We start from the raw sequence: 114,767 nt of genomic DNA, 5'->3' as shown, positions 1-114,767 counted from the left end.
TCTAATCTTTTCTATTCAAATTCATTCTATACGAAATTCGAATTTCAGAAGACATCTTCCGAAATTCGAAATTCATATAGAATGAATTCAAATTCGAGTAGAAAAGTTTATAATAGAAAAAATAGCATAGAAAAACAATGGAACAGAATGGAAAAAAATATTATACATATATATATATATATATATATATATCACTACAAATATAGGTCAGGAATACAAGGTACTTCTGATCCCAGCGCTCAAATGGTACTAGGTTACTGCACTTACACCTGCTATTACATACATACTATCTATTACATACATACTTATAAACAATAAGATAAAGATGACGTATGATAAAAATCAAACATTAACAGAGCTTCATGTAATTCAAACTGATAAACATTGATATAATGACATCCTGTGCATTAAGTTTAAAAGTTCTCCAGTACTGTATAAACTACACATTCAACACGAAGTCCACTTGTAATCATATGGTGCTCCTTCCCATCCCTAGTATGGATGGAGGTGGAGACATGAACACCATTGAATCATCCCACAAAAGTTCAGTATACTGCTTTCATTGAAGGGAAGTAAAAAACTCCAATCCACCAGTGCAAACAAGTATTCAGCTACTACACCTTCACCAGTCCACCTCGTGTGTCCCCTTTGTGTGTGCGCTTACCAGAGAGGATTTAAAGCTGAGCCTGTTAATCTCCTTTGTAGTATGGATCAGTGGCTGTCAAACATAATATGGAGCCGGTGTTCAAAGCATGTAAAAATTAGAGGGGATACCGATTAGTGTTACTCTGTTTATTAAAAAAATAATCAAAGACCCCCCCTCATACAAGTTATGCTTACAAGATTAAAAGAAAAAAACAGCATTACACAGACCGCATCAAGCTCACCGCAGCTCGGTGTCCCATATGGACGATCCGCTGTGATGAGTCCCGGGATTATGCTGGTAGTGTGTTGCTGGTAAGGTGCGTGGTCTCACCCTGACGCGTTTCGTGATTACGTCTTCAGAGGGCGTGGCCACGCACCGTAAACCACCATTTAAATAATGTGGGCAGCTGGCAGCTCCGCCTCCGTCATCACGGGCGTCATCAGCCTGAGAGCCGCCCGGCGCTAGATATGCCACGGAGTGACTCGGAGCAAGGGACCGGACATATCCGCACACTCAGTGTCTACAGTCCTATGTCCGAGCAACTACACATCCAGCAGGGGATCAACACAGGATCGTACATAGTCTCCACATAGACTCTGCACTCCTTAACTCACATCATGATTACAGATGTATTACATTTAGATTCATAGTTATTATGTATAAATGCAAATGTCAACTCTTATCTAAAATACAATGTTAGCTTGAGCAGTCACCAGTTGGCATCAAAGGTCATTTGAATAATGACCGTTGCCAGCCGTTCTAACAACTCGTGCCAACATAGTAAAAGCTATAATAAAAGCTAAAAAATATATATATCCTAATTAAAAGTGTACATGCATTACTCCAATACGATTCATGATTGATAGTTCTAGTAGGCATTACAAAAAACATAAAAACGGGGGTCCAATGCCCTCATTAATAGAAATTAATCAATTCATAAATTAAAATCCATATCATAAGACTAAAACTACAGTCATAAAAGTAACCATAAGAATGAGCATGAAAGTATTAAACTAAAAACCTGGTATTCCTATCATACAGTAAACATGTTATATCCAGAAGATGTCTAGTGATTGCTTATAAAGCAATTCAAATCCAGGTCTATGTGAAGTCCGTTAGGGCTCAAAGTGTTGGTCAGAAATATCCACTGCGTTTCGCATCTGGATATCTCTCGCACCATATTTGTTCCCCTCCAACTGGTGTATAATTTGTCAATTCCCCAGAATTTCAGACCCACTGGGTTCCTGTTGTGCTTTTCTCTAAAGTGTAATGACACACTGTGTTCTTTATATCCTATGCTAATGTTATATATGTGTTCTGATACCCTTTTAGATAATGTTCTTTTCGTGCGGCCAATATACATAAGCCCACGCGGGCATTCCAGGGCGTACACTACATGCGTTGACATGCATGAAATGAATTCCTTTATTTGGAATTCCTTACCATTAGCAGATGTAAAGCTTGTTAATCCCCTCAAATGTGTATTCACCTGCTTACATGCCTTACATTTTTTGCAGGCATAAAAGTTCATCTTATCCCAGAACATTTTGGTTCCCTTCGGGGGATCCAGTACTTTCTTTATTATCCGCTGATAAATCCCCACTCATGTTTAGAGTCACTTTGTCTTTGTTTGGGGACTAAGTACATTTCTTGTGAATTAGATGCCACTTCAGATATCAACTTATCTAAAGATTGACTTTTATATCCCTTTTCGACAAAACGTTGCTTAATACATTCAACTTGTGTGATATAATCTGCATCATAGGTGCAGTTGCGGCGTATCCTTGTGAATTGTCCTAACATTAGCATAGGATATAAAGAACACAGTGTGTCATTACACTTTAGAGAAAAGCACAACAGGAACCCAGTGGGTCTGAAATTCTGAGCAATTGACAAATTATACACCAGTTGGAGGGGAACAAATATGGTGCGAGAGATATCCAGATGCGAAACGCAGTGGATATTTCTGACCAACACTTTGAGTCCTAACGGACTTCACATAGACCTGGATTTGAATTGCTTTATAAGCAATCACTAGACATCTTCTGGATATAACATGCTTACTGTATGATAGGAATACCAGGTTTTTAGTTTAATACTTTCATGCTCATTCTTATGGTTACTTTTATGACAGTAATTTTAGTCTTATGGTATGGATTTTAATTTATGAATTGATTAATTTCTAATAATGAGGGCATTGGACCCCCGTTTTTATGTTTTTGTAATGCCTACTAGAACTATCAATCATGAATCATATTGGAGTAATGTGTATATGCATGTACACTTTTTATTAGGAGAGATATATAGATAGAGATATATATATATATATATATATATATATATATATATATATATATATATATATATATATATATTAGCTTTTATTATAGCTTTTACTATGTTGGCACGAGTTGTTAGAACGGCTGGCAACGGTCATTATTTAAATGACCTTTGATGCCAACGGGTGACTGCTCAAGCTAACATTGTATTTTAGATAAGAGTTGACATTTACATTTATACGTAATAACTATGAATCTAAATGTAATACATCTGTGATCATGATGTGAGCTAAGGAGTGCAGAAACTATGTGGAGACTATGTACGATCCTGTGTTGATGCCTGGCTGGATGTGTAGTTGCTTGGACATAGGACCGTAGACACTGAGTGTGCGGATGTGTCCGGTCCCTTGCTCCGAGTTACTCCGTGGCATACCTAGCGGTGGGCGGCTCTCCGGCTGATGAATATTATATAAAACATCTTCAAAAATTTGAATTTCGTATAGAATGAATTTGAATTCAAATAGAAAAGATTAGAATAGAACAGAAAAACAATAGAACAGAAAAAATGTAATATACATACATACATATATATATATATATATATATATATATATATATATATATATATATATATATATATATAAATAAATATAAAAATATCTTCCAAAATTCGAATTTCGTATAAAATGAATTCGAATTTGAATAGAAAACATTAGAACAGTGTAGAAAAGAATAGACTAGAAAAACAATAGAACAGAATTAGAATAAAATATATATATTATATTCTTTTCTATTATTTTCTATTCTAACCTTTTCTATTCAAATTTGAATTAATTCTATACGAAATTCGAATTTCAGAAGCCATCTTCTGAAATTCGAATTTCATATAGACTGAAATCAAATTTGAATAGAAAAGATTAGAATAGAATAAAAAAATGATAGAAAAGAATAGCAAAGAAAAACAATAGAACAGAATAGAAAAAAATATAATATATATATATATTATATCTTATTCTGTTCTATTGTTTTTCTAGTCTATTATTTTGTATTCTTTTTTCAAAATTATTTATTTATTTGTGTCAGAAAACCGGTTCACCGGGACATGCATAACATGGTATATCTGTATTAACAGCATTGACAGCAGTTATTTACATACAGTTATGTAATGCGAAGGTGTTGAGCAAAGTCATCTGTTCAATCTTACTATAAACCTCATATGATATGTAACAGAGTATTAATGTGAGTAACTTATATATTATATTCAGAGATCATAGGTATGGGAGCTGTTTGTCCTTGGTCTCGATCTAGTTGTGTACCTCGTTTTAGAACAAGGATATTTCTAGACATAATATTCCGTTCGTGAACGGTTCTCTGCCTTTTTTTACATTATAGAGAGATAGAAAAGGAAGAATATCAGCTGAGAAAAGTCAAAGTAGGAACAGATAAGTAAAATAGAAGGGAGGGAAGGGGGGGTGGGGGGGGTGGCTAAGTGGGAGAGGTAAGGGAGGGGGGGGGTGAGGAATAAGGAGTGGTGGTGGGGGGGGGAACAGAGTGACAACCCACAGAGATGGAGTTGGGCTGGCGTCAGTGGATCTCCGCTTCTAACCATCCGGTGTGAAACGGGGTCATTCGCCAAGAAGAGTTTTCCCCTCTTCCGAAAATTTGAAAATGTTCCAGAGTTGCCAGGTTTTGGAGTATTTCTCTTGCCTGTTTAGGCTGGTGAGGATTAAATCCTCCATCTGGTTTATTTCTTCAACTTTTTGAAGCCAAAAGGCTATGGGTGGTGTTTGAGTGGATTTCCAGAATGAAGGGATACATGCTTGCGCTGCGTCCAGTAGGTGTCTTATAATTGATTTCTTATAGGATCGGGCGGGTATATCGGTGGCGTGCAAAAGGAAGTAGGCTGGGTCCTCAGGTATTACGCGGTCAGTGAATTTTTGGATTATTTGGCGTACTTCTCTCCAGAAGACCTGGATCCGAGAACAGGACCAGAAAATATGGATAAGTGTACCCCTTTCTTCCTGGCATCTCCAGCAGATGTCTGTCGTGGAGGGGAAAATTGATTTAAGTAGTGTAGGCGTTCTGTACCAATGTGTAAGAATTTTGTAATTCGTTTCCTGGATTTTGGAGCAAATAGAAGACTTGTGAGTGAAAAGTAAGATTTGTTGTCTTTTATTGGTTGTGAAGGTGCAATTTAGTTCTTTTTCCCATCTGGTGATACTATGAGCCTTGTAATCCCCCGGCGGTGTAATAAGCAGTTTGTAGGTAAGTGAGAGAACGTGTGGTAGGTCTCCTGTCTCTGAGCAATGCATTTCCATGGTTGTGAGGGTTTGATTGGTCTCTTGTGGTGGTGGGAGGGTATTTAAAAAGTGGTGTAGCTGTAAAGCTCTGAGAAAATCTAAACGGAACTGTCCTTCTGGGTCAGTGAGTTCCGATAGTGTTTTCCACCTCCCCAAGGTGCTAAAGTGAGATGCTTGGTGCAAACCCTCTTCTCTTAGTTTCAGAAATTCCCTATCTTGTAGTCCTGGTTGGAACTGGGGATTGCCCAATATGGGTCTGAGTGGTGAGTTATGTGAGAAGTGGGGGGTGGTATGGATCAATTGTGAGCAGACCCGTGATGTGATACCTATTAGCGGGTGGCGTGTGATTTCTGTTGGAAGGGAGGCGTGACACCACGGAGCCCTGTGTAAGGGAATCTCACTTTGTGCCTGCTCAAGTCTTGTCCATAGTTTGGTGTTTGTGTGGCGGCACCAATCAATGAGTCTACTCAGATGGGTCGCTCTGTAATAAGTTTGAAGATCTGGCATCGCCAGGCCCCCATTGAGCTTAGGCAATGTGAGGACTCTACGGTGTAGACGCGGCTTCTTCCCCGCCCAAAGGAAATGAGTGAAGGCTGTTCTCACCTGGTTAAAGTAGTCTACTGGAATGCGTATTGGTATGGCTTGCATAATGTATAGGAATTTGGGTAGAATCGACATTTTAAGAATGCTACACCGACCAAACCAGGAATGTAAACCGCTACCCCACTTGACCAGAAGTTGTTTAACCGTACTCAAAAGGGGCGGAAAGTTGAGCTTGTATAGCTGGGAGAGCTTCGGGGGTATTTGCGTGCCTAAATACTTAAGGGCTGTAGATGTCCATTTAAAGTGGAAGCTGGATTGGAGGTGCGGGATTTGAGATTGGGGGATTCCTATACCCATCGCCTCGGACTTGCTGAAATTAATCTTCAAATTAGCTAGTTGTCCGTAAGTGTGGAATTCTTTCATAAGGCTAGGTAGTGAGATGGTGGGTTTTGTAAGGGAAAACATCAAATCATCCGCATATGCGGAAACTTTGAATTGCTCCCTGCCGATCTCTGTGATGTCGGGATTAAGTCTGACGTGGCATAAGAAGGGTTCCAGGGATAGTGCGAAGAGCAGGGGCGATAGTGGACAACCTTGGCGAGTTCCGTTCGTTATTGGGAAAATTTTGGACATTACCCCATTAGCCCGGACTACCGCTGTTGGGTTCAGGTATGCCGCAGTCACCCAGTTTAACATTTTGTCTCTCAGACCTATGTGTCTTAACGTTGCGAACATGAATTGCCAGCTAACTCGGTCGAAAGCCTTTTCGGCGTCTGTCCCGAGGAACACGCATGGGGTTTTAGTGCTGTTTGCGATATGTAGTAAGTTAAGGACTTTAGTCGTGTTGTCCCTGGCTTCTCTCGTCGGGACAAAGCCTACCTGGTCAAGATGAATAAGTGAGGGGAGGTGTTGTTGGAGTCTTGTAGCGATGATTTTGGTGAAAAGTTTTAGGTCTGTATTCAGGAGGGAGATTGGGCGGTAGGAACCGCATTGGCCTGGGTCTTTACCGTCTTTTGGGATAACTGAAATCTGTGCCTGTAGTGTGGCTCTGTGGAATCCACTCCCCGCGCCCAGATCATTATAAAGTCTGATCATGTGACTTCCTAATGAGGGTAGAAAAGTTTTATAGTAAGTGGTGGTGAGGCCATCTGGGCCTGGGGCTTTCCTTGTTTTAGAACTTTTTAATGCAGTTTGGAGTTCCAGTAATGTAATGGGATCATCTAAAAGTGATTTGGCGTCCTCTGGGAGGGATGGCATGAGGGAAGTCGTAATGTATTTGGTTGTTGTATCTGAGGGGGGTTGTGTCTCAGTAAGGTTATATAGAGCCGAGTAGTAGGAGCAAAATTCCTGGGCAATCTGATGGGGTAGGGAAAGTTTCTGGCCTGTAGCAGACTTGATGTGTGGTATGTATGAGGCAAGCCTCTGTTCCCGGAGGGTCTGGGCTAGCAATCTTCCGCATTTGTTGCCTGATTCATATATTCTCCTTCGAGAGATCTGTAATGTGGCTTTTGCTTTGAATCGTAAGAGGTCAGTTACTTGCATGCGGGCTAAATTTAATTCTGTTTCTAGTTGTCTCGTGGGTGTTTGTGTTGTATCTCTAATGTTTCCAGTGTCTTTAGGAGTGCGTTCAGTTGTGAAGTCCTCTGCTGCTTAATCCGTGAGCCGTGCTTAATGAGAATCCCCCTAATCACGGCCTTGTGGGCTTCCCAAACTAGACCAGTATCGCAGTCAGGGGTGTCATTCGAGGCGAAATAGTGACCTATTTCTTTGGTGACTTCTGCTAAGACGTCTGGGTCTTTCAGTAGACCCTCATTTAGTCTCCATGGTGGTCTCTGAGTCCGCAGAGTGTCAGAGAGGGTGTAGCGTAGGGTAATCGGGGCGTGGTCTGACCACGTGATTGAACCTATTGTTGTCTCTCTAATTGCCTGTAGCTGTCTGTGAGGGATTAGGAAATAGTCGATCCTAGAGTATGATTGATGTGGTTTAGAGAAGAAGGTATAATCCCTCTCGCCTGTGTGAAAAAGACGCCATACGTCGATTAGTTGCAGAGAGTGAAGTGTCGCGCTAAGTCGTTTACGTAGGTCCCGTGGGGACGAAGACGTTCCAGTGGAAGTGTCTTCAGTGGGTGTGAGTGGGATATTCAGGTCTCCGCCTATAATCAGTTGGCCCTCTGAGAATTGTAGGAGTAGGTCTAGCTGTTTTTTTATAAATGAGTCTTGGTGTGTATTGGGGGCATATAGGTTGGCCAAGGTTATTTTAATGTCTCCTATACGGCCCTTCAAGAAAAGGGATCGCCCTTCCCTGTCAAGTTTAACGTCTGTGTGTGTCCACGGGATTTTTGCCGAGATCAAGATCGACACACCCCTGGATTTAGCTTCTTTATATTTCGAGTGATAAGCAATCGGGTAGTATTTATTTTGAAGTGTCGGCAGGGACCCCTCTCTAAAGTGGGTTTCCTGCAGAAGTACAATGTCAGCGCCTCTGCGGCGCATATCATGCAACAAAATTCGTCTCTTCTCTGGTGTGTTTAGGCCCTTAACATTGAAGGAGATTATATTCAGTGTGTCCATCTCTGTGGGAAGTTGGTGGGAGTGGGGGGAGGGGAATTGGGATAAGGAGAGAGAGGAAGGGGGGGGGTGAGGAGAAGAGGTGAGTAAGGGGGGGGGGAGAGGTTAGTGAGTAGGTGGGAAACGGGTTTCTAGTAGGTTACAGAGGAGATTGGGGAGATTAAGAGGCAGGCACTAGTGGGTGCCGCTAAGCAAGAAAATCTAATGTAGCCCAAACGGCTATTACGCTCCTCGGACTAATGCCGTGTACGGAGCGCGAACCTAATTGGGGCGAAGAATAGACAGGGCCGGGCGAAGAGACCCCATGACTCTCCATCCAACCCCGGCAAACTAAGATTGTCATTTAAATATAATATATTACTGTTAATAAGGTTAGCAATCATTAAGGTAAAAACATAGAAATAGAAAAACAAATAAAGTTATCAGACATTTGAACTTGTGCATGCAGTAGGCACCAGTGCGGGTACCCTGACCGTGTGATGTCGACAAGTGCAACAGTATGGGTTGTCATCCCATCTCCATCCAGGGTCACACGTCTCCAAGGCCACATCCCCAGCCACATCACAGGAAGGTATGAGCCGGGGGTGTAGGCTACGGACAAGCCACCAGGTCAAGTAAATTAAACATAAAATTAACTGAAACATATTAAAACATGTGGGAAGTAACCGAGGCTAAGGAGAGGGCAGGTTGTCCCTTGTGAAAAAAGTGATCCGTGGGGACTAAAGCTCATAGGTTCTGAGTAACATAGCTTATCAATTCCCCTTATTGTGTTTGGTGAGGCTCCTTCCGTCCCATGGGACTGAGCATCAAAATTACATCTCCCCCCAGTGGTATGAAAAGAAATTGTTCTCCAGCTGGAGTGTCATTTGTGGAGACGGTGGTTAATGTTAAAGATGTCGATCCTTGTCCTCCTTCCTGTGGAGTATGGAGTCTCTTTCTTCAGGGGGGTGGGAAGATGGGTATATGGTGGGTTCCTGTGGGAAGAACACTTCCCACCGCTGCACATGTTGTCATTTTGAAAGTACCCGGGACTGGGTGGAACTCCTCAGAGAGCAGAATTAAAGTTCCCTCTCCCTGATTATAACATTCAAGGGGGGCAGATATGGGGGTACTGGCGTGGACGGGTCAGGAGGTGATAAGTCTAATACGTATGGTGTATGGGTATCTCCACATCCAGGGAACCGTCAGTTCGCTTGTCGGACTTCTGTGGAAATGGGCTTAGTGATCAGGGAACATAGACTAACTGCTGGAACGGATGGGGTAGACCCCAAAACTGCAAGGGATTGTGTCTGGGCAGAGATGGGTGGCCAGAGGCCTACTCACGTGGCTCTCCTCCCGAGGCTGACCGGCTCCTGCGTCTGTTCCTTTGCTGTCGCGGAGGCAGAGGTTCACGTGGTCTCAAGAGTCCCGATCTGCCGGATGGGCGAGGAAGAAACTGAAGCCAGTCCGGAACCTGGACCGGCTCCGTTTCCATGAAGCGAAAGAGAGCAGGGAGGTCACCTGGGCGTTGGAGGGAGAAGGATCCCGTCGCTCCGCGGAACAGCACCGAGAGGGGGTAGCCCCATCTGTACGTGAGTCCCTTCTGTTTTGCCAGGTCCAGTAGTGGGCGTAGGAGGGCTCTTCATTTCAGGGTTGCCCTGTATAAATCCAGTAGGATCTTTGTTCGTGTGCCTTCCAGTTCCACATCACCGTGTTCCCAAGCGCGTCGGAGAATGTTCTCTTTTTGGGTGTAGCGGTGCAGCCTGCACACTACGTCTCGCGGTCTGGTCGGGTCGTCAGATCTGGGGCCCAGGGCTCTGTGAACCCTGTCTAGCTCGATCTCCAGTGTGGGCTCTGTCACGAATTCACACCCCACGGCGACTAACCAACCGCGACGTGCGTTCCGTGACCGGGGTATATGCGAACTAAGGGAATAAGGGGGAACTTATACTGCGCATGTAAGACTGGCTGTGGTACTTTCACAGCCTGCACTACCTTTGGCCACCACTAGAGGGAGACTCCACTCCAATCCAGCTAGCTGACCACACACAGGCAGATACAAATCTTACATACAATCTGGTGCACTCTAAGGGTTGGGGAGCAATCTAGCAATTACTACACACTTCTAGGATTCCTCCAGCTATCCTGCAAGCTTGAACCCCGGTGTTAATCACTCTTCCCACTGTCCCCACACACCAGACACACAATAAACGATAGCCTGCCACCACCCAACAGTTTGTCCGCAGACTGGTCTGCTGAGCCACCACACACACAGATCTCCGTCTGGAAGATCTGTTAGCTTACAATCTGCATGCAATCTGCCAACACACAGTGCAATTGCATACCGATTGGTACGTAACTTAAACCGAGTACTTAGGCACTAAAATACAACAACCTCTCCAGAGATATGAGTCCTAGCTTAGTACACAGAAGTCACTTATTAATTTTATCATTTAATATCCCGAAAGTGGGCAGTGCATATAAGATATACAAAGAAAAAGGATTTACCAAAAAAGATACAAAAAATGCAGAAAGACACACAATTGGCAATTTGCTATGAAAATAAAGTGGGATAAAAACAGAAATAAACTTTACCAAGTAAATCTATCCGTTAGTAGAAGCACACTGGAACATGTGGGAACTCCCCAGTTTCGAACTGGCTTCGTGGAAGAACAATGTCCATATCTCAGGCTACCCAATTTATTGAAATATGGATGCGGGCTGGACTTTAGCCCTTGGCCAATCAACCCTGGGGGGGTGTTCCTGTCTCAGCCCACAAATGTTTTGTGTTCTGAAATGACCAGAGTCAAATTGGCCCAGAATGGCGCCGATTGCTGGGTCATGGATAGGATTTCCGATACCAGCGCATCATGCCGATCGCAACAGTACCAATCACTGCCTGCCGCAATCAGGCGCCATATAACGGTTTTGTGTGGTTCTCTAGGATTCCACACCTGCTAAACATACCGAATTACATGTACACGTAACCCATCAGGTGTACGATCAAAAGGAATTATTTTCATCTCTCTGTCGTTAATATTTTAGCTTTTATGAGAGATAAAAATGGTTCCTTAGATCTCTTGATATTAATCAAAGCTTACAGACTGTCCGGAGCCCTGTGAATGCCCCCTGCAGATCCGTGTGGCCAAGATGACTAGCAGATTTCTTTGAGCCTCAGGAAGCTGGCAATCTATGTTTACTGTAATGGGAGCTTTTATTGGCATCTAGGTGTCACATTGATCCTAGAAAAAATCTCTGTCCTTTTCAAATGCTAATGACAGAACATATGTGCATGACTGACATAGAATACTATATTTCTAATAACCCAGAATTAAACTACATCTACAATTACACTACTACAGATCACACCACATCTAGTTAAGGCAAAACTATCCTACGCTTATATTTTCGTCACAGGCTCCCCTAGCACCGTGCAGAAGATCTCTCGTACTGTCTCCCCCAGGCTCTCCTGTGAGGTCGTCTCTGGGATCCCCCGCAACCGCAAGTTGTTCCGACGGCTGCGGTCTTCCATGTCTTACAGGTGCAGCTGCAGGGTAATGGCGGCGTCTCTCTGTTGGTCTCTGACCTGCTCCAGAGCTGCTACCCGGTCTGTTAGTGAAGTGACCGAGGCCTCCCCAGAAGACACCCGCTCCGTCAGAGTCGAGACCTCTCCTCTGACTTCTTGTATGTCGCGTCGGTGTGTTTCTTCCAGCTTGAGGATCAGTGCTTCAATGTCTGACCTAGTAGGGAGAGCCTGGAGTAAGCTTCTAATGTCTTGTTCGAATAGAGCCGGATCCGGTGGCTGTGGAGACTCCATCGTGGGTTGATGAGTGCCCTTGTAGGTGTCAGTAGGGTATTCTTGTGCGGACTGGGGTGTTGGAGAGGAGCAGGCCTCAGACTGTCTTGGGGCCTTCGGTTTCTCACCTCGCGGGGAGCCTCGTGGCGCCGTAACTGTGGTCCCGGGGAACGAGCCCTGAAGTTGCAGGAAATAACGGCGTATCTCACCGTGACTTTTGCTAGCGGGTGTTCCCCGGGTAGATGCTCTTGTTCTGTGTCTTTTGGCTGATTGCATGCCTTATTTAGGGTGTTGTAAGCCGGGGTTTTCTGAACGAGGCCGGGAGCTCAGAAAGAAAGCGTCTTCACCCAGCCATGTCCAGGCCACGCCCTTATTTTGTATTCTAATCTTTTCTATTCAATTCTAATTCATTCTATACGAAATTCGAACTTCAGAAGCCATGTTCTGAAATTCGAATTTCGTATAGAATGAATTCGAATTTGAATGGAAAAGACTTATAGAATAGGAAATAATAGAAAAGAAAAGCACAGAAAAACAATAGAACAGAATAATAAAAACATATTATACAACCCCTGGCAAAAATTATGGAATCACCAGTCCCTGAGGATGTTCCTTCAGTTGTTTATTGTTGTAGAAAAAAAGCAGATCACAGACATGGCCAAAAACTAAAGGCATTTCAAATGGCAACTTTCTGGCTTTAAGAAACACTAAAAGAAATCAAGAAAAATAATTGTGGTGGTCAGTAACAGTTATATTTATAGAGTAAGCATAGGGAATAAATTCTGGAATCACTCAATTCTGAGGAAAAAATTATGGAATCACCCTGTAAATGTTCATTACAAACACTAACACCTGCATCAGATTAAATCTGCTTGTTAGTATGTAGGTAAAAAGGAGTGATCACACCTTGGAGAGCTGTTGCAACAAGTTGACTGACATGAAGCATAGCTCCAACGCCAGAGATGTCAAAAAAAGGAGAGGATTATCAAACTCCTTAAAGAGGGTAAATCATCACGCAGTGTTGCACAAGATGTTGGTTATTCACAGTCAGCTGTGTCTAAAACATGGACCAAATACAAACAACCTGGGAAGGTGGTTAAAGGCAAGCATACTGGTAGACCAAGGAAGACATCAAAGCGTCAAGACAGAAATCCAATCATCCACAGTCCACGATTGCCTTTCCTTAGCCCATTGTAACCTTTTTTTTTGTGTTTAGGTGTTAGAGATGGCTTTCTTTTAGCTTTTCTGTATGTAAATCCCATTTCCTTTAGGCGGTTTCTTACAGTTCGGTCACAGATGTTGACTCCAGTTTCCTCCCATTTGTTCCTCATTTGTTTTGTTGTACATTTTCTGTTTTCAAGGCATATTGCTTTAAGTTTTCTGTCTTGACGCTAATAATATTCTTCATTTGGCGATCCAGAAACTTCTGTCATTTCTCAATTTTTACGGAAATCTCGATCCTTGCTGAGGGGGCAGAGAGTTGCGCAGTTTTGCGAATATTCAAGTCTCGAGAAAAAGACGGTTCAGAACCTATCAACCAAGAGGCATTTGTGTTGCGTCAGATGTGGACAACAGTCCAGTAACAGATGGTTGAAGACGAGAAATTCTTCTAAATAAGGTGAGTAAAGGAGGTATGGAATTTATTGATGAAATAGCTAGAGACAGCAAGCTAGAGTTTAACCACTTCACGACCGGCCACTGTATATATACGTCATTTTTTTAAAGATGGATATCTCGGTAACGGCAGCAGCTGCTGCCACAACCGAGGTATCCATCTTTAGGGCCGGCGTTTCTGTACACGATAATGGTGGTCTCTGCTGCGGGTTTGCTGCGAGATCACCGTTATCGGTGGCGGGAGAGGTGCCACCCCCCTCCTGCCGCTCTCCCGCGCCCTCCGCCGCTTACCGGAGCCGTCGGTAGCGGCGGAGGAGATCGGGACCTGTCACCGCTGAGGTACTGAGACGAGTGAGGCCAAGATGGCCCCCACCCGTCTCTATACCATGTGACGGCCGGAGCGACGTCATTACGTCGGCTCCGCCTACTTCTCTTAAAGGCACAATTTTTTTGTGTCATTTTTTTAAACGACTTTTTTTTTTTTTTTTTTGCATCTTAGTCTAAATATGAGATCTGAGGACTTTTTGACCCCAGATCTCATATTTAAGAGGACCTGTCATGCTTTTTTCTATTACAAGGGATGTTTATATTCCTTGTAATAGGAATAAAAGTGATCCAAATTTTTTTTTTTAAAACAGTGAAAAAATAAATAAAATAAAGTAAAATAAATAATAAAAAAAAAAAAAAAATTTAAAGCGCCCTGTCCTGACGAGCTCGCGTGCAGAAGCGAACGCATACGTGAGTAGCGCCCGCATATGAAAACGGTGGTTAAACCACACATGTGAGGTATCGCTGCGACCGGTAGAGCGAGAGCAATAATTCTAGCCCTAGACCTCCTCTGTAACACAAAACATGCAACCTGTAGAATTTTTTTAAACGTTGCCTATGGAGATTTTTAAGGGTAAAAGTTTGACGATATTCCACGAGCGGGCGCAATTTTGAAGCGTGACATGTTGGGTATCAATTTACTTGGCGTAACAATATCTTTCACAATATAAAAAAAAATTGGGCTAACTTTACTGTTGTCTTATTTTTTTATTCAAAAAAGTGAATTTTTTCCAAAAAAAGTGCACTTATAAGACCGCTGCGCAAATACGGTGCAAAAAAAAGTATTGCAATGACCGCCATTTTATTCTCTAGGGTGTTAGAAAAAAACAATATATAATGTTTGGGGGTTCTAAGTAATTTTCTAGCAAAAAAACCTGTTTTAAACATGTAAACACCTAAAATCCAAAACGAGGCTGGTCTTTAAGTGGTATCTTTATATCCAAATGACAGTCACTTCTGGGCATATATGTACAATGAATGTTTAAATGCCAATACACAGATTGATAGATCCAGGTTTACTGTACACAAATTACATAAGAAAATAAATAATGTATTGAAATTAGTGAGAATATTTAATAAGATGATTATTAATATTTTACCTGCCAAAAATGTGTGTACACTAAAGCAGACAGAAACTAACAATGTACAGAACACAGGAACATATGAAAATGTGTCCCAAGATTCTCTTAATTGTCCAAACTGTGAGATTTTATGTAATTACATAGAGAATCTTGAAGAACAATTAGAATCTAAAAAAATTATTTTGCCAGAGTTACGAAATAACAGACAGAGTGCTGTAATAACTACAGATGACAAAAAGACTGAATCCAAGTTTAAGCCACTGCCTTGTTATATTCCGGAAAGTTCAGGAATGGAGAATGTTGATGCTACTGATGAAATAGAAATGAAACATAAAACTTGTTATGTAGAACTGCAAAACTAAAGTTACAAATACATGACCAACTTATGAAAGTTTTAAAAGACTTTCCTATTTATGACTTTGAGGCAACTGTATTTTCTAATTGGGATTTATTTGAAATGTTTACGGATCGTTTTAATCTGTCAAATGATCAACGCAATTACATATTTCAGTTGTGGGTTCCTGTTAATTTTGCTAAACGAATTAATTCATCTGTTATTGATGATGAAGGTCAGGAAAAACAAAATGACGTGACAGACTGCGACAATTATTGCTATGTATGACCGGTGAGCAAATACCAACCATAGAAATGTTAGATCTAATACAGACTACTGCACAAGAAAATCCATTTGAATTTAAAATAAAAATTTTGCAAGGTTTATGAAATGATATTTGGAGTAGATAATGACAATGACCCAGGTTTCAAAACAGCTTTCATAAAAAAATGTAAAGACCCAACTTCAGTAGCCATAGCACAGGAACGTCAAAATTTAAATGATGTAGTAAGCTTCATTGATAAAATTAGGAGACAATTGAATCAAAGCAATCTCACACATGAGGTAGCTATAATTCAATGTGACAAAAATAGTCAGGCTGCAGACATGTCAGAAACAACAGGTCTTATAAGTAATGACAAGGACAGATGCAGACAAGTGAGGCAAGGAGACCCTATCACGTGTCTTTACTGTCATAGATCTGGTCATATGAGAAAACATTGCTGTAAATTTAAGAGAGACTCACAAGTAAAAACTAAAGATATGGAGAGTGAAAATCAGCTTTTGTACAACCTGTTTTTTCATGTCAAGATAAAATTTTGACAGAATTGCCTTATGCCACTGAAATGAAACAGATCAGTAATTTGACTGTTAACAGCAGTTCAGACAACACTGTCACTGAAAGAAAGGGTTTATTGCCATTGCCAAAAATAGAATCATATTGGGATTCAATTTCTCTGCCATCACAATATGTAGCACCAATTATTTTGGACGACAATGGTAGGCCATATATACAATGTTTGCTGAATGGTAAAAATATTAATTGTCTCATTGACAGTGGATCTGAGATTAGCCTTACCAAAGAAAACATACCTGTGAAACCAAATTCTCCTATGTGTAATATAGTGGGATTTTATAATAGAGGTAATTCCACTGCTAGACAGGTATCTAATGTAACATTTGAAGTACCTGGATTAGTAAAAACTAATATTAACATTTGGGTCTGTCACGAAGCAGAGAATATGCTCGGCATTGATGTAATCAATGATCATAAGTGGGTGATTAATTTGGCTAATAAAAGTATTTGGAAAGATCCATCTAGGCCCAAATCATTGCTTATTGATCCCTCTGTATACAGTAATGTTGGTTCCATTACCAATATGTCTACAGAACAAAAATGGCCTGATGTTGATGGTAATTGTGCTTTAAAGGAAGTGGTACAACGTTTTCCAAGTTTGTGGTCAAAGTTCAAAAATGACATTGGAACTTTGAAAAATACAGAATGAATATTGAGGGAAAAGATCCAGAACCCCTTAATCAGTATGAGTTACCACTAGAATCAATTGGTCCACTTTATGTAATTATTCAAGAGTTTGTACAACTTGGAACTGTAAAGAAAGTTAAATCAGTGGTAAATAACTGTATTTGGCCTATCAAAAATACTGATAATTCATATTCTTTATCAGTTGACTTAAGGAAACTGAATAAACACATCACAAATAACCCAGTTCTTCCTGATAAATATAACATAAAGTTAAATTTGAATGCTGAGGACAAAGTGTTCTCTGTACTAGAAATCGTTAATAGCCATTTTTCCGTTCCTTTAACGAATAGCTGTCAGTACAAACTGGCATTTACATTCAGAAAAGAAACTTATAAGGTCACTCGATTAATACCTGGCCTAGGTATTGGTGATGGTATAGTCATGAAACTATAGCAAAAATACTTTCAAAATTTTCTAGGTCAGACTGCATTTGTCAGCATGTGGATACGATTCTGCTGAGTACTCAGAATATCGATGAACATATGGCTCTTTTGTCTGAGTTGTTTATGATGTTACAAGCTGAAGGTTTAAAATTAAACACGACAAAAGTTCAGCTGATGAAAGGTCAAATGAAATACCTTCACATGCAAATTAGTCAAGGAAAGAGACAATTGTTGCAAGAAACAGTTAGAGGGATCACTGCAATCCCAACTCCAACTCATAAGGCATTGCATCAATTTTTGCATAAAATAAATCATTGCAAAGATTTTGTACACTGTTTCACAGAAAAAGTTAATCCACTATATAATCTTTTGAGGAATAAAGGTAATATAGTTGACCAATGGGGTCCAAATGAGAAAAATTGCTTTTGAAATGTTGAAAAAAGATTTGCAGAATGCTCCAGCATTAAGTACAATAGAGGTTTGTTCTGAAGCATTTTTTTGTTTTGAAAACCCATGTATCTGAGAATGCCATCTCAGTAACATTGTCTCAATAACAAGAAGGTAAGGAGAAAATAATTGCCTATTTCTCCAGAGTTTTATCATTTTTGGAAAAAACTTTTGAGCCAGGTGTAAAGCAACTGCTAAGTGTTTACTATGCAATTAAAGCTACACAGAGCATAGTGAAATCAAACAAAACCATTGTACAGACACCTGACTGCTCACTAAAAGGTATTTTTGAGGAAGATAGTTTTAAAGAATATTGTAAAACATATTCTCTATGGTTCAGAGCTTTATCATCCAAACACATTCAGATAGATGTAAAAGGAAGACATCTTCAGGAATGTACACCAGTACATGTTTATACAGCTGTATCTGAGAAGTCTTTATCTCACGTTTCCAGCATAAGAACAGAGAAGGACATAGAACCAGTACTTGTTACTGCAGAACAGTCTAACATTAGAATAAGAGCTTCAACACAGAATACAGTTACGCACATTTCTAATCTTTTAGAGGTGAAAACAAAGGCATAGTCCATTGTCATCTCTGGGTGATACAAAACCTTTCTTTGTTTGTGAAAACAGGGATTTGTATCATGACCAAAAGGAGGTGTTGCGTCCTGTCATACCTAAACTTCACAGTACATATGTTTTATAGTTTAGGCCATCTTAGACAGGATAAGGACATTGTCATACAGAAGTTCTCTTTGAAGGAAAATATAAGATAGTGTTATTTTATATATAGTTTAACAAATTCACAAAGTTATTGTCTCATAATGTTTTAACATTTGTTGAAAAAAAAAGTTACAAGAATTGAATGTAAATATTTTATGCCTAATTAATGATACTGCATTTCTTTTACAGATATGGCATCTAAAATCAAAGAGAATATCAGGAAAATTAAAAGTTAAAGAAGGAATCCTCTAGGGAAGAATATTGGACAAAAGATTTATACTGCATATTTATGACTGTTTTATCTTATTCAACAAGGTTTTTCTAACTTATCAGAACACGAAGAAGAAATTTTAAAGACATTTCATGAGGAAAAAATGAATCAGAAGAAACTTTATCTACTATAGATAAATAATTTAGGACTCAAACATTTGTCCACATATACATTTTTTGATTATCCAATTATTCTGATATTAATGTTCATATTAAGTTAGGAGTATCATTATTATTTTTATTTATTTTTCCTTATTCATATATTGAATATTTTTAGGTAACAACTGCACAGCTAAAATATTTGAGCACAAATATGGAAATATATTATTGCATAGTTTATTTATTTTATTAATAATAATAATAATAATAATTATTATTATTATTATTATTATTATTAGTATTATTATTATTATTATTATGAATAATTATTGATATGAGTCATTGTTATGTTATACATTTTTAAATTCTATACCATTATTTTAAGATTTTGAATAGATAGATCTAAGAGGAGTTAAAGTAAAGAGTATAGCATTTAGAAGGAGAGTTATTTCTAGAGTTATTTCTAGCTGCTTAAGTTCTGAGGAATATTGTGTTCGATCATTTGATACAAGGATGTGTAAATGGGACATGAATGATGTTTTGAATGTATTAGATTAATTTAATATGATAAATCATAATTCAGGGGGGATTGTTAGAATATTATTCCAAATTCATAATTTTGCACTTATAGGTGTTATATTATATTCATGGCAAGCTTGCAAAACATAGTTGGTTTTATGATTAGTCATAATAAATAGCGTATGTGTGAATGACCTTGATCAATTGATTTGACATGATTCTTCATCTAAAGCTGAGCATTGCTGGATGTTTCTGGTGTAGTCAATTTGAGTATGACATATAAGGTATCTTGGTATAGAATGTCATGAGAAGACAAAAATAGACACGTGTCTAAGTAGCCAAAGGAATAATACATTGTGGTTTATATCCTGTTAGGTTAAGTTTAGTGTAGTCTCAGTTATATTAATAAGTATTAGTATATAGTTACTTAATGTAAAGCTGATAATATGTGTTCATATTATATAGATGTTTGGTTATATGACATTACATGATCACCACATTACTTCAAGTATGGAGTGTTACATGTGGGCTTGTCAATCGAATGTCATATATGACTCTGATTTAGAATCTTCTCTTGTATAGCAAATTGCTGAAGTTAGCAGAAATGAATGTGTGCCATACAAGGTTCTAAGTTAGTGTGAGGTTATGATGTTCACATGTAACATATAGGCCAACGTTTCTATATCGAAGGGCAGACAGACACACACACACAGCCACTAGGATAGATGACACTGACATGTTCATAAGACACTTTGATAATTTGGGACAGCTGAATTCTGCCAGAAGTCTTATGCCCCGTACACATGGTCTGACTTTGTTTGGACATTCCGACAACAAAATCCTAAGATTTTTTACGACGGATGTTGGCTCAAACTTGTCTTGCATACACACGGTCACACAAAGTTGTCGGAAAATCCGATCGTTCTAAACGCGGTGACGTAAAACCCGTACGTCGGGACTATAAACGGGGCAGTGGCCAATAGCTTTCATCTCTTTATTTATTCTGAGCATGCGTGGCACTTTGTCTGTCGGATTTGTGTACACACGATCGGAATTTCCGAAAACGGATTTTGTTGTCGGAAAATTTTATATCCTGCTCTCAAACTTTGTGTGTCGGAAAATCCGATGGAAAATGTGTGATGGAGCCTACACACGGTCAGAATTTCCGACAACAAGGTCCTATCACACATTTTCCGTTGGAAAATCTGACCGCGTGTACGGGGCATAAGAATGTAATTTCCTGCTTCTTCTTGGACGACACAAGACAGCATGGATACAGAAGGCAGCAGCATTGAAGCACACATGCTTTCATAAACTTATTACAACTTTATAATTTTTTTATTCTATTTCATATATTTTTACCCACACTGAACTGAACTATTATACTTTTGACATTGTATTTATGATGCCAACTGTGTGAAAATAAACTCACACTTTGTTTAAGTCAGTTTGACTATCAATGCTATTCATCCGGAAATGCCTCTGAGATACAAGAATATTAGATATTAATAATATTCTTCACCAAGGATCTGCCCCTTTTGTATATTGTATGTTAGAAACTTAGAGGCTGTTATTTAAATAGTGAGAACATTTTTAAATGCCACAGTAAGAGAAAGATTAGGTGTCATTAACAAAAGACTATTTTCTTGATTTAGAAAAAACATCCGGTATTGTCGGATGTTTTTTCTAGGGATGCACAGAAATTTCACCGGCCGAAAAATCTTGTCCGAAAACTGTGTGGTCCACCCCGGGTGCCGCCCATTGCGGGAGTGTCCCTCTGGCACACCCAATCCTCCCCTCCATCCTCTCCTCCCTTCTCCTCTCCTCGATCTCCGTGTGTGTGACGGGGCAGGCACTCTACTCCTCCCTGCGGTTGAAGTCAGGGCTGTCCGTGGTGAGAGTCAGGTGGGAGGAGGCCGCAGTGCATTGTGGGCAGTGTAGTCCGGAGGTGAGAAATGTTTCCCTGAATCTCACACCTCAGTGGCCACGAGAAGGATGAATAACATTCTTAACCACAAGGTGAGTGTGGTATATAGTAGGAAAAGAGCAAGCTTTTGACAACGATCAATGATATACATACCTGTCTGTCCAGTAAGCCAAAGAGCTATGTGCAAAATGTACTAATCCATAGCAAATAAGCAGAATTAAGTTTTCACTGATCTGACTTCATTAAGCTGAAATCTGATCTTCATGTTATTGCTCCCTTTTGCATTTTCCAATTGTCCTTTGTGTTGTCTTACTGAAAAGGTCCCTTTGTTCCATTTTGTAACTTACAGCAGAAAAATTACACCTGGAATCTAGTAGGTTAGTGAAATCATCTTCATTTTCCTGTGAAGTTATACTATATACTGCTGATTACCTGGCACTTTTACACACACAGCCATATATGTATGAGTGTCCAATGGATAGTCTCTGATCATCTCATGTAAAGTGTCCGCAGTCTCTGACCATCTCCTGTACCGTGTCCCCAGTCTCTGACCATCCCCTGTAATGTGTCCGCAGTCTCTGACAATCTCCTGTACCATGTCCCCAGTCTCTGACCATCTCCTGTAATGTGTCCGCAGTCTCTTACAATCTCCTGTAATGTGTCCGCAGTCTCTGACCATCTCCTGTAATGTGTCTGCAGTCTCTGACAATCTCCTGTACCATGTCCCCAGTCTCTGACAATCTCCTGTACCATGTCCCAGTCTCTGACCATCTCCTGTACCATGTCCCTAGTCTCTGACCATCTCTTGTGTAAAAATATTTTTTAAAAACTGTCACTTTCGGTATCGGTGCTGTTTCGGTATCGGCATCTTGTATTTTTCATTTTCGTTATCGGTTTCGGCACCAAAAAACCCATTCGGTGCATCCCTAGTTTTTTCACCTTAATGCATTGGATGCATTAAGGTAAAAAAAAAGCCCAACTGTATTGATCACATGTCCCTTCACTGGCCAAGAATAATTGAAAAAAGTGCTAAATGTCACTGAGTATCCGCTAAACTATCCCCCATTCCAAGTAACAAAACATTGAAAGAATTAAGTTTTCTCTGAGTGGGACTTTTGGAAAGGGATCGATAACGCAATGAGGTATGAGAGTAATGTAAAAAGTATATAAGATTTTATTAGAAAACATAAGTTTAAAATAGTAAGCACATAAATACATTACACATGTCAAAAAATCATAATTGGGTACTGGACAAGACTATTCAGACAGTGGCAGTTCAGAAAGGACAGTGGCAGAATCGCAAGGATCTGGTATGTTGAAGATGAACATAACAGACAAGACCCAACGCGTTTCAAAAATGCTATTTCTTCATCAGGGGTGTATGCGATTTTGTCGCAGAACCTATAAACGTCTGCAATTAAAACAAATGAACACAAATTAAATGCATAATATTAATTATACATAAGCAGGTAGGTACGTATGTGGTCACATCGTACTTTGCATTATAGTGTGTTTAAGCGTGTTCTGAACTGCCACTGTCTGAATAGTCTTGTCCAGTACCCAATTATGATTTTTTGACATGTGTAGTGTATATATGTGCTTACTATTTTAAACTTATGTTTTCTAATAAAATCTTATATACTTTTTACATTACTCTCATACCTCATTGCGTTATCTATCCCTTTCCAAAAGTCCCACTCAGAGGAAACTTAATTCTTTCAATGTTTTCTTCACTGGCCAAGGATCTGCCCCTTTTGTATATTGTATGTTAGAAACTTAGAGGCTGTTATTTGAATAGTGAGAACATTTTTAAATGCCACAGTAAAAGAAAGATTAGGTGTCATTAACAAAAGACTATTTTCTTGATTTAGAAAAAAACTCTAATATGTCACAGAAAAGACAAAAATTGAGTGGTCATGGCTACCGCCAAAATGCAAAGAAGAAAGCTGAACATATAAAAGGAGAGCTCAAGCACATGCCAAAAATACAAAGTTATTTCTCTAACAGAGGCACTGCTGGAGGTTCTGTAACTGTGGAGACTGAACAGATGGCAGAAGGGCAGCAATACATAGAACACAATACCACTGAGCCTGTTGCAACTTCTGAAATAATTGATGCTAATGAAGAAGCCAATATTGATTTGGTATTTTCTTCTGATCCTGTGGATTGGGATAGGAATAGTGAAAAGCTGAAGGATTATTTAGCTATAAATGGCATAACTCAAAATAAAAATGCTGACTTTTCCTTATCGGCTCGCAAATATTCTGATCGGACCCGGTCATTCTCCAATTTCTTGTTTAAACGCAAACTGCAGAATGGAGAACTGTATGAGAGACCCTGGCTGGTATACTCTGAGAAAGCAAAAGCTGCTTTTTGTGCCCCTTGTCATCTTTTTGGTAGTTCATCTGCTAAATGTCAGCTGACTCAAGAAGGATTTAGTGATTGGAAAAATGCTTCTGTTTGCCTAAGAGAACGCGAAGACTCTGAGCAACATAAAACATGTTTTATGAGATTAAAAAACAGGAACGCTGCATGTGGCAAAATGGATAACATGCTAATTTTGCATCAAAACAAAGAAAGAGAGTACTGGAGAAATGTCCTCAGGCGTGTTGTTGCGGTTGTGAAGGCTTTATCTTCTCGTGGATTGGCATTTAGAGGCACAGATGAAAGTTTTGGCTCTCATACAAATGGTAACTATCTAATGTTACTTGAACTCATTGCTGAGTTTGATCCCTTCATGGATGAGCACATTAAGGGCTATGGCAATGCTGGCTCTGGCACAGCATCCTATCTGTCCAAAACTGTTTGCTATGAATTCATTGAAATATTGGCAGTCAGACTGTTAGATGCAATAATTGTTGAGGTGAAGGATGCTAAATATTACTCGATAAGCGTGGATTCAACCCCAGATGTTTCTCACGTGGATCAGCTAGCCTTCATTATACGATATGTGAATGACGAGGGTGTGCCAGTGGAACGATTTATAAAGTTCATACTACATATTTGCCACAAAGCTCAAAGTTTATTTAAAGCTGTAAGTGATACATTAGAATTTCACCAACTTCACCTTTAGAATTGTAGAGGTCAGTCGTACGATAATGCTAGCAATATGGCTGGCACATATTCTGGACTTCAGGCTCATTTTAAAGAACAAATTCCATTAGCTATATATATATACCATGCTCTGCACATTCCCTGAACCTTGTAGGAACATGTGCTGCAGAAAGCTGCATAGAAGCAGTATCATTCTTTGGAGTCATCCAACAGCTGTATCATTTTTTTTTCTGGCTCTACCAGTAGGTGGGAAGTCTTAACTTCTCATTTAAATGCCAAGTCCACGGTTAAAAATCTGTCTGTCACAAGATGGTCAGCACGCAGTAATGCATGTCATATGATGAGGAAATCATGGACAGAAATTATTGAAGCCCTGGGAGCAATAGAGGATGACGACACTCAAAGGCCAGTGACAAGAAGTGAGGCTGCAGCACTTCTAAGAAGTCTGAATTGTCTGGAGACTGCCTTCATGACAGTATTTTGGAACAGCATTTTGGAACCGTTTAATGCAACAAATGGTTGCAGAGTGCAGATGTAGACATTTCAGCAGTTGTGAAGCTCTATGGGGCACTTCTCCACCTCATGCAAAGCTATAGAAATGAGTTTGAAAGGTTTGAATCAGAAGCCAAAGAACTCTCTGGCCTTGACCATTTCAAAACCGCCTGCGCTAAAGCTAGAAAAAATGTTTTTCCGTTTGATGTAAATCAAGAAGGATACGTACAGTTAAATGCTACAGACCGTTCCAGGGTAAAAACGTTCTTTGCAATCCTTTACAAATTAAACAATGAGCTGCAAAGAAGATCTGAGGCTTATGAACAAGTCTACAAGTTTCATTTTGTTGAAAAGCTTACTACACTAGCAACCGGTGATATACAATTTCAGGCTTCCAACCTATGTAGCAGCTATCCTGATGATTTGGAAACGTCACTTCCTGATGAAGGTCTGCACCTTTGTTCTTACTTGAAAAATATTGATAAAGGTGAAGCTTCAATTTCAGAGCTCTAAAAAACATTCAAAGCAGAAAAATTGCAGGTTATTTACCCAAATATTGATATAGCAATGCGTATTTATCTTTGCACTCTGGTTACTAACTGTTCAGCAGAACGATCTTTTTCATGTCTGAAACAAGTAAAGAAGTATTTACGATCATCTTTGGGTCAAGAAAGACTGAACAGTTTAGCTTTACTTGCCATTGAGTCAGAACTTTTAAATACTTTGTCCTACGAAGATATTATCGATGAGTTTGCCAAAAGAAAAGTTAGAACTAAAAAATCGTAGGGAGTTTCTTACTGCTATAATCTTTAAAAGGCATTTTCTGCATTACAGAGTATTTTCAGTCTGTACAATTAAAGCCAGTTATTTTCAGTGTTCTCGTGTGTGGAGATATGTTTTTAATTGATCTATTGTAGCAGTCATCGATAAAGGACGAGAATGGTGGTGTGTGTGTGTGTGTGTGTGTGTGTGTGTGTGTGTGTGTGTGTGTGTGTGTGTGTGTGTGGGGGCATTGAAGGACCCGGCCTTGGGGCAGCAAAGGGAGTAAATCCGGGCCTGCCTGGAGGAAAAAGGATATAAATATTCCTGCGCTACCATGTGAGCATATAAAATAAGTAATGAACTGCTGCAGGCACTGAATAAGGGTCAGTCCACACCCATATGCAGAAATGTTAAAAAGGTGGGGGTGGTGCTGCGCTGTTCAAACACAAAAAACTAATAATCAAGATATTCGAACAAGGGACAATGGCGATTATTTACTAACGGCAAATCCACTTTGCACTACAAGTGGAAAGTGCACTTGAAATTGCACTGAAAGTGCACTTGGAAGTGCAGTCGCTGTAGATCCGAGGGGGGACATGTAACGAAAATAAAAAACTGCATTTTAGCTTGCACATGATTGGATGATAAAATCAGCAGAGCTTCCCCTCATTTCAGAGCTTCCCCTCATTTCAGATCTACCCCTCAGATTTACAGCGATTGCACTTCCAAGTGCACTTTCAGTGCAATTTCAAGTGCACTTTGCACTTGTAGTTTGCACTTGTAGTGCAAAGTGTATTTGCCTTTCGTAAATAACCCCCAATGTGTTTCTAAAGGTAGAGGTACAAATACAAATGAATAAATAAAAACTCTTCACAATACACTATAAAGTGACTGTAATGTTCTTATCCCTCCACTGGAGGCTCCAACATCTCTCCTGTAATGTTCTTATCCTGTAATGTCCTTATCCCTCCACTGGAGGCTCCGACATTTCTCCTGTAATGTTCTTATCTTTCCACTGGGAGCTCTGATATCTCCACAAACTCCGTCGCAGATTGATGACGTCACAACGACATCACCCGGCTCCTCCTCTTGTCCCTACTTAAACAGCCAATGCTATTTGCTTGACGTTCGTGCTAAGAACCTGATGCCAGGCAAAGATCTCCATCAGAAGACTCCCGTATTCACTCTCTATTGGGCCGGTCAGAGCCCCGGCTACCATCTCACTTTTGGGCCGGACAGACCCCCGTCTACAACCTCGCATTTGGGCCAGACAGAGCCCCTCCAACTTACAGTTTTTGGGCCGGAGTCGGACAGAGCCCCTTCCTCACTAATAGTCAGAGGCTCTCCTCTGCCCTACCCACAGTCAGCTTACTCTGCCCGCAGAAAACCTTCCCTGTTCCTTTTCACAAAGGAGACCAGTACATCTCTCAAGAAGCCACTGGGTGACCCAATCACCAGAAATCCACTCACTGCAAGTATCTTTACATTTCCTATAAACTTTATTCCTGTGTACTGCTACTATGCTCACGTTACCTCTGATGCTCCCCGTTACGGTTGTGTATTACCACTCTGAATAAAACCATTTTGATTTCCACAATTATCTGAGTCTTCCTACCTGATAGCTGTCAAAATTTAAAGTTAACTGTTACAAATATCGTATTCATAGACTTCCGAACCTGTGATCCACACAATCCAACATAGTTTACTGCTTGAAGCGTTAAGGCCCGTACACATGATCGGACTTTTTAACAACAAAATGCAAATTAGCTGTTTTGGAGCAACATCTGACTGTGTGTACGCTCCATCGGACAAACTTTTTCTGTTTCCATCGGACTTTTGTAGGCTGTGTGAACAGACAAACTTTCCGGCAACAAAAGTTCGATGGAGCAAAGTCCGATCGTGTGTACACAAAAGCATCGGACTTTTGTACAAACTACAGTACGTGGCCGCGAGAATGTTTTCAGCGCGAATTCATCGCGCTGGTTTCCGGCGACAGGGTACTGTACATCTCGCGCTGGCTGCAATAGGAAAAACACATTTTCCTATTGCGGCGAGCGTGAGAGGGAATTCCCCTCTGGGGGCATACCAGGCCCTTAGGTCTGGTATGGATTTTAAGGGGAACCCCCTACGCCAAAAAAACGGCGTAGGGGTCCCCTCAAAATCCATACCAGACCCTTATGCGAGAACGCAGCCCGGCCGGTCAGGAAAGGGGGTGGTGACGAGCGAGTGAGCCATACCAGGTCGCATGCCCTCAACATGGGGGGTGGGTGCTTTGGGGAGGGGGCGCCCTGCGGCCCCCCCACCCCAAAGCACCTTGTCCCCATGTTGATGAGGGACAACGGCCTCTTCCTGACAACCCTGGCTGGTGGTTGTTGGGGTCTGCGGGCGGGGGGTTTATCGGAATCCAGGAGCCCCCTTTAATAAGGGGGCCCCCAGATCCCAGCCCCCCATCCAATGTGAAAGAGTATGGGGTACATGGTACCCCTACCCATTCACCTAGGGAAAAAAAGTGTCAATAAAAAAAACACACTACACAGGTTTTAAAAGTAATTTATTAGGCAGCTCCAGGTGTCTTCTTCTGACTTTGGGGGTCTTCTTCTGACTTTGGGGGTCTTCTTCCGACTTCAGGGGTCTTCTGCCGACTTCAGGGGTCTCTCAGGCCTCTTCTCCCTCTCTCTGGTGTCGTTTCCACGCTCTCTGGTTCTTCTCCGGTGCCTTCTTCCAGAGGCGCTCTAGGCTTTGTGAGGCCTTAGGCAAAACTTAGACATGAGGCCCCACTCACACCCGCAATGGAAAAAAAAATTAAGCAATACAAATTAACTGTATAAACTGCATAAATTAAGAACCTTAAAGTGCTGGTGTCAGTTTCCTCTATCTCAGCGCTGGCGTCAGTGTACCTTCTCAGCACTGGCATCTGTGTGCTCTCAGTGCTGGTGTTGGGGCACTCTATCTCAGTGCAGTGTGTCTTGGAGCTGGTGTCAGTGTCCTCTATCTGATGCTGGTATCAGGGTGTTCTATCTCCGCGTCATCTATCTCAGTGCTGGTGTCAGTGACCTCTATCTCAACGCTGGTGTCAGTGCTGGCAAGCTTTCAGTGCTGGTGTCAGTGTTCTCTATCTCAGTGCTGGTGTCATGACACTCTTTCTCAGTGCACAGAGATGGGGTCCCTGTCTCCAAGTGAGATGGGGTCCCTGTCCCCAGGTTAGATGGGGTCCCTGTCCCCAAGTAAGAAGGGGTCCCTGTCCACAGGGGAGATAGGGTTTTCCATTCCAAGGGAAGATGGTGGGGGCCCTGCCTCCAGAGTAGAAGGGGTCCCTGTCCCCAGGGGAGATGAAGGGGTCCCTGTTGCCAGGGGAGTTGATGGGGTCTCTGTCCCCAAGTGAGAAGGGGTCCCTGTCTTCAAGTGAGAAGGGGTCCCTGTCTTCAAGTGAGAAGGGGTAAACAAAATAAGTGTAGCGCTAAATAGGTTTAAAAATATCAGAGATGACAAAGTGAACCAACAGTCCCAAACATAGAATATGGGAGGGAATCATCCATAAATATTAATCCTGATGTTAGAAGGTCCTCTGAAGATATATGACTTCAAACATGTAGCAAATCAATAGGTGTATGACATCTAGGATGAAGACAGACACACCACCACCAACATTGAAGAGGCTTACCAGATTGAATGGACCCAAAGGGGCATACGCCGGGTTGGGTCAGACAAAGCTTAGGTGGTCAGTGGCTGTAGATGGCCCAGAGGGGTGATGTTTATGGAATGAACCGTAGGTTGTAGTATCCCTCAGAGCGGTGTTAACGGTGTTGTAGTATCCCTCAGAACGGTGTTAGGAACCGAGTGGTAGTGATGGCAAATGGGGAAAAAGGAAGGAAGGCCAAATAGTGTAAATCCGTAAACAGATATGGAATTTATTAAAAATAAAGAAATACACTCACATGTAAATCCATTAAAAAAATAGCGCTGTAACAAAGTGGCGGCAGTGGGGTCCTACCCAAAGTGAGAAGGGGTCCCTGTCCCCAGGGGAGATGGGGTTCCCATACACAGGGAAGATGGTAGGGGCCCTGTCCCCAGAGAAGAAGGGGTCCCTGTGGGTGTTGCCAGGGGAGATGATAGGGGCCCTGTCCCCAGGGAGGATGATGGGGGCCTTGTCTCCGAGTGAGAAGGGGGTTGCTGTCCCCACATGAGAAGGTGTCCCTTCCCCAGGAAAGATAAGGTCCCCATCCCCAGGGAAGATGGTGAGGGCCCTGTCCCAAGGAAAAAGGGGTCCCTGTAGCCAGGAGAGATGATGGGGGCACTGTCCTCAAGGGAGATGGGGGCCCTGTCCCCAGGTGAGATGATGGGGCCCCTTCCCCCAGGGGAGATGATGGTGGCCCTGTCCCAAGGGAAATAATGGGGGCCCTGTCCCCAAGGGAAATGACGGGGACCCTGTCTCCAAGGGAGATGAGGTCCCCGTCCCCAGGGGAAATGATGGGGGCCCTGTCCCCAGGGGAGATAATGGGGCCCTGTCCCCAGGGGAGATGATGGGGGCCCTGTCCCCAGGGGAGATTATGGGGGCCCCTTGTCCCCAGGGAGATGATGGGGGCCCCTATCCCCAGGGGAGATGATGGGGGGCCCTGTCCCCAGGGGAGATGATGGGGGGCCCCAGGGGAGGAGAGGTGGGGTATGGGATGGTGTGAGGGGATATGGGGTCAGCTCACTTACCATATCCAAGCTGCAGGGCACTCATCCATGGTTGCCTGGCTGGGCTCCCTCCAGCAGCAGCACAGACAGGGCGATCAGCTTATCTCCAAGGCGAGAGAGATCTGTGTATGACGGGGGGGAGGAGGTGGGGGCTGGCAGACAAGCCTGCAGTGTCCTCCGGCTCTCATAGGGCTGCGGCACATGTGTGCTTAAACTTCCTTAGCGCGGGGGAAGTGTGCAGAGCATCTCCAGAGCACTGCAGAAAGGAATGGATGCAGCCGACTTGGGGGGGGGCGGGACTCTGGCTGGGGAGGACACTGAGCTGGGCGGTGCTGCATTAAGCAGGAGAGAAGAACCCCAAGGAGCTGGCCAAGGACAGGGCATGAGAAGAAACATTGCAGCCAGTGCGATAGAGCAGGGAGCTCTGCTACAGAGCCGACTCTTCAATTAGGCAAATTAGGAGCCCGCGGGGCCCCTATGAGTTGCGAGGCCTTAGGCGGCCGCCTATTTTGCTTAATTAGAGAGCCGCCTCTGCCTTCTTCCTTCTGCCGGGCTCCTCCGCTATCTTCTGCTCTTTTGCCGCTCTTTTGCTAGCGGAGGAGCCCAGACATCTGGATCGTCTTCTTCCCTCTTCTCTTCCAGAGATGTTGACACGACGCTCTCTCTGGCTGTAATGCTGTCTGTGCGCTCTGCTATGACTTATATAGGTGGAGACCCCGCCCCCTATGACATCACAGTCCCGGGGCATGCTGGGACTGTGAGGTCATAAGGGGGCGTGGTCATAGGAAGTCCCTCGCCCGCAGACCCCAACAACCAATGGCCAGGGTTGTCGGGAAGAGGCCCTTGTCCTCGTCAACACGGGGACAAGGTGCTTCGGTGTGGGGGGGGCCGCAGGGCGCCCCCTACCCCAAAGCACCCACCCCCCATGTTGAGGGCATGCGGCCTGGTACGGCTCAGGGGGGGGCGCTCGCTCGTCCCCACCCACTTTCCTGACCGGCTGGGCTGCGTGCTCGGATAAGGGTCTGGTATGGATTTTGGGGGGACCCCCACGCTTTTTTTTGGCGTAGTGGTTCCCCTTAAAATCCATACCAGATCTAAGGACCTGGTATGCCCTTGGAGGGGAACCCATGCCAGTTTTTTGTTTAAAATTTGGCGTGGAGTTCCCCCTAAAGATTCATACCAAACACAGTGCCTGGCATTGGCGGGGATCGAAGTCGGATCCCTGCACCAGTGTGAACCCGGCTCGCAAGGTGTCAATCTCGCCAATAAAAGTGGCGAGATTGACACAATATCAGACAATACAGAAGTTTACCAAAGGGTGGTGGTAAAGAGCTGAAAAACCACATGATTTGGTGAAAGTTGGCTGGAAAAGTCCTGTCGTCTGTATGCAAGACAAACTTCTGGCCAATGCCCTTTGTACAAAAATCCAAGGGAAAGTTTGTACAAAGTCCTATCGTGTGTATATGGGGCTTTACAGTGACTGATACCAAAGTGCAAGGTGCAAAATATTTTTTAGACTAGTGCTAAACAATAAAATAATCCTTCTGAGAATAAAAAATGTGCAAATTCAAATAAATTGTGCAAACGAGCAAATAAACTGTGCAGGGTGCAAGAAACTGTGCAAAACAGCAATCAATTTTGTCTTCTTTTTCAAAAGACGTCAAAGTGCAACAGGTGCTGGCGAACAAATTTCTCCTCTTCATGCAAAGTACACACACTAGTGGGAATGGCCTCTTACCTTGCGATAATGAGGTAACCGCATGTGTATATATATCTGTGTTATATGCTTCCTCCTTACACCATAATCCTGGACCAATCCTATGGATCTAATTAATGTCTGTGTCAGCAGTGGATGCACGGATCAGAAATAGAAAGAAAAAAGGTGAGTTCCAGATCGTGTAGTATGTCAAAACCAATTGTTATCGTCACGGTCACGTGACTTCATCAGGGTATAAACATCATTATCCCCCCATGAAGTCACTTGACCGTGACGCCACGCGTAGGGATGGAAAGGCACCAGAACAGACATTGGCAAATGAGCTCGCTGCTCATGGAGTTCTGTCTGTTATATTTTTTAATCAATGTGAGTATCTTCATTGTTGTTTGATGTAATAAAAGCAATTGGTTTTAACATACTACACGATCCGGAACCCCCATTTTTTCTTTCTATTTCTGATCCGTGCATCCACTGAGAGACAAAGACATTATTTAGATCCATACCATTGGTCCAGGATTATGGTGTAAGGAGGAAGCATATAACACAGATATATATACACATGTAGTTACCTCATTACCGCAAGGTAAGAGGCCATTCCCACTAGTGTGTGTACTTTGCACGAAGAGGAGAAATTTGTTCTCCAGCACCTGTTGCACTTTGACGTCTTTTGCACAAGAAGACAAGATTGATTGCTGTTTTGCACACTTTCTTGCACTTTGCACAAAGAGACTTTATTGCTTGTTTTGCACAGTTTATTTGCTTGTTCGCACAATTTATTTGAATTTGCACATTTTTTATTCTCAGAAGGATTATTTAATTGTTTAGCACTTGCCTAACAATATTTTGCACCTTGCACTTTGGTATCAGTCACTTTATAGTGTATTATGAAGAGTTTTTATGTATTCATTTGTATTTGTACCACTACCGTTAGCAACACATTGGGGGTTATTTACGAAAGGCAAATCCACTTTGCACTACAAGTGCAAACTAAAGTGCAAAGTGCACTTGAAATTCCACTGAAAGTGCACTTGGAAGTGCAGTTGCTGTAAATCTGAGGGGTAGATCTGAAATGAGGGGAAGCTCTGCTGATTTTATCATCCAATCATGTGCAAGCTAAAATGCTGTTTTTTATTTTCCTTGCATGTCCCCCTTGTACAGTCAGGTCCATAAATATTGGGACATCGACACAATTCTAATCTTTTTGGCTCTATACACCACCACAATGGATTTGAAATGAAACTAACAAGTTGTGCTTTAACTGCAGACTTTCAGCTTTAATTTGAGGGTATTTACATCCAAATCAGGTGATTGGTGTAGGAATTACAACAGTTCGTATATGTGTCTCCCACTTTTTAAGGGACCAAAAGTAATGGGACAGATTAACAATCATCCATCCACTTTCACTTTTTAATACTTGGTTGCAAATCCTTTGCAGTCAATTACAACCTGAAGTCTGGAACGCATAGACATCACCAGACGCTGGGTTTCATGATCCTGGTGATGCTCTGCCAGGCCTCTACTGCAACTGTCTTCAGTTCCTGCTTGTTCTTGGGGCATTTTCCCTTCAGTTTTGTCTTCAGCAAGTAAAATGCATGCTCAATCGGATTCAGGTCAGGTGATTGACTTGGCCATTGCATAACATTCCACTTCTTTCCCTTAAAAAACTCTTTGGTTGCTTTCGCAGTATGCTTCGGGTCATTGTCCATCTGCACTGTGAAGCGCCATCCAATGAGTTCTGAAGCATTTTGCTGAATATGAGCAGATAATATTGCCCGAAACACTTCAGAATTCATCCTGCTACTTTTGTCAGCAGCCATACATGCCCACACCATGACACTACCACCACCATGCTTCACTGATGAGGTGGTATGCTTTGGATCATGAGCAGTTCCTTTCCTTCTCCATAATCTTCTCTTCCCTTCACTCTGGTTCCATACTCTTCTCTTCCCATCGCTCTGGTACAAGTTTATCTTGGTCTCATCTGTCCATAGGATGTTGTTCCAGAACTGTGAAGGCTTTTTTTTTTTTTTTGGCAAACTCTAATCTGGCCTTCCTGTTTTTGAGGCTCACCAATGGTTTACATCTTGTGGTGAACCCTCTGTATTCACTCTGGTGAAGTCTTGTCTTGATTGTTGACTTTGACACACATACACCTACCTCCTGGAGAGTGTTCTTGATCTGGCCAACTGTTGTGAAGGGTGTTTTCTTCACCAGGGAAAGAATTCTTCGGTCATCCACCACAGTTGTTTTCCGTGGTCTTCCGCGTCTTTTGGTGCTGCTGAGCTCACCGGTGCGTTCTTTCTTTTTAAGGATGTTCCAAACAGTTGATTTGGCCACACCTAATGTTTTTGCTATCTCTCTGATGAGTTTGTTTTGTTTTTTTCAGCCTAATGATGGCTTGCTTCACTGATAGTGACAGCTCTTTGGATCTCATATTGAGAGTTGACAGCAACAGATTCCAAATGCAAATAGCTCACTTGAAATGAACTCTGGACCTTTTATTTGCTCCTTGTAAATGGGATAATGAGGGAATAACACACACCTGGCCATTGGACAGCTGAGCAGCCAATTGTCCCATTACTTTTGGTCCCTTAAAAAGTGGGAGGCACATATACAAACTGTTGTAATTCCTACACCGTTCACCTGATTTGGATGTAAATACCCTCAAATTAAAGCTGAAAGTCTGCAGTTAAACCACATCTTGTTTGTTTAATTTCAAATCCATTGTGGTGGTGTATAGAGCCAGAAAGATTTGAATTGTGTCGATGTCCCAATATTTATGGACCTGACTGTATCTACAGCGACTGCACTTCCAAGTGCACTTTCGGTGCAATTTCAAGTGCACTTTGCACTTGTAGTTTGCACTTGTAGTGCAAAGTGGAGTTCGTAAATAACCCCCATTGTCCCTTGTTCGAATATCTTGATTATTATTATTTTTGTGTTTGAACAGCGCAGCACCACCCCCACCTTTTTAATATTCCTGGAGGTGGCACATGGAACATAAATTGGCCTAGCTGAAACATATAATATGGGGTTGATTTACTAAAGGCAAATTCACTTTGCACTACAAGTGCACTTGGAAGTGCAGTCGCTGTAGATCTGAGGGGGACATGCAAGGAAAATAAAAAACAGCATTTTTGCTTGTACGTGATTGGATGGAAAAATTCAGCAGAGCTTCCCTTAATTTCAGATCTTCCCCTCAGATCTAAAGCGACTGCACTTCCAAGTGCACTTGTAGTGCAAAGTGGATTTGCCTTTCATAAATAACCCCCTATACTACCAAAAGTATTGGGACACCTGCCTTTACACGCACATAAACTTTAATGACAACCCAGTCTTATGCCCCGTACACACGGTCGGATTTTCCGATGGAAAATGTCCGATCGGAGCGTGTTGTCGGAAATTCCGACCGTGTGTGGGCTCCATCGGACATTTTCCATCGGATTTTCCGACACACAAAGTTGGAGAGCAGGAGATAAAATTTTCCAACAACAAAATCCCTTGTCGGAAATTCCGATCGTGTGTACAGAAATCCGACGGACAAAGTGCCACGCATGTTCAGAATAAATAAAGAGATGATGGCTATTGGCCACTGCCCCGTTTATAGTCCCGACGTACGTGTTTTACGTCACCGCGTTTAGAACGATCGGATTTTCCGACAACTTTGTGTGACCATGTGTATGCAAGACAAGTTTGAGCCAACATCCGTCGGAAAAAATCCATGGATTTTGTTGTTGGAATGTCCAAACAAAGTCCGACCGTGTGTAAGCCCTATAAGTCTGCAGGGTTCAATATTGAGTTGGCCCACCCTTTGCAGCTATAACAGCTTCAGCTTTTCTGGGAAGGCTGTCCACATAGTTTAGGAGTGTGACTATGGGAATGCTTGACCATTGTTCCAGAAGCGCATTTGTGAGGTCAGAAACGGATGTTGGATGTTGCCATTAAAGTTCATGTGCGTGTAAAGGCAGGCGTCCGAATACTTTTGGTAATATAGTGTAGGTCAGGGATATGCAATTAGCGGACCTCCAGCTGTTGCAGAACTACAAGTCCCATGAGGCATAGCAAGACTTTGACAGCCACAAGCATGACACCCAGAGGCAGAGGCATGATGGGACTTGTAGTTTTGCAACAGCTGGAGGTCCGCTAATTGCATATCCTTGGTGTAGGTCAAAGCAGTGGAAACTGCAGTTCAAAGTTTCTAAATGCAAAAAAATGCTTTTAGGGGAATACAAAAATCCGTTGCTAGAGAACAACATTGGGGGTACAGTTTGGCCAGAAAGAGATTCAGGGGACTTAGTGAGATTAATGCAAATGACCAAATTGTGTGGCTATGCAGTGGGAAAAGCAAATCAAATTCTCAGGTGCATCACTAGAGGGATCACCATCAGGAGGAAGGAGGTCCTGATTGGTGACTAGCTAAGGTTTGGCCTGAACCTGCAGGAAGCTGTCAAAGGATGGCAAGCTGCCAGACCAATTAGCTGTGGAATTGTGTGTAACAATGGGAAGGGCATGCTAGCCAATGTCAATATTCACATATGGCCACATTTGAATGTTGTCATTGAGCAAATAAGGCCATATGGCTATAACAGGTTAATGATATCACCAGTATATTGCCTCCATTATTAGGCAAAACATTCCTGGCCTGAGCAGTCCACATTCACAAGTTTCCACTCATTTGACTCTCTTCTGTCTTGCATCTCTACATTTGGGCCTGTGCTTTTGGTCTTGAAAATCTGGTGCAAGTTTTCAATTTGCCCAACACCTTTGGTGCAGAGTCCATGGAGCTGCTGGGTATTCACCAGCCTACCCCTGCAGAACGGATTCCAGGCTTTAGTCCTCGGTTACAATGAGATTGCCAACTTTCACCAAGGGGTCTCAAACTGGTGGCCCTCCAGCTGTTGCAGAACTTCAAGTCCCATGAGGCATTGCAAGGCTGACAGTTACAAGCATGACTCCCACAGGCAGAGGCATGGTGGGGCTTGTAGTTTCGCAACTGGAGGGTTGCCAGTTTGAGACCCCTTGTTTAGAATAGACCTTTATATGTGAAACTACCTCCTTGTTGCTGGTCTTTTGTTTCTGAAGTTTTTCTGGGCCAATGTGCTTTTATTTTTAGTGTAAAAAACAGCAACCTTGTGTCTAAGCCTTTACCTCTTCAGTCTGCTCACAAAACTGCTCTTCTGCTGGTCCATTTTTCCTATGAGTCTCTGAGATGATACTTACATTTCTACTGGATCAACACAGCTGCCTTATTTACATTTCCACATTTTAGCTTAATCTACCAGGTCACATCCATGTACTGTCCTGATCCTGGCCAATTTTTACCAATTCATGCCTTAAGACTATTGCTTTGATATTTTTTGAAAAAATTGGGTATATGGGTCTATGACAGGGCGCTGCATTGCACCAGGGTATTAGGTGTGCTGGGTACATAGGCGTGCGCACAGGGTGTGCCAGGTGTGCCTGGGCACACCCTAATCGCCTTGTGTGGTGCATATTCCCCCCTGTTTAGACCACTAATATTTCATCACAAAAAAAAATGTTACAAAATAAAATACTTTAAAAAGAATACAAATAAAACTACTGACACTGCCCTACTGACACCATCTGTACATATACACATGCATATGCATTTGAGTTTTGGGGTGCACACCCTAACGCAAGAGGCTGCGCACACCTATGGTTGGGTATACGTCCTTTCCTCCCCACCTTTTAATCCTCCAAGATGCACAGCATTTTGCCACCATTGATTGATAAAATTGTAACTATTAAAATACACAATAAAAACCATATCAATCAGCAGAAAAATATACAGGCTTTGAATTTTGGTGGATTGATGCATTTCACCCAAATAAAGATAGAAAACTGGAACCGAAGGAAGCGCTCTTTTGAGGGAAACGCATCAAACCACCATAATTCATGACCTGTATATGTTTCTGCTGATTGATTGTAACTGATGGATATGGTTTTTATTTTAATACATTCATTAAATTGTATTTTTATCACTATTTTGGCACATTAAAATCCCAAGTCTCCGGTGTTTTCCCTTTTGGGCAAACATAGGGAACATATTATGTTACATGGACTTATTCAAAAGCCCACTTGTTGGCCCTTCTAAGCCAGCTGACCTAAGTTCAAGGTCAGGCAAAGCATTATGGTTGCAAAGAATTCAGTCTGGAGAATTTCTGCATTCATTTGCTGGGACCGGAAACATGCAGTGTTCACCTCAAACCCATAGTGGCGGTGAACCTAAACCCGTAATTGGTGCTTAATAGGTCGGAGGTCAGGGACACTTGAGTTTGTCAAATCCTGTCTTTATGGAGCTGACTTTTTCAAAGTTATATTGCAACAGAAAAGGGCCTTTCCCACAAAATGTCATTGTATGGTGTAATATTAAACATCCCACCCAGGAAGTATCTGGACTCAGTAGTTTGGAGAGGTGCTCACGTACATTTGGCCATATAGTGTAGGTACGATAGTCAGGTGATCACATAATTTTTGGATATATAGTAGAAGGTAGAGGTTCTTCTCATATATAATTTATTTCAGTTATAGGTACAGTGTGGAAAGCCAAGTCACCCTCTTGCTAAATTAATCTCTTGGTAACTACAGCAGAGTGATCTCCTAGACAGAATTCCTGCTTCTGCTTCCACTAGGGTGGTTTCTGTCCTTAGTTCCTGTCCTCAGGACCCACTAAGGCTCAGTTTCCACTTGTGCAACTTGTCCTGTGACTTGTCATGCGGCTTTGCAGTCCCAAGTCATACCCCATGATTTCAAATGAGTACCGTTCATATCTGTACGACTTCATGCTGCAGCAACTTCAGAGTAGTCCCTGCACTACTTTGATCTGACTTCGATGCGACTTGAGGTCCATAGACTTCAAGAATACACAGGCATCGCTTCAAGTCGTGGCAAAAATCACACAACTTTCAGGTAGCAATAGTGGAAACCTAGGCTTACAGGCCAAAATTTGCAATATAACTGAAATACATCACAGGTGATATAATTTGCTGCTCAGTGATTGCAGTATTCTAGTCTGCATCTCCCCAGGGTAATACTTCAAATCTGGCCTGTTAGTGGGTCCTGAGGACAGGAGTTGAGAACCACTGCTTTAGCGTATACTCATCCCTTCCAGTGAATTCTCCAGAATAGTTATCTATATACGTGGAGGCAGTCAGATTCACCAATTACATATGCAAGCTGTGCTTCCTTACTTTTCAGTGCACAGTGGGTGGTGTGACTTCTCACAAAGCAACTCTGCAAATAAATCAGTTCACAACAACCAATGTACTTCACATACGTGTGCAGTGATTTTGTAATGTTTTTACAATGCATTTATTGCAGTTATGAGTACAACACAAAAATCATTAAAATATTTTTAGTAAATAAAAAAACAATTCAGCTTTATAAATTAAATAAGCGGTTGAGCCATGGTTTATGGTTCCCTGGCTATGTATACACTGCTGTAGTTGAGGTGCGGCAACAATTATAACAGAGTTCATGTTCAGCAGGCATCACAGTAGTACCAGCACTAAACCGTGACCAATTCTAGTGCATGGGGCCATATTGCAACCTCGTGTAATGCATGCAGTTGCCACAATACCAGCTTTCAAAAGATTAAAACAGGCAGTGAGGGAGTCCCAACTAGGAGTTATTTTAGCTAGTCCTCAAATGGCCTACAGGTAAAATAAAATTAATGATAATTTTTCAAAGAATTTTTTTTAAATATCTACTGGGGCTGCTTTACAGCATGGGCTATTTTATGGAAAAAGTGAACTTATCCTTTAGGCTGGGTTCACACTAGCTGCAGCCACGGCTCACGGCAGGGGTCCAGTGTGTGTCCGTTCAACATTTCAGGTGCAAATCGGGTCTAAATTTTTTGCCGGAATTCGCACCTGAAAAAACTGAGCAGAAAACGCACAGGACCCTTCTGCAATTCGGACAGCGGCTGCCCCGGAGGTGTGGGAAACCTGCATCCAATTCGCATCAGTGTGAACCCAGCGTCAAACTTATATTTCAAAGCGGAGTGGCAGTACCTACAGAAAAAAAAAATGCCTTTCCCTCATTTCCTGTAAGTCCATGTAACTACTAAGTGTTTAAGTCCACCTGTGTAATAACATTCACTAGCACCCAGCAAAAAGCAGGAGGCAGCAGAGTTTTCAAAGCTGCAGGCCTGGTAAAGTTTTGTCAACCATCTTATGCAACTGATAAATCCACAACTGGGGTGGGGGTATTACAAGAATGTGACATCACAGAGCTCTGTAAAAGGTAAACAGTACCTGATTTTTGTATGCATGTATATTTATTTAAAGTGCATGTAAAACCCATCACTAATATCTTAAAACTCAACTTTCAATATTTTAAATTCTGCATATATTTCGTTAAAATGTACGGGGATCTCATCATAACCAGCCTTGTTTAAATGCTTCCTATTATGGAAGTAAAGCCTCGTACACGCGATAAGATTTTCGGACGACCATTCGTCCGTTTTTTTTTGTAGCATGATAGTCTCATTTTGTTAGTGAAGAGGTTACTCACCATACGAAAATTTTTGCACGACAGAATTCAACTTCAGAAGTGTCGTAATGTGTTGAATTGTTTTGTATGTGTTCTTTTGTTTCTGAGCATGCGTAGTCTTGCTCTTACGATTTTTTTCGTACGAAAACCGTACTGATTAAATGAAAAATCGGACACAGAGTGCACGTTCTACAAAAATGTTATAGTCTGTACATCCAGCTTTTGTCGTACAAAAAAAACAGAATTGGCTATCGAAACCAACGATCCGAAATTCAGCAGATCGTTTATTGGACGCAATTTTACTTCAGATTTTCGGATTGTGTGTACGGCTTAACTATCCCAAAATGTGCTCCTGCCTTGGCGCCCTGTTGCACATTAGACAGGCACAATCCACTGTTGTCACCATGAGAAAAACATGCCCTGAGAAATCCTAAAGAAGATTTAGGATACCTGCAGCACTTAGATGGAACAAAGAATGAAAAAGAAATTGTGATTTTTAAAAAATTATAATTAACGCAATTATAATTAACGCAATTATAATTAGCAATTATAATACACACAGTGGTTTTGCAAACTATTCAGTAAAGATGGCCATACAGTAGCAGAATTGGGCTTGAAAATTTTTGTTTTAAGAATGTTTATTGAATTTTTAAATAGTGGAGGAAAAATTGATGTTCGTTTGACAGCAGAAGCGAGAAAACTTAAAGAAGCAAGCTAGAAAAATTTGTGATTTCCAATAGTGTATGCAGTATTTGTTCAGGAAATTTTATTAATTTCAAAATCAAAAAAGGTTAAAAGCAAACAAGATTTTTGTAGCCTCCCTGGCGGTATGATTATGTCAGATTTTTGCGTCTCAAAGCAGTACAATTACTTTGCATAGAAATTTGGCGTTTTATATTGTAGGCCTGTAATTCTTAGTAATAACACACTTATATCTGTCCACCAAGAGTCTAGTAGATATCCCGGGTATGATGAAGTTTGAAACACAAAATCATAAATTATAATATAATAAATAATGCTAAAAAAATAATAATAAAATTTCCCCACAATTCACTATCGCTCAATTCTGCAAGTGTTCTAATTTACCATCGCTGTTTTCTAGCTGGTCTAAAACCACTTTTGATGTAAAGGGACACTTTTCGGTTGCTATGGACAATCTCCAGTTTCCAGGCAGACAGAACAGTATATATCATATAAAACTGCATGCAGGGCATTGGACAAAGCACTAGGGACAAAAGGGATGTGAAATAATTTCACACAGTAATGTAATCTATAAGATTACAGTGTACTGTATGTGTTATGATTCTTCACTTTTTTGAATTTGCCACCAGGCTCCGCCCCATGCGGCGCTCGCAGGGAACGGAGAACGGCACACAGCAGAGAGGCTACGGGCGGAGGACAGAGCCCACGGACACCGTGGGGGGGGGGGGGGGGAATCGCAGGATCCTGGGGACAAGGTAAGTACACCGCACCAGGATCCTGCAATGCAATCCAGAGTGTGGCTCGGGGGTTACTGCTAATGGTACTGAAATTTAACCCCGAGCCACACTCGGGAAAACCGCCAGGGAGGTTAAAAATGTTAACGTATGTCATCCATAAAGTCATTGAATGTACTGAGAATTTTCTTGCAAATGTTTGTACAAATATTTTTTTGAAAGTTTGTTTGAAAATCTACTAAATGTATGGCCAGCTTTACATTTATTTTATTCCGTATAATTAGCTGTTGTCAAAAATCTAATTTTTAGGAAAAGAAAGATTTGGTCCGGTATTTTATTCATCTGCCCCCCCAAGTGTTTTCCCAGAAATAAAAAAAATTAAATTATAAACAAGATGACACAGATTAAAAATCAAAATGTTTTTATTATAAATCTAAGAGCAAAAAACAAACAATGGGATAGCAAAAACAAAAATGCAAAAACAACTAAACGTGTCTAAGTGCCACGGATTCTGTGACCAGTGACCACAGGATAGAAAAAAAACAATTATTGTTCTAGTGACCAGTGCCTATAGAATAGAAAGAATTCTAGTTTACATAAAACTTCATAAGACAGAGCTACACCAACAAATGCTCTGCACAATAGATCACACAATTGGTATCCAGCAGATAGATCTATAGGAGGCAGTCATTTTACAAGCCAACCATTGAGAAACCACTTTTAAAGAGTATCCATTGACTATGTTGAAATAAAGCCGTATTGTCCTGGAAAGCGTTCAGAGATTATGGCTTTTCAGACAAGAAGCAGATAATTTTAACCCAGCTATTGGCGTTTGAGTGGCAGAGACTATTGGTCATAGACTAGGAATTCATACTGATTACTCAGTGAATATGCACAAGCAGAGGTTATATTCAGTGATGACTGCATGTCAAAACCACCAATAGATCAAAAAATATAGGCAGCTGAAGCTGTGTGCCAATCTGAACTTTTCCTTTACAGGTGAATCTTGGCGCTCCTCTTAATCCCACTTCCTTAACAGTCAGCACAGATCTATAGAGGAGCTCAGAAAGTAGGATATTGTGGGGCCAAGCAAGAGAGGTTTATTTACTAAAGCTGGAGAGTGCAAAATCTGGCTCACTTCTGCAGGGAAACCAATCAGCTTCTAACCTTGGCTTGTTCAATTAAGCTTTGGCAATCAAACCTGGAAGCTGATTGGTTTCTTTGCAGAAGTGAGCCTGATTTTGCACTCTCCAGTTTTAGTAAATAAACCCCAGTGTCTTGCATGCAATTTAAGCTGCCCATCCATCATGGAGCTACTGGTCATTCTGACATGTGAACACGCAACCACTGCTTATGCATTTTCTTTACTGTATGGATTGCCCAGGCTGTGAAAGGGTTACATTAGGGCATTGGTCAGTGTCAGATTGGGTGGGTGGGTTTAATTGCAGAATTGTGGAAATCTTTTACAAATGGCAAAATTGATATTGTTTAAAAAAAAATGGAGGATAACAGATGCAAGCTGTGTGAATAATTTTATTTTTTTCTGCAGCTACGATATCACCCAACAGAGTGAAGTTCTGGCATTAAAACGTCTCCCCCTGCCCCCACCCTCACTGTTCTAGGTCAGCTTAGGAACAATTTTATTTTGCTGAGCTGTTATGAAGATGTCAACCGCGACATCCACACAGGTTGCAGTTTGAACCAAAAACTGTTCCCATCAGCCTCTTCCAAAAAACATTTGACTGCAAAAACCTAAAGGACCAGCTTAAAATAACATAAAAAAAAAAATCTGAGGAAACCAATGATGTTAAAGCTTTAATAATGCATAAGTTCTGCCATGGTCATTGTGCTGCTTTCTGCAGAGTGAGCCCTATTGGGTCAACAAAACACCTTCCATCTTAGTGCAGATTTACAGGCTTATCTCATACAGTAAAGTGAAATGTCCAAAGTGCTGTAACCCACAGAAGCCAATCAAAATTCAATCCTGATCACATGACTGCAGGAAACTGAAATCTGCAGGGCTGTTATTGGTTACTAAAAACTTTGGACATCATCAATGCTCCTTGCAGTAATAAGAAAAGCAGTGGATCAAAGATTTCATAAAAAAAGATTAGAACATTGAAGAAAGTGCAAGTTTTACTTGTGCTTAAAATGCCAACTCCATGTGGAATACTTCAGAATTATGTCGTTTTTTTCATCTCCCAGGAAATCAAACGGTGAGATATTCTTCCCAGAATTCCCAGTTTCAGCCAACTATCATGGCCATTGCATAGATGGCATCAAACTGCCTCAAGGATAACTGAATTTTCAACTGCAAAATGACATTATGACCTTGTGGGAGAGAGACAGACACAAACAACTGCAGGAAAATATCACCACTGATGTCTCATTGAAACCAGCAGGTGAATATTCCCACTGATGCCATACTAAAATGGAGATTTCACTTTCAGGTGGAGTGATCAATTAAGCATAGTTTCACAACACAAACAATTCTACGCAATACTGCACCTTGCACCCGTTTTGTGCTAATAATTGTGTGTCAGAAATTAATCTGTCTATTCTAAACAGGTTACCGGCAGAAATATTATATAAGCAAAAGTCAGTTCTGCAAATAGACAATTTGATTGGACCTACAGAATGTACAGAAGTCATTGTGTGGGCTAAACTGCACTGAAATTATCCAGCGCCCTGTGAAAACACAAGTTCACTTCTGTTCCAGTACCAAGGGTAGTTCTCGGTGCTGTCACATCACAGTAAAAAAGGCTCAACTTATAAAATGACCTTCTTTAATGTGTGTAGGTACAGAATACATATTTCATAATCAAAGCCGGACCATAAGAAAATACGGCAGATTAAATCATTGTTTCAAGTGCTTTGATGTGTTTTGGGCTAATAGAGATGAATAAGAGCTGGGCTAATGAGAAATACTGCAGGGGAGGGGTGTTTAAAAAAAAAAAACAAAAAAAAAAAAACTCTGTTGGTGCCCAAGTTCCTAGCGACTCGGGCAGCTTACTAGACGCATGCTGCTACAAAATCACTAGTTCGAAGTTCCTAGCTACTCAGCGCAAGCAGTCTACTAGCTGCATGCTGCTACAAAATCTTTAGTTCGAAATTCCTAGCGACTCAGCGCAGGCAGCTTACTAGACGCACGCTGCTACAAAAACACTAGTTCGAAGTTCCTAGCTACTCAGCACGGGCAGCTTACTAGACGCATGCTGCTACAAGATCTTTAGTTCGAAGTTCCTAGCGACTGAGCGCGGGCAGCTTACTAGACGCATGCTGCTACAAAAATCACTAGTTCGAAGTTCTAGCGACACAGCGCAGGCCGTCTACTAGCTGCATGCTGCTACAAGATCTTTAGTTCGAAGTTCCTAGCGACTCAGCGCAGGCAGCTTACTAGACGCATGCTGCTACAAAAATCACTAGTTTGAAGATCCTAGCGACTCACTAGTTTGAGGAATACTTTCTCGCAAAATAAAATCTGCTAGGTTTAGGCAACCAGTGAAATTTAAAGAGTTGGAATTTCATGCTATTCAAGGAGCCATGACAACAAAAAATAGGGGGCAGATGTATGGTATAGTTTGATATGGTGCAATTTCTAAAGCTGGATATGGCTGTGTATTAGCAAAGTCGGCATACTAAGGATTAGTAACAAGTACTTCTCAATGGTGGAAACCTAATCTATAAGAAATAACTTGCTTTCCATGCAATGGTTGTTGACTAACTACTCAACAGCCAGTGCCCAAGCTATAGATGAGCAGCTACTGGACAACTTAAAGCAAATACTGACTGGGTGCATCAGGCAGATGTCTCCTAGATGAGCAGCAATGAGCCAACCGCACATCCCTTAACATACTGGGGCAATATCAGAACATCAGAGTCCAACCACAAGTGAAGTTCAAGACTGGGCCTTGCCCTTCTTTACATGGGTTATTTAGCCATAGCATAGATGTATATTCAGCAGTTGGACATACTAATGGGCCTGCCCAGTGGTTCAGCAACTATCCAGTCAGCAGGTTAAAAACCTATGATTGTATCCTTGCTTTCTCTACAGAGATCTAAGTTAACTACTTGCTGCTGGATATTTAAGTTTGCACTTTGTGAGCATCATTTGTGAAGACTTTGGTCACCTCCAATCTTTAAATGTATTTTATTTTTGCCAGTCTGTAGCCTACCAGCAGGCCACCCTGGCTAAATCTCTGCACTTCAATATTTTCTAAACTGAACTCTGTTCAGAGGCCTTGTAAGTATCTGCATTCATTAACAGAGCAGGCATTAAATACATTATGCCGATTTAAGGCCATGATATATTCCTTTAAACTTTATTCCCTGAGAGAAAAAACATTCACAATATAGAATGTCAGACATACTACATACAAGAGACACAAAGAAGAACAAGCCAACAAGCCATGGGCTCACGGGTTCTGTGCCGAGGACAGACAGGCAACCCATGTAATGTATGCAGGGCAGTGAACGCTGTAGCAATAGAAAGACCCAGACATTGGGGAACGTTGTAATAAATTAAACACTGAACAAATAAGAAGGCCACGGGCCAGCGCATGCACACGCTATGGATGATAAAGTAGCCAGCTCCACTTTTCAATCACAGATCACTGCTGTTTGAATCCGTCCTTGAAGTGCTAGAATAAAATACACAAATAAACAGTATTAGCAGCAGCATCAACAAAGCAATACGTCAAGACACAGATGCAGTAAAAAAAAAAAAAAAAAAATAATAATAATAAATCACAAACGCTTTGGTTACCTTTACTGGAAAAATTCTGTTTTAAGCAACGTGGCCACCAATCTTCTACCTATGGGTCTACATAACCTGCATGTCTGATCAAGCTGCTATCCTATCCACCACTAGAGGGTGCCATCTGGAGGCATAAACAGCCCCTTTACAGGGAACAGGGAGTACACAGAGCCAGCAAGCTGCAGGCCATGCTGCTTAAAATGGTATGAAACCCAAAAGCAAACATTTTCTATATTGTAGATTACATTTTCTTAGATGTGATGGCTGCATTAGTTTTATTAAGCTTTCTTTCTTCTATTTTTACCTGGTGATCCAGCCAGTAAGTGTTGATTTTGAAAAGAACAAGTTTTCCAGCAGAATGTATCCGTTACAGAGATGAGACAAACCATTTACCACTAGCAGGGTTGCTTACAATGATCATCCCAAAAAGGAAAAAAATAAATAAATTGGTTTGCTGCAACTGCTTATAAAGTATCAGATGGAGTTTGGATTCAATTTCATAGTCCATTTAGATCTGCTAACAACCCCCATCGGAAAAATCTGCCATCCAAAGGTGCCTCCTTGTACTCATTCATACAGAGTGGGGAGGAGCTGAATTACTGGCTGTATCACCAGGTGAAAATAGAAGGGGAAAAAAGCCTAAGAAATGTAATGCAGCCACCCACATCGAATGATTGTTAAAGCTGCAAGATTACACTTTTCGTTATGGGTTTAATACAGCTTCAAGAACTTCAAAATCAGGAAAGGCTCTTCCTGGAAATATTTTCAGGAGGCTGCAAAGGCATTAAATGTGTAATACTGAAAGGGAAGTTAGACCTAAAGCATTTATTACCCCAACACTTCATATTCCTGATATTCACCTGCTGTACATTGTACCTGTATGAGAAAGTCTCCTGCTCTTTGTATTGCTTCCTTTATGTGAAATCCCTGGTGTTACTGCCAGTCCCTCTGCTTTACTATTACAAACTGACCACACTAAGCAGGAGAACGCGATGTGGTCTGTTCTCTAGCTATGCTGGGAACTTGGTGTACTCTCCTCCAATAATCAGACTTGCCCTCACATGCCCCCTCTGCAAAGCCATTCACTGGGAAGCTCAGTGCTGCTGCTTCTCCTCCCCCAACTCTTATGCGGCTGAGAACAGAAGGAATGTGATCACTTAAGAGAAGAGAGAATAATATATATATATATATATATATCTCTCTCTATCTCTCTATATATATATATCTCTCTATCTCTCTATATATATATCTCTCTATCTCTCTCTCTATCTCTCTCTCTATCTATCTCTCTATCTATCTCTCTATCTATCTCTCTATCTATATATAGAGGAGAGAGGGAGAGAGAGAGGGAGAGGGATTTTATTTATATATCTATAAAGAAGTGTTTTGCCTTTTATTTTGATTTTAAACTGAATGGGTTGTTTTACAGGGTGATTGTTTACAATCACTTTAAGATCCCTTTCACACTGGAGGCATTTTTCAGGCACTTTAGCGCTAAAAATAGCACCTGTAAAGCCCCTGAAAAAAGCCTCAGCTGCAAACCCAGTGTGAAAGCCTGAGTGCTTTCACACTGGGGTGCTGCGCTGGTAGGGCGTCACAAAAAGTCCTACAGACAGGTTCTTTGCAGCGGTATAGGCGCGGTGAATACACCGCGCCTATAGCACCCCTTCCCATTGAAATCAATGGGCAGCGCCACCGCACCGCCGGCAAACCGCCGCTGCAGCAGCGTTTTGCGGGCAGTTTTAACCCTCTTTCAGCCGCTAAAACGACGGTAAAGCGGCGCTAAAAATAGCTCCGCTTTACTGCCGACGCCCAGGCGCCGGCATCGTGAAAGCACTCTAAATGTTATCTTACTGAGCAGCAAAAATGCTGCACATATACGCAAAATGAAGGGATTCTTTATTGAACTAAACCGGTCCTGAGAGAAATATAGGGCTTGCCATTCTTTAGAAAACAGGACAACAAAGTATAACAGCTTCTACACAAGTCTGAATGGCACTTATGCTAGGAAACATATTTAAAGCACAAAATGACTATTGTATTTATGTAGTGCTTTTATATTAGATAAAACATTTTTATATATATATATATATATATATATATATATATATATATACATACATACATACATACATACATATACATACACACACATACACATACACACACAACTTTTTTTTATATTGCACACTCAAGCACTTGTAGTGATTGGAAAGAGTAGAAATCCAGCAAGTCAGATATAGTGAAACAGTTCCATCTGGTGGACAAACCAGCTAGAGGCCTTACCTGCAGAAAAGTGAATTACCATTTTTTTTATCAGTAACAGTACGAAAATGTTTAACATATAAAAACAAAAAGTTAGAGAATCCTGGGCATAAAAAAAATAAATAAATGGAGACCCCAAATCCAAACAAAAATATTTAAATCTTTAATAGCAACTACTGTTAGAAGGCAGTTTATAGATAGACTGCACAAAGAACCTTGCGAAATTAGGATTTTTTTCCCCTCTAGCAGTCCATACTGTATTGTGCTGAAATGTATGTTTGCAGACCAGGACCAAAAAACAGCAAGGAGGAAATCTGCTCCACATACCAGTTTAGTTGCAATTTAAGGAGCTATAAATTTCTAAACAGCGTTTTGGAACAAGAGGGATCCCAGATACGGTTCTCATTGTTCCCGAATCTTGTCTAGACCAGACTTACCTCTACACTGTGTAGTGTAGACTTCAGACAGGCTACATAAAAACAGTACAACATTTTATGTCTGGTCTTGTGAAAACAGATGCGCAGTACCAATAGAACCAATTATTCAATATCCTGGTTGTCAAAATTTGTCTAATGAGATCTCAGGGAGAGTAAGGATATGTTTTTTCACACCAATTCGTATTTACATATTTAAATAGTTGTCATGCAAATGGCTTTTCTGTATGTATACGGAGGTAGTTGTTTCTTTTACCATATTAAAAAAAACAGTCTTGCTTGGTGGAAGTGCTGTACAGTGATAGTGCTTTGCCAAGTCTCTTGATGCAAGTCTATTAGAATAGCTCAGATCAGCACAATCTGCTTAGCAGTAATTCAGCCAGTACTGATGACTGCATTTGTACAATTACAAAGAACAGGGACTTTTGAGGTGCCTGAATCAAGATAATGCACTATAACATGTTTTAAAATAACAAATTACGGTATATTTCATACATTGATAAAGATATTACAAACTTCTCTAAAATAATTTTTTCAAAAAGTAACAAACAAGTGTGCTCAAAGTATAATATACAACGAGAATATATGTCGAGCAAATATCGTTTTACAGTATACTTTGAGCACACTTGTTTCTTACCTTTGAAAAAATGTATTTAGAAAAGATTGTAATATCTTTTTTAATGTATGAAATTAAATTATTATTTTTTTTTTAAAAAACATGTTATAGTGCATTATCTTGATTCAGGCACCTCAAAAGTCCCTGTTCCCAATCTTTCTATGTACCAGTAGTTTCTATTCATTGGGATGTGGTGCCTTGCTCCCCATATCCTTGGCTGACATTGTAATAATCTCTTGTGAATTTGTAAAATGTACAGACAGTCCATAGACAGAACATTTACAATGTGTATCTAAAATCATTTTAGTAACTAAACATGCATACCAATAATACATTATAGTCTTCTATGAAGACCCTGTATAATACCTGTATCTGTGAAGAGGCTGCTGGTTGGCAGAAGGGGTGACGGGCAGTGACTTTCCAATGCTTCTTGTGACATCACCTGGTGGGGTCTTAAGGAGTTTGGATTGAGGTGACTTTGTCTGGATTATAGAGGATTCCTGCTCATTGCCTGAAACATAATAATGCAACCATAAAAACAGCCTGCATACAACTGCTAAAATACTGCAAACAATGAGATGAAAGTCTTTGAAGGGAGAACATAAAAATTCACTTCATGACAACCAAAAAGGCAAGTTGGGGAAACAAAAAACTTTAATTTTTATTTACAACCCCAATTATAAAAAAGCTGTGTAAAATCGAAATAAAAAACAGAATGCAATGATTTGCAAATCTCATAAATCCATATTTTATTCACAATAGAAAACATATCAAATGTTTAAACTGAGAATTCAGGCAACAAAAAGCTGGGAAAGTAAGTGTTACCAACAAGGAAGAGATGAAAGAAAATAAAACAGGAGGTGCTTACAGAAGGCACAGACCACGGTTTGTCTGTGAGAAGCTTACATTACCTATCAGTGATAAAGGCCCCCTATTCTATAGAGGTTTATGGAAGACATTTGAAACATCTAAGCCCTGGTTCACACCAGTGCAGCTTTGAAATCGCATTACTTCAGCATGATTTTAAAACCGCACCTCCAAATTTCATTGCGGCTTGAGACTTCGTCTAACAGAGGTCTATGCAAGTTGCAATGAAAGCGGTAAAAAAGTAGTGCAGAAACCTTTTCATAATTACTGCGACATGAGCCGTGACAATTTGAACAGTTCCATTACCGGTAATGGGGTACAACTTGTCATGCAATTTGGAACTGTCAAATTGAATGACAAGTCGCATTATTGTGAACAAGGGCTAAAGGATTTATATAAAAGATATATTATTTATGATCTATTTGAATATAAAACTTCATGCAGTTAGTGTTTATTGGTAAAAACTAAATCCAGGCTAAAGGCTATTTTTATTAGTCCAATAACTGGCACACAGCAGGCTCAGTGTGCTTTTGAGTTTTGTATGGATTTTGGAATAAGGGTTTGTAAGGGTTAAAAGATAACTTCACCTTTAACAGGTTACATGTTACACCCCAATATTCAGGGTGTAACATGTTCAGCATCAGACTCCCAACCCTCCCCTGCTCCTTGTGACAGCCAGCCGCTGGATCTTCTCCCTGCACTCGCTATCACAATTCAAAAAGCGCAGCTGTGCAGGGCTTCATCCAATCGGCCACGTCATTAACTTTACAGATCAGTGAATTTGAGAACTACAAGTACTGACAACCTTTGCAGCTGTCGGCTTATAGTTCTCAATGAACTACCAAGGCACTGTTGATCGCTCTAGGTAGTTCATTGAGATTCCCATCAGAGTGCAACTGCCTGCTTGTATCGGAAGTACAGGCAGACAGCTACAGTCTGCAGGACCGTGGCATTACACTCATGATCTGCAGATCGTGGGTGCAATGAAAGCCAGGCTCTAACAAAGAAAATATGCACTTTTTTTACCTGCAAAAAATGTGCATATAATATTTTATTTTGTAAAAGTGAACTTATGCTTTAAGGATTCCTGGTAATGTGGGTTGTAATCTTTTTTGCTGCCTCAGTAGTGTTTACAAGGTACTCTGTATACTGAAACACCTTCATGTCTGTACACATACACTGTTCTACTTTGGGTTACTTGCATTGTGTTAGTTACATTGTGTTAAACACATCTAATAAAAAGTGCGTGTTACAGATCAGCGCAAGCTACCGAGGTAGTTTCTTTATTGCATTCTTCACATATCAGAAGTATTCAAACAGCGTAATATAGATTAGCACACTCCTATCACTCTGCTATGTTTTTGACTTGTATGAGCCTTTTCAAGCAGTGGTTACACTAGAAGTTTCCCGACAAGCAGTGTAGACTTTAGCCTGGGTTCACACTATTGCAAACTGGATGCGGGTTTCCCTGCACCAAATTCTCATGTCAGGCGATTGGGACCGGCTCTCTATGGAGCCGGTTCACTTATCTGAAGAGCAGCTCCGGTGCGAATTGTAGAGGTCCTGTGCATCTTCTGGTCTGTTTCAGGTCCAAATTCAGCCACAAATTCAGGCTGAAATCAGACCTGAAACATTGAACAGGAAGGCACTGGACCCCTGCTGTGAGCCACTCCGTGCTGCGGTGTGAACCCAGCTTTAAAATGATTGTATGTGGTTTAGCTTTTCTCCTAGCCATTCAGACAAAAAGTAAGGAAAACTCAAAGGTTTGAAATATTTTGTGAACGGTAACACTGGATCTTAGCTTGTGCTTGGAATGTTGCGTTAGTGGTAGTCTTTTTTTTTTTTTTTTCCTAAAATGGAAAAGAGAGAAAGAAAAACTAACCCTATACGATTTGGAGATGAAAAGTTTAATTCTTACTTGAAAAGGCACTTTGAGGTTGGCAGTACTCGGCACTCTTGCGATCACAAAACAAGGACATATTTAGGAACTGGTGTTTTAACCACATTGCCCTGTCCTCTTCAAACACCTTTTTCTAGAAGACAAACATAACATACAATAAAAATATCAATTTAATGCTGCAGAACACCATTTATCAGATTACCATGCAAGTGAAAATTGAGTGCCATCTGGTGGACAGTTTGAAGTAGCAGCTTTGATCTGAAATAACTCACCTCGTGTCCTAGACGAATGGCAGCTTCAGTAAAATTCCTTCTCTCTTTTTCAAAATTCTTTTTTTGCTCATTAAATAATCTCCATTCTTCCTGGAGACGCTCCTGGTCCTCAAGAAGGTAGCAGTCCTGGAGGAGGGCAGATGTATCTTCATCATTTCCCACAATAATTTGCTGCTGCAAAAGAATAATAGTTTTAGTTCCCTTTTGACATCTAGCATCAGAACGACAAATCAGATCATGCTTGACCCTTTAACAAAGTGCCTGAAAACCTGAATCCAGTCAAAACTTGTATTGTTTTTATTTTAGATATGTTGGGGAGAGTTGGAGCCTCTGAGTCTTTTAATCCTATGTAAGTAAATCAAACACACTTTTAGTAACTTGTGCATGGATTACAACATTTCACTCTTTTTGATTGTCAGCTCTCAGTCACCAGCTCTCTGCTCTGCTCCTCCAGCACTCACTGGAGCGCTGGACTGTGGAGGAGGGTGGGAGCAGCTGGCTCATCCTACCAGCTGCACGCTAAGAGGCTGAGCCAGCTGCCGGTCCAGACATCCGGGTGAATCCAGATATTAAATTCAAGATCTATCCAGAGCCTGGACTGGCTTTAGTCCGCTGTTGGCTGAATACAGGTTCGCTCCGTTCTGCACTCGTGTGATTCCTGGGAGAAGGAGGACCAAAAGAGCTTCAGCCCTACTTCTCCATTAAAGCAGAACGCTAAGCAAAAAGGGGAAAAATACAGATGAAATGCACATAAAAGAGCAGTTTTACCTACCAAAAGCATTTGTACTTTTTTGTACTTCTGTGCATCCAGCTCTGAGATATACTGTATATTGAGCAAAGCCATGTCTGACAAGGAAGGTCTAATTTTACAGTCAGTGGCATAGTGTGGGTTGCCCGCTCCCAGGGCAAGGCAAGTAGATTGCGCCCCCTAATGGGTGGACCTTTAACACTCCCTGAGTCCCTTCCATTACTACAGGAGCAGGAGGGCACAGTATTGGGGGGGGGGGGGTTAAAGAAACCGTATGGGGGAGGTCGGGAGGGCATGGTACGGGGTGGGCAGGAGCATACAATAATAGAGTATCCTTTAATCATCCCTATTTGGGGGGGTTAGAGGACACAGAGTGAGAAAAGTTGTGAGGGCATGGTACAGGGGAAACTGGAGCATACAGTATGGGGGGGGGTGAGATTAGTGGATACTGTATGGGGGAGGTCAGGCACAGTATAGGGTGGGCAGGAGGGCACAGTACAAGGGAGGTCAGGGGGGCACTGTATAGGGTGCAGTAATGTATAATACAGTACAGTTCTGACAGGAGGGAGAGCACAGCCTGCCCCTCTTACCAGCTTTTTCTCTGCCGCTGCCACTTATGTCTCAACTTTACAGCAACAGTGAAATGAGAAACCGAAGACTGATAACCTCATCTGTTTGTCACTCTGCTCTCTTCTAAGAGCATGTCCCTTTGTTATCACACAAGCACTGCAGCCCAACTGTCTAGCCCAGCCTCGCTCAACCTTTTTAACATGGAGAAACACTTGAAATAACTTTTTGGCTTTAGGGAACCACTGCTAATTATTATATTTACTAGTCACAGTACAGCAATGTGAAGGTTAGTAGAAAGAATGCTCCTTACGTTTGTGGTCAAGAATTCTCCCCTTACAGATAGCTAAAAAGATCACTGGTGTAAGTGGTTACTCATTTGAGAAGCAGAAATTGCTTATTGCTGAAGGAACCCTAGGGTTCCATGAAAGCCTGGTTGAGTAACTATGATGTAGCCCAGTGGTCTCCAAACTGTGGCCCTTTGCTCGACTTTATCCGGCTCTTGGGGCACCATTTCATTCACGGATACAAAAAAATGGGGAACAGTTCTCCCCACTGACACCAATGAAGAGGCACTATTCCTATCATTGACACCAACGATGGGGCACAATTTCTCTCAATGACACCAACAATGGGGCAAAATGACACCAATGATGGGGCACTATTCCTTCCAGGGACACTAATGATGAGATACTATTCCTCCCACTGACACCATTGATGAGGCACAATTACTCCCACTGAAACAAACGATGGGGCATTATGTTTACCCACTGATCTTTTCTATTCCCAATGGCCACAGTCCGGGCCCCCCTAAAAGTCTGGAGGACAGTAAACTGGCCCTGTTTAGAAAGTTTGGAGACCCCTGATCTAGCCAAATCAAAAAGGACTTAACATTAATACATAGTTCATTATAATCCTACCACTTGATAGTAAGTATTGGGTCACTACTAAGCCGATTGCACAGGGCACATGACACTCATAAAACACGGCTAGTTATATTTACTGATCATAAATGGGGGGGGGGGGGGAAGAAAAGCTAGCATGCAACAACTACTATAAGTCTCTAGATGGCAGCATTGCACAACTATTTCAAAAAGTATGCAGCCTGTAAATCACTGTTTTTAACAATATAAATCAGTGGTGATGAGTAATTTATTGAGCCAAATTACACATTCATTTCTTTGAGTATTCAGATTTATTTATGCTCATGATTATATTTAGAATTATCTAATCTACAGAGAATTCACAGCTCATGATTACAATTAGCTGGGATTGCAGAAAGCATGACTCTATTCAGATTAGACAGTTATGAGCAAAATCAGAAAAATAAAAGAAAAACAAAATGCTAGTCAAAGATGCTCCCAATTTGATCGTCGCATATCAACTTCTAAATAAATACCTGCAAAAGATGCTGCTGGCTCGTGATGGTTTCTCTGCACTCCTTGATTTCATTTTTCAGTCGTTCCATCTCTCTCTCATGCTCTTCCCTGGTAATTGACCCCTTACGGTCTGGCGATGCCACGCGTACTTGGGCAGCTGGAAACCGTGTTATACACAGGTAAATAAGGGACAACAGGAGCAGTGAGCAAACAGTAACAGCGCTGACATAAAAGCGCACCTTGGTTGTCCAGCTTTTCCACGTGGCTTTTCAGTATCCGCCATTGCTGGCGAATGCTGTTGACCAGCTGCTCTCTGGCTGCCTCGCATGATAATTCTGACAGGTGCTCTTTACTAGAGTCCGCTGGATCTTCCTCATTATCTGAAAGAGCCTGGCATAGGGGAAAAAATAAATAAAAAAGGAAAGAGGGTCAACCGGCAAGACAGTATACACTTCATTCAATATCAGGGTGTATAAACTATAACCAGATGGCAAATTGTCTTACAATGGAGTTTTCTTTCCAGTCCAAGTAAAGAATGTCATGTTTTCAGGAACTTTTAGCTGATGTGTGGAAACTCAACATAAAGACAAAGTTTACTAATTACATTGGATGATACAGGGCTGGCCAAGGAGAGAAGGAATTCTACACAAAACCTATTGTGATTATGACTACATTCAAACTAAACAGGGAAAGTGTGCGCATACTTGACTCAAAACACGTATCTAGCTCCATAGTGAAATGACAACATTTCTTGTTAAACTTCTGTTTGTCTACAAGCCCTGTACACAATGGTTTAATACAACTGATGCAATGCAAGCACACACACGCTGGTACCACACCCAGTAGAGAAACGGCTGTCAGGAGCTCTGCAACAGAGACTGGCCTAAACCAGGAGTGGCATACAAGTTACTTCAGGCTGGGTTCACACCATTGCGAATTGGATGTGGGTTCCCCGCATATAATTTGCAATAGCAGGAGATTTTGACCGGCTCTCTATGGAGCAAGTTCACATATCTCCGCAACGGGTCCAGTGCGTTTTGCACAAATGCTGTGCGTCTTTTGGTTTGTTTCAGGTCCAAATTCTGCCAAACATTAGGGCTGGGAAAAAAAAAAAATAATAATAATAATAATAATAATAATAATAATAATAATAATAATAATTCGGACCTGAAAGGGTGAACCAGGACGCACCGGGCCCCTGCTGTGAGCCGCATGCTCATATGTGAGCCCAGCGTGAAGGATACGTTCACCTTTTCTAACATGTTACACCCGTATTCAGTGTAACATTTAACATGTTGTTGCAGCTGCCCCTGCATCCCCCGCTGTGACAGCAGACCAGGGATCTTCTCCCTGTGTCTTCTGCCACAATTCAAAAAAAGATGCCCACCTGGTCGCATCACTCATTCCCAGTGCTCAATGAAATAGTACTCAATGAGGTAATTCATTGAAAGTTCCTGTTTGTAACTGAATGCTTGTATGAGGTACAAGCACACAGCTTACACACAGTCTGCAAGGGCTCTGCATAGTGTCCACGATCTGCTGATCATGGGTGCAATGCTTTGCAGGCTTCCAATAAATAAATAAATTAAAAAATTAAAAAAAAAAAACAAACTTTTTTTTACCTGCAAATGTGTATTTTTTTTGAAAAGATGAACTTCTCCTTTAAAGTGGTATTAAACCCAAAAACAAAAATACTGCAGTTTACCAATGCGCAAATGTGGTGGTTGCATTTGCGTTTTAAATTTTTAATGCTTTCTTTTTTCACCTGGTGATCCGGCGAAAAACACACTTCCTGTCTTAGGGTGTATCCGCTTTGGATAGAGGCACAACAGAGACATTCTTAGACAGCAGCATTGTCAATTTGGAAAGAAGGCTGAACTCCAGCTAACACATTTAAGCAGTTTGTAACATTTGGGATAAAGATTCTACATAAATAATAAAATCTGATTATTGTAAGCACCCCTGTCAATGTTTATGTTTTAGCTTAACTATCTAACTGCCACTTGTGCTGGACAGCTTGTTCTGTTAAGGAGAAATTGTACTCGCTATCAGTTCAGCGATGCGGCGTTCAGGAGCTCCCCGCCAATATCTTTAAGCGGCCAGCTTCCAGGTATTGATTGCAAATTATTCCTGAATTTCTACAGTAAGCTTGCGTATGTGCAGCTCACTGTCCAGGGGTGGACAGGCAGGTTGGTATGTTTAATGCAGAAGAGACAAACCAGGTCTCTTCTGCATTAAAAATCCTGCCTGTTTGCCCATTTTCATTTTTTACATCAAGTTCCATTTTAAAGAAAGTTGAAAAATAACAGACTTTCTGACCAGCTCAAAAAAAAGCTCACGTGACCTGCCATTGCTGTTCTTCCCAGATCGGAGCACTACAGCGGGAGGGACTGAGATGCCCCTGCTAGTGTTAGCCGGAAGGAGGAGGGGGGAGAGCAACGGGAGGTCATGTGAGTGCCCAGCGGCGCTGTAAAATAAAGCATTTTGCGGAATAATAATTAAAAAAAAAAAAAAAAAACAATAAAAAAAAAAACACATACTGCACATTATATCTTCCTAATATTTTTTATATATATATATATATATATATATATATATATATATATATATATATATATATATATATATATATATATATATATATATATATATATATATATATATATATATATATATATATATATATATATATATATATATATATACACACACACACATACATACATTATATCTTTTATAGTGGAGATGGATAACATACAGAAGCCCAAGCTGACAGGCATGGAGGGAGGGGGAGAGAGGAGAGACAGCAGGATGACGGAGTCACGTAACCTGACCATGGTAATTAGGGATCAGCAGCCATGTGGTCAGCACACGGGAGAGTACAAGAACAGGCAGGATCAACCAGTCCTTGGATGTCCTCCCACATGTCCCCTGGGGAGCGCATCAGGAGACCTCTGACCGCTGTGTCCTTGGACCAGCTGATCACAGATTGGAAAAAGGGCCAATCACAGCAGCCCTTTACTATGTTAACAGCTGTGTCCAATCACAGCTGGTCACATGTAAACAGACTTGCCAGTTATTGTGATTCTGCTCTTTACACGCTGTCTGTGTGAAAGAAGGAGAGCCAATAACCGGCAAGTCTGACAGGGCGCAGTGCCCATTAGTGCAGCCTCATCAGTGCCCATAAGTAAAGAAAAATTAATTATTTGCAAAATTTTATAAGAGAAACTAAAGCCGCGTACACATGAGCGGAATGTCCGACAGAAAAAGTCAGAAGGAAACTTTTTATCTTCTATTCCGATCGTGTGTAGGCGTCATCGGACTTTTTTTTCAAAAATTCTGACGGACCTAGAAATAGAACATGTTCTAAATATTTCCAACGGAACCAATTCCTAACGGCAAAAACAATCGACTGTATGCTGTTTCGACGGACCAAAAACGACACATGCTCTGAAGCAAGTACGAGACGGAAGCTATTGGCTATTGAACTTCTTTTCTAGTCCCGTCGTAAGTGTTGTACATGACAGTGTTCTTGACGGTCAGACTTTGGGTTGACCGTGTGTAGGCAAGACCGCTTGAATGGAATTCCGTCGGAGTTCTGTCGGAGAAACTTTCGGAGTTTATTCCTAAGGCAAAACCGGTGGTGTGTACAGGGCATAAGAATTTTTTTTTATTATTGCTTTCAAAATTTTCGGTCTTTTTTTTGTTTGTTTAGCGAAAAATAAAAAATAATGCTCTATTAGTCTAAAAAAAAAAAAAAAAAAAAAAAATGAACTACCGTATATACTCGAGTAGAAGTCGACCCGAATATAAGTTGAGGCCCCCAATTTACCACAAAAAACTGGGAAAAACTTATTGACCCGAGTATAAGACGAGGGTGAGAAATGCAGCAGCTACTGTAAGTGGAAAAAGAGGGTCAACAATGCCCATCTGCAGCTGCATACCTCCCTGTGTCCTGTGCAGCCTACCTGTATCCTGTGCATGTGCCCTGTGTCCCTGTGCAGCCTACCTGTGCAGCCTCCGCGTGGCGATCTTCCATCCTCCGATCAGTGTGTGATAATACCATTCGGCGGCCATTCCACTGTTCAAAAGCCGCGCCTCCTCCTCGTCTGTGATAGGCAGAACACTCCATTTCCCAGCAGTCAGCGGTCAGCCTATCACGGACATTCTCTCATTCTCATACCACGGACGAGGATGAGAGAATGTCCGTGATAGGCAGTACACTGACTGCTGGGAAATGGAGTGTTCAGCCTATCACAGACGAGGAGGCGGCGCAGCTTTTGAAAGCTGGAATAGCCTCCGAACTGTATTATCACACGCTGGCCGCTGTCTGTCTGCATGACACGCTGATCATGTAGGTAGACGGCGGTGACTCGAGTATAAGTCGAGGGGGGTACTTTCAGCCTAAAAAAAAAAAGGCTGAAAATCTCGACTTATACTCAAATTTAGTTTGGGTACAGTGTTGCATGACTACGCAATTGTCATTCAAAGTGTGAAAGCAAAAAAATCGGCCTGGGCAGGAAGGGGGTGAACGTGCCTGGTATTGAGGTGGTTAAAGAAACATTGTCACTTTTCCCTGCATGGACAGGTTGGCAATGTATGTGCAAAGGCCATCCCTGATCCACTTTTACTCACTTTACCTGTGCTCCCTTGCAGTTAATTCCTCCTTGGGGTGATGTCACTAACCCTGGTCATGTGACAGCTATTGGCCACTAGGTCCAGACACTACCACAGAGGAGCAGGTCACATGCTACTCTAACTGATCGGGTATTCTGGCCAGCTGTGAAGGATCACAGGTCATGGGCAAGGTTTTCTTACAATGAAGAGAAAAACCCAAGAAGACCCATATTAGAAAACCAAGAGTAGCATTTACAGTGCCTTGCAAAAGTATTCACCCCCCTTGGCATTTTTCGTGTTTTGTTGCCTCACAACCTGGAATTAACATGGATTGTTTGAGGATTTGCATCATTTAATTTATGGAACATGCCCGCAACTTTGAAGATTTTTTTTTTTTTTTATTGTGAAGCAAACAACAAACAGGACAAAACAGAAAAAGTCAATGTGCATAACTATTCACCCCCCTAAAGTCAATACTTTGTAGAGCCACCTTTTGCGGCTATCACAGCTCCAAGTCACTTTGGATAACTCCCTATGAGTTTGCCACATCTTACCACTGGGATTTTTGCCCATTCCTCCTTGCAAAACTGCTCCAGCTCATTCAGGTTGGATGGTTTGCGCTTGTGAACAGCTATCTTTAAGTCTGACCACAGATTTTCTATTGGATTGAGGTCTGGGCTTTGACTAGGCCATCCCAACACATTTACATGTTTCCCCATAAACCACTCAAGTGTTGCTTTAGCAGTGTGTTTGGGGTCATTGTCCTGCTGGAAGGTGAACCTCCGTCCTAGCCTCAAATCACACAGAGAGTGGTACAGGTTTTACTCAAGAATATCCCTGTATTTAGCACCATCCATCTTTCCCTCAACTCTGACCAGTTTCCCAGTCCCGACTGCTGAAAAACATCCCCACAGCATGATGCTGCCACCACCATGTTTCACTGTGGGGATGGTGTTCTTTGGGTGATGTGATGTGTTGGGTTTGTGCCAGACGTTTCCTTTGATGGCCAAAAAGTACAATTTTAGTCTCACCAGACCAGAGCACCTTCCTCCATACATTTTGGGAGTCTCCCACATGCCTTTTCACAAACTCAAAATGTGCCATTTGGTTTTTGCTGAAAATAATGACTTTCTTCTGGGCACTCTGCCATAAATCCCAGCTCTATGGAGCGTACGGCTTATTGTCCTCCTATGTACAGATACTCCAGTCTCTGCTGTGGAACTCTGCAGCTCCTCCAGGGTTACCTTAGGTCTCTGTGCGGCCTCTCTGATTAATGCCCCCCTTGCCCGGTGAGTTTTGGTGTGCGGCCGTCTCTTGGCAGGTTTGCTGTTGTGTCATGTTCTTTCCATTTGGTTATGATAGATTTGATGGTGCTGTTTTATAACCTAACCCTGACTTGTACTTCTCAACAACATTGTCCCTTGTTTGGAGAGTTCCTTGGTCTTCATTGCAGTGTTTGGTTAGTGGTGCCTCTTGCTTAGGTGTTGCAGCCTCTGGGGCCTTTCAGAAAGGTGTGTATATGTAATGACAGATCATGTGACACTTAGATTGCACACAGGTGGACATCATTTCATTAATTATTCCACTTCTGATGGTAATTGGTTGCACCAGAGCTTTTTATGGGCTTCATAACAAAGGGGGTGAATACATACGCACATGCCAATTATCAGTTTTTTTTATTTCTGAAAAATAGTTTTATGTATATATTTTTCTAATTTTACTTCACCAACTTAAGACTATTGTGTTTTGATCAATCAAATATAATTCAGATTAAAAAAACATTGAACTAAAGGCTGTAACGTAACAAAATAGGTAAAAAGCCAAGGGGGGTGAATACTTTTGCAAGGCACTGTATGACGATGAAGAAAAATGCAAGTAATTGAAGCTAAGCTAACCAAAAATGCATATATACACACACACACACACACACACACACAGCAATCTCTGTATAATCTGCTTAAGATTTACCACCAATTATGCTGTGTTAAGGCATAAACAAATATTTGTTTTATCCCAATCAGGAAGGTCATCACACAACATAGATGTTGGCACATATAAAAGGAGATTTTACAATCTCCACACACAAAAAAAAAAAAAAAAAAAAAAAAAATCCTTACTGGTCCCAGACTATCTTCCAATTTGTCCTTTGCTCTTGGTTTCTGTGGGCTGAGGATGGAGATCATTTCTTTCTTCATTTGCTGCAGGACTTTCTTCAGTTCTGCGTTCTCCAGCATGAGCTGCTTCTGCCGCTGTTCATAATCACCAAGCAGAACTTTGTACATCTCCTCCTCATTCCTGAAAGCAGAAACACATTGGTACCATGTACCAAATACTCTCTCACCAGAATTCTGTTTACAAACTGCCAAACTTCTTTAGGCTATACTTCTCTTCTGGATCACAGGAGTGCACTGTGATCTGCACTCCAGTGACCCAGATTCAGCCAATAGAGGGCTAAAGTCTGCTGTCAACTGATGCCACAGTGCAGGTCCAGAATCTGCAGGGATCCAGACAATGTGGGCATTTGCCCAGATGGCCAATTGGCAGCTTGCTAAGCCTCTCAGCAAGCCGCTGAGAGCCTAAGCCAGCAGCTCCCGCCCCTCCAAAGCCTGTCATTTCAGTGAACGTCGGAGGGCAGAGCAGAGAGCCGGTGACTGACAGTGACTGCTCACTGGAGACCAAGAACTGAGCAATCAAGTGATCACTCTGTTCTCGGTCTTAGAGCCGGCGGGGGATCGATGCTGCATTGACATAGGTGAGAATGTGGTTTTTTTTTTTCCCCCCATACTTCTCTTGAGGTTTTGGAGGCAAACAATTGTCACTTTACCCATATCAGACAGTGGTACTTTTTATATACCATGTTCCCAAATACAAAACTGCTGGAATGCAATTGGTTACTACAACTAATACCAACATGCTCATTGAGGCCCTGATTTTCTACTCACTTGGCATCAGTTTTATTTGTTCTCCAAGCCATCCTTTTACCATCAGCTCGGCCCACATAATTCAGCACATCGATGGCTGCAGGATCAAAAGAAAAAAAAAAAAAGTAAGCTAGGGGTTCAGCCACCAATTCACCAATACCCATATACTAACAATGATCTTAACGTGCATGTCTGGGCATAAGGGAAAACCTATTCAGTACATATCTGAAATACATGTACAGTTCCCTATGCTTTATCCTTTTACAAAATGCGTAACTTAACGTCATGTCTGGACTAAGTGCATTTGCTGCCCAGGAAGAAGGGAGAGATTTGTGTGCCTATTTCAATAGAAACTAAGCTCCTAGCAACTGCCCCAGCATGAATTCCATGAGCCTGGTGATGTCACTAAGTAATAAAAGCAGTTTCTTGTTACAGGAGAAGGTACCTAAACATACAGTTTAAGATCCAAATATACCTTAAATGCAGAACTCCGGGCAAAAAAATAACTTTTTCCCCATGTCCTTGTTGCTGATCTCCTACCTTCACCAACTATGTCATCCATGTTCTTCTGAGCTCCGTAGTTTCCCTGTAATAGGCTGCTGATCTTGCTGAAAAACCGATTGCCTGGTGATTTGCCGTTTTTTTTTTAACCAAAAATATGTAGAATAATACGTATCGGCCTAAACTGAGGAAGAAAATAGTGTTTTTTATATATTCTTGGGGGGTATTTATTATAGCAAAAAGTAAAAAATAATGCGTTTTTTTCAAAATTGTCGCTCTATTTTTGTTTATAGCGCAAAAAATAAAAAACGCAGAGGCGATCAAATACCACCAAAAGAAAGCTCTATTTGTGGGGAAAAAAAGGACGTCAATTTTGTTTGGGAGCCACGTCGCATGACCGCGCAATTGTCAGTTAAAGCGACGCAGTGCCGAATCGCAAAAAGTGCTCTGGTCAGGAAGGGGGTAAATTCTTCCGGGGCTGAAGTGGTTAAACAGTAAGAAATTTCACAAACTTAACTGTTTAGTGTGTGTGGAGGGGGGAATGAATACTAATGGGGGATTTTTTGAAAATCCCGGAGTTCTGCTTTAAGGTCACACATTTCATCAAACCACTCATCACTGTACATTAGTAGGGTGACACTCACATATTTTTTTGTCTTTCTTATCCATCACCAGCTGGTACAATCTCTCCTTCAACTTGTTGTATTCTCTCTCCCTCCTCTTCATGTTGTGGTTGTGCTGTGTGGAGCGGCTGGCAATAATGTTCTGCAATTTCTGAACCTACAAAAAACCAAGGATAAAACAGCTTTTAAATCATGCAAGCATAAATAAACATATCATTTCATCCATTGTTTGGCTATTGTGGGGAAGAATTAGAACCCCTGACAAGTTTATATTGCTGTTGCCTGTTATAGCCAACAATAAAAACACATTTTTTGTACAGCAGTTAAGAGTTGGAACCTGTCAGCTTATTACTGATTGAATTACCAATACAATTTCCCTCAATTTCTTGCCAGATAAGCCAAGCGAGGGAAAATCTCCCCAGTTAAAAAGTAGACCAGCAACAACATTAGATCACAGACTAATGTATAAAGCAGAACAGGACATCTAATCGTGAATCATTTGATCCAGCAACAAATGCTGCGGAGGAAAATAAAAATTCATGTACAAATTAAACGACCCACCACATGTGTGATCGGTCAGATCACACTGCAAAATGTCATGTCTGATTCATCCAAAATTTGGCATCCAAGCTGAATCATGAAGATGGCAACAGCAGCTGCCACAAGAACTACAGCCCTTGCATTGCTGCAGCTTTCATCTCAACCATTCGCTATTCATGGGGAAGCCGGCTACCCACAAATGCTGGAGATGGCCCATACATGGCTAAAAGATCTGCAGAAAATTCTGCTGTATTCTAGGCAACGGTAGCCATATGATAGTAATCTAAACTTAGGGAAAGTGTAATGCCGTGTACACACGGGCGGACTTTGACCGGACTGGTCCGACGGACCAAATCCGGTGGACAATCCGACCGTGTGTGAGCGCCATCGGACTTTTTCGGTCAAAAATCTGACAGACTTTCGATTTGGAACATGTTTCAAATTTGTCCCACGGACTCGAGTCCGGTCGAAAAATCCGCTCGTCTGTATGCTAATCCGGACGAAAACCCACGCTAGGGCAGCTATTGGCTACTGGCTATCAACTGCCTTATTTTAGTCCGGTCGTATGTCATCACGTACGAATCCGTCAGACTTTGGTGTGATCGGCAAGTCCGTTCGTTCAAAAGTCCGTCGGACCAGTCCGGTTGAAAAGTCCGCCCGTGTGTACGCAGCATTAGTCTTATAGATATATATTGAAGCTGAAAGCTAGAACATACCTCTAAAAACTTTGTAACCATCATTTATGGCTCACATGGGCCATTTATCTGTACGAGAAGGACTCCATGAAATGGAGAAATGAAAATATACACTTAGTTATCCTAAGGCCCCTTCCACACTATTGCGACTTCAAAGTTGCACGATTTTAGGGAATGCCTGTGTAAACTTCAGGTATATGGACCTCAACCTGCATGAAAGTACCAAAGTAGTACAGGGACCACACACACATATATATATATATATATAGATGGGAAGAATTTCAAACAAAAATTCTTGGGAAAAGGTCTGTTCTTTTTTTCTAATCATTCGCTGGGTGAAATGGTCATTTTAGACAGCAGTGACAAGAAAATTCAAAGGAGCAGAATGGAACACATTTCTAACTATGTGGTTTTCATTCCAAAATCAAAATGTTAAAAGCAAACAAAATCTTACAAACTAACAAAACGTTCTGAGAAATTTCATATGAATTTTTCTAAGAAAGTTTGTATATCCACCCATGGCCAGCTTTACAAAGCAGATATGGGGACAGAAGTCTTAAAGGAGAAGCCCAGCCTGAGCTTTTTAGGCTGGGCTTCTCCTATGGGAGACAGGAGTGCAATTCGTTTTGCTCTCCTGTGACCTGTTTTCAGTGCAGAGCAGTCTGAAGTCCGCTCTCCGCTGACGTCACTGGAATCAGTGAAGGCACAGCGTCACCCCGACAATGGAAGTATGGATCCGCCAGCTGCCTGGACTGATGGCAGTATCAGCGAGCCACTGAGATGGCTGTTCCCCACCCCTCCACAGCTCAGCGCTCCAATGAGTGTGGAGGAGCAGAGCAGGAGAGATGCTGACTGACAGTCAGCAGCTCTCTGTTCAGGGAGGTGAGAGAACCGAGCCATCGGCGATGTTCGATGGCTCGGTTCTCAGTGCAGAGATGCCGGGGGACAGCTGCAGCATCCGTCTGATGCTGCATCCACCTAGGCAAGTATGAATATACAAAAAAATAAAACCATACTTCTCTTTTAAGTCTAGTACACACTAGAATCCCCCCCCCCCCCCTTTTAACCTAGCGGGCTGAACAAAAAACAACAGATCGCCGTACTAACACAAGCAATGTTAGTGCAGCAATCTCCCATACTGTGCCTTTGGATTTCTGACAGGGGGAATCCAACCCCTCACCCACAAGAGATCACTGAACAGTGCTGAAAGTGACTGTCTGCCAGTACTGATCATATGTGGATCAGATGCTGGGTTTTCCTGCATGTCCATTCATGAGACCAGCTTCTGTTGAACAGACAGCTGTACACACAGGCTGAAAGCCTGACGACTTCTGCCGAACCAGCCAATTTAGGCCCATGTGTATAAGGCTTTAGGAGGAGCAAATGCTGGCTAGAATTCCTGGAGACCCCTACAAACTATTCAAGCCAGGACACTTCACTCACCTCCTCTTTCTCATTCTTCAGCAGCTGCAGGAGGCTGTTATTCTTGCACAGCTGCTGTCGTTCTTTTTCCAGAAGAGCAGCATTCTCTCGCTTAGTCACTTCAAGCTGATCCTAGAACATTTAGGAACACTTGTAAACCTGTAGTGTTTGTTTTATTTTTAAATACATATTAAATCCGATGAAACATTTTTCATTTATACTTTGCACGTCAGAAGTCATAGTTGATTGTGTCACATATACACATCCTGCTTCATGCTTTTAGAGCTGCACTAGAAGACTGAATGCTGGAAGGATACTCCAATCTCTCAGACTCCTTTCACTCTGAGTCACGGCCATATTAGCGCTAAAGCGTCACTCGTTTTAGCTGCGCTTTAGCACTGTTTAAGCGCCGCTTTTAACCCCCCCCAGTAGCGGCCGAAGTGGTTAAAAGCGCCAATGTTGTGGCGCTTCCGAACCAATTTTCAGGTGTTTTGGAAGCGCTGCCCATCCATTTCAATGAGTAGGGCATTTTGGGAATGCTGTATACACCGCTCCCAAACCGCCCCAAAAAGGTGCTGCGTGCAGGAATTTTTCTAACGTCCTGCAAGCGCACGGCCCCGGTGTGAAAAGTCACACTGAAATGAATGGGAGCCGCCTCAGTGTGAAAGGGATCTATGTCAGCTCAAATAGTAAAACAAAACAAAAAAAAGCAAAGACAAACACGGACCCTGCTCAGCCCACCATGTTCTTACCCAGCCCTTGCCTCCTGCCAATCCCCCGCATCCATTCCTTGCTCAACTACTGGGACAAATAATAATTCTTTGCAGATCCAGAGAATAAAGAGACCTCCTTAAAGCTGTTGTATACCCCGCTTGGTGATTTTTACTTATAGGCAAGCCTATAATAAGGCTTTCCTGTAAGTAAAAAGAATATCTTCTAAACCTGCAGGGTTTAGGAGATATTGACCCTGCTTGCAGCCACTGACGTCAGCGGTGCATGTGCTCTGCAGGTCCGGCGTATGCTGCCGGAAAAAAAAAGGGTCCCGAGCGCTGGAGCCAGTGATCCCAGAAGAAAGCGCTGAAGGAACTGGTCAGCTCCCTCAGAGGTGACCAGGCGGGGGCTTCGTTCTAAGGCAAGTAATCCATAATGTGCTAGCATGCGATGCATACTAGCACATTATGCTATGGTCTTGCAGGTTTTTTTTTCAGTGGTTTACTACCGCTTTAAATCAAGCCAAAATTATGATTTTTCAGGATTTCGCACCACATGTGCAGAAACAACAAAGTCAAGAAATGGCTACAACAGCTGCGCCTTCAATGCGCAATGCTTTATCCTGTAAAGCTGCACGGAGTTGCAAAAGTTGCCATTCACTTCTTTGAATCACCGAGCGCTGATTGGCTAGACCAGCCTTTCAACCAGGGTGCCCAGGCACCGTGGGGTGCCTTCAGGTTTCTTCAGGGGTGCCTTGGCAAAATACCTAAAAATTGTCCAAAAAGCTGTATAAAAAAGCAAGTGGTTGGATCAAGCCTGCTTTTAGTTACACAAAGCAACAGGTTTTCATTGTGCATCATTACAATCTTCTAGCCTCCGGCATCCTAACAACCAATGATGTCATTGGTTAATAAGGAGGCCGTTGGGCACCTGCACGGCATCCTTTGTCCCTCTGTCAGCACTGGGGTCACATTAGCAGAGTGAGGGAGAGAAACTGAGGGAGAAGAGAAACATTGGAGTACTAGTCAGTACAAGTTTGCAAAGGCGTATTTGCTTTGGAAGAATAAATCACCTCTAATGTTGGGTGTCCTACGTGTGTAGATGTTGCTACGAACCGTTTTTGCCGTCGGAATAAACTCCAAAGGTTTCTCCGACGGAATTCCATTCAAGCGGTCCTGCCTACACACAGTCAAACCAAAGTTCGACCGTCCAGAACGAGGTGATGTACAACACGTACGACGGGACTAGAAAAAGGAAGTTCAATAGCCAGTAGCCAATAGCTTCGTACTTGCTTCAGAGCACGTGTCGTTTTTGGTCCGTCGGAACAGTATACAGACGAGCGGTTTTCCCGATAGGAATTGGTTCCGTCGGAAATATTTAGAACATGTTCCATTTCTAGGTCCGTCAGAATTTTCAAAAAAGAAAGTCCGATGAGGCCTACACACGATTGGAATATACGATGAAAAGCTTCCGTCAGACTTTTTCTGTCGAACATTCTGCTCGTGTGTACGCAGCTTTAGTGTCATTTTTTACATTTAGGATGGGGTGTCTTGAGTTTTTGCATCATTTTAAAGGGTGCTTTGATGGAAAAATGGTTGAGAAACACTGGGCTAGACAGCCACTACAATGAGTGATTTCTGCCTGTTATTGTGGCTCTTTTCTACTTCATATGCATTCTGAATCCATACTTTTAAAGGCCTTTTTTTTTTATCAAGCTCTACAACTCATTGCAGTTTAACATCCGCCTGAACTGTCCTCTTGGCGGCAGCAGCACTTTTCCTCTTGGATTTTGCAGCAGAGGACTTATCCTTTCAAGTCAAATGGAGCTCACTTAACCTGCCAGTTTATGGAATCCTTTTTTTTCCTTGCTGGAAGTGGTTAGTCATTTTCTCGATATACACCTGCTACCTTCGGGAACCGTGCAAGTTCCTGCTCCAATGTTGTCCTATCTTTGTTGGTTTTCTACTTTTTTGTTCTATTGCTACAGCACCCTGACCCATTTGCTCCTCCTTGCAGATTTTGGATGTGTGCCCCCACCTCTTCATCTCCCGAGCACCATCTTCTACACAGCACAGTGTTTGATACAAATGTCTATCTCCCATAGCAGGTCATGCAATTCAATTTTTGTCCTGAAATGTATGAGGTACTACTGCATCCTTAAAAAGGCAATCTGTGTTTGATGCTCTCATCTTACAAACCCACTCTAATCTGTCTCTTAGAGACACAAGCCACTAGTGAGACCACTAAATTTCTAGAAAGGTGTTGCATCCTTTCCATCTATCATTCAAACTACTCTTCAAATATAAGATGTGTCTCCCACTTTGGTCTGCAGGGGCACTAGTTTAATTTGCGAGCAATTATAAGTGAACATTACATTTTTTTATAGTGCAGACTGTTATAAATGCGACGTGTTGTATATGTAGACACTACACATGTAGTGTCTACATATACAACCCCCATTCATACATCGGATAATTTGCCGCTTACGGCACTGGTCATGGGGAACTTTATTAAGGTCTTTGATAAGACCGTGGACTCCCACCTCCCAAACTTTCCGCCCAAGGTACACAAATTCATTTCTGTAATTTATGTAGGGAAATGGGCCTTCGTGATCCACGGCCTACAGTGTATACAAAACCTCAATCCCAATTCACTGGCTACTCCAAAACCCATAATTCTCTGTCCCGTAAAGACTTAGCTTTGGGTTCTACTGAACTCCTCCCCTATCTTGCCTCCATTGATATTCAGGCCAGTGGAATTTCTGATCATTTTCTATTGTTACTCTTTGCTACACTAAACTGCCACGTTGGCGTTGTTACGTAGAAATCAATCACATCTGGCTTTTTCCATTTCCCTCATTTCCTTTTTTGGAAAGGAAATGAGGGAAATGGATACGACTGAGACTGATACGGCACCTCAACCTTTGGTGTAAGATGCTTTAAAGGTATATCTTTGGGACCTTCTTATCAAGGTAGTCAGCACTATTAAAACTACTAGCAGGTGTGAAGTATTTGGGGCCAGCAGGGTGGTACTTTAGGCTATAGCTGCTTATAGCCAAGATCCTTCCCCAGGTAACCATGCCTACTGGCTGGATATGCAGACTAGGCTGCAACAATTGATAGCAAAGAAAGCACGCCAGAAACATTTCTTTCAAAAGCTCCTTTCATGGGTAAAGGGAGAACAGACGGGCAGGCTCTTAGCCAACATTGCCCACTCCCAGTTGACCATTTCCCATGTGAGCCATAAAGGATTCCATGGGCTGCAGTCATACCAGCATGGCTACTATCCAACAGACCTTTAAGTCAAAGAGTTGTATACCTCCAAAGCTGACTATACCAGTGTTGAATTGCAACACTTCCTAAAATCGCATTTCATTGCCCACTCTTCCCCCAATGGATAGAAGCATACTTAATTCCTCTTCAACTCTGGAAGAACTTGAGTTCTGGTGGATCTGATCAGATAGCAGTCAGGTGTAAATGGACAAGTGGTCTGTTTACATCTGACCACCCATAGAAGAAAGAAGGCTGTGTCTGTGTCCGCTCTGCCTAAGCAGAGTGGACATGGACCAGCCAACCACATGCTCAGCGGACAGATTCCCTGCTAAGCAGGCGGTCTCCAACAGAACCCGCCTCCTTTGGAAGGGGCCTTACACACTTTGTGAAGTTTTGGAAAGTGTAAGCTTTCCACTTACCTTAAGTTTGCTGTGATTACTCTGCAAATACTCCAAGTCACTATTTATTTTGAGGATTTGTGTTTCCACATCTTCTCTCCTCCGCAAGTCTCTTGTGTGACGTTGGAGCAGCTCATGGATGCAGTTCAATATTGACACCACATGCAACCGTCTCCCGCTGCCATTCTTCGATACGGTTTGCAAGGACGGAAAACCCAAAGTCTTCAACTCCTATTGAAAAAACAAAGCCAGTTTATAGCAAAGCCTTTAGCGAAATGTGGCCCCCTAAATTTAAAGTAGATTTACAGGAATAGAAAGGTGGTCCAATCTGGCTCTACAGAGAAATCTGTCCCAAAGTGAATCTGCATGTTTGAAGAAAGTTTTGACGGCAAGGTCTTGCATGCACATAAAGCCACCATATCATCTTGAGAGAGCTTAAGAACCCAAACCCTTACATTCAGTGAACCAAGACAAATGTGATCTATCCTTTCACGCATGATTGCTGCTTTTAGAATGGAGTGGGACATTTACAATATTGGAATATTATCAAATTGTGCAAAGAAGAAGTACAAAAATGAAAAAAACTGGGTTGCTGCGGTTTCTAAATGGTCTATGTACTCATACACCATATATATATATTTGTTGTAAACAGGAGCTGAGCTTACCCTTACCCAATATTATAAAAATACAAATCCACTCAATGAATTCCATATATCCAATTGTGACAATAAACTGCAATAAATAGCGAATAAAGTGCATAAAGTCCAGCAAAAAAACAAAAAAAAAAACAAAAAAACAAATCCCAAAGTGACTGTGCAGCCATTTGTATTCTGGTGAAGATACCACAGACGGTGGATTGGTGTGAAGCAGTTTTGGATGCACAGAGCACTTTTTGTGTAAAAGGTATCTTCAATACAAATTCACTTTGGAATTAGCATTTTTTGCTGAACTTATTGCACGTTAATGTTTTATATGCACTTTATTTGCCATTGGTTGCACTGTAATGATTACCATATATCCAATTGTGTCAATAATTGAGTGGATTTGTATTTTTATAATATTTATTTAGGTAAGGGTATATGCAGCTCCTGTTTACAACAAATACATTTACAAAATTAATTTACACAAATAAGTGCAAATCAACAGGTTCTAAAAAACCATGCAGAGTGTAGTAAAGAAAATTCTCTTTCACAATAGATTCAAGCAGGCCAGTTTTAAAACATCTCAAATGGCTCCAACAAAAGTCAGACGCTACGACCACCCCCACACTTGCCACTCACATGCACAGCACTCGATCCTTTGCAATTCAGTTTTTCAGTCAGCAAAGCAATGCTTAGATATAGTCTCTCCAAGCAGACCAGGAGATACAAGTCATTATCCTGTGGAACTTCCCACCATCAGATATAGATTAATGACCCTGGTGGAGGGCCAGGGTCATTATAAAATTATCAGAGGTACCCATGTCTCTTTAGATCCAAAATTTTCTCTCCTAGGAATAATCCTGGAAGAAGAAACCCTCCCTACTGAAATGCATTTAATGTGGACGAGATCCTTGTTTCTGGCCCGCAAACTTATCTTGCAAAAACGGATTACTACATACCCAACATTTTTACAATGGTTTGAGGAGCTACATTTAAATTTACAGAGAAAGGAGCTCACCTAAAAACATAGGGGTAGAGCTGCACGAATCTAGATAAAATGAAAATCACGATTTTTTGGCTTAGAATAAAGATCACGATTCTTAATGATTCTCACGGCGTAACATCTTTCATGTTATACATAACTAACTGTTATACATGGGCTAACTTTAACCACTTCAGCCCCTGAAGATTTGGCTGCTGAATGACCAGGGCATTTTTTGTGATTCGGCACTGCGTCGCTTTAACTGACAAAATGCGCGGTCGTACGACGTTGTACCCAAACAAAATTTACGTCCTTTTTTCCCCACAGAGCTTTTTTTTGGTGGTATTTGAGTGCCTCTGTGGTTTTTTGTTTTTTTGCGCTATGAACAAAAAATAAAAAGAGCGACAATTTTGAAAAAAAAAAAAATACAATATTTTTTACTATAATAAATATTCCTTAATAAAGAGTATATTGATTGGTTTGTGCAAAAGTTATAGCGTCTACAAAATAGGGGATAGTTTTATGGCATTTTTATTTTTTTTTTTACTAGTAATGGCGGCGATCTGTGATTTTTAACCGGGACTGCGACATTATGGCGGACACATCAGACACCTTTTTGGGACCATTGTCATCTATACAGTGATTAGTGCTATAAAAATGCACTGATTAAAGTATAAATGTCACTGGCAGGGAAGGGGTTAACACTAGGGGGCGATCAAGTGGTTGTGTTCCCTAGTGTGTGTTCTAACGGAAGGGGGGAGGGGACTGACTAGGGGAGATGACAGATCGCTGTTCATCCTCTCTATGAACAGACGATCTGTCACTTCTTCCCTCAGAGAACCAGGATCTCTATGTTTACACACAGGGATCCCGGTTCTCACCATGTTACGAGCGATCGCAGGAGCCCAGCGGTCATCAAGACCACTGGACACTCACATCGGCACCGGGAGTGAATTGCGGACACGCGCCCCTAGTGGCCGCCAGAGGGTGCAACGTAACATAACGACGATTTGCGTGGCCGTGCCATGTTGGCGCAGTACAACTGCAGCGGCTGGTCGGCAAGAGGTTAAAGTGTATTTTTTTTCCCCAAAAATTGCATTTGAAAGACCTCTGCGCAAGTACATTGTGACAAAATATTTTATCAGGGCCTCTGATAAAAAAAAAAAAATTATATATATATATATATATATATATATTAGGATTTTTTATTACAGCTTACCTGTAAAATCCTTTTCTTTCGACGGACATCATGGGACACAGAGGTCCCGCCCCTCTTCTAATACACCTATACTGCTTTGCTACAAAACTGAGGTATCCTTGGAAGGGGAGGGGTTATATAGGGGGTTGAACTTCCTGATTAGGGTGTGACCAGTGTCCAATACCTAGTGATACCCTATAACCCATCAGTAATTACTGTGGCTCTGTGTCCCGTGATGTCCGTCGAAAGAAAAGGATTTTACAGGTAAGCTGTAATAAAAAATCCTATTTATATATATATATATATATATATATATATATATATATATATATATATATATATATATATATATATATATATATATATATATATATATATATATATATATATATATATATATATATATATATATATATATATATATATATATATATATATATATATCAGGATTTTTTATTACAGCTTACCTGTAAAATCCTTTTCTTTCGACGGACATCACGGGACACAGAGCCACAGTAATTACTGATGGGTTATAGGGTATCACTAGGTATTGGACACTGGTCACACCCTAATCAGGAAGTTCAACCCCCTATATAACCCCTCCCCTTCCAAGGATACCTCAGTTTTGTAGCAAAGCAGTATAGGTGTATTAGAAGAGGGGCGGGACCTCTGTGTCCCATGATGTCCGTCGAAAGAAAAGGATTTTACAGGTAAGCTGTAATAAAAAATCCTATTTTCTTTTCTCGGACATCACGGGACACAGAGCCACAGTAATTACTGATGGGATGTCCCAAAGCAATGCCAACTGAGGGGGGGGAATCACAACCAAGTAGGGTGCTATCAGACCTGAGGACCTTGTACCGCTGTCTGCAGCACACTACGCCCAAAGGCGATATCCTCATGCCTTCTCACATCCACCTGATAGAATCTGGTGAATGTATGAACTGAAGACCAGGTTGCGGCCTTGCAGATCTGAGCCATAGAGGCCCGGTGATGCACTGCCCAAGAAGCACCAATAGCCCTTGTGGAATGTGCCTTGATCTGAAACGGGGGAACCTTCCGTTTCAAACCGTAAGCTTGAATAATCAACTGTCGAATCCATTTAGAAATGGTCGCTTTTGACGCTGCCTGTCCTCTATTGGGACCCTCCGGCAGCACGAACAAGACATCCGTCTTGCGAATCTGAGCAGTTGCCTCCAGATAGGTCTTGACTGCTCTTACTACATCCAAAGAATGTAATGACCTTTCTTCCGAAGAACAAGGTTCTGGAAAAAAGGAAGGTAGCACAATGTCTTGGTTTAGATGAAAATCTGAAACCACCTTCGGTAAAAAAACTAGGATGAGGGCGCAGTACCACTCTATCCTTGTGTATAATCAAGTAAGGCTCTTTACAGGGAAGAGCTGCTATTTCTGATACTCTTCTAGCAGAAGAGATAGCTACCAGGAAAATTAGTTTCCTCGTCAGTAAGACCAAAGGAATCTGACGTATTGGTTCAAAAGGTTGTTTTTGTAACACCGATAGAACCAAGTTCAAGTCCCAGGGGTTTAGGGGCGCCTTAACCGGAGGATTAAGACGCATCACCCCCTGTATAAAGTTTCGGATCAGAGAATGCGAAGCAAGCGGCCGTTGAAACAACACTGATAAGGCCGACACCTGGCCCTTGATGGTACTCAAGGCCAGCTTCATCTCTAATCCTAATTGTAGAAAATCCAGAATTCTACCTATGACATATTTCCTGGGATGCCAACCCCTGGATTCACACCAGGATACATAAGCTTTCCAGACACTATGATAAATCATTCTGGAAGCTGGCTTCCTTGCCTTGATCAAGGTAGATATGACAGGACCTGAAAGCCCACGATTTTTCAGAACGTGGGATTCAATAGCCCACCCGTCAAATCTAGCATTTGTGAGGCAGGCTGGAACACCGGACCTTGAGCTAACAGGTCTGGGTGTATCGGTAGGGTCCACCGGGAACCCACCATCATCCCTGCTATTTCTGCTTATCAGGTTCTTCTGGACCAAACGGGGGCCACCAGAAGTGCCGACTTCCCTTCTTGCCTGAGTCTGCGAAGGAGCCGTGGCAGTAGCAGAATGGGAGGGAATGCATAAATCGGTGAGAGCCGATGCCACGGAATCACCAACGCATCCGTCCTGCCTGCAAGAGGATCCCAGGCAACCGGTAGGAAGGATTTCCCCTTCTGTAGGTTTTCGGGTATGAGCCATCAACTGAGGCTCTGACGCATCGCATGCGATAGGTGCATTGGAAAGTTTAATGCCTGCACCTTCCTGTTCCAGGTCAACAGAATACTGTGTTACAACAGTTCTGCTTGGAACTGCGCATAGGGAACTGCTTCGAATGAAGCCACCATCTTCCCCTGCAGCCTTATACAACGGCGGACAGAAAGACCCTTCTTGGCCCTGACTGTCAGAATCAGCTCCCTTAGAGCAGTGATCTTTGCCTGCAGACACTTCAGTTAAGCAGGAAAACTGGGCACATATAGGCCTGCATCTCTGATGCCTATTGATATCAGAAATTCTCCTCCCTGCAGGACGGAGATTACTGTCTGAATTGATTCCAAACGAAAGGACTGCATCCTTGGGAATCGTTTCAGATCTCTCAAATCCAAAATGGGTCTGTCGTCCCCATTTGGTTTTCGGACCATAGAAAGATTGGAACAAAGTCTCAATCCTTGATCCTTTGTGGGAACCCCCACAATGACCTCTTGTGACAAAAGTCGCTTTATCGCTAGAAGGAGCGACTGCTTCTCTTCTGGCTTTCTGGGAACACCTGATCTGAGGAAACGAGGAGAGGGACATTCTTGGAACTCCAGTCTGTACCCTAAGGTTACCGTGGAGATCACCCATCTGTCCTGGAAGTCCTTCTGCCAGGGCCCTGAGAGCTGCAGCAGTCTTTCCCCCCACTCGAGCAAGCGGGGCGCCCCTTCATGAAGAGGTCTTAGTGTCTTGCTTAGAAGACCTTTTCCCCCAGGATTTCTTGTGTCCCTGGGGTTGACTCTTGTTTCTTGCCCCATACGGAGGAGACCCTCGTGACTGCCTGGAGGCTGATGCCCCTGGCGCTGGGGAAAGAGTCCGTTTAAAAGAGGGACGCTTACTCTTCTTCTTATCAGGTAAGAGAGTGCTTTTCCCACAGGAGATCATCTTGATATAATTATCCAAGTCCTCTCCAAACAACCTTTCACCACGGAAGGGAAACCCAGCCAGTAGCTTTTTACATGGTGCTTCGGCTGACCAGTTTTTCAACCATAAGATTCTACGTATATGCACCAACCCAAGCAAGAGGCGAGAGGTTTGCACGATAGAATCTCTAATGGCATCAACAGCATAACATAAAGCCGCAGGAAGGTTAGCAAACCCCTGGGCCTGCTGTTCAGGTAATACTTTGATGACCTGCTTAACATGGTCTCTTAAGTATTGACAGACTCCAATCGCTGCTACTGCAGGTTGGGCCACTGATCCTGCTAAAGAGAACACATCTTTCAATAAGAAGTCCATCTTTTTATCCACAGGATCTTTGAGCATCTGAGCGTTGTCTACAGGACAAGTCAGATTACTATTTACAGAGGAAATGGCCGCATCAATGGCCGGTATTCCCCACCTCTTAATAAACTTTTCTTCCATAGGATAAAGTGTAGAAAACTTTTTCGGCGGAAGAAATCGCTTATCTGGGTGATCCCACTCAGAATAAAGCAGCTTTTCAAGTAAATTATGAACAGGAAAAGCATGTGCTGCTTGGAAAGGTTTCAGTGACCCCAAAGCAGAAGAGGTTTCTGTAGTAGTTTCAGGTAGGGACAACTTAAATGTGGAGCGGACCAAACCAGTGAGGATCTGCACTAAGACTTTCTCCTCTTGGGAAGTCGCAGAGGGTCGCTCTCCACCTGAATCCTCCGAAGAGGAATCATCTGTCCCATCCCGATCCTCTGAAAGGGATTCATCTCCTTTATCCCAGAGCTCCTCTGACTGAGGGTCTTGGGAAGCAGAGGAAGGCCTTGTGCGTTTTCTTTCACTGCGTGAAGATGTAATCGCGGCCATTAGCTTTTTCTCTAATCCAGAAATGGTTGAGGAAAAAACTTCTTGTGTAATGTACACAGGGGCTGAAGTGCCGGCAGCAGATGTAGCCCCTAACCCCAATGGCTCTCCCTGTCCAGCTGCCCCTGGTCCCTCAGGAGGGGATGGTGTAGCAGACAGGGGGTCCTCAGAACCTGAACGAGACCCCCTAGTGCCTCTGGTTCTTGGGGTGCTTGAACCTCTTCTACCCATAGTGCAAGGCAACAAGGTGTGAGGTATCAAAAGCGAACACTGACTGCTGAGCGATGTAGTCTGGCTAAAAGCCTTGCTACCAAATGCCCAGTCCGGTGTTCTTTAGTAAATGCAGCCTAGGGGAATGCCTGTGTCCCACCTTACATGCGACTGTCAGTTCTGTGTCTCTCCAAAGCTCAGAGCACCTGTACAGTGTGCTTTAAATGGCCATGCTTTCTGGCACTGTGGGCGTCTGGGCACGCTGACGCTGTGCTGACGCCCCGCCCCCCCCTCGTTTTTGAAAAACGAGCGCTTCCCGCGCGAGCCGACCCTTTCTGACAAGCCTGAAGGGAGGCTGGGGTTGGGGGAATAAGGAGAAGGCCGGCAGTGATGGGCCCTGCATCGCAATGCGGCTTCGGTGGCGGCGGCGGCAGCGGCTGTGACAGTGCGGTCTCACCCGCCTTACAGCATACCTGAGCCTTTCCCTAGCCTGGGGGGACCATCCCAGCAGAGAAAACCCCCCACCATCTACCTTTGGAGCTGGAGGAAGAGCTAATGCAGCGGACGCTGAGACAGATCAAACATGAAAAGGTTTGTGCTCTTGGCAGCCCCCGGTGGTCACAATAGGCACAGCATGCATTCACCTTAAAGGAGAAAAGCCACTAGAATTAAAATTCTGTGGAATCTCCTCTTACCTTATCCAGGCCGCAGGGTTCAGTTTACACAGACCCAGCCTTCGCCTCTCACGGTGGGCTCCGTTTGTGGAAAAACCGTCAGAGACTGGGGCCCCCATCAGTAGGGGGATCCTTCAGTTCTGGGCCTGTAAAGCACCTCGCCAGAAATTAGGAAGTTTAAAGCCATTTTCTGATCCACGGGTCCAGCTCTCTAAGAAGAGAAGCGTTACAGGTAAAACCTCGTTTCTTCGGACACGAGGCCCGGGTACCATCCAATTCGGCCATGAAAAGACACTTTGAATGGATCCGGTCGCCTGGCTTGCCCCAGTATAGGATCTTAGAATATTCCTTTTGGAGCTTCAGCACAGGACATCTTTACACGTCCAACACCTAAGACACTGGTGTAAAAACTGAGGTATCCCTGGAAGGGGAGGGGTTATATAGGGGGTTGAACTTCCTGATTAGGGTGTGACCAGTGTCCAATACCTAGTGATACCCTATAACCCATCAGTAATTACTGTGGCTCTGTGTCCCGTGATGTCCGAGAAAAGAAATTATATATATATATATATATATATATATATATATATATATATATATATATATATATATGTTTGGGGGTTCCAAGTAACTTTCTAACAAAAAAACAAAAAAATACAGATTTTAACATGTAACAAGTGTCAGAAAAAGGTTTAGTCTTTAAGTGGTTAAACTGACCTCATTTACAGACCGAAAGTTACAATGTTCATCTCAGAGATACTTGACAGGCTACCTGGATTATTTTATTTTTCGGCAGCTGTCAGAAGTGAGCAGAGAACTCTCTTCGGGGAAATGTTTTACGATCGGGAGGGGGGTAGAATCACGATTTCAATTCTTTAACGATTAATCGTGCAGCTCTACATAGGTGATGTCTTAAAATGTAAAAAAAAAAAAAAATGGCCCCGGTCAATACATATGGTTTACTATATATGCTTAATACTGGGATATCAAACAGGATATTACATTGGTTATCCGTTGAAGGTCCTGGGTATACCTCTTACTATACACAATTTGTAAAAGTCTTAAGTAATGTCGATTTATGGTATGCACGATTAGTGTGCTGTATATCGCTCACACTATATCGTTCTTGTGCTCAGTATCGGGTCTTTTTTTTTTTTTTTTTGAACTGAGACACCTTTTGTGACCCGATGTCTGACGCAACTGACGAAACGTTGGTTTGGACTCCCGGTATACCTCAGTGTATGGAGGGCAGGTGGAATGCAAACCAGCGTTCTTAGTTCCCATTTAATGTTTGTTTTGTTTTTATAATGCAAGTGCAATAATTTATCCTTTTAATAAAAAACTTCAAAATAACTACACTGAGGTTATCCTTCACATTTGCCCCATGCCATTAAGGGTGTGGAGAATTATCGCAGGAGAGAAAGGAGTATTTTATGTGTCCAGGGCAGATTGCTTCATAGCCTTTGACTATCCAGGAGATTGTGGGATGAGTAACCCCCAATGATTTGGAGAGCTACTTACCTGTGAGCATTGATTGACTTCCTTTGAGAAAAGGGGTCAAATCTTTCTGGTAAGTGCGGATTGGTGTCACAGGGGAACACTGATTGGAGGATTCGTTTGTCACTTACAGCAATTCATTCGCACAATTAAGCATTTTTTTTGTTTGTTTTTTTTTTTTTTTAGCAGCAAGGGCTTTATTGAAGACCATTTTTTGGAATTTATTGGACTAAATGAATTATTTGTATATTGTAAAAGAATATCACGCAGAATGTTTGGGTATCACATTTCATTTGTCACCTATATAATTTAGGCATATTTAAGGAGCGCGATTTCCTGTCTTTTCTTTTATTATCACTGCTTGTATTGTTTGTTTTTTTTTCTCACTAATTGTTAAAAGAAACCTTTTACCCAATTAAAAAAAAAAAATTAAATAATACATTTATCAGCGGTGTCTAGACCGCAGAGAATATAATCGGGTACCTGAGAAATGAATTACTGCAGGATCACATGCTTGGGACTGGGTGTTTCCACATACACACACCCTACTGACTACACTGCCCTGATGTACTCAAACACTGCCAGGAAGAAGAAAAAAGCCCTAGGAAGGTAGGCCATATCCCCATGTGAATTTCATGAATGGCGTTTTCCTTTAAATATCTAACTCCATATGTCATTAGTGTACTCTAGTGTTATTTGCAATGCTTCAAGACCCTAGGCTCACCTGGTCAAGATATGCGACACATTGTTCTACATTGTCCTCATAGCAGAAATCTGAATCTTGAGAGGACTTTCCGTTGTTGAGTGTTGACTGCGGATAGCTTGGGGATGGTATTCTGGGTTCAGAGTTATAGCGGGAAATTACTCTGGTTCCTTGGAGAAGAAAGAAAAAAATTAAAAATAGAATCTATTAAAATACATACATATATATATATATATATATATATATATATATATATATATATATATATATATATATATATATATATATATATATATATATATATATATATATATATATATATATATATATATATAAATAAAAGTACAAACATTATCCATTTTTTTTTCCTGTTAATGTCCTTTTATCTTGATCATTTAATTATCAGATTAAAAATTGTAGTGTTAATCTTGAGCATGTTACAGGAAGCCTGTAACCAAGCCAGAGATCATCAAAACATCCAAGCAACTAGCATTTGCAAAAGGATATGTCAGCAGCGACATCCACCATATTTATGACAGGTTCTCTTTAAAGAATATTTATGACCGTTATTTATTGAGCACTGACAATTTACAAAGTGCTTTATATACTGTACATTCACATCAGTCCTCACCCTCAAAGAGCTTACAATTCTAAAGCCCCTACATACATACATACATACATACATACATGTACTAGGGCCAATTACCCTACAAGCATGTCTTTGGCGTGTGGGAGGAAACCGCGGTTCCCAGAGGAAACCCACACAAGTACAGGGAGAACATGCAAGTAGTGTTACGACTTCAGAAAAGGTTCCTGTACTACTTCAATCCGACTAGAAGGCGACTTGTACCCATTGATTCCAATGGAAGTTGCCTCCAAGTTGGATCACTGTTCATACTGAGGCAACTTTACAGGAAGCAGAAAGGAAACAAAGTAATTTACTCCACTAAACAGCCAGCCCCCCCTTCTCACACACAGCTGATAAGCTCTGATTGGCCACTTGTAAAGTTCCCTGTCCTGGAGGCAACTTCAAGTTGTGTTGTAAGTTGCCCCAATTCGCGCTGTAATTCCTACTCAAGTCGTGTATAAGTTGCCTCCCAAAGTTGCGCTGGAAGTCGTGTTGCCCCTGCGTGAATGGGCTCTTTACAGCCAGCTTACAGCTGTAAAACAAACGTTTACTTTTTTTCACTCCAGCTCTTTGCCCCTGGAACAGGCACACCCCAAAAACAAAAGCTCAACCTGCTATTTTCTTTGCTTCAGTAAATGGATTTTGAGCTTTGTACACATCGCAGACAATCTGAAAATGTAATAATATTTTATATATTTGCTATATGGCACTGGACAGGCCAAGCAGTAAAAACCGCTAGGCAGCTGCATCTTAACCAAATGCTTTTATCATTTTATTATAAATACAGTATTCCATCCTTATCCATTAAAGGGTAACTCCACTTTCGTGGGGAAAAAAAAATAGCAAATAAAGTTATTAAAAATTACATTTCCTTTTCAATCTGCAGCCACTGTAATTTTCTGAGAATGCAATGCATTATGGCTACATGGAGTTGTTGTGTACACAGAATGTGTACTGACCACTCCCCAGAAACATTTCCTGCTTGTGTGATTGGCTCACCAATTTTCCCAGAAGTCTGCCTAAGATACAAGTCAGATTTCAGGCATCTCCATTTCAATAGGAGCAAGACTAAAGGGATGCAGGCCCAGCAGATTTCCTCATTAGTGCTCTGCAGCTGCACACCTGACAGTTAAATATGAAACCCCTCCCATTAGACCCACTTAGCACAGAGGAACAGACAAACACACATGGATTACTTCAGAATAACAAGGTAAGAATCTACAACAAAGGTTGTTATAAGCCTTGTAATATACATAGATCGTGCAGAGGGAAATGTTTTTTTCTCAACAAAAGTAGAGTTTCACTTTTTCAGAAACTAAATGCTATGAAACAATGCTCTCCATGCCCATCAATGGTCAGGATCATAGCCCAGAAGTCTGTACTAGGATACTATGCTCTCTAATGAAAGAGTGAAGGAGACAGACATATAGGGCAGCAAAAGGCTCCACTGCTACAGTCTGTCCAGTCTGGGCCTTTTGTTGAAAATACCCCAGTAATATTCAACATATGCCAAGTAGAAAAGCTTGTTAAACATTTTTATTTTTCTACCAGGGTTCCTTTATACTTTTCATTTATACTATAGGGACACATTTGATCAGATAAATTTTGAAGTGAAAATTACATATGCAGCCGACACAACCACATTCGGAGTAGAGATGAAAGACCTTTGTTAAAGCCGTACTGAAATGGTTGCAAAGGATAAAGGTTTTTTACCTTCATGCATTAAGGTAAAAAAACCTTCTGTGTGTTGCTCCGCTACCCAAACCCCACAATACTCAACTGAGCCCCCTCTCGATCCAGTGATGTGCACAGAAGCCTTGGCTGTCCTGGGTTTCTCTCTCCTCATTGGTTCATTCACAGTCAGTCAATGATGCGAGTGCAGGGCTGAGCCACGGCTCTTTGTATCTTATAGATGCACAGAGCGGGGTTTGCTATTGGGGGCACTTGTCAAGGGGGAGCAGCCAGGAGCACCGACAGGGGACCTGAGAAAAAGACGATTGGGTCGGCTCTGTGCAAAATCACTACATAGAGCAGGTAAGGGCCCTTTCACATGGGCGGACCGATAGGCGGTCTGTTATGCGATGGCTCAAAGAACGGGCTGTGTCTGTCTATTTGCTCTGCATAAGATGAGCGCACATGGCCAGTCATCTTGAGCAGGCGGACTCCAACGGATTAAAATGATCAGCTTTTATTTATTCATGGGAAACCATTGACCCCAAAATGGAGAAAACGATTTTCTGTAATGGTACAGAAGATAAATACTTTGTCATTGCAACACAAATTACAAAGAAATTTGATAAATTTATAATCCATATACAAGTGTGAGCTGGAGTATAGCTTTAATCTATTAGTGTATCTAAACACTACAGGTCACATAGGAGACTCCCGTAGCAGCAGCCTATGGGATGCCCCCCCCAAGCCATGCGGTGTGTGTCTATGGATGCACACAGCCCAGAAGCGAGCCCACATTGGTGCCTCTTTAGCACATGGCTTGCTGAGGGAGCACCTGCAAGGAGGAGAAGTAGACTTCCAAAATGTAGGCAAGGGGCTGCTCCGTGCAATATCATTGCACAGAGCAGGTCAGAGTAACGTGTTGTTTACTTTAACTTAAAAAAATAGCCTTTAGCTTTAATTAAAACACTGCAATGAATATCAATACAAAGCATATACTAGTACACAAGATTGCACATTAACTTGTGGCTTCTGTTATAAGAAAAGCTATGCCACAATAATTACACATTGCCTGCCCACTTGGCAACAGCCAATACAATTGGTCACAGGCATTACACAGCAAACAGGCAAGAAAAAATAAAATAAAAAAATCTGCTAATCTTTTTTTTTTGTTCTCTGCCAGCAATCCTATGTGTTCCAATCTAACTGAAATCTTGTGTACACTATATGGTCAAATGTTTGTGAACACCCTACCCTCACACCTAAAAAGGTATACAAGCCTGTTGGTCATCACTTTTCCAAACCATGAATGCCAACATGGAGCTTTCCCAACACACATCACCACTCCTTTGTGTCTGCAACAGCCCCCGCTCTTCTCGGAGAGCTTTCCACAAGAGTGTGTATGAGGGAATCTGCACCCATTCAGCCAAAGAGAACTTGTGAGGTCAGGTAGATGGACGACAAGACCTGGCTTGTGATCAGTGTTCCAATTCACCAATTAATCCCAAAGGTGATCTGTAGGGTTGAAGTCAGGGCTCTGAGTAGGCAATTCAAGTTCCTCCACACCAATCCTGGTTTTTATGGAGCTGGCTTAGGGCACAATCATGCTAGAACAAAAAAACTTCACCAGACTTGTATGGCTGCAAGTGCACTATTGTCTAAAGCAGTGGTCACCAAACTTTCTGGTCTCACGGATCACTAAACTTACAATTTTGAATCCCGTAAACCACTAACATGAATTTTACATGCCCTATACACACACGATGCTCCGGCTCTCTGCCCCCTCCCTAAGGATCACACTGCTGCCTTGCACACACATACACAATGCTCCGGCTCTCTGCCCCCCTCCCCATGGATCACACTGCTGCCTTGTACACACACACACAATGCTCCAGCTCTCTGCCCCCCTCCCCATGGATCACACTGCTGCCTTATACACACACACACAATGCTCCAGCTCTCTGCCCCCCTCCCCATGGATCACACTGCTGCCTTATACACACACACACAATGCTCCAGCTCTCTGCCCCCCTCCCCATGGATCACACTGCTGCCTTGTACACACACACACAATGCTCCAGCTCTCTGCCCCCCTCCCCATGGATCACACTGCTGCCTTATACACACACACACAATGCTCCAGCTCTCTGCCCCCCTCCCCATGGATCACACTGCTGCCTTGTACACACATACACACACACAATGCTCCGGCTCTCTGCTCCCCTCCCCATGGATAACACTGCTGCCTTATACACACAATGCTTCAGCTCCCCGCATCACACTGCTGCCTTACACAGACTCATCATTAGATCTTACCTCCTTATCCAGCCAGGTGCTTGAGCTCTGTGCCCCCTTCCAGTTTGTGATTAGCGCTGCTATTAGAAGTCCCTTTTTTTACCTCCCGCTCTCTGTGATACTCCCAGTGCCTCCCTCTGAGTTCGCAGGAGCTGGAACTACAGAGGTAGATACACAGGAGCCGGAAATACATCAGCCATCAATGCAAACTACACAGGAGCCGGAACTACATCAGGTATCAATGCGCGTTGACAATATTGCCGGTCAGCATGCATTGACAATGGAAACATTGGGCGGTATACATCTGCCACAATGTTGATTTGCGGCAGAACCCCTGGGGACCACCAACATTTTCTTGTGGACCATCAGTGGCCCATGGACCAATGGCTGGCAATCGCTGGTCTAAAATACATTTATATGCTGTAGCATTAACTATCCTCCTCACTGGATACACTTGAATTCAATAGAACAGGGTTTCTCAATCCAGGGTTTCATGGAACCCTAGAGTTCATCCAAAGGTTGCTAGGGGTTCCTTGAACAATGAGGGATCTCTGCCTCAGATAAGTTCTTACTGACACTATTGATCTTTTCAGTTATCTGTAAGGAGTTAATTCTTCAATGACCACACATGTAAAGGCGCATTCTTCCCACGGACCATTACACTAATGTATCACGAGTTATAGATACAGTAATTTCTAGCAGGAGTTCCCCCGAGATCGCAAAGTTATTTTAAGGGTGTTAAAAAGGTTGAGAAAGGCTGAATTAGAGGCAATCTAGTGCATTTCTTATTTCTACCACTACAAATAAAAGGCTGCTTGACTCAAATTCTCTGGTCCTTTGGGTTACAAGATGACACACTTATGAATCTGTGCTCTATTTAGGAAAATGTTATCATACGGCATTCATGTGACAAGTACAAACTTGAAACATTTAAAAACAACTTAGAAAATAAAAATAAAATGGGCACTGGCACCCAAAGGAAATATGTAGGTATGGTGTGAGTGCTAAGGCTCAGCTGTCAGAATTCCAGCCAATTAAATCTGAATTAAAATGTGCCTGTGGTTAGAGTAATGATATGCTGCAAAGGAGGTGGAGGGGGGGGCATGAATTAACCAATTAATTCAAGTGGGTAAGAACCTATTATAACTTTCAAGCAACCACAAGAGATATTTGAGATTTTTTCATGACCACTATCAAATCCTAACAGTGCTACCCTTTTATAAAGCTGCTTCTACATATTATATGCCACACATGATGAATAAGGCCCCTTTTACACTGGGTGGAATCCGTCCCAATCAGCTAAGGTACGATCTGCCGGTCCCTGCCGATCACAGGTCCATATCCGCTCAGTTTATGCAGAGTGAACACGGAGAGCCCGCTCTGCTCTATGGCCACCTATGTGGGAGGACAGATCCCCTTCCGTTTGTTTTTAGCGGACCGGACCAGAGGTAGGTGGGTGTAAACCCGCCAGTCCACAGGGGTGAAATGGACAGTCTGAAAAAGTGACAGGTAGACCTGATCAGAATGGTCATGTGAAAGCGGCCTAAATGCTAAACTCCCGATCCTTGCCTTGCCAATTAACAAACCTGCAAGCCACCCCTCCTGGGACAACTGTTCGCCATCTTGACTTTATCACATCCTACAAGAACAAAAAGGGGGAAGGCGCCTCTAAGTGCAATAGATTAAAAACTCATTAAACGATACAAAGGGGCCCTTTTGTAGCCATTAATAAATTCATTTTCAATTACACTTTGAGGCGCTGCTCCCCCCCCTTTTTTTTGTGTGTCATTTTACAGACCCGACCTGTTTAGATGAGCTTGCCCTAAAAGTGAATGGACTTTGTAACTGGATTTTTTACAAGGACTTAAAAGGACTATATATTTTTTTTTTTACATTGCCCACCCCATTAATTTGTTCAGATCTTCTTGCGAGGTTTCCACATCCTGCGGAGAAGTTATTGCCCTGCTTAGCCTTGTATCGTTCGCAAATACTGAGATTGAACTGTTTACTCCATACTCCAGATCGTTTATGAATAAACCGTCAGACCTTAGTTTGTACAGTAAGGCCGACAGACTTTAGTTTGTACAGTAAACGTTTAAGGGGAACTGCCTTTGCAAGATCCAGATACACCACATCCACAGGCCTTCCTTTATCTAGATGGCAGCTCACTTCTTCATAGAAGGTTAATAGATTGGTCTGGCAAGAACGATTCTTCACAAATCTAAGCTGATTACTGCTAATACCGTTTGTATTACTAAAATCTTGTGTATATAGTCCCTTATCCCCTCCAAGAGCTTGCATACTATTAATGTTAGGCTAACTGGTCGGTAATTCCCAGGGAGGTATCTCGGCCTTTTTAAAACATTGATGCTACATTGGCTTTTCTACAACCAGCTGGTACCATTCCAGTCAGACTGTCCATAAAAATTAGCAACAATGGTCTGGCCATCACTTGATTGAGATCCTTAAGGACCTCGGGTGTAAGCCATCTGGTCCCGGTGACTTAATGTGAAGTTTTTTCAAGTCTATTTCTAATTCTGTCCTCTGTTAGCCTGTTTCGATTTTTCAGGATATCTATCTATCCACACACACTATTAGCCTACAGCCTTGTGTGGATTTTCCCTATGTGCCTATAGTACCCTCATTTTTTTTCTATAAGTCCTGCTTTGCATCAGTAGAATTCAAGAACTCGGAAATGGTAACATTTTAAGGAACCCAGATCACCCTTTCACAAAGTTAAGGGAATCCCTGCATCAAAAGTTCACAGTACATTAGTGTGATGGTCACTGGGAAGACCTTCCCTTCCCTACAGATAGCTAAAAAGATCATTGTTGATAGTGGTTACTTATCTGAGAGACAGGAACCTCTGGAGGAACCCTAGGGATCCATGGAAACCTGTCCGAGAAAGCCTGAGCTATACACGAAGGCCAGTTTCACATGGGCTTGCATAAGAGCAGTGTGAACAGCAAGCATTTACAAAGCATTTGTAGAGCATTCTTTGGTGAAGCTTTTAAAGGGCCCTTCAACACCAATTTGTAAATGTTGAAAACCGATCTGAATAGGAGTGCTGATTGCCACTTTAACCCTTTCGTTGCCAGAGCTTTTTTTGCACACTTTAAAATCATAATTTTAGGTCTGCAGATTACATAAACCCCCAAACATTATATATTTTCTGAAAGCGAACACCCTAGATAATAAAAAAGTGGTAGTTCTAATTTTTTATGTCACACGATATTACCACACTAAAGTGAATTTTAGGGCAAACAAACACAATAAATTACCCACATTTGACTAAAATATAAAAGATGAGGTTGCACCGAGCAAATAGATACCTAACATATTAAAATTTAAATTAGTGTGCGCCTGTAAAATGACAAACTTCAGCACTCTATGCATTTTCTATAGGCAATGCTCCAAAAGCCCCCTATAGGTCATCAGTTTAGAGTTACGGAGGAGGTCTTATGCTGGAATTATTGCTCTCACTCGGACATACGCGGCAATATGTAACATGTGTATTGGAATCAACAATTTCATACGTAGGTGCGTGCCCCCTATGCGTGCGTATATGTGAGGCGGGCAGGGGGTGGCATTTTGTGAGCTTCGGTGCAATTATTTTTTTTTTTGTAAAACTAAAAGATTTTTTTGCTTAACCACCTCAAAACCGGGCACTTTCACCCCCTTCCTGCCCAGGCCATGTTTTAGCTTCCAGCACTTTGAATGATAATTGTGCGGTCATGCAACACTGTACCCAAATGAAATTTTAATAATTTTCTTCACACAAGTAGAGATTTCTTTTGGTGGTATTTAATCACTGCTGGATTTTTTACTAAAATCATTTTTTTCTTAAAAGGGTTGTAAACCCTCATGTTTTTCACCTTAATGCATCCCAGTCACTGGCCCCCAAGTCCCCCCGTTTTACTTACCTGAGCCCTGGAATTTCACACGTCGGAGACACGCTCTTTCTCTGACCGAGGTTCTCGGCTCTTGATTGGATAGATTGATAGCAGCGCAGCCATTGGCTCCCGTTGCGGTCAATCAAATCCAATGACGCAGGCACCAGGAGGCGGGGCCGAGTCTGGCATTCGTGTCTATGGACACAAATGCTGAACTTGGTAGTGCGCCCGCAAGGTAATCCCCTGGGAGAGCGCCTTTCCTAAGGGGTTATCTGATGCGGGGAGGAGCCATGAAAGCCGCCGAGGGACCCCAGAAGAGGATGATCGGGGCCACTCTGTGCAAAACAAGCTTCACAAGGAAGGTAAGTAGGACATGTTTGTTATTAAAAAAAAAAATTAACATTTACAATCACTTAAAAAAAAAATTAAAAAAAAAAAAAAAAAAAAAAAAAAAAAAAAAAAAAAAGGCTGGAAGTTTGGGGGAAAAAAAAAAAAAAGTTTCTCAGGTTTATGTCAGTAAATAAGTCATTTTTCTCCTTCACTGATGTGCGCGGATAAGGCTGCACTGGTGAGGTGGCACTGAAAAGCAGAACTGACTGCCAATACTAATGGGCACTGATTGGTAGCAGTGGGGGGCTTTACTGTAATCAGGGCACCGATGCCCTGATTACCTGTCCGGGTGTCCCCTGCGAGGAAATGCAGCTGGTTCGGCTCGCCTTGCCACACACTGTCAGTGTGAGGTGATTAGAACTGAATACCGGCACTTCCGTATTTACATGTGACTGGCTGTGATTGGACACATGGTTAAAGCCACGTCATTGGCTCTTTACAGAGATCGGGGTCGCGCCGTGTCCTAGGAACACACTGCAGCTGTGACCACTGTGGGTGTGCGAGAGCGGCCAATCTGGGGCAATGTCATATGATGTCCACCCAGAACAAGAGCCGCGCCACTCCTCTGTCATTTGACGGTGGGTGGGCAGCAAGTGGTTAAAGGATAAGTTCACCTTCTGTTACATTTTCCAGCAGCTGCAGCCATTCCCCCTCCCCAGTGAGCATGCATCTTCGTGCGTGAATCTTCTCCATACTCCCGGCCTCGTGACTCATTCATAGTCCTCTGTGAATGGGAAACTACAACTGGGAGTGTGTGGAGGCAATTGAGTGGCAGAGCAGCTGCCCAAATGCATCTGCCTGTCCATTTTACAAAAAAATCCCAGGAGCTGTAGCCACTGGATTGTGTGTGAACCTCCCACTGCTGTCAGGTCCGTACGGTTAAACAAGCTGCTAGAAGGCTTCAGTACTACTTAAAGTGGTTGTAAACCCTTACAATCCACTTTTCACTACAGGTAAGCCTTATTATAGGCTTACCTGTAGCTACCCAGGACATCTCCTAAACCTGCACGGTTTAGGAGATATCCCCTGTATCAGCATGTGCCGATGTCATCGTTCATGCCGTTGCTTCAGGTAGTGTGCCGTTACCGGCGGCTCCCGCACACATGCACGGGAGTGACATAATCGTAGCTCCAGCCAATCACAGCGCCAGAGCCCGCGATACCCAGAAGTAATTCCGGGAGCGATGTCGCCAGCCGAAGCTGTGTACTGGGATCGCTGCGGGGGCTTCGAACTAAGGTGAGCACTTCATAATGAGCTAGTATGCCATGCATACTAGCTCATTATGCCTTTGTCTTGCAGGTTGTTTTTTTTGTAGTGGGTTTACAACCACTTTAAAAGCTTGCCGAAGCCTGTTAGCAGCTTATTTAAAGCAACAATCGGCACTCCCATTAGGATCTGTGTAGAACATTTCCAAGCAGGAGCTTAAAGACCCTTTAAAGGCTTAGAGAAAGCTGCTTGAAGCTTGCCAAAAGCTTTGCAAACATTTGTTGAAAGTTTCATAGAAGGTTGCTGCTCTTGTTCAAGCTGAAGCCCGTGTGAAAAAGGCCTATATTTGGCAGTATGCAAGATGCACTTGGAGTTGAGGAAAAGTTGGAATGGAGAGTTTAGTTCCTCTTTAAGCCCATATTTTTAATAAGTATTTATGGCCTTCAAACCTAGAACGAGAGTCACTTTCATAAAAGTTAGATATTTTATACTGAATGCTGGATATTTTATGACAGAACAGCTGTTTTTCTATGAAAATTATGCCTACAAAAAAAAAAAACAAAAAAAAAATGTATATATACATTTCCCACAGCGATCAATGAACTGTCATTTCTGCAGACAAAGGCATGGCAACTAAACAAGGATTCTATTTATCTATTATTTACAAAAAGACAAATTTTCTTGTTGACACTTTTCATTTGTCGGTCTAACAGACTTTTCAGAAATGCAGAATTACCTGACTCTGGCATGTTGTTTGTCCTCCAATCACCCATAGCCTGCATAAATTAGGTAGATGACTATTACAACGTAGGTAACACAAATAATTCATCTATGCAGACATTTCCTGAAAAGAAAAAAAAAAACAAAAAACAGACTTTAGAAAAAAAATTTGGACAACACTGAACATTCTAGATTGTAAGCTCTAACAAGCAGGGCCCTCTGATTCCTCCTGTATTGAATTGTATTGTACTTGTACTGTCCTCCCTCATGTTGTAGAGCACTGTGTAAACTGTTGGCGCTATATAAATCCTGTATAATAATAATATAACAACATGCAACGTATTTTTCATTGCTAGAGGGATTAAAGTAATTGTAAATGAATTTTTTTTAATTTACAAAAAAACAAAAGTTTATTGGTGGAACTAGATGGACTTGTGTCTCTTTTGAACCTGACTGTAAAATCCAGTTTATACTTAACTCTGTGCAATGGAATTGCAAAGGGGGCATATCAGAGCTCAACTTGAGCTGAATATATCACTTTTGTTGGTAAAAAAAAAAAAAAAACACACACACAACCATTCCCCTCTGGATAATCTATGTACATTACAAGGATTTTAACAAACTTTGTATCAGATTACTACTTTTTGTTATTCTGGGAAAAAAAAAAAAAATCACTGTGTTCCTCTGTGCCAAGTGAATATAATGGAAGTTTCATAATTATCGATCATCTGCTGCACCTGTAGGGCTCTAATGAGGAAAGCTGCAGGGCCTGCATCAGGGTGGATTTGAAGTAAAAAGGCTTGATTTAAATCATTATTTTCAAAGAGCAACTGTCCGACCCGCTGTTGACTCACCGACAGTTCCGTTCACTTTAATGGGATGACTGGTGATGTGGCAGTGACACAACAAGGTGAGGGACGTGGCGGCAGCAGGTGAGGTGATGCCCGCTAACAGGCGCTGCCACAATGGATCTGAAAAGACAGGTGCTCTTTAAAATGTAAGGACTCATTCTTTCTGGTAGTTAGAATCTTTAATACTTGCAAGCAAGAATAATAAAGGTGTCAGGTTAGAAAAACAGCAATATCAGAACCGATTCAATCATACAGTTTGCAGTGTACATAGATTTGCAAAACAATGGGATAAAGGAATATTCCTGAACTTTGTTTTATCTCATGGTTAATGTGAGATTGTGTGAATGCATCAATCGGCTTGCAGAGCTTGGATTCATTGAATGAGTTTACCAAAAATGGTAATATTGCAGAATATACAGCCTCATGCTACATAACTAAGCTCCATTTCATGCTGAATAAACTCAATTATTAATGTATCTTATATAGAAAACTATCTTTAGATAGATTTTTACTGTAAAAACCATTAAAATAAATTTGATTATCAAAAAATAAATAACTAAATTTGATAAAAAAAAAAAAAAAAAAAAAAAAAGAGAATAGATTTAAAATAAATAAAATAATCAGATTTTAGATTTTTTTTTTTTTAAAAAACATTGATTTAAATCCACCCTGGCCTGCATCCCTTTGGATGAGATTTCCTATTAGGAGTATCTCACCAAAAGTGACATTTTTGTTGCAGGAGATGCCTGAAATCTGACTTGTATCTTAGTGCACAGTTCTGGGAAAATCAGTGAGCCAATCACACAAAGCAGGAAATCTGTATATTCTGTGTACAGAACACCTCCAGGTAGCCAAATTGCATTGCACTTTACAAAAAATGACAGCGGCTGCAGCTTGAAAAGGAAAGGTAATTTTAAATAAAGAATGTTACCCCAACATTTAATATTTATGATATGTGCCTACTGTCCTACATACTTGTGCTAAAAGTATCCCATTCTCTTTGTATAGTTTCCTTAGTGTGACATACCTGGTGATCCGGCCAGTCCCCCTGCTTGCATTATTTTATTTTTATTTATTTATTTCAGGTACTTATATAGCGCCATCAATTTACGCAGCGCTTTACATATATATTATACATTCACATCAGTCCCTACCCTCAAGGAGCTTACAATCTAAGGTCGCTAACTCACATTCATACATACTAGGGACAATTTAGACAGGATCCAATTAACCTACCAGCATGTCTTTGGAGGAAATCCACGCAGGCACAGGGAGAACATGCAAACTCCAGTGCTGTGGTCGGGATTCGAACCAGCGACCCTTCTTACTGCTAGGCGAGAGTGCTACCCACTACACCACTGTGCCGCCCATATTGCAAACTGACTATGCTAGGCATGAGCACATCCATTCCAGCATGGTCAGTTTTCTGGCTGTGCTGGGAGATCAGCCTGCCTGTTCTGCCTAACACCCCCTTTCCCCTTAATGGATAAGGTCACCTTTCTTCACCTTTTTTTTTATATATATATATATATATATATATATATATATATATATATATATATATATATATATATATATATATATAGCATTCATGTACTTTTTTTGCAACATTATCAAAAGGTTTCCATTAAATCTACAGTCATTTATTTCACTGTCCTCATCCAGGTTTCCAAACGTATCCATTACTTTTGCTTTACTTCCTGGTCAGACTATAGGTCATGACACAGGAAGGAGTTGACCAGCTGATCTCATTAGCACACACCCTGCATCATCCACCCTCCTACCTACCCAACCATTGCCAGCTGCATACTTTTTAAATGAAATGCAATCAGTGATCACCCTTCTCACCAAATACACAATATACAATCAGATTGCATAGTGTATGGCCATCTTTATACAAGTATATAGGAGGGAGCAGACAAACACTCAGCTGTCAATCCCAGTTCACATTTCTGCATAGCGGAAACTCGCATTCCCACATGCATTTGTGTTTTTTTTTTTTTTTGTTTTTTTTTTTTTTTTAGGGGGGGGGGGGGGGGGGGTCAGGGGTAGGCGTTTTGGACCATCCATTTTCAATCACCACACATAGGGCAGCCCATCCACCTTAATGGGCCGCCCTACACATAGCAATCATCCCAAAGAAGCTTTAGAACTTTTTTTTTTCTTTTTTTAGAGTGCAGCTGGTGCGTTTTTTTACTGTGATTTTTGCTGCGGCGCATTTCTGAAATGCAAGGAAATGCACAGATGTAAAAGGATCCTCATTGTTCTTGTGTCACCGCACAAATTTCACTTTCAGGCCCCATTCACATCTCGCATAGTAGGAGCGCACATTTTGTGGCTCGTTTTTCATGTGACGCACATAGTGCAGCCCGTTGATTTCAATGGGATGCAGTACACGTGGCTTATGGGACACCTTGGCGTTTTGGGGGTTGCACGTTGCAGCATTTGCCCCTCATTTTTTCACATGGCAAAATGTGCGTTTGTTCTGTGTTTGATGTGCTGTTAATTAATGGCACTGAAAACGCAACTAGATCATTTTAGGTGTATAAAGGTGGTCATACCCTATACAATCTGACTGCACAATCTCCTTTAGATTTAACAAATTTATATAATAGGAGGAAACCCCTATCTGGCCAACCACTCTGTATCCAATCAGGCAGGCCCTTGCATTACATAAATTGATGGCAGATCTAAAAGGAGATTGTACACTCAGATTGTATAGTGTATGGCCATCTTTATACACCTAAAATTACTAGTTGCGCTTTCAGTGCCATTAATTGTTAACGGCACATCAAGCAGAAGCAAACTTCTATTTTGCCATGTGAAAAAACAAGTGGCAAATGCTGCAAAACACACAGTTAAAAAAAAAAAAAACACGTAACCCACAAAATGCCAAAATGTCCCATAAGCCACAATTGAAATCAGCAGGCTGCCCTATATGTGTCACAGAAAAAAAAAAAAAAAAGACAAAACGTTCGCTCCCACTATGTGAGATGTGAATGGGGCCTGAAAGTGAAATTGGTGTGGTAACACAAGAACAATGAGGATCCATTCACATCTGTGCATTACAGAAATGCACTGCACTGCTCTGCAAAAAAACAAAAAAAAACAAAACAAAAATGCACCAAGCTCCAAAAAGTTCTGACGCTTCTTTGGGGCGATTGCTGCATGTAGGGCAGCCCACTCAGGTGGATGCTCCAAACCCCCCCCCCCCACTTAAAAAAATACAAACAACCACGCATGTGGGAATGCGAGTTCCCGCTATGCGGAGACGTGAGTGGGGCTTGATAGCCGAGTGTTTCTGTACACTCCCTCCCAAGGTTGCCAATGGCCAGTAAATTTACTGACAGTTTGTAAAAATCAGTGATTTTTTTTTGCAACTGCCAGTAAATATCAAGGACTGATCATGTCATGCTGTGTTGACTTTAAGTGTAAATCAAGCAAATTACTTTGTTATAAGTATTGTCAGGGTTTCCATATCATGTTTATACTGTTCAAATATTCACTGTGTTATACAAGAAAAAAAAGAGAGGGGCAAGTGGGACTTTAAATGAAGCATGTCAATTGAAAGTATAATAATGAATACATGTGAGTAGGTAAAATGATTGGATTTAATTAATAGTCAAGTCCATGATTTTGATGCATACAGTACCAATAAAGTAGTATAAATACAAACATAATCGCATGAATTGATATAAACGCATATTTAGCAGTAACAATCGAGGAAACTCAGTAGTGTAAACAAATCAATGGACATACATATATGCAATTCATAACAGAAGTACATGAATTAAAATCGCCAATCAAAATCACAAAATCGCATGAAATGAGAAAACTCAATAAAAAATTGATAAATGTCAGGGATATGATTTAGGCTTGATAGGGCATCCTTAGTTTGCGAACCCGACGCGTTTCTTGGCTTCTTGCCAGTCATCAGGGGTGGGATGCATAATTTAACTGAGGAAAACAAAAGAATATCATAAATATTGATACATGTGGAACCTCCGGCCAATAGAGAAAATCGTATCACAAATGTCCAAATTGTCTACTTTGAATAAAAAAGCTACTTACAAAAATAGCCCAAAAGTCAAGAGGGGTCACCAGCAATGGGATCTGTTAGGGTGTGAGATATAACCGTCTCAACCGGGGTTGAGGCAGGGCACCGACCATCCTTCCAAAGTAATTGGAGGGTGGGCCAGGAGAGACCACAGCCGACTGATTCCTGAGCCCTCAGTATGTTGGTCAATGAGTTGTAAATGGGAAAATCTGCAGAAAAAAAAAAAAAAAATATGGTGTGTCAAAGGAAGTAAAACTGGAGTAGAAAGTGTTGGATGAATGAAATGACTGAAAGAAATATGTGCTTGGTGCATATAAAAAAGTAAATGTGTAAAAAATAGGATAATAAGGAGAAATGAAATGGATGCATGAAAGTGCACATGAAAAAGGATAAGTAAAGAAACCCATAGGGAATGTGTGAAGATAGAGGATGTCCTGCACTGGGTAAATAGGTGAGAGGATGGGAATATGTGTACTGTAAGCAGAAAAGAAGATGTAAAAAATATATATTAATTACCCATGTGTTGAATAGTGGCTGCTTAACAGAGCGATCCTTTCCCAGTGAAGCACAGTGAGGGAGTGAACCGTCAGTCTGTCGGTCCCAGCTGATATACTCTGGCCCTGGGCGGGTCCCTGCCAGCGTCATGCATGACGTCATTGGTAGCTGAGAGATGAGAGAGCAATCACAGCTGAGAGTAACTCAGTGGATGTCTACTCATCACAGCTGTAGGCGTCAGATGGAGAAAAAACAAAACCCAGCTCACACCTTGCGGCGTCAATTGATGCCACTTGGGGGGCCATTTTGTGCATGGCGCCGATGCGTTGAGATCGGGCCCCAACCGCCCCGAAATGCATGAGGGGAGGTGGGGAGGGAGCTGAGCGCATCGCAACCCCGGACAAAGAGACTGCAAAATATCAAAACACTCCAGCCCATGTGCTGGATTTAAATCAATAAGTGGATTCCAGGGAATAAAGACCCTGGAGTTGGTACAAAATAGTTCTCAATAGACTCAAGGGAACACATGTAAAAATATGTTATGTAGTCACAGACTGTTACTCTGTTGGAAAATAAGTAACGGAAAAAAATATGGTGTGTCAAAGGACATTTGTGATACGATTTTCTCTATTGGCCGGAGGTTCCACATGTATCAATATTTATGATATTCTTTTGTTTTCCTCAGTTAAATTATGCATCCCACCCCTGATGACTGGCAAGAAGCCAAGAAACGCGTCGGGTTCGCAAACTAAGGATGCCCTATCAAGCCTAAATCATATCCCTGACATTTATCAATTTTTTATTGAGTTTTCTCATTTCATGCGATTTTGTGATTTTGATTGGCGATTTTAATTCATGTACTTCTGTTATGAATTGCATATATGTATGTCCATTGATTTGTTTACACTACTGAGTTTCCTCGATTGTTACTGCTAAATATGCGTTTATATCAATTCATGCGATTATGTTTGTATTTATACTACTTTATTGGTACTGTATGCATCAAAATCATGGACTTGACTATTAATTAAATCCAATCATTTTACCTACTCACATGTATTCATTATTATACTTTCAATTGACATGCTTCATTTAAAGTCCCACTTGCCCCTCTCTTTTTTTTCTTGTATATATGAACCCGGGATGGAAGCATGCCATTGATATTTAGTTCATGCGACTGGTCACTTTCTTTTGTTTATATATTCACTGTGTTAGTTTTCAATAGGAGTTCTGTCATTTCTCAGGTTGCCAGGAAAAAAAAAAAAAAAAAAAAAAAGTGCTCCGTCAGTAAATTTTCCATGTTTTGTCAGTAAAGAAAAGCTGCGGGAGGTTGGCAACCCTGCACCCTCCTATCTACTTGGATGAGGACAAATGAAGTAAGTGACTGTAGATTTAATGGAAATCTTTGATATTTTTTGCAAAAAAAGTACATGAACGCTATATTGGTACATAGGGGAGCAGGAATTTGGGGGGGGGGGGGGGGGTTTAAACAAAAAGGTGAACTTAGCCTTTAAACAGCCATTCAGTGCACTGCTGTTTCTCCATCCCACCTCTCCAAGCCCCTTACGCAGCTGAGAACAGAGGTTATCTACTCACATAACAATAAAATATACACTGTATACAAAAATGTTGTGCCTTTGATTTCTATGGGTTGTAGTACAAGGTAAGGGCTCCCATATAATTCAAGTTACAATGCTAGGGCTTAATGACAGGTTTACGTTAAGCCTCTTCTCTTGTCGTGAACAGAAGCACATGTTCCTGGATCCTAAAACTGGGCAGAATAGGTGACGGACTTCTGTCCTTTGTCCAGTCCGGTCTCATCACGAAGCTCTTCCTGAACAAGGAGATCAGCAGTCCATACATAACAAAAGACACACACCAAAGCTCCAACTACTAGAGACCTGCGGAGGATACACTATATACAGCATCAGCTTAATCTTGTGTTTAGTACATTGTGTACAACAATTCACATCCCTTTATCCTGATGAGGATCAGAGGGCACAGCACCAGTCATTCCACAAATAGCAGCCCTCCAATCTACTTAAATCCACTCGCCTTTGTCCGGTAATCCCTCCATATGGCTCAGCATAACTCCCCGCTCTCAGCTATCCCAGTACACAATCAGACCGTCTGGTTACAGATCATTAATTGTGGGTACATTATTAAAACACAGAAGGGGAAATGTTAGCGATGGATAATGATACCTTTGATAAATATGAAGTCTTGTGGTCGATTTGGATCCACTTCTATGGTGAACAGGAGATAATATCACCTCCTGGTGGGTCAGAGACTTCACCTTCCTAGTCCTCACATAGGACAGTGCAGTAACCCCATAATACTTCCCCAGACCCCTCCCGAAGGTTGACCTCAGTACATCACTTTGGCATATCGCCCTTTTATTTCCCTATCTTAATTAAACTTTGGCCTGTTGCCTTTTCAGTCCCAAAGATTTGTCCAGGGTGCATAAAAAAAAAAAAAAAAAAGTTGGATTTTTTTATTTCAAATAGTTAATTTTTTTTATAAAATGTAATTGAAATTAAATGCTTTTGGGAGTAAAAAAAAACTACGCAATAGTTTTCTATTTAAGTTACATTAATAATTCAGTTTATGCAGCATGCAATGGAGCTTAGTTATGTAGCATGAGTGCCGGTTCATACTACAGCAACTTGGGATCCGACTTATCAGACCTCAAGTTGCTGGACATAAGAAATTCCATTGAAGTGAATGAGAGCCGTCTTAATTGTACACTACTGAAGTTGCTCCGGCAACTTGAAGTCGCACTGTAAGTTGCGCAAAGTCACACTGAAGTCGCCTCCAAATCGCCTTGCAAAGTCGCACTGTAAGTCGGGTTGCCCCTGTGTGAACCGAGCCGGAGGCTGTATATTCTGCAATATTTAAATTTTTGGTATACTCATTCAATGAATCCAAGCTCTGCAAGCCGAGATAACATGCTAAATTAACTTAAACTAACTAAACTAAAAGAAACAAAAGAATTTGATTAGTTCTCCAACTATGTGTGATTAACCTATGAACCTAAAATCGGTTCTGATATCGCTGTTTTACTAACCTGACAGCTTATTATTCTAAATAGGAAACCTTTATTTTGTTTGCAAATAATAAAGATTCTAACTACTAGCAAGCATAAGTCCTTACATTCAAAGAGCACCTGTCATTTCAGATCCATCTTGGGAGCCGTTAGCGGGCATCCACTCACCTGCTGCCGCCATGTCCCTCACCTTGTTGTGTCACTGCCGCATCACCAGTCATCCCATTAAAGTGAATGTGACTGTCGGCGAGTCAATAGCAGGTCAGAGGATGAGCCGCTGCGGGACAGATGACAGGTGCTCTTTAAAAATTATGATATAAATCAAATCCTTTTACTCGTAACTTAAATCAAAATCTACCCTGGATTCACCTTTACCTCGTCTCTCTTTTCTAGGTCTTTAGCTCTTTTCTTTCTCTTCCCGGCCATGTTTGGTCTTTCGCTCCCCTTCTTGCCTCTGGTTTAAGTTTTTTATGATCAGACAAATAAAATTACATACAGTGCCACAACAGTACATAAAAGGATCCATACTAGTACATTATACCTGACCCTCAGTATGTATTTAGCAAATATAATTTGGGTATAATACATGACCACTAAATGCACTCTCCCAATACCTATTGCAGAGCAGCAGTGTACAACAAAACCTGCTAAATACCATTTTTCCTTGTTTGGTCCTTCTTAACCACTTCCCGCCCGTGCTATAGACGAATGACGGCTACAACGCGGGCCTTAATTGCCAGGAGGTCGTCAATAGACGTCCTCCTGTGCATGAGCTGCCTGCGCGCCCCTGGCAGGGCGTTCTCTGTGATCACCGAGTCAATGAGACTGATGATCCGAGACTTGGATGATCACAGAACTGAGTAAGTGGCCGACTCCGGCCCCTTACCACGTGATCAGCTGTCAGCCAATGACAGCTGATCACGTGATGTAAACAGAAGATCGGTAATCTGCTTTTTTTTTTTACTCACGCTGATAGCGTGAGGGAAAAAAAAGCCAATCACCGGATTCTGACAGAGGGACATCGTCCCGAACAGGGAGAGGCACTGCTGCCATGCAGTGCCCTCCAGTGCCACCTACAGGTGCATATCAGTGCTGCCTGCCAGTGCCCACCAGTGACACCTACCAATGCCCACCAGTGACACCTACCAATGCCCACCAGTGACACCTCAGTGCTGCCTTATCAATGCCCATTAGTGACACCTCAGTGCTGCCTTATCAATGTCCATTAGTGACACCTCAGTGCTGCCTTATCAATGTCCATCAGTGCAGCCTATCAATGAAGAAGAAAAATTACCCGTTTTCCAAGTTTATTAACAAACATTGAAACTTTTTTTTTTTCCTTGTTTGGTCCTTCTTAGAGGTACAACTTGCTCACAATGCACGTGACTTATATTTTGCAATGGCCTCGATTCTTGTCCCCTGTGTGTATATATATTATTCAAACAATAAAGATATTTTCACCACTAAAACACAGAAGAGATATTAAAATTGAACTACAACCAAACAGCTAATTCACATACAGGTGAAATCCTGTTCAGTCACTTTTGCAATGTATCCATCCCTACTACATTGTATAACCTGGGGATAAAGTTGAAAAGCATTTTAAAACAGATCTCAAGCCATGGGTGGAGCAGGAGGGGGAAGGATTAGAGCCTCTGGCAGGTTTTTACTGCTATCCAGAGCTCCTCACTTCTTGTCCTACGTTTTTTTTTTTCGTAGAGCATGAGAAAACTAGAACACCTGTCAGGTTTTAGATCTATCCATGTCTTGGTGCCCAAAACTTGTAAAGTCGTGGCCAAACATTTTGAGAATGACACAAGTATTACATTTTCACAAAGTCTGCTGCCTCAGCTTTTATGATGTCAATTTGCATATACTCCAGAATGTTATGAAGAGTGATCAGATGAATTGCAATTAATTGCAAAGTCCTTCTTTGCCATGAAAATGAACCTAATCCCATAAAAAAAAAACGTTTCCACAGCATTTGTGAAGAAGGCTTCAGGGCACCCAGGAAAGTCCAGCAAGCGCCAGGACCGTCTCCTATCGTTGATTCAGCTGTGGGATCGGGGCACCACCAGTGCAGAGCTTGTTCAGGAATGGCAGCAGGCAGGTGCGAGGACATCGGCACACACAGTGAGGAGAAGACTTTTGGAGGATGGTCTGGTGTCAAGAAGAGCAGCAAAGAAGCCACTTCTCTCCAGGAAAAACATCAGGGACCGACTGATATTCTGCAGAAGATACAGGGATTGGATTGGTGAGGACTAGGGTAAAGTCATCTTCTCTGACGAATCCCCTTTTCCGGTTGTTTGGGGCATCTGGAAAACACATTGTCTGGAGAATAAAAAGGTGAGCGCTACCATCGGTCCTGTGTCATGCCAACAGTAAAGCATCCTGAGATCATTCATGTGTGGGGTTCCTTCTCAGCCAAGGGAGTGGGCTCACTTACAATTTGCCTAAGAACATAGCCATGAATAAAGAATGGTACAAAAATATCCTCCGAGAGCAACTTCTCCCAACTATCCAAGAAGAGTTTGGTGACGAACAATGCCTTTTCCAGCATGATGGAGCACCTTGCCATAAGGCAAAAGTGTAAGTGGCTTGGGGAACAGAACATCAACATTTTTGGGTCCATGGCCAGGAAACTCTCCAGACCTTAATCCCATTGAGAACTTGGTCAATCCTCAAGAGGCGGGTGAACAAAAAGTAAATAAGTAAATAAACCAACACAAATTTGGGCAAACTCCAAGCATTGATTAAGTAAGAATGAGCAGCCATCAGTCAGGATGTGGCCCAGAAGTTGATTGACAGCACACCAGGGCGAATTGCAGGAGGTCTTGAAAAGAAGGGTCAACACTGCAAATATTGACTTTTTGCATAAACTTAATGTGATTGTCAATAAAATCCTTTGACACTTATGAAATGCAGGCAGTTATACTTCAGTATACCATGGTAACATCTGACAAAAAGATCTAAAAACACTGAGGCAGCAGACTTTGTGAAATGTAATATTTGTGTCATTCTCAAAACTTTTGGCCATGACTGTATACAAGCCAGTAGGTGGATCACGCCTGCCTTTTTGTTACACAAAGCCACAGGTTTTAATTGTGAAACATTACAAGCCTGGGCATCGTGCGGGCCAGCATCCTAATATCATCGATTGATAACGAGGATATCGGGCAATGCACAGCATCCTTGTTTGATCCCTCACCCCTCTGTCAGCACTGGGGCCACGTTCGTTGCATGGGGTAGAAAAAACGAGCGAGAAGAAATGCCAGAATACTAGTCAGTGCCAGTGTGTGAAAGTATCTGTCTTGTAAGAATAAATCGCCTCTAATTTGGGGTGTCCTATGTGTGTGGATGTTGCTGCATTATGTGCAACAATTCGTTCAAGGTCTTACATTTTAGAATGAGGTGCCTCCAGACCGAGCATAACCATAAAGGGTGCCTTGACTTGAGAGAGGCTGTCATAATGTAATAGTTATATTGCCGATTACAGCACAAAGGATCACTCCGTTAAGTCTTTAAAAACAATGGATTCAGTGACAAAGAAAAAAAAAAAAATCATGTATAGGCAATAACTCTGCAGCTAACCCCTAAATGTTCCAACACTAAAAAAACAAAGGATGCAGTTGGCAGGCTCAAACCATTGTACATCATACTAACCTGTCAAACTTCATCAAGTACCAATCAATGAATGACGTGGCCTACAAGAACGTTGCGAAGCAGACTTGAAACTTTCACAGACCACAAGCTCCTATAAATCAAAGTCTCACCACTATGACAGTCTCATGGATCCAATACACAGTATTTAAATACAACACTAAACAGAGACAAAGCGACTTACTGTTGTGTAAATGAGCAGACGTCAATGACAGGAGCAGTGTGCAATCTCCTCCAGCACCTAACACCCTGCACTAGGAGATAAGGAGCTTACACTGAGCCCAGCCCATGTACAGTCCCCTCCTTATACTAAAGGTCAGCAACAAAAACCCTTCCTAGTCACTGAGGCTTGAATTCTACCAGGATGACGGCTCTTTCCATTCACCTGCAAGCTAACTCGTCCACCTGTTACACGCTGTATATTTCTCTCTTGCTTCCCCAGGCTCCTTGTTTTCTCACCTGCTAAATGCATCATGAGATTGTCATGCTGGATCGTTTATTTTATTGATTGCAATAGGAAAAGACTTATTGGGCTGCAGCAGGAAGAGTACGACTCCACAGCAGTACTGGTCTACTTCCTTTCATTTTTCATGGGCTCCCATTAAAGTTTATGGAGCAAAAAACACAAAAGCACAATCACACTTTAAAAAAAAAAAAAAAAAAGCACCTATACCAAACACACATTATGGGGTTGATTACTTAGGCCCCTTAAGCCTTAAAACTGGGTGAAAAATGCTTTTAAAAAATACAAGAAAAATGCATGCCAATGCAAACGAACAAGTGTGAACCTAGCCTTAGGCCCCTTTCACACGGACTGTACAATCAGGTCCACCTATCTTTTTTTTTTTGGTGGACCTGATGGGACCTTGCTCTCTCCCCTATGGAGCGGTGGATTTTAGCAGACACATGTCCGCTGACTATCCGATTCCATCATGTCCACCAAATCCAGACGGATGGTGGTCCTATTTTCCACAAACACGAATGTAGTGATGTACTATGAGATATTTCAGCTCTTGAGCACCACCCTTTGGGCCCCTTCTGCTAATTTTGTGTTTGGTGAGCATTGATTCCGAACATGAGTGTTTGCACTTTCGACTTGTGTGACGGACTTGTGTACAGACGATACGAAAATCAGACAACAGACCGTTTCCAATCGAAAATTTACTAGTCTACCATCCAACATTTGTTGGCCGAAAGTTGGACAACAATTGTCAAAAGAAGCGTACTAACAGTAAGATTTTAGGACAACAGTCTGTCAACAGACAATCCCCTGCCAACAATCGTACCGTGTGTACGAGACTTTAGAATCACTTGTGCCCTATTTGAAATTTCCCCTGAGCAGGATTCATTATATCGGATCAAAGGGAAAAAAAAAAATAAATAAATAAAAGGATGGCCAACACAGGAAAAAAGTAATCTAATAAAATAAAAGTCTAGTAAAATTAATAAAAAAAAAAATAAAAAAACCTACAAAGAAGCCAGCCTTAAGAATATTTGTTCTTTACTGGCTTGAGTAGGCACCAAAACACAGTACGGTCTCCGAGGATTTTGGGGGCCACATTTTAAGTGCCAAAGGGCAAAATGTGGCCACTGGGCTGCAGGTTGGGCATCAGGGCTCTAAAACATTGTATGTATCCACCAATGTCCTGGACTCATAGAACCCATCCCTGAAAATTAATCTTAGGTGGTACGAAGCTCATCTCTTAAAGCATTGCTTAGACACCTGCAACAAACATACGTATTCACCAATCATAAATCCCTTTACAAATCGTACACTATAAAAAAAATGGAAATGCTAATTCTGGATACAGGAAGCCCTTATATGGACAATGACCCCGCCATCAAGTTGTAGGTAAAGCTGCAGATTGTGACACATTATTTACAGACATCAGCTGTATAAACACCGGGGAATGGAGGAATACAGCTGTCACTCTGGCCAGCAATGCGACTTGTCAAAAGGGCAATGGAATGGTGGGGGGGGGGAGGGGGGCACTACTACAATCAAGTGTTATATATCACAGGACTGGACTGATGACAGGCAAACACCCCAAGACTGATAAAAGGTCAGAGACTGGATCTTGCAGTATCAGCATTACTACAATTTGTAAAAGTGAAGGTATCGCCTTTTTTCACCCTGCAGTGAAGAACCGCAAACCTCTACTCTAATGCCCCGTACACACAATCGAATTTTCCGACAAAACAGTGGATTTTTTTTCCGACGGATGTTGGCGCAAACTTGTCTTGCATACACACGGTCACACAAATGTTGTCGGAAATTCCGACCGCCAAGAACGCGGTGACGTACAACGAGCCAAGAAAAATGAAGTTCAATAGCCAGTGCGGCTCTTCTGCTTGATTCAGAGCATGCGTGGAACTTTTGTGCGTCGGAAATGTGTACACACGATCGGAATTTCCGACAACAAAAATTTGAGAACCTGCTCTCAAACATTTGTTGGCGGAAATTCCGACAACAAATGTTCTATGGAGCCTACACACGGTCGGACTTTCCGACAACCAGCTCACAGCCAACATTTGTTGTCGGAAAATCAGATCGTGTGTACGCAGCATTAGAGTGCTCCTAACACTACTGATCCCTCAATCCACACAGAAAGACTTTCCTAATGTAAAAAACGAATGAAAATGATATATGTTGCAGTTTAACATTCATCTGTCTTTGATGCTTATCATTCTCACCTGTTGATCGTACAAAGCATCGCACTTCCTTAGAGTAGAACTATAGGCAAAACATTTTTTTCCCCATTTTTGATAGAGTTAGGCCTCATGTACACTGCTGTTGGTAAACGGACGTTTAGGATCAGTTGGGCATTTTTTTCAGCTGCCCCTGAACTCTCCTCTATGTTATCTTATCAGTACATGTACACAGGGGCGTTAAGGCTGGATTCACACCTATGCAGTTTGTGTTTTTGCATTTTGCAGATCTGCACTACAGAACGTGTTCCATGGAAAAACCATGTTGAATGGACTGTAGAGCAAAGCTGCAAAATGCAAAAACACTAAAACTGCATAGGTGTGAATCAAGCCTTTTAGTCATAAGGGAGGGTTATAACCCACATCAGATTTTCATTCGTCATCTGTGTCCCATTGTGCAGATTTCCCTTCACTTCCTGTCCCATAGCCAAAACAGGAAGTGAGAGGAAATCCCTACAAATTACGGGAATCCCTTGGGGACCGCATTGGAAGATTTCTTCTATTACTTTTCTGGGGACAACCCAAAATTTGGGATTTTCTTTTACTTTGAATGATAATGGTACACAGGACAATAGAGGCGTTAAATCTCCTTAGCTGGGACACACACAGCAATAAAAACCTGACAGATGTTCTAACCCCCCTCCACTATCTAAAACTAAAAAAATGTTTTGCTGTTAGTTATACTTTAGGCTGGGTTCACACCATTGCGAATTGGATGTGGTTATCTGCATCCAATTTGCAATAGCAGAAGATTTTGACTGGCTCTCTATGGAGCCAGTTCACATATCTCCGCTGCGGCTTTGGTGCAAATTTGCACAGGAGCCTTGTGCGTCTTTTGGTCCATTTCAGCACAAAATTCGGGACCTAAAACGGTGAACCAGGACGCTCCGGACCCCTGCTGGGAGCCGCATCGGTATTAGGTGTGAACCCAGCCTTAAAGGGCAAGTTCACCTGTACAGAAAAATCTGTAACATGAACTTACACTGGACCCCCCTCAGCTTAATCTCCTAAACGTACTCCATAAAAGTATGTATAGGAGGTATTCTAATTGGTTGGTGCCGTCCCATGGGTGGTGGCAACCAATCAGATCTATCAGCACTGAAGAGGAGAGAAAGGTGTGGGGATTTAAAATCTTCGGACCGGTAAAGCAGCTATACGATGTGTCAGTATGGGAGCTCACCGGCCTCGGGTACAGCAGGACCGGTTGTGATGGGGAGGGGGGGTCCAGTGGAAGTAGTTCACCTTACAGATTTTCTGTAAATGTGAACTTGCACCTTAAGGCCCTATACACACTATTAGATTTTCTGTAGATTTTTGTCTTCAGATTTACCAAAACCATGTAGTACAAGGGCCTGCCTGATTGCATACAAATTGAAACTCTTAAGGTTTGACCTCATATTATATGGTTTTGGTAAATCCTGAAGACAAAAATCTGCAGAAAATCTAATCGTGTGTATGGGGCCTAAGGCTGGGTTCACCCCTATGTGAATTGGATGTGGGTTTCCCCGTATCCAATTCACATAACAGGAGTGTGTGCCCAACTCTCAATGGAGCCGGTTCACACAGCTCCGGGGCAGTCGCGATGCACATATGGAAAGGGTTCTGTGTGTCTTTGGCTCCATTTCAGGCCTGAAATCCAGCAAAAATCCAGACCCCATTCGCCCCTTAAACAGAGAACAGGGACACACCTGCTATGACTCCGCAGATAGTGTGAACACAGCCTGAGATCCGTGGTCACATTGTGAGTTACATCTATTGTGCCCACTCAATATAAAACCCTGCAAGCAAATGTGATCATGTGATGAATCAGCTGCAACTAGAGCTGTGCATCCAGACAAATAGGCCCTTGCAGTACTTAGCTGCAGGTAAGTGAAGTTCAGTGTAGGAAAATATATAAAGTAATACACCTGAGAGCCAATAATATGAATACTGATTAAATGCTAGGGGGGAGAAAATCTGGGGGAATTGTGGATGGATCAGGATCTGGGGGTGCTAGTAGATGACAGACTCAGTAATAGCATACAATGCCAAGCTGCAGCAAGCGAGGCCAGCAGAATATTAGTGTGCTAAACAGTAGAGAGAGAGCCAGCAACACTGAGATCCTTGAAGTGTAGTTTATTGCTACATCAGAGTGACAATAAAACAATAAGGCTGACGCGTTTCGGCAGAAGCCTTAGTCATAGCAGAATATTAGCGTGCATCAGGCCTCTTGCACACGATACTCCTGTTCGAGCATCTACTTTTTTCAAAAGTTTTTTTTTTCTATTTGTATGTATTTTCGCGTAATTTTCCTGCACAAACTAAATCTCGCGTTTTTGTTCTGCACAGTATGTAAATGGGAATTTGCGCACATTTGTGCACAATTGCACCATTTGCGCATATGGAGGTGTAAAATTACTGATCAAAAAAATGCAGATTTTTCAAAAAATACACAGTGCTTGTTTACGCACCTGTGTGCATACGTACATTACAATTAATGCGCTGTATTTTTAAGAGGTCTTAAAAAGGTTCTCTACTCCAGAGAGAAAAAAAAAAAAAAAACTATAATTCCAACACTTTCCACAACTCTGGTTCGGCCGCATCTTAAAGTGGAGTTCCTCCCAAAAAGTGGAACTTTGGCTCATTTGTCTTCTCTCCCCCTCCGGTGCCACAATTGGCACCGGAGGGGGGGGGAGTGGGGACAGGTATCCTGTTCCCACTTCTGGGACTTCTGCGGCCCGTGACATCACCGCGGGGATCCCTCCTCCTTCTCTCCGTCGCCGGGCCAGTAGGAGAGAGGAGCGGGGCCTCGTGCATGCGCAGTAGGATTTCCGGCGTGAAGCTGTAAAGCTACACTGCCAGGTTCCCTTACCAGCAATGGCGGCGGCAGCACCCGATAGATGATGGAAACATGAGCTGCGGTGCCGACATCGCTGGACTCCAGGACAGGTAAGTGTCCTATTATTAAAAGCCAGAAACTGCAGTATGTGTAGCTGCTGGCTTTTAATTTTTTTTTTTTTTTGGGGGGGGGGGGGGGGGGCGGAACACAGCTGTAAAGTGATTGTAAATGATCACCTTCTAAAACAACCCATTCAGTTTAAAATAGAAATGAAAGGCGGCAGAACATTTTTGTATAGATATTAAAATAAAAAAAATCTAAACACCTTTTTCCATTTTTTATAAGTGATCACATTCCCTCTGTTCTCAGCTGCATAAGAGATGGGGGAGGAGAAGCAACAACACACTGACCTTCCCAGTAAATAGCTGTGCAGCGGGGGGGGGGGCATGTCAGGACAAGTTTGATCTTTGGAGGAGAGCAGGCTCAGTTCCCAGCATGGCTAGAGAACTGACCACTATGTGTTCTCCTGCTCAGTGTGGTCAGGTTTTAATAGGAAAGCAGAGGGACTGGAAGGAACACCAAAGATTTCTCAGAAAGGAAGCAATACAAAGAACAGGATACTTTCTCATACAAGTACATGGTACAGCAGGCACAGATCAGGAATATAAAGTGCTGGGGTAACAAATGCTTTAAGTATTCTGTTCAGTTGTGGTCTCCAGTCCTCAGGAATGATGTGCTGGAACTGGAGAAAATCCAGAAAAGAGCAACACAGCTAATAAGAGGACTGGAGGGCCTCAGTCATGAGGAACGACTACAAACATGAAAGGTATTCTCCCTGGAGAAGAGACATTAATGTAAAGATCTGATAGTGATATACTGTACAAATCCTTGATTGGGGACTCTAACATTGGGGGGAAATGATTTAACTGAAGACGTGGCCATACAATGAAGGTAGATGGAAAGTGGTTCAATCTTAAACTGCATAGGGTTTTCTTTACTGTAAGAGCAGTAAGGAGTTGAAACTCCCTTCCACAGTTGGTGGTGTCGGCGCGGAGTGTAGATCAATTCAAAGAAACTTTTGGATGTGCTTCTTAAGCCTTGTACACACGGGCCACAAATTGGAGGAAATCGGTGAGTTTGGGAAGAAGCAGCCGACTTTCAGCCCGTGTGTACGCCATCTGTCCTGCAGAATCCGGTCTCACAACAGACTTCTGTCTAACGGGCATTGTGGAAAACCAGCATCCGACCAGCACTGGCAGCCAATGGCAGCGGGGACTTGTAGTTTATTCATTTACAGATCTCTGTAAAACGAATGATGTGGCTGTGTGGGAGGAGTAGCGTCTGCAGGGGAGGGGAACCCCCACCTGATGTCACGAGGGGGATAGCAACCCCCACCTACTGTCAGGGGGCGGGGTGAAGCAGTGGCTGTGGGGGGAGAAGGACCCCAGCTGCTGTTACGAGAGGAGGGGGGGGGAGCAGTGGCTGCAGGGAAGAGGGACCCCTACCTGCTGTCATGAGGGGGGGTGGGGGTGCATCAAAGCAGTTGCAGGGGATAGCAACCCTCACCTCCTGTCATGGGGGGGGGGGGGTAAAGCAGTGGCTGCAGGGAAAAGAGACCCCCCCACCTGCTGTCATGGGGGGGGGGGGGTGAAGCACAGTAGCTGCAGTGTATAGCATCCCCCAGCTGCTGTTATGGGTGGGAAGAGTTGGCGAAGCAGTGGCTGCAGGGGAGAGGAGTCCCCGGCTGTCAGGGTGGGGTGACTTCGGGTGGAGTTACCCCAAAGCCAATAACAGGCAGCAAAAGCCACATGTATGCAGCAGACACATATATGTGCAACTACAGGGTGGGGAACGCCTCCGCTGTCTGTGATTGGCTGAGGGCTTTGACAGCTTCCTAATGGGATTGCTTAGGCGGGGTCTGACTCCTCTTCCCTAGTTGTCACCAGAACAGGAGGTGAAGGGAAATCTATCAATGGGGGACACCTGTCCAAGAAGAGAACTGCCCTCACTTTGGGGGATTTCTTCTGACTTCCTGTTGTGTCTTTGGGACAGGAAATGAAGGGGAATGTCCTCAATGGGGCACAAATAAAGCTGGCAGGGATTGAACCCTCATGGAGTTCTGCAGACAGACATGACAGACATGACAGATGTGAACACAGAGCCCACAGCAGGGAATGTTCTGGAAGTCAGGCAGGGCGGACATGTTCTCAGCCTCTCCATAATCTGCAGATTAGTCCCCACACCCAGCCAAGCTGAGACCTGTAGTTCCTCAGTGCACCCCATCCCCCATAGAAGCCGGTACCTGTGTTCCCGCTCTCCCCCGGGCTGTGAAGATTACGGGCGGCCCGGGGCTGCTCGGCCTCCGGCGGTTTATAGTCTTGGGCCACTAAACTGCCGGCCCGAAGGCCTGAGCGGTAACTAGGCAACGGGAGAGCGGAGGGGCGGAGATAGAGGCCGTCACCAGGCAACCAGGGAGCGGAGGGGCGGAGAAACTAGCACCTGTTCCTTGGCGCGGAGAACGCCGGGAATTGTAGACGGCGAGTACCTGCTGTATGGCCCCGCCCACGTGTTCTGATGTGTGTCCATTACCAGAGCGGAGGAGGGGCGGGGCTGAGTGTCAGCGGTGTCTGTCATGTATGGAGCGGAGGGATGCGGGACATTGCTGGTCGAGGGAGGAGGGGCGCGATTCCCGATAATGGGGTGCTAATCCCTCCACTGACACCAATGAAGGATAACGAGTCCTCCCCCCCAGTGGAATTATTAATGAGGCGCTATTTTTCCCAAAGACACCAATCATGGGGCACTATCCCCCAACACACCAATCATATGATGTCATTGTTCCCACTGACATCAATCATAGGCAATTATCTTCCCCCTGACAATAATGTTGGAGCAGTATTACTTGTATACTGATGGTGGGGCACTCTTCACCCCAATAACACCAATAATGGGGCAACCTTCCTCCCGATAATACCAATGATTGGACACTATTCCTCCCAATGACTGGACACTATTCCTCCAAGTGACACCAATGATTGGACACTATTCCTCCCAGTGACACCAATGATTGGACACTATTCCTCCCAGTGACACCAATGATTGGACACGATTCCTCCCAGTGACACCAATGATTGGACACTATTCCTCCCAGTGACACCAATGATTGGACACTATTCCTCCCAGTGACACCAATGATTGGACACTATTCCTCCCAGTGACACTAATGATTGGACACGATTCCTCAAAGTAACACCAATGATTGGACACTATTCCTCCCAGTGACACTAATGATTGGACACTATTCCTCCCAGTGACACCAATGATTGGACACTATTCCTCCCAGTGACACCAATGATTGGACACGATTCCTCCAAGTGACACCAATGATTGGATACTATTCCTCCAAATGACATCAATGATTGGACACTATTCTTTCAAGTGACACCAATGATTGGACACTATTCCTCCCAGTGACACTAATGATTGGACACTATTCCTCCCAGTGACACCAATGATTGGACACTATTCCTCCCAGTGACACCAATGATTGGACACTATTCCTCCAAGTGACACCAATGATTGGATACTATTCCTCCAAATGACATCAATGATTGGACACTATTCCTCCAAGTGACACCAATGATTGGACACTATTCCTCTAAGTGACATCAAAGATTGGACACCACTCCTCCAAGTGACACCAATGATTGGACACTGTTCCTCCCACTAAAACCAATGATTGGACACTATTCCTCCAAGTGACACCAATGATTGGATACTATTCCTCCAAATGACATCAATGATTGGACACTATTCCTCCAAGTGACACCAATGATTGGACACTATTCCTCTAAGTGACATCAAAGATTGGACACCACTCCTCCAAGTGACACCAATGATTGGACACTGTTCCTCTAAGTGACATCAAAGATTGGACACCACTCCTCCAAGTGACACCAATGATTGGACACTATTCCTCTAAGTGACATCAAAGATTGGACACCACTCCTCCCAGTGACACCAATGATTGGACACTATTCCTCTAAGTGACATCAAAGATTGGACACCACTCCTCCAAGTGACACCAATGATTGGACACTGTTCCTCCCACTAACACCAATGATTGGACACTATTCCTCCCAGTGAAACAAATGACAAAGCACTATTCCTCCCAGTGACACCAATGATAGGGGACCATTCCTCCCAAGGACACAGATAATGGAGCACTATTTCTCCCACTGACACCATTGATAGGGCTCTATTCCTCCCAGTGTCACCAGTGGTTGGACACCAATGATAGGGGACTCATCTGTTCCTCATATAATTGCCTTGATCATTTGTAAATGTAGCAGTGCACAGAAAGCTCCAGTGGGTATAAATGATCATTCATCAGGGATGTTTTCATTCATTATGGTCCACTTGTATTGGGGACACACCCTTTGCTGAATTCTGGGTCATGTTCACACTGCTCCGACATGAAAGTTGCATGACTTCCAGTCCGACTTTGTCCTGCGACATCGATCCGACTTTAATGAAGAGGATCCAACTTGAGATGAGTTCCGCATTGGGTCTGGTAATGGATTTCTAGGCCAAATTTTAAAAAAATTTAAAAAACGGTGTGAGGTCCCCTCCCCCCAAATCCATACCAGACCCTTATCTGAGCATGCAGCTCAGCAGGCCAGGTAAGGGAGAGACGAGCAAGCACCCCCCCTCCTGAACCATACCAGGCCACATGCCCTCAACATGGGGGGGTGGGGGTGCTTTTTGGGCGGAGGGGCATTGCCACTTCAATAACGGGAACTTTCATCCCCTTCCTGCTCAGGCCAGTTTTCA

General features: G+C 42.2%; 1 protein-coding gene across 3 annotated transcripts; it reads right to left on the bottom strand.

The window, feature by feature from the left end:
- Positions 1-42,439: 42,439 nt before the first annotated feature.
- Positions 42,440-112,401, bottom strand: SSX2IP (SSX family member 2 interacting protein). Of its 3 annotated transcripts, none has more exons than XM_073593632.1 (14): positions 112,237-112,401; positions 92,315-92,422; positions 81,517-81,665; positions 71,561-71,770; positions 67,180-67,290; positions 64,523-64,658; positions 63,399-63,474; positions 62,574-62,751; positions 56,079-56,229; positions 55,860-55,996; positions 53,146-53,316; positions 52,892-53,006; positions 50,473-50,617; positions 42,440-46,675 (listed from the first exon to the last, which is right to left on the bottom strand). In XM_073593632.1, exons 2-14 carry the CDS (start codon positions 92,358-92,360, stop codon positions 46,639-46,641), a joined length of 1,662 nt encoding a protein of 553 aa, XP_073449733.1. In that variant the 5' UTR covers positions 92,361-92,422; positions 112,237-112,401; the 3' UTR covers positions 42,440-46,638. The 3 variants fall into 3 exon arrangements, with proteins under 3 accessions (XP_073449733.1, XP_073449731.1, XP_073449732.1); XM_073593630.1 differs by having other exon boundaries at positions 53,146-53,319; positions 112,237-112,396; XM_073593631.1 differs by lacking the exon at positions 112,237-112,401 and adding an exon at positions 104,592-104,689 and having other exon boundaries at positions 53,146-53,319.
- Positions 112,402-114,767: the final 2,366 nt, after the last annotated feature.

This window comes from Aquarana catesbeiana, linkage group LG07 (genome assembly GCF_042186555.1).
Source record: "Aquarana catesbeiana isolate 2022-GZ linkage group LG07, ASM4218655v1, whole genome shotgun sequence".
Classification (NCBI taxonomy): domain Eukaryota; kingdom Metazoa; phylum Chordata; class Amphibia; order Anura; family Ranidae; genus Aquarana; species Aquarana catesbeiana.
Note: the sequence above shows the minus strand (reverse complement) of the source record. Positions and strands in the feature narration are given on the sequence as shown.

What these genes read in the sequence shown, in the direction of transcription:
- SSX2IP (XM_073593630.1), bottom strand. Translation starts at nt 92,360, where the DNA reads ATGCAGGCTATGGGTGATTGGAGGACAAACAACATGCCAGAGTCAG. An exon ending in TAAGAAAGACAAAAAAATAT is followed by an intron (nt 63,475 to 64,522) that starts GTGAGTGTCACC and finishes TTGATCCTGCAG; the next exon opens with CCATCGATGTGCTGAATTAT. An exon ending in GGAAAAGCTGGACAACCAAG is followed by an intron (nt 55,997 to 56,078) that starts GTGCGCTTTTAT and finishes CACGGTTTCCAG; the next exon opens with CTGCCCAAGTACGCGTGGCA.